General features: G+C 40.5%; 3 protein-coding genes and 1 long non-coding RNA gene across 4 annotated transcripts; all 4 read right to left on the reverse strand.

Annotated features, from left to right (window-relative positions):
• Nucleotides 1–27,735: 27,735 nt before the first annotated feature.
• LOC119731106 (lactadherin-like) lies at nt 27,736–44,939 on the reverse strand. The gene is made up of 4 exons (XM_038204119.1): nt 44,652–44,939; nt 36,870–37,004; nt 36,167–36,378; nt 27,736–29,758 (listed from the first exon to the last, which is right to left on the reverse strand). Exons 1-4 carry the CDS (start codon nt 44,836–44,838, stop codon nt 29,612–29,614), a joined length of 681 nt encoding a protein of 226 aa, XP_038060047.1. The 5' UTR covers nt 44,839–44,939; the 3' UTR covers nt 27,736–29,611.
• Nucleotides 44,940–59,272: 14,333 nt separating this feature from the next.
• LOC119731426 (lactadherin-like) lies at nt 59,273–67,925 on the reverse strand. Its single transcript, XM_038204596.1, has 3 exons — nt 67,838–67,925; nt 60,885–61,105; nt 59,273–59,419 (listed from the first exon to the last, which is right to left on the reverse strand). The coding sequence occupies exons 1-3, from the start codon at nt 67,923–67,925 to the stop codon at nt 59,273–59,275; spliced, it is 456 nt and encodes a 151-aa protein (XP_038060524.1).
• Nucleotides 67,926–75,718: 7,793 nt separating this feature from the next.
• LOC119731117 (lactadherin-like) lies at nt 75,719–80,983 on the reverse strand. The gene is made up of 4 exons (XM_038204136.1): nt 80,710–80,983; nt 79,586–79,720; nt 79,115–79,335; nt 75,719–76,282 (listed from the first exon to the last, which is right to left on the reverse strand). The coding sequence occupies exons 1-4, from the start codon at nt 80,894–80,896 to the stop codon at nt 76,133–76,135; spliced, it is 693 nt and encodes a 230-aa protein (XP_038060064.1). The 5' UTR covers nt 80,897–80,983; the 3' UTR covers nt 75,719–76,132.
• A 41,342-nt stretch (nt 80,984–122,325) lies between these two features.
• On the reverse strand, nt 122,326–123,907 carry LOC119731103. Its single transcript, XR_005271429.1, has 3 exons — nt 123,628–123,907; nt 123,382–123,506; nt 122,326–122,867 (listed from the first exon to the last, which is right to left on the reverse strand). It is a non-coding gene; the product is annotated as an uncharacterized LOC119731103 (long non-coding RNA).
• Nucleotides 123,908–144,179: the final 20,272 nt, after the last annotated feature.

The raw sequence follows: 144,179 nt of genomic DNA on the forward strand, positions 1-144,179 counted from the left end.
AATACGGTTGGAGCCTTTTTTGTCCTCCAAGAGTAGCCTTTGGAATGGAATAAATGGAAAGCAGGTACTTTTCCTACGCTCCGGATTTTGAGCACCTTGTCTTTATCAGGATTACCACAGCTAATGTTTTGAATGATATTTGGTTCTTTACTCACTCCTCACATGCACCGAAATGTGTCACCTGGTACTCACCACCCTGGCTGAAAGTGGGAGTAATGTATACTTAAAGGAAAAACTTACTAGACTAGAAAGCACTCAGAGAGCGCAAACCTCCGCCAAGCCTGAATAATTTCCCGCCATATTGTCAGTACGCCGAAAAGAAATATTCACATAAGATGTCAACGGCTAGGATGGCTCATATTCTGAATTTATCGAAAATAGCAATGTTGGCCGCTTATATCCTTTAGTTATTCAATAAAACAAATACTTAAAGGGGTATTTCGGCCTGAAATCCCCTCCCCCAACAGTCTTATTTTGGGGGGATCGTTCACTTATCCTACTTCAGAGGTCTGGTTGGAAGGAAACAAACGTAATGTTTTTTTTTCCGTTCCCGAGAAAAGAAAAAAAACCTGTTGTTTACATCGGACGCGGCGGACATTTTGTGGCATAAGCATACCTATTTTCAAGCCGTCTCTTTTCAATGAACTGTGCACGTTGTGTGTTTGTCACACAATTCACACATCACCAATACATGTATACAAATGTTGTTTCTTACACGTCCGCAGAATTCGAATCACTGTGCTGCTGGACTCACAAATGCCTCAAATGCTTAATATTTTTGGGGTCAAAATTGTGACCCCCGCAATTCGTTTTTGAATAGTTCTCGCAAGAATAATACAAATACGCCCATTATTAAAGGATGGTCGTGTTGATGTTGATATACTTGTTAATGGACCTTCCAATTAAATTAAAACGCGTTTTGTAGCCCTATTGGGCGCATTCCAGGCCGTAATGCCCCTTTAAACTCAAACATTGTGTGGTCTACATGTATATGCCTGGGTCGGTCTACTTCTCTACTCCCCCATTGCATAAAATGGTCCAGTCTATTGACCTGTGTGGTTAGATTAGGTGGGTGATAATGCATACGGGGTCACTGGGTCAGTGCACGGACACGAAGCTGCTCAGTTGTACCCAGGTGTTTCATGGTCTCTCTACACATAGCATATAGGCACATACAAAATGGTAAGGGATCCTTTCAAAAAAATCCTGGATCCATACACTCTTATTGATTTGTACTTGTACCAAGGGACACTCCTAAAAATCATGAAAATCAGGCATTACTTTTTCAGTTCTCCTATATACAGACAACCAACCAGCCAACCAACCAACCAACAAATAAACCAATGCCGAGGAAAATATAACCTCCTTGGCGGAGGTAATAAAAGGTATACCATGGACCTCGAGACATTGATCGAAGAGTCTGCATGTAGGTCTACGTGTATGTAAGGCTCGCATGTTCTGTTTTGGTCATAGAGCAAGATACAGATGGTCATGCGTGTATCTATATAAATGAATGACTCTTAACACGTTGGCAGGTGTAAGGACTTCCTGAAACCAATACAAATATTTCAAACCATAGAGCTATATTAAATTACTAGAGTGCTAACTTCGTGTACAAAGTAATGCCTGCTGGGCGCATCCATGTTTGTGCACAAACCTATGGAGACCTAGACATTTAGCACGGCGTTTGTACGGCTATTTGCATATCTGCCTTTGTATTCCATACCGATGCGTTATCGAAGCCATAGTAAAGTCATTTTCCTGGAATCCGTTACCATGTTGCGGATACCCTTTTTTCTCAATGGATTTGACAAATAGGACTAATTTGAAGAAAAAAATAACTCCTATACACCTCCCAAAAGTGACGGCAAACTTTTTTATAGCACGTTTTTTCAAAATGGCCGCCGACGCCATATTGAAAAAAAAATAAAAAGTGATATCTTTGGAACCAGAGGAGCAAAACGAAAATGCCGTAAATGTAGAATCAAAGAACTAGTCAAAAATTCAAGCTAAGCATCAAATCGTAAACAAACCAAAAGTATAAATAAACAGATGAATCAGCTGGTAAACTAAAAAAAAAAAAACACACACAAGAAAGTGAACAGTAACGAATTGTTAACCAGATGAATGATGAGCAACAGAATAATTATAATCGCACCCGAAATACACAAAAAAATAATCAAATGGCACTTATTTGTCCGGCAAAACTGCAAAAAACAAACCATGCAATGGCGATCAAATTTATTTAAGCAGTAAAACAAATTAATTTAAAACAACTTGTTATAGGTTATAACAGAAAGAAATAGGTATCAAGATAAAACTCAAAATAACCACCCAATAAGTTAGGTGAGGCGGATTTAAAGGGGATGGCTCCTCAGTTACTAGGAGCTATTGTAGATGCTTTTGCCGTCACGTTTGTTTTTTTGAACCGTCAATGACGCGTTGTTTGCATATGTTCTACTTGTGCGTTGCATGAAGAGTACACTTTCAAAATTCAATCCATCTAATTTCATTATGTTCATAGATATAGAATAAAAAGACTAGATCGGCAGCGCGTCCACACGCGCCCATTCACAGCGCGATAAATCTCCGCCATTTTTGTTGTCTCTCGTGGACGCGCAACAAATCAACGTAATGTAATGGAGCTAAATGTATCTTTCCTCCAGCACATAACCTAGCAGCCCGGACTCCAGGGGCGCGTGCTCGTTCCTTACACTAACCCCTGGCTGTGATGATGACGTAAATGACACTGAATGGCTATTCACAGCGTACTGCGCGGGCATTTCGAAGATTGCACGCCGGGCGCGCCATAATGCGCTCGCGCTCGCGTGCTTAGCTTTGCACGTAACGTCACGTACGGAAAAAAAAAATATGATTCAAAAGTCGCGATGCCTGTACGATATGGATTATGTCAGCCGCGTTTTTCGCTAAAAAAAACCTGTATCTGTGATTGTAAAGGCACGAAAGGGGTACGTACATTTAATACAAATCTTTGCTAATTAACACAACGTCCAAACGTTGTGTTTGAAAGGATTGATTCTTTAAAATCACAACTTTTAACATTTTAAAGATGGCGTCGGCACGTAAAACGGATAAATTGCAGCCCTAATTATAATGTACCGTATTTTGGTACATTTATATTACACAATTCCAAGGGTTACGATCGCGCAAGGCATGATGGGAAACAACATGGCGCTGCAGGTCGTACCCACGGGGCACGAGGTTGTGGTAAAGTACTTTGGTTGCTACAGGTATAGTACTTTTGGCCGTGCACAGAAAGACAGCAAAAATAGAAAGTATCATGTGACTCGCTCTCGGCCAATCAAGACAAAGAATCTTTGGGTGAGGTGTTATAAAAACATCCACAAAACTATCCTCTACAACTGGGCGCTTTTGTAGTATTCTTGGGGTCCACTTTTGCGACCCCAAACAGTCGTGCTAGTTGTGATTCCAGCCGTTAGAGTTCGTCTTGTGCGGACGTGTAAGAAATACCATTCTGTGCATTGGTGATTGGTCACAGCTGTTCATGAGCACGGTACGACTCATTTGTAACCTACCAACTGTACAAAAATAGTCATAAAGTTGTAAATTTTGAAGACCCCCACTGATATTTAGTAGATTCTGATAGAGGAAGACATTCTCTAGGAAGTTATTTTTATTTCGTTGTTTTTCGGAATGATACATTATTACAAAAATTGGGTCAAAGGTCACAATAACATATTAAAGGTCACGTGACCTACTATTCACAAAATTTAATTTTGACAAAAGAAGGGCTTTGAGCATGCAATCCTCATTATTTTAATACCAAATACACATATATTCGATGAAAATTGCAATAGTTTTGACATATTTATACCAAAAGGGTGGTATTTTACTCTAAAAATGCCATTTTTTTGTGGCTTCTGCCCTGACCACATGGTAGGTCGGATCGGGCTAAAAATTGGTGTGCATTCATTGCTCATTAGGACCTACAAGCACAGCAATTTTTATTAAAATCGGAAGACATGAGGTAAAAAAGTGCGTTGGTCTGACATGGAATGACCCTTAAGCACAATCTGCCCAAAAATAAACTCAAAAACAAACCATATTGTTTTTGTCCAGTAAAGTGTCAGTCTAAATCTCTGACCGTCACTGCATGGTGTGCAAACATTTAATGTAAATTCCCAAGTACCTGAACAATCTACCCAGGGCATCAACAACGCCTTTTGATAAAGACACCGTGATGGTATCGCAAGCTCCTGATACGAGCTCTGTAACTCAAGTCCCAAAATGGTGTCTTCTATAATACTCAATTTACCCATTATTCAGTTAAATATACTTTCCTCCTCGACGATAGAAACTGGAATAAATAGCACGTTAAAAGACAGTAATTTGTTTACTTGGTATTAACAGTCTGTGAAACCTTCCTTTTTCAAGAAATTAAGACCAGAAGTGTACAAAGCTTCAAAAACAACATTTCAATATATAGCACTGGACGGCAAGCTATACAAGATTGTTTGTGTCACGTCTGCCTAACAGTTACGCGAAACGAACGTTTTCCCTTTGGAATTTTGTTTGTCAGTCTCTCTTTTTCAAAAGACGAACATTTGGCAGAAGGGACATGATGTAAACCGCCATGCGAGTGATCGGTTCGGAATAGAGGTTACTGACGAAGCTACCCTGTTTACAACCCTACGCTGTTCAGCCGATACCAATTCCCAAGACTTTCTAGCGGCTTCTCCATAGATTATAATTATTGCCGTATAATACGCATGACCACACCAACAATACCTTTTTCATTGAAAACAACTATAATGATATCATTATTCGTCCTTCATGGTACCGCTGTCCGCTGCACAAGAGACACAACCAATAATTGCTTGTGCCCGCCGCATTGTGATAAATCGTCATTTTGAGTCTCGGTGTCGGGTATTAGTGTTTAGCAATGCTATTCAATAATGCAGATATATCAAGTCAGTTTGCGAAGTTTAATCTCAATGTACCCATTTCAAGGACAAATCTGCGATGGCCCTATAGCCAAATATCTTTCTGAAGACATATTCTGACTGTGTGCCAAACGCAATGCTTTTTATCATGAAAGTGAACAATCCCCCCCAAATGTTTCCCTTATCTTCCCAAACAGCGACCCTCTTTATGATTTGAACAAAAAATAAAACAAATATGTAAAGGGCTTGACAGATGTCATTTTGTTCCGAAAGTAAGTGTTGCAGGAAGAGCCTTCTAACATGATCACAGAATATTTCATGACGTATTTCTTTGTTTTATTCCAATTGACGACGAGACTATCTTCAAGAAAATAATAAGTCTTATTTAATGAACACTTGTTTTCATCCAAACAGCTCATCGGCCTCAAAATAAATTATATAATTAGTGAGTGACCGAATATCGGATAAGCGGGACCCCCAGTATGAGGGTTAAGTGACATTGAACAGCCGTCATATTGACAATTATCCAATCGAGTGGTCGGTTTATATGGCTTGGCGAGGACATCCTATATTGCTTGGTAAACATCGTTCACATCGCGAAGGAGCACGGTTCAACAATATATTAAGAAGATGCCAGGTCAAATGTTAACAATGCGAATGTACATGGTTCATATTGCAAAGAAACAAGGTGCAACATTGACATCAAGCGAGATTCATGGACCACATTGACAAAATCGAACGTTAACATTAACAAGATAGATCGTTCACAATGACAAGAAGCAGCTTCCACATTGCGAAATTACGCAACGTACAACGTGCATATTACGAAGGTTAAACGTTCATATTGCGAAGTTTCAACGTTAATATTGAAAAGGGTAACATTGAAGTGTCGTTTCAGGGACACAGTATCCACCTAACAAGTATTTAGACTTCTTCAAACAAGTTCATGACGATTGTCTATCCCACTTGTTTTATATTATTTGGTACAATTTTGTCTTCCTTTTTGCTTTCAGTTAAATCAATCAAGCTCGCCGTTTCATTTTATTCGTAGGAAAAAGGTGAGTTAAAAGCCTTTATGGACTTGCGTTACTCGAACTCAAAATGAATACACATCTAACTGAAACAACCAATCTCCATTTGGGTTCAGGAGTCCTTAATATTTTATTTAAAATTGAACACATTGTATATTATTTATATTTTATATTTAATTTAGCATTTGCAGTTTTATGTAAATTAATAAATACACTGCAAGAAAATGTTCATTAAAATCTTTAGATTGTTTCCATGGCAATATTACATTTTTTAAAGTAAAGTATAGTTGCCATAAAACATTAACAAGTAACACTACTTCCCACTCAGATTCAAAACGTTTGGGATGTAAGTAGATACTTACATATAATTTCCTTTTACTTTACCAACAATTAAAAAACTTCCTTTGAAGTACCAGGAAAATCACAATATTAATATTACATATTTAAATATAACCTTGTTAACAATTCAGAACACAATATAAAACTGTTTGATGGAATCATATGACATTTCGAGGAATAAGCTGAGATAATTGCGGTAATAGACAGATAGAACCAGTGTTTGTGTGGGGAAAACACGCCACAAGTCGTACAAGCAGATCAGGTTGCCAAGCAGCATCTGTGTAGGACGGCTCCCCACAAAACACTCGGAGAAAAAACGCCAACAGGTTAATGACGAAAACCCAAAAGCAAAGAATACCCGGAATAGGTTACCATAAATGGTTCAAATTGAAACAAATCATTTCATATGACGACATGTAAACGCGTGATAGAATGTAAATCTACCATATCAGCCGTACTTAAAGAACGTAATTCTTGTAATTATTTCATAATCGTAATGTGCAAGGAAGAACAGCAATTAACACTATCTAAACAAACACACGAATGATGTTTTGAGCATGTCGAGAAAACTGTTGGATGTAGTTCAAGAAATTCAACTTTGAATCAAATGGGAATGGTCGTGCGTCATTAGTGAATTTTTCATATTTCCTAACAGTTCCCTGTCTTAGTACATTTGGCAAATTGCCTGTTGAAAATAATAGCATAATTTAATATAAGCCAAGGAAATGTTTGTGTGAATGGCACACTTTTTCATGTATATTATTCACTGAGTTATATCTTAACCTGAAGCACAGTGTAGCCCATGCGACTTTTGGCTTGGCAGACTGACGTGAATGCGAGTTAACAGTTATTTACTCAATTAATATTTTATAAAAAGAAATTAAATCGTTTTAATACCATAAAGCAATACCCAGCCTAATCTAGACTGGCAAGAAGCAATTGATAAAATACAAAGAAAAACAAGTTTAGGTCACAATGCCGAATTGGCTAAGAACTTGGCCATACAGATGCCTTCAAATGGGAAATTAGGGCGACTCACAGCTTCACACAGTTGTGTTGTATGATAGTTAATTAATTCGTTCATAATAAACATGTAGTCCGGGATACCAATTTTCCCAGGAGCTAGAACAAATGCAAGCGGCCCACCAAGAAATAAACATCCCCCATTACATTTAGGAGAACAATTTCAATCGAGATCAAGCGTCTGAAAAAAAAAGACAATTGTTCTGTTATAAGTACACTATCATAGGCAACAAACAAGAAAGTGACGCCCTCCTTAAGTTGTAACTGCTCCCAGGAAAGGCGAAAAGCCCACGAAAAACCCTCATTAGTGGGGGGGGGGGGGAATGGGAAACTTCCCTTCCGGCCCCTAGTCAAGGCGACCAAGTTTTCCTAAAACTCTAGAAGCAATCTTTATACTTTTTATAGTGTGTCATTGTTAGAAGGAACTAAATAGATGTGTGGGCCTCATCACATTGTTCTCGCTCCCTTCTCGAATAATAAATACAAAATTGAAAGCAGCCAAAACATTGCCAGTGCAGCAATAAAATATGTTAACTTACAATCAGAAAAATAATTAACCACGGCAGTTGTGCAACTCTACAGCCCACAGATAATTCGAATTTCAAAAATTGCAAGGAGCGCGTTTGATTTTTATGAACAAATTGGCAATGGTGCAGGCCGGTCAACTTGTGATAATTACTAGATTATTATCGATATCAGCCAAGGGCGGATCCAGGGGGGGGGGGGGCCAAAGGGGGCCATGCCCCCCCCCCCCCCCCCCAAAACGAAACCAATTTTTTTTTTTTTTAATGTGACATCGCAATGAAGGCAGGCAATGAGTACACCACCATCTTTTCCTCAAAAAAAATTGGTTAAAGTGGTCAGAAATTGCCTCAGATCGCACCACAGAGCATCTAGAATCCAAAAAATTTTCGGGGCCCTTGCGGGCCCCGAACCCCACGCCGTAATTTTTTAGACCCACTTTTTTGGGGGACCAAAATTTTTTTGGGCCCCCCCCCCCCAAATTATGTTCTGGATCCGCCCTTGATATCAGCCAGCTGTATTCATGCAATGCATGCGATATGCACGCCACTTTACCACCATCATACCATGCATGGTAAAGACATTACACTCAGCAAGTTATTGTTCCCCAAATTGCGGCAGTAACTTGAATATCCTTTCTTCTAAATATCGCACAGATAGCATGTGAACAAACATTGGGCACTGCGGCTAAATGCATGCATGTCAAGAACCGGTGTCACATGAAAATCCGACTCCTATGAAAATCGGACCCCTTTTCCCTATTATTGGTTAATCCCTCTCACGTGACCGGTCACTTTCCTAAATACCATACTTACGCATGCGCGATATTACCAATGAGTCCGAGTTTCATAGAAAGGTAAATTCACGCTACACCGGTCACGCAATGCGCGCAAAAAGAAAGGTCACGCGTATGCAAATTAGGCATAGAATACTTTATAAGCCAATGAAAAGTTTCGCCCTGGCGTGAGGATACACGCCTAGGGCACACCTGGCGTGCGCGTAATTAAGTACGTGCTTCATTGAACGCTGCCTGAAAATTATACATTTTGGGGTCATGCACTCTTGATCCCCGCCAGTGTATGTATTGCGCGTTGCGCGTTTAAATTTATACATTTCTATTTTCTAGGTCACGTCCACAATGGGGACAATGGCCTTGTTTAGTAAAACAAATGACGTTATTTGCCATGATGTACAGTGTATATGAATATTTGAAATTAGCACGCGAAGGGTAATATGTTCTCAATTGTTAAACAAATATAACAGGAGGATGGCTGTAGCACCCATTCAACAACCCCTCCGTGGAAATGGGAGGGTTGTTTATTATTAAAATATCTGGCCGATAGAACAAAGGATACTGAAAACAATGTGCAACCTTGTTATAATCCATGCTTTCTTTCGAAGTTCAGTTGTCGTTGGACGCACAAATTGTCCAAAGCTCTTGATGACCGTTGTCCATCGATTATAATCAGAACTCGGCCCCTGCCCGAATCCCGAGAATAACGGTGTTAACGAAAACAGTGACATGTCCAAAATTCAGTTGTGGTTGGACGCAAAATATGTCCAACGTGATGACTGCTGTCCACCGATAAAAATCAGAATTCGGCCCCTGCCCGAATCCCGAGAATAACGGTGTTAACGAAAACAGTGACATGTCCGAAGTTCAGTTGTGGTTGGACGCAAGAAAAATGTCCAACTTGATGACCGCTGTCCACCGATAATAATCACAATTCGGCCCCTGCCCGAATCCCGAGAATAGCGGTGTTAACGAAAACAGTGACATGTCCGAAGTTCAGTTGTGGTTGGACGCAAGAAAAATGTCCAACTTGATGACCGCTGTCCACCGATAATAATCAAAATTCGGCCCCTGCCCGAATCCCGAGAATAACGGTGTTAAAGAAAACAGTGACATGTCCGAAGATCAGTTGTGGTTGGACACAAGAAAAATGTCCAACTTGATGACCGCTGTCCACCGATTATAATCACAATTCGGCCCCTGCCCGAATCCCGAGAATAACGGTGTTAACGAAAACAGTGACATGTCCGCTTTTTGCCGAAATGAGGGTCCGGTAACCTAAGTGGTGGTGGTCGTCGTGTTTCGGACCGTCCCAGCTCATCAGACGTTTCTCCACACAGTTCAATTTAGAGGGGGAACAAAACCTGTATCCATCATGACCGCGCACTGGCCTGTATCTTGATCAACTTATGAAGATTGTGAAATGAAGACCTTGAAATGAATTCCATGGCTGCCCTTCGTGCAATCACGGTTAGAAGTTCCCGTCCTCATGTAACCAGGTCGGGTTTCAGTACTTACTTTTACCCGACAGGTTCCTTACTCCATGTACTCCAGCATTCATTTCATAACTTTTGTAACTTCGTGTTTATGTCATTTTACATGTGAGCAGCCATTGCGATCATGCTTTTTGCCAAGCGCCCTCTCGCGGCCAACTAAACTTTTTTTTAACAGCGCGCGCCGCCTAGAATTTTGCTCAACTATGCGATGGGCGTAGCGAGCATGCGAGTTTTACATTCCACCGCGCTTTGTTTAAGAGGAATAGTTGACATTCCGGGCGTTTCGGTATATTTTTCTTGTAGGGTTAGGTCCAAAATATTGTTGATTCCGTTCCAACTCTGCTTTGGGTTGACATCTATCTGCCTGGTTCTGCTCCTGCTTTGCGACCAGCATTGCACACTCCACTTTTTCTGCTAGATTTGGGTGCGGCTCCCCGATAGCATCAATATAATTTTATATCCGGCGTTGCCGGCATTGCATTTTGCAATATGTTTGCTGCTTCTACATCGATTTTAACATCGGACACGGAGTAGGCATGAGCGTAGACCATCCCAAGTGATAATATCCTTGGAGCTACTTCATTAGCCTATTTTCCTATTTGACTGTCGTTTTTATGGACCCAACAAAGTTCTGTTTTTATATACCCAACAAAGTTCTGTTTTTATATACCCAACAAAGTTCTGTTTTTATATACTCACCAAAGTTCCTAATATAATTCTTTTTGTAAATACTGTACCTGATCATTTGTATATATATTGTCTCATATTTGTGCGATAAATAAAACATTTCATATTTGTGAGACAGCAGAAAACATTCGCTCTACCCAAATCATTTTTTTAGTGGAACCCCTCGGTTAAAAGGAGAGTGCCACATTTTTAACTAACTAATTCCACTCTCCCCGGTTACACTTGGCGTAGTCGGCAGGATAGCTTTGCTATCCACTTTATTTTAGATTTGGGAGCGAAATTGGATATATTAAATCAGGGCTAAATGGCAGTCAAATATATAGGGAATTCGCCTGGCACGGATGAGACCGGGAGCTCTGTGGCGTCGTTCTGCCCATGACGATTGGGTACCAGACCAGGTAGACTAAGGTGGGGTGTACTGGCCCAGGTTCCTGCCGCCTTCCTTCCTTGGTGCCATCTTGAAAGAAGAACTGCCAGCTGAGAACCACTGACTGACCTCCAGAGTGAGCTGCAGGAGTGTGTCATCTGCTGCCATTAGACGCCACTGAACTGTCTTCTTTTGGCGAAATCCAAAAACAGAACTCCTTCCATCTTGGTGGCCGTCCATCGAACTGACAGCGACGATGGGTCTCTGGAGCGGGCTGTAGTAGCTTCATTTTCATATTTTTGCTGGTGGTGGTAATATTTCTTGCTTGTTGTGATTCATTGCATTATTATTGTTCTCTGAAAATCTAGAAAAAAGACTGAGAACACAACGAAATTTTACCTGTGAAACACATATTGTGCCTGCTTATACACACTGTAGCGTAGAGTTGGACGGTTCCAAAGCTTTTTTATTTTTAGTATTTTAATTGTTATTTCAATATGCACTGCTCCTTTATAGCTCAATATTCTTCCTCTCATAGTAATGGTTGTATTTATTTCAACATTACCTTTTTGGCTTATTGAGGAAGTGCTTGGAATTCTTGATATTTTTAATGGAGCTCTGTTACAATGATTCTTGTTGAACATCTTGTCTTTTATATTTTTCTGTGCATGCAGATTTGGGACATACTTCCACTTGGGTGACTACGTTCATGCCATCCATCCCTTCTTCCACCCCGTGATTCACTTGTCATTTAGTTGCACGTGAGTCGACCGTGCTTGGGTATTATATAGTGGGTATTATAGGTGCACTGCAGCTGCTAGACGCTAAAGCGTGCATATTAGGTTGTCGTTGCTTGACTGCGTGCGCGCGTCTTCAGCTAAACCCTAACATTTGTGTACATGTTTTTACCTTTTTTTTATCGTCCCATTGCCAGTATACTGATTCTTTTTGTAGCAATATATTTAAATCAAAGCTGCAGAAAAACAAACTATTTTGCAAATGATTTAATTAGCGCTTTAGGCGAATAACCCTTTTACATCTTTAACCTATGATAAATCTTCAATGCAGACGCCATATCTTTTATTTCACATTGTACATGTAGATTCCATCATATCTGTATTGATGGTAAAGCCAGTATTTGGTGAATTTTATTCTCTCATTATCCTAATTTCGTTTTAACCACTGTTGGGATTAGCTAACCCAACTAGGATAAATAGACATGTTTAGGTTGGGGTTGAAAGACGCCCTGTAAATAGATGTTGAGGATTTTGTTTTTTAAAATACATTAAGTGTAGCCAGATACTAGGGTTTTTATGGTAAGATTAGTGTCGTATGATTATATATTGAGAATTAGGTTATTGGGTCCATTGGAGATAATCTCTATTTCTCTAGCGACATGCTAGAGGTGGACCATATTTTTGCCATTTTTCTCTATCCCGTCATTCAACACTATCTTGCAATTTTAATTAATACTGATATTATGGATGTTTTCTAGGGATTTTTTATTTGTAGAAACTCATAGCCAAATCTTCATTTTTTTTACGCGGACTTTCATTATGTCTAATTATGGCCAAATTGGGAGTTTTAGATTTAAGGTCCATAATGAGGTAATCTCTAATTCACTAGTCAAAAACTAGTGGTGGACAATCTTTTATCGCGCTCTCGACCATTTGAACATATTATTATTGTCCAAGTTTATTTCGAGGAGCTGGTGTAGTAGTTTTTTTATAAGAAGTTAGAAGTTCCCGTCCTCATGTAACCAGGTCGGGTTTCAGTACTTACTTTTACCCGACAGGTTCCTTATTCCATGTACTCCAGCATTCATTTCATAACTTTTGTAACTTCGTGTTTATGTCATTTTACATGTGAGCAGCCATTGCGATCATGCTTTTTGCCAAGCGCCCTCTCGCCGCCAACTAAACTTTTTTTAACAGCGCACGCCGCCTAGAATTTTGCTCAACTATGCGATGGGCGTAGCGAGCATGCGAGTTTTACATTCCACCGCGCTTTGTTTAAGAGGAATAGTTGACATTCCGGGCGTTTCGGTATATTTTTCTTGTAGGGTTAGGTCCAAAATATTGTTGATTCCGTTCCAACTCTGCTTTGGGTTGACATCTATCTGCCTGGTTCTGCTCCTGCTTTGCGACCAGCATTGCACACTCCACTTTTTCTGCTAGATTTGGGTGCGGCTCCCCGATAGCATCAATATAATTTTATATCCGGCGTTGCCGGCATTGCATTTTGCAATATGTTTGCTGCTTCTACATCGATTTTAACATCGGACACGGAGTAGGCATGAGCGTAGACCATCCCAAGTGATAATATCCTTGGAGCTACTTCATTAGCCTATTTTCCTATTTGACTGTCGTTTTTATGGACCCAACAAAGTTCTGTTTTTATATACCCAACAAAGTTCTGTTTTTATATACCCAACAAAGTTCTGTTTTTATATACTCACCAAAGTTCCTAATATAATTCTTTTTGTAAATACTGTACCTGATCATTTGTATATATATTGTCTCATATTTGTGCGATAAATAAAACATTTCATATTTGTGAGACAACAGAAAACATTCGCTCTACCCAAATCATTTTTTTAGTGGAACCCCTCGGTTAAAAGGAGAGTGCCACATTTTTAACTAACTAATTCCACTCTCCCCGGTTACACTTGGCGTAGTCGGCAGGATAGCTTTGCTATCCACTTTATTTTAGATTTGGGAGCGAAATTGGATATATTAAATCAGGGCTAAATGGCAGTCAAATATATAGGGAATTCGCCTGGCACGGATGAGACCGGGAGCTCTGTGGCGTCGTTCTGCCCATGACGATTGGGTACCAGACCAGGTAGACTAAGGTGGGGTGTACTGGCCCAGGTTCCTGCCGCCTTCCTTCCTTGGTGCCATCTTGAAAGAAGAACTGCCAGCTGAGAACCACTGACTGACCTCCAGAGTGAGCTGCAGGAGTGTGTCATCTGCTGCCATTAGACGCCACTGAACTGTCTTCTTTTGGCGAAATCCAAAAACAGAACTCCTTCCATCTTGGTGGCCGTCCATCGAACTGACAGCGACGATGGGTCTCTGGAGCGGGCTGTAGTAGCTTCATTTTCATATTTTTGCTGGTGGTGGTAATATTTCTTGCTTGTTGTGATTCATTGCATTATTATTGTTCTCTGAAAATCTAGAAAAAAGACTGAGAACACAACGAAATTTTACCTGTGAAACACATATTGTGCCTGCTTATACACACTGTAGCGTAGAGTTGGACGGTTCCAAAGCTTTTTTATTTTTAGTATTTTAATTGTTATTTCAATATGCACTGCTCCTTTATAGCTCAATATTCTTCCTCTCATAGTAATGGTTGTATTTATTTCAACATTACCTTTTTGGCTTATTGAGGAAGTGCTTGGAATTCTTGATATTTTTAATGGAGCTCTGTTACAATGATTCTTGTTGAACATCTTGTCTTTTATATTTTTCTGTGCATGCAGATTTGGGACATACTTCCACTTGGGTGACTACGTTCATGCCATCCATCCCTTCTTCCACCCCGTGATTCACTTGTCATTTAGTTGCACGTGAGTCGACCGTGCTTGGGTATTATATAGTGGGTATTATAGGTGCACTGCAGCTGCTAGACGCTAAAGCGTGCATATTAGGTTGTCGTTGCTTGACTGCGTGCGCGCGTCTTCAGCTAAACCCTAACATTTGTGTACATGTTTTTACCTTTTTTTTATCGTCCCATTGCCAGTATACTGATTCTTTTTGTAGCAATATATTTAAATCAAAGCTGCAGAAAAACAAACTATTTTGCAAATGATTTAATTAGCGCTTTAGGCGAATAACCCTTTTACATCTTTAACCTATGATAAATCTTCAATGCAGACGCCATATCTTTTATTTCACATTGTACATGTAGATTCCATCATATCTGTATTGATGGTAAAGCCAGTATTTGGTGAATTTTATTCTCTCATTATCCTAATTTCGTTTTAACCACTGTTGGGATTAGCTAACCCAACTAGGATAAATAGACATGTTTAGGTTGGGGTTGAAAGACGCCCTGTAAATAGATGTTGAGGATTTTGTTTTTTAAAATACATTAAGTGTAGCCAGATACTAGGGTTTTTATGGTAAGATTAGTGTCGTATGATTATATATTGAGAATTAGGTTATTGGGTCCATTGGAGATAATCTCTATTTCTCTAGCGACATGCTAGAGGTGGACCATATTTTTGCCATTTTTCTCTATCCCGTCATTCAACACTATCTTGCAATTTTAATTAATACTGATATTATGGATGTTTTCTAGGGATTTTTTATTTGTAGAAACTCATAGCCAAATCTTCATTTTTTTTACGCGGACTTTCATTATGTCTAATTATGGCCAAATTGGGAGTTTTAGATTTAAGGTCCATAATGAGGTAATCTCTAATTCACTAGTCAAAAACTAGTGGTGGACAATCTTTTATCGCGCTCTCGACCATTTGAACATATTATTATTGTCCAAGTTTATTTCGAGGAGCTGGTGTAGTAGTTTTTTTATAAGAAGTTAGAAGTTCCCGTCCTCATGTAACCAGGTCGGGTTTCAGTACTTACTTTTACCCGACAGGTTCCTTATTCCATGTACTCCAGCATTCATTTCATAACTTTTGTAACTTCGTGTTTATGTCATTTTACATGTGAGCAGCCATTGCGATCATGCTTTTTGCCAAGCGCCCTCTCGCCGCCAACTAAACTTTTTTTTAACAGCGCACGCCGCCTAGAATTTTGCTCAACTATGCGATGGGCGTAGCGAGCATGCGAGTTTTACATTCCACCGCGCTTTGTTTAAGAGGAATAGTTGACATTCCGGGCGTTTCGGTATATTTTTCTTGTAGGGTTAGGTCCAAAATATTGTTGATTCCGTTCCAACTCTGCTTTGGGTTGACATCTATCTGCCTGGTTCTGCTCCTGCTTTGCGACCAGCATTGCACACTCCACTTTTTCTGCTAGATTTGGGTGCGGCTCCCCGATAGCATCAATATAATTTTATATCCGGCGTTGCCGGCATTGCATTTTGCAATATGTTTGCTGCTTCTACATCGATTTTAACATCGGACACGGAGTAGGCATGAGCGTAGACCATCCCAAGTGATAATATCCTTGGAGCTACTTCATTAGCCTATTTCCCTATTTGACTGTCGTTTTTATGGACCCAACAAAGTTCTGTTTTTATATACCCAACAAAGTTCTGTTTTTATATACCCAACAAAGTTCTGTTTTTATATACTCACCAAAGTTCCTAATATAATTCTTTTTGTAAATACTGTACCTGATCATTTGTATATATATTGTCTCATATTTGTGCGATAAATAAAACATTTCATATTTGTGAGACAACAGAAAACATTCGCTCTACCCAAATCATTTTTTTAGTGGAACCCCTCGGTTAAAAGGAGAGTGCCACATTTTTAACTAACTAATTCCACTCTCCCCGGTTACACTTGGCGTAGTCGGCAGGATAGCTTTGCTATCCACTTTATTTTAGATTTGGGAGCGAAATTGGATATATTAAATCAGGGCTAAATGGCAGTCAAATATATAGGGAATTCGCCTGGCACGGATGAGACCGGGAGCTCTGTGGCGTCGTTCTGCCCATGACGATTGGGTACCAGACCAGGTAGACTAAGGTGGGGTGTACTGGCCCAGGTTCCTGCCGCCTTCCTTCCTTGGTGCCATCTTGAAAGAAGAACTGCCAGCTGAGAACCACTGACTGACCTCCAGAGTGAGCTGCAGGAGTGTGTCATCTGCTGCCATTAGACGCCACTGAACTGTCTTCTTTTGGCGAAATCCAAAAACAGAACTCCTTCCATCTTGGTGGCCGTCCATCGAACTGACAGCGACGATGGGTCTCTGGAGCGGGCTGTAGTAGCTTCATTTTCATATTTTTGCTGGTGGTGGTAATATTTCTTGCTTGTTGTGATTCATTGCATTATTATTGTTCTCTGAAAATCTAGAAAAAAGACTGAGAACACAACGAAATTTTACCTGTGAAACACATATTGTGCCTGCTTATACACACTGTAGCGTAGAGTTGGACGGTTCCAAAGCTTTTTTATTTTTAGTATTTTAATTGTTATTTCAATATGCACTGCTCCTTTATAGCTCAATATTCTTCCTCTCATAGTAATGGTTGTATTTATTTCAACATTACCTTTTTGGCTTATTGAGGAAGTGCTTGGAATTCTTGATATTTTTAATGGAGCTCTGTTACAATGATTCTTGTTGAACATCTTGTCTTTTATATTTTTCTGTGCATGCAGATTTGGGACATACTTCCACTTGGGTGACTACGTTCATGCCATCCATCCCTTCTTCCACCCCGTGATTCACTTGTCATTTAGTTGCACGTGAGTCGACCGTGCTTGGGTATTATATAGTGGGTATTATAGGTGCACTGCAGCTGCTAGACGCTAAAGCGTGCATATTAGGTTGTCGTTGCTTGACTGCGTGCGCGCGTCTTCAGCTAAACCCTAACATTTGTGTACATGTTTTTACCTTTTTTTTATCGTCCCATTGCCAGTATACTGATTCTTTTTGTAGCAATATATTTAAATCAAAGCTGCAGAAAAACAAACTATTTTGCAAATGATTTAATTAGCGCTTTAGGCGAATAACCCTTTTACATCTTTAACCTATGATAAATCTTCAATGCAGACGCCATATCTTTTATTTCACATTGTACATGTAGATTCCATCATATCTGTATTGATGGTAAAGCCAGTATTTGGTGAATTTTATTCTCTCATTATCCTAATTTCGTTTTAACCACTGTTGGGATTAGCTAACCCAACTAGGATAAATAGACATGTTTAGGTTGGGGTTGAAAGACGCCCTGTAAATAGATGTTGAGGATTTTGTTTTTTAAAATACATTAAGTGTAGCCAGATACTAGGGTTTTTATGGTAAGATTAGTGTCGTATGATTATATATTGAGAATTAGGTTATTGGGTCCATTGGAGATAATCTCTATTTCTCTAGCGACATGCTAGAGGTGGACCATATTTTTGCCATTTTTCTCTATCCCGTCATTCAACACTATCTTGCAATTTTAATTAATACTGATATTATGGATGTTTTCTAGGGATTTTTTATTTGTAGAAACTCATAGCCAAATCTTCATTTTTTTTACGCGGACTTTCATTATGTCTAATTATGGCCAAATTGGGAGTTTTAGATTTAAGGTCCATAATGAGGTAATCTCTAATTCACTAGTCAAAAACTAGTGGTGGACAATCTTTTATCGCGCTCTCGACCATTTGAACATATTATTATTGTCCAAGTTTATTTCGAGGAGCTGGTGTAGTAGTTTTTTTATAAGAAGTTAGAAGTTCCCGTCCTCATGTAACCAGGTCGGGTTTCAGTACTTACTTTTACCCGACAGGTTCCTTATTCCATGTACTCCAGCATTCATTTCATAACTTTTGTAACTTCGTGTTTATGTCATTTTACATGTGAGCAGCCATTGCGATCATGCTTTTTGCCAAGCGCCCTCTCGCCGCCAACTAAACTTTTTTTTAACAGCGCACGCCGCCTAGAATTTTGCTCAACTATGCGATGGGCGTAGCGAGCATGCGAGTTTTACATTCCACCGCGCTTTGTTTAAGAGTAATAGTTGACATTCCGGGCGTTTCGGTATATTTTTCTTGTAGGGCTAGGTCCAAAATATTGTTGATTCCGTTCCAACTCTGCTTTGGGTTGACATCTATCTGCCTGGTTCTGCTCCTGCTTTGCGACCAGCATTGCGCACTCCACTTTTTCTGCTAGATTTGGGTGCGGCTCCCCGATAGCAGCAATATAATTTTATATCCGGCGTTGCCGGCATTGCATTTTGCAATATGTTTGCTGCTTCTACATCGATTTTAACATCGGACACGGAGTAGGCATGAGCGTAGACCATCCCAAGTGATAATATCCTTGGAGCTACTTCATTAGCCTATTTCCCTATTTGACTGTCGTTTTTATGGACCCAACAAAGTTCTGTTTTTATATACCCAACAAAGTTCTGTTTTTATATACCCAACAAAGTTCTGTTTTTATATACTCACCAAAGTTCCTAATATAATTCTTTTTGTAAATACTGTACCTGATCATTTGTATATATATTGTCTCATATTTGTGCGATAAATAAAACATTTCATATTTGTGAGACAACAGAAAACATTCTCTCTACCCAAATCATTTTTTTAGTGGAACCCCTCGGTTAAAAGGAGAGTGCCACATTTTTAAAACTAACTAATTCCACTCTCCCCGGTTACACTTTATCGTTTTAAAAATGTTCATTTTGTAAATACTGTACCTGATCATTTGTATATATATTGTCTCATATTTGTGCGATAAATAAAACATTTCATATTTGTGAGACAACAGAAAACATTCGCTCTACCCAAATCATTTTTTTAGTGGAACCCCTCGGTTAAAAGGAGAGTGCCACATTTTTAACTAACTAATTCCACTCTCCCCGGTTACACTTTATCGTTTTAAAAATGTTCTTTTTGTAAATACTGTACCTGATCATTTGTATATATATTGTCTCATATTTGTGCGATAAATAAAACATTTCATATTTGTGAGACAACAGAAAACATTCGCTCTACCCAAATCATTTTTTTAGTGGAACCCCTCGGTTAAAAGGAGAGTGCCACATTTTTAACTAACTAATTCCACTCTCCCCGGTTACACTCAGATGAAGTTTGCAGAACCGTTTTTCCTTGGCATCCTGGGTTCCTGCAAACAGATACAACACTCAAAGCAGCAGTTGTTTGTTGCGAACTATAATGTTCTAAAATAAATTCAAATGGCGTCATCAGCCAGCCTGATTAAAAAATCACAAGGAAATTCAGCTGGATCAGTGTGATAATTTATAGCACTGAATGTTAAATTCGCGATGAAAAATAAAACGATGACGCAATTCAAGCATATTAAAACAAGTTCACTCTTCATTATGTATCATTACTTCAAAGCCTACGATGGGCTATATTGAAACTAAAATGAGAAATTTCAGAAGACAAAAGTAACGTGCTGTATTGCTGAAGTTCATAAACAATTCTTGATTTCGTTACAAACACAGAAAAGTGTACACACAAAAAAGCTCAAGCTTGCGATGTCCACAGATACGATATCCACAGTTAAGGACTCCGTGGCCAAGGTCACGAGTTGACCATGACATTTTTGGATAAAAACCACAATCTTAAGTGCAGTGGTCTGCCACAAACACGTGTCAAAAACAGATGCTAAGAATCACAGCCTTATGTAATGCTGTCGAAGAAATTCATAAAAAAAGCAACTGTATGCATGGACTGGCAGGAGGAAAAGAGAACTCCTGGGCTATATTCTGATGACAATGACTTTGATATATCCACAGCATACAAGTGTTCAACGTAAATGTCAAATATGGCCAATGACCAAAGCAAAAATGCACACTGAAAAGTCATTATATGAGCAAAATGCTCATAAAGAGCACAATACAAATGTTCATAAGAGTAAGATACAAAATGCTCATAAGAGCACAATATTAAAGGGACGCAAATTAAGTACCGACAAATGCAGTACTGTAATATGGCAAGATGTTACAAACCATGAAAGCCACGAGGAAACCTGATGGAAAAAACGCCCAAAAAGCTCACCATGGAGCAAAAGACTTACCAAAATCAGTCAAAAAGTGTGCGTAAAAGCTCCACCGGAGCACAAAGCCACAACGGGCTGTAATGGTAAGGAGTTTCGCATATCAACCTGGAACCAGTTTATAAAAAACTGTAGGGGCTCCCCGGGCTCCACAGTATGTTTTGTTTTTGTTTGAGAAACCAACGCACAACATTATGATTTAGCTGGTGAATATATTGCGGAGTGACCAGAAAAGGTTTATTGCTTTACTCCTACAAATGAAAGAACTGAAAAGGGGCCTCACTGTAGGCCTCGAATGAATAAACATAAAAGAACGCTGAACAAGTTGCTGTGAAAAACATGACCACATAAATGTGGAACCGCACCTCTCGCCATTATATTTACAGTCGAACCAAGCGACATGCCCAGGAGTCTCATTTGTGAAATATTTGTGAATGCAGTGCATAAAAAGGTAGGCCTTTAGTTGTCGCCCTTCATGTACAAAAATACACCATGCATGTCAAGTGTGATTCGGAGTAGGCTGCTACGCTACTCAGTAAGCATATTCGATTGTAATGTTGCTTGTGGTTTCGTACAGGCTAGGCCTACATGCTTATCGCCTTTGAATGAATGATAAATAAAACACTGAACATAGACCAATAATTATATTAGGCATATAACTGTATAAGAGCAATGTTTAAAAGGCCTACAGCCATGGGCAGAGTTTCATGTCAGCACGTAGTTCAAAACGAGTCTTGTGCCGTGCCGTGTTTCAACTAGCCAGCCGTTGGCGGCGCGGCCCGGCCAAAGCAAACGTAAATTCAATACGGAAACAGCACGTTGGCACTGAACAAAAAATTGCCCCAAATACCTGGAAATTCCTCACCTCGAATTTCACCAATATTGGCGCTATCCAAGCCACGATGAACCACAGGGGAGAAAAACATCACAGAATACAGCAGGACGGTTGTAGATTTGTGTAAAAACACCTTAAGTTTCATGGGCAAAACATTTGCCTTTTCTCTGCTCAGAGGTGGAATCGAGAATGACGCGACGCCAAACTACTGCGTGCTAATTACATGTACACGGAAGAACTTTCCACCAATTACCGCCAGTTATTTACGCGTTCAGCGTGTGACGTAATCGTAAACAACCACATAAGGGATCGTCTCAAAAAATCTCGAGGTGTCCGCGCGTCCATAAACCTGATTAAACTGCGCTTAATCATCATTTATTAACATAGTTTATTAACAGTTGAACATTATCTAATTAAACATGACACTGTTTAAAATCAGTCTTCATTAGCATTACATAATTTGGCATGCCACTCAACAACGGCATAGTTTTAATGTTTTAAATATTTAAAATACTGATGTATAAGTAAAGTTAAACAAGAAAAGTAACGGAATAAAAGAAGTATGGAAATAATGTAGTATCATGACGCCTGTGTGAGTCGTCAAACAAATCCCTAAGTTTTGACATTGTTTCTTGACCCGATTCAAATGATGTTAACGTATGTTTGATGAATGAACATCATTGAGGTTAAATTTGTCATCGAGAAATAGTGGTGCTGCAGTTTCTCCAAAGCAGCTTCAGAGTAGTTAGTCTTTTTACAAGCGTAATGGTTAATATAATTACCATTTAACGGCCCGTAATAAACAAAGTGAAATTCAAGGCTTGCAAAAAAATAATAATAATAAATTTATGGGGTCGTGTCGCTGCCTATGGAATTGCCCAGATATATTTATCTGTGATTTGTGATGTATTTCCAGACCCTAACAAATTCTTGACTTCCTTTCCAATACAAATATTTCGTTTGGTTCCGAAGTGAAGGGACTTCATGAAACACAACACGCCAAGCGATTTGGCTGAGGGTAGGGTGAACGTCATCATCTGGAATCACGGGATAATAAACCAATCAAATGTTTGGAGAAAAAGATTGAAGTAAGATAATGGTGACTTACCAAAGACGCAAGCAACAAGTGACGCCAGGGCAAGACGCCGCATCCTGATGACAGGCTCGGTTACTAACTTCCGATAAAATTTATTCCGGTTTGGTTTCCTACTGGGTTTGAAATCCAACGTATAAAATGTTTCAAAATGTAGATATTTCACCACCAGACAACACGTTTTGCCGGGTACATTCAACGCACTAATCATAGGACTAACGAGTGCAGTTCAGCATAACGCCCGGGCTGGAGCTCAGGCAGGCTCATTGATGCACGGTCATTGGCTAATAAGATTAATATTAACGCTAATGCATATTCATGGCACATGCACAGGAGCCTTGCGATGAGGGAGACCTTGGGGAAGACTAGGCTGGTTCCCGCTTGCGTAATATGGCGACCTGTAGCTAGTTCCCATTTAACTGTGACGTTGTTCGATGAGGAGGCGCTGGCTGGGGGTGACGACGGTGTGCTGGATGAAGGAAGCGTTGTTGCGGAGATGCGGTTTGGTCATTAGGGATTGGGTGTGTTTGATATCTCTTTTGGAAACTGGACTAGCATAATCTCTTTTATTGTTTCCATTTTCCCTTAGACTAAGACATCGCGGTGTGCTTGGTTTGCGAGACGTGGAAGTTTCTGGTGTTGAAGACTGGATTCTCGGTGGAAGGCACTGGTAAGCAGGTGTTGGGTGCTCTATTTAAGACCGCTTGGAGTCTGGGTGCTGTTAATTAAAGGCGATGGTAATTATCAGCACTCAGACTCCAAACGCTCTTAAACAGAGTGATTAATACCGACCAAGCACATATATCGATTCCCATTCATAAATACCTTTCCGCTCAAAGAAATCTAAAATGTTCGGTCAAAAAACCCGGTTATTATTTTGTTCAGCAAGTTCACTTCATGTTTTGTAAAACACCCCTTAAGCGTACTGCGCGATGTCGCGCAGAATGCACATAAGGCGTTCCCATGCATCCCCTGGATATATTTTTCTAACCTACTTTTTTGTAATCCTTATGGTGTCTAGTGAATGAATTTTGATGTTCCCAAGATCAAATATTGTCCCATGGGCTTCATTTGGCGGCCATCTTTGCAGCTACCTTGGCTCTCGACAAAAAAAATCGATTATTGACATAAGATTTGAGCCAGGCATCATAGGAAGACATTCTTTACCTCGGGTTTCAGCTGCTGCCTTTCAGAAGGCCATAGGAGTGGTATAAAGGCTAGTAGATTAAACAGAAAACTATCAGGAGTGGAGCCTCTAAGGCGGTTGGTGGTAATACAAACTATTCCCTCGTAGCTAGCAAAGCGAAGTTCATACCAAAAAAGCCTCACCACCCCAAGACTATGGGTCACCTACCGCGAATTGTCACCTTCTGCATCAACAACCCAGCGAGGACTCAGCAGTTTGACAGTCTTAGAGAGGCTCTGGCATAACCTACAGGCGGTGATAACAAAGTGGAATCCAAGTGGTCCAACCTTCGTGATGATCTACAATCTTACCACTTCTTCCTACGGAAAAAGAGAACGTAGGAATGCTGACTGGTACGAGCTGGGAAGAAAAAGAAACAGTGACAAAAGCCAAGAAAAGAGCTCTCCTTGCCCACAAGAAGGATCCCAGTCCCAGCACATAACATATGCTCCAAGGCCAGGGCCGCAAGAGACCAGTTATGCAAGAAGGCTGTATGAGGGCATCAAGAAGGCAATATGACCGAATATCTGGATAACGACACTGGTGCAGTCCAAGACAGGAGAAGTTACCACCGATCCAGCTGATGCAAGATGCAAGTGTACCAGTCCTGTGTCCTCGTACACTCTTTGAACGGTTGTGAAGCCTGGACAACCCATGCTGGTCAGGAGAAGAGACTAAAGAGGTTCCAACTCCGATGCCTCAGACGTATCCTCTGCATAAGCTGGCAGGATCGAGTGACAAACATGAAGGTTTTAGAGCGTGCTGGTATCCCGAGCATATTTGCTCTTCTCAGCATGAGACGTCTTAGATGGCATGGGCCATGTCAAGAGGATGGACTTGGGTCGGCTCCTGAAAGGATCTCCTTCATGGAGAACTTGCTGAATATACCATATTATTATATCATTACGTAGTGACGCCATCATAGTAGTAATATTCCAGTGGAAAATTATAATAGACTAAAATGTCTGTAATTGTAACGGGTACACATTACGAGGTATGAGTACACAAAGCAAAAGTGAAGAGAAAATTGTTCTCATTTTCGAGCGACACGACAAGCTAGAGAAATGATAATCAATGACATTTCACCGTCATACTTGAACGTCTAGTCGTCATCTTCACGAAACTCATCATAATCAATTTGTTGACGCTCTTCAACTATTGTTCCTCCGCCTTCTCAACAGTTTTCTGCAGCAAGTCAATGAGTGATGGAGAATGATAGGTCCTCATCACCACACTGGCATTATCCAACACCACACTGAAACTATGCTATGATTGTTGGTTCATTATATCACCATTCCAGCTAATACTACAAGATTAAGGCTACATCTTAATTTGACTTCCTATGGTGCCTAGCTCAAAGGCCATGTAAAATAACAAATTTTCGAAATGTAAGATCACGATGGCCGCCAAATCATGAAATCATGCTTTCGATCGATTCCGCTCGCCCAAATTACCCCTAAAAACATGTAAATTGTTCTCCCCATGATGCCTTGTGCAAAGTTACTTCATGTATTAATCTAGGTCCTTCATATGCCAGTTTTTCCCCTTAGCATGTATCTTTTGCGTGATTAGTTTGTTCTTAAGTTTTAATGCTAATGTGCCTGTATATTCATTATTTTATTATTAATAATTTTAGTGTAACAATATGTAATTTTTAAAGGTTTTTCATATTCGTAATTAAGTTTTTGATTTTTTTATTTGGTTTTTGTTAATGATTGTAAAGCGCCTTGAACGTCAATTTGAAGGATTTGGCGCTATATTAGAATATAATTATTAATATTATTATGTACACAAGATGGCCGCAAACATGGCCGCCATATTATAAACGTAACACTTTCAATTGATTCCTCACACCCAAACTAACCTAAAAAACGTGTTCATTTGTCTTCCTGTGATGCCTTGGTCAAAAGTTAGGTCAATAATAGACTTTCATCGAAATCCAACAAGGCCGCCAAGATGGCCGCCAAATGAACCCGATGGGACAATATTTGATCTTGGGAACATCAAAATTCAATCGCTAGTCAACTTAAGGATTACAAAAAAGTAGGTTAGAAAAATATATATCCAGGGGGTCCATGGGAACCCTATCTTCCGACTAGACCAATTGGGCGTATCAAAATATGGTGCGGAAGCAAAGGAACTTTCTGGCGAATCTTATCAGTGAAGGAAAACATCTTGACAGTATGAGCGCTTTGAGCGCCCTCTAGTGAACGAAAGAGATCTACGCCTATGACGGTGTCACATGAAAATCCAACTCGTATGAAAATCGCACTTGACAGGTCACTTTCCCCAAACAATCCTAAAAAAAATAGCATATTATGGTACTCACGCGTGCGCAATACTACCAATGAATCCACAAGGCATGGAGTCGGATATTCACACTATAACGGCACTCCTCTAACTTGAAAACGTTACTACCCGCAACACCTATGTGCATGTCACCGGTTCCATAGCCACTTCCTCACAAGGAAATGACCACTGTTGACCACCGTATGTACGAGTGATCGGACGTTTGATCTTATATCCACAACAACCTCAATGACTGCTGGTTTTCAACAAGGAAGTGAATGACTTATCAATTGCATTGCGTGAGTGTGTCTGAAGTACGTGGCGCAAGCGCAACAGTTCAGGTATTTTGATTTTTTTCATAAATTATCACTGGGTGACCACATGACTGACCACTTAATCACTTCCTATGAGGTTAAGGTCCATATATGTATTTGACCAAACTTGACATTAAGTTATCTTTAATTGTGGAGGCTTGTAAATTTAAAGAAAATGACCACTAGTAACCACTATGTAACCGTTGACCCAAATCGTCACCGACACCACGATCGTAACACTCCACGTGTTAAACCATATTTTTTTCAATTATCTGGGGTTTTTTTTCTTACACTTTTAAACATTATTCATCAAGGCCCACCATTGCACGAAGTTTCAAAGCTCCAAGGGCTTTACTTTAATAATTACGCTAATTATCCATGCACGTTTACACGAAGTAACACTCTCCTTGTATGAGAGGGCGCGCGCTGACCCGAAGTAACTTTCACCTAGTGTTATAAGCCTAATACATTGAAGCGTACTACTTTGTGAAAACAAACATTTAGAGATTCGCAGCTTTTTTCGGTTCAATGAACTAACACTCTCCTTTTTTCTCTTCTTTCTTGTTGATTTAATAAACAAACGGGTGAAAACTGCAGATTAAATAAATTCAATACATCAAGTGTCCTCAACGAGAAACCAAACTGAAAATACTCTGCAGTTTCGACGCAAAGTGTTGTCCTAGAAGGCATTCAACTTTAGATGCCGTTTTACCGATTGCTAGTTTTCACTGGTATGTACTTCGGTGTTACTTCGTGGTGTCGCTGACGCAATGCTTTTCAGCATCTCGGGTAGGAGTTCGGTCGAGAAAGATCCTTTCCAAATTTGGCTGCAATCGGCAAATGCATTTGGCAGATAGCATTTTAAAGGCTCATTAGGAGAAAGAAAGGTCAGGTTTGGTCGGGTCGGGTCAGGTCTGGCTTATTAAAGGCTAAATCACAAGAGACAGTTAGTCCGGTCCAGTCGGTCGGTCGGTCAGTGCGTGCCTTTGTGCTAGATAAGTGCTAAGAAGAGCACTGTCACTAGTCTGGCCCTCTGAAACCAGCACAAATGTAGTCTTGAAATATACACGAAAGGCCGTGAGATACTTTAAGAGATCACTAACAGTAATAAATGATATCTAGAGACAACACAACACTGCAGGTGCACGCTTACACTTTATCTTAAGTGCTTTTATTAAATGAGAAAAGATATGCCGAACTTTCTCTATCATGTCTCCTACTCCATATATATTTAATTTAATGGGCTTGAAGGTAATGGCCAAAATTTGCAGAAGAAAATGGGGTTTTTGTTACCGATTCAAGAAACAGTAATACAATAAATCTGAGGCAGGTTGTTTATAAAAAAATATATAAAAAAACTTTGAAATTATGCGCAGTGGATATAATGCTTTTGAGAAAACTGTGACAATGCATATTCAATTTCTCATGCACAAAGCATGTTTTTGTTGACAGTTTGATGGTTTGATCCTAACCATCCCGAAGAAATTATGGTAAATTCCTCTTGCATGGAAAAATACAACATACTGGGCGCAAACGATTGCACAGGATGCTTAAACATTGTATTCATTTTACAATAAAGTGGGATATTTCAAAATATTTTGACAGTTTAATGTTTCAATGTTTGCAAATTGTGTCGATTACATTTAACCTCTTCATATTTTAAAGGAAAACAAGAAAAAGAAAAAAAAGACAGAAAAGAAAACAGTTTGCTGAAAAAAATATAGCCAGTTCATACTGTTTTTTTTGTTATCTATTTCCACCAGGTACTGAACTACATGTATATGCTTAACCATTGTTGAAAAGGACAATTAAGAAAGACTAATAATCTATATAATTATGCCCATTTCTATATTAAGAAAATTAATATATTATACCAGGTTTGCTAATATAATAAAGTAAGCTATATTGGATATTTCAAAAGTATCATGCAAGATTTATTGGAATTGTACAGTGTTGTAGAACAAAATAGTTTGCAGTTCATGAATAATATTCCTTCCATTGGTTTACGAAGCGATTTTGAGTGGGTAAACTCTTTTGTATTGACTCAAATTTACCCACTTCAAATAGCGCCCTCTTATTGTGTCCGCAATACTTCAACAATAGTTTGTTACGATTGAAGTAATTATTATCGAAATGTTACGTGCACTTGCATCTGGGGATTGTCTTCTGGGTCCAAGAAAATCCCAACAAATGTCTGACATTTCCAGAGAAAATGTTGAAAACGCCCGTTTGTCTACATTTGGCGCGTCAGCGATTTTTGCCTCGCCTTTAAGTATTTCTAGCAGTGATAAAAACCATTTGAACATGCAAAAATGATATTACATATGTAAATACATGCTATTGTACCTACTGATTGTGCCACTAAGAATCTAAAAAAAAATATGGAAAAAAAAAATTAAGTTTCTGTTAACCATCAGTCTTCATCCAACCGTTTTCTTTTGCCGTCGTCAATGTAGAATGGGAAACCCCTGCCTCTAATGCTCGTTGGAAATTTGACAATTCAAACTGTGAACAAGTCTTGTGTCATTAATCTTGGTTTTTTGTTGGATTTGGTTTGGTTCCGTGTCCTTGAATCGTTGCCCTCACTCAGAATGAAGGAGGCAGGAACGTGGGGGGGATCTAGAAAGCACATGAAGTGCACATTACTTTTTTTGGGTGCATGTTGACTTTTCAACTTGTTGAATTTTCAACATAACAACTTGTTGAGTTTTCAGCTTAGTGGATTACATTTTGAGAGGGGGAAGAAGAAAAAATACAAAATTGTTGTGCTCACTTTCAATTATTGTTTTCTTCCGAATGATACCATTATTTTCAGTCAGGGAATTTGTTACCAGTTCTATTTTCATTTTTGAGTGAGGATTTCTTGTTAAATCGGTAGGTTTGTTTCTGGGTAACTATAAATGTTCCTATGTGCCTTTATGTTTTGACTGAAACATTCTTAAAAAGTATACACCAGTGACATATCTATGACATACTAATCCCCCGCTCCAGTTTGTCAAATTTCCACCAAGTACTACAGCTAGGTTTTCCCAAGCCAACAACGACGGAATTACTCATGACTTTTGCAGCCGAGGATCTCAAAGCGCATACTGCAGTGCATGCTCCACTGAGTAGGCAGGATACGCAGGAACCTGGCATGGAAGGCCTTCGGGAAAGTGGTGGTCACGTGGGTGTTTCTGTCCGAGTTTCCAGGGAACTGTGGAGTAAACAAAATGGATAGGATTTACAAAATCAAAGTTGGGAGGTGTTCAATTAAAACCCTAACCGATTTTTTTCTGGACATTTTTGTTTGACTTAAGGCCAAATTTAAATAGGTTGGTAAAAAATGTGCAGCTTCTGCAGGACCACAAATTTACTTATATTAAATAGCAAAAATTGCCTTGACGCCTTTTTTTTTTTCATGGGGGGGGGTTTCAGTTGCATAGATATTGGGAAACATACGGTATTGGGGAACATCGGGTAGACCCCCTACGCAAAAAGCAAAAGCTGTGATATATGTAAAACCTAAATCAACCAAAACAAGCATGAAAATAAAATGCACCGTGAAAAAAATAACAAAAGTTGGAATATATCTTTCCAAAAAGCAAGAAATATCAAAAGTGTGTATTAACCGATGAAAGTTTTGATATCCTACATTGTTGTTTGGCTTCATAAATGCATACTCAAGATAATTATGCAATACGTACAACACACATGATCCACCCCACCCGAAAACCCCACGAGGGGCAAGAGCACACACTCAACAAAAATGGTGATTTAAAGGTCCATTTTTATTTTGAAAACGCAGTCGTATTGAATACTTAGCTTCAGTATATTTTGGTGTCGGTGCCGGTCGGCCGTCAGAGGGCGCCAGCACGGCACCGCGGTGGAGCTATGGGTGGAGCCGTGCAGTGGAGCCCCTGCTGGTGAGCCGGGAGACCCGTTGCCGGGCGGCGCCGACTCAGTAGGGATTTTCCAGATAATGGCGTTGTGTGAGAGTTGTAAAAAGAAGAGAGTCTCGTGTCAAACTTGTGTTAAAATAAACGACCTAGAGCCAGAAGAACCCTGAGAAATAATGCCAGTGTATTCCTTCGCCTCGGCCAACGTTACATTGGTGGCAGCGGCGGCACGCCTGACGGAGGAAAAAAACAGGTAAAACTTCGAGTGTTTTTTTTTCGTCATGAATACACCAGGTCGAGTTAGTCTGGCGTCCGACTCGCCACACGGCGGGGACGCAGGCTGGATCAGGATCTCGCAGAGTGTAGGCCAGCCTAGTGAAATGTCAAGCAAACGTTCATTACGGGTGGGCGAATTAGTGTCCTTTTTCATTGATAGTCAGGGGAGTTTTGCCCGGAAAAGGGGGGTGGTTGCTGGGTCTCTGGGGACCGAATCTTTCGTTGGGGAAAATGTGGAGGGTAATGGAGCGGGTATAATAGGCCAGAGCGGGCGCTTCAGTCACATACCATGCATTGCCCTCACCGACACTGCGCATGCGCAGTCTCCCGGGGATCCCCCCCCCCTCCGTGCCGTAGACGGCGGCGCGACAGACGTTTCGTTCCATTCGGAATGCTGCCGAGTCGAAACTGCCGATGCGGCTGGGACAGGGCTTCGCCTAGGGACATCCCACAATCTTCTCGCCAGTACGCCTAATGCCAGGCCCCTTGAGGAACCACCCCGTGCAGTAGTCGGCAGCGCGACTGACGGTCTGTTCCATTCGGAACTTTGCTCAGTTGCGCCGATCGTTGAGGCAGGAATGGAGCTCCGACCAGAGACACCCCACATATTTTACACCAACACAACAAATGCCAGGGCCCACGAGAGGCTGCCCCCCGCTGTGAGCGGAAACGTAACGGGCGCGACCTCTTTTGTGGGGCGCCCCAAGCTGAATTTGATCATGCACCGGGGGCAGGAAACCGTCCGATTACACCCCAAGCTACGCACTCTGGAATACCAGAAATCGCTTTTCGGGTTGTTAAAACAGGGCCGACGCAACTGCTCTGCACGGGAACCTATGGAGCGTAGCCGGCACAGTTGCTCCGTACACGGGTCAAGGGAGCGGAGCCGAGGGATTTGCTCCGCACGGGAGTCAATGGAGCGGAGCCTATGGAGTTGCTCCGCACGGAAGTCAATGGAGCGGAGCCTATGGAGTTGCTCCGCAAGGAAATAAATGGAGCGGAGCCGATAGAGTTGCTCCGCACGGGAGTCTATGAAATGGAGCCGAGAGAGTTGCTCCGCACACGATTCAATGGAGCGGAGCCGATGGAGTTGCTCCACATGGGAGTCAATGGAGCGGAGCCGATAGGGTTGCTCCGCACAGGAGTCTATGGAGCGGAGCTGATGGAGTTGCTCCACACGGGAGTCAATGGAGCGGAGCCGATAGAGTTGCGCCGCACGGGAGTCTATGGAGCGGAGTTAGGCCGAAAATGCAAAATTACAACCCAAGCTACGCACTCTGGAATACCAGAAATCGCTTTTCGGGTTGTTAAAACAGGGCCGACGCAACTGCTCTGCACGGGAGCCTATGGAGCGTAGCCGGCACAGTTGCTCCGTACACGGGTCAAGGGAGCGGAGCAGAGGGATTTGCTCCGCACGGGAGTCAATGGAGCGGAGCCTATGGAGTTGCTCCGCACGGAAGTCAATGGAGCGGAGCCTATGGAGTTGCTCCGCAAGGAAATAAATGGAGCGGAGCCGATAGAGTTGCTCCGCACGGGAGTCTATGAAATGGAGCCGAGAGAGTTGCTCCGCACACGATTCAATGGAGCGGAGCCGATGGAGTTGCTCCACACGGGAGTCAATGGAGCGGAGCCGATAGGGTTGCTCCGCACAGGAGTCTATGGAGCGGAGCTGATGGAGTTGCTCCACACGGGAGTCAATGGAGCGGAGCCTATGGAGTTGCTCCGCACGGGAGTCAATGGATCGGGGCCGATAGAGTTGCCCCGCACGGGAGTCTATGGAATGGAGCCGAGGAAGTTGCTCCGCACTCGATTCAATGGAGCGGAGCCGATGGAGTTGCTCCACACGGGAGTCAATGGAGCGGAGCCGATAGAGTTGCGCCGCACGGGAGTCTATGGAGCGGAGTAAGGCCGAAAATGCAATGTCCCTTGCATCCCATCTAAGGGGGACGGCCTCAATTGCAGCGCCACATTTTCGCGAGGAGAGCAACGACGTTGACTGAGGCGGCCAACTTTGCGACCGAGTTGGAGGCATTTCTTGAGTCGCAGGCACAACTTCGAAAAGGGAAACCGGGATCTAAAGACGTTTAGACAGTAGAACAGCCTCCCCACAACTCAGCTGTAGGAAGCGCACCAGCTCCCGGGGCTTGGAACACACTGAGTACTCTCCCCCAAGTGCAGTGTGATGGATGTCACGAACTCGGACACATTCGACTCAACTCTCTTCACCAGAAGCGAAGGTCAGCCCCCGACCGACAACGAGAACTGACAGAAGAGAAGTTGGAGGGACTGCTGGTGGGAGCTGTCGATAGTACTAGACAAGACGAGACCATAGATGCGGGCGGGCTCTTGGGAGACTGGGACCACGAACAACTGAACCAAGAACAACACAATGACCCCAAGCTGGGCAGGGTCATGCAGTGGCTGGAAGAGGGAGTCCCAAGGCCTAGCTGGACGGACGTCTCGGCGCTGGATGAGAGCACGAAGTTTTGGTGAGCCAAGTGGGAGACATTGCGACTGTCAACGTGCTCATAACCGGCGCAAGGAGCCGGTTATGAGCCGGAGCAGCCGGTGTGGTTGTACACCCCCATGTTGAGGAGGATCAATGACGTCACGACCAGATAAAGAGGTCTCCACGGGCAAAAGCGAAAGTGGTGCACTACAACCGACTAAAGCCATACCTGGGCGATGCCAAGGTGGATTGGTGGAAACGTGCAGCTCAGAGACCTCTGGGGAGAAGGATCAAACCCCGGAGGCAGGACTACCAACAACCACTACTGCGGACGGGGGTGACCAGCGTTCTAAAGAGGACCCACCTCCGGCTCCGAGGGGGCAGGAGACACCACTGCTAGAGACGACGACGACGGTTGCCCCTTGTGAGCGGAGTGATACAGTAGCAAGATCCCTGGCAGTGGCCAGTAAGACCGGGGAGGGAAAGAATGAGTGGGCACCTTTCCCACTGTTAGAGCCAGTCCCTAGTACAGTCACCCGGGGTGGGCGAAATAAAAATTGTTCGGCCAAGCCGTTATTGCCTACAACTGACTGAATCTCCTCTCTCTCCTTCTCCTTGCAGGAAGGCCCCGGGTTGCCATAACTGCAGAAGGACCTTCAGCAGGAGGAACAATTTGCGGAGACATGTACGGACGACCTGCGAGGTGTTGTACCCAGACCCTCCCTAGACATGCGCCAATGGATGCGGCGTCCGTTTTTTACCGACGTGATATACAAGAGAGGCACCACCGCTTCTGCCAGGGGGTCCTCTTGGGCATGGTCGGTGTGGGAGCGGATGTATTGGACGTCCACGCAAGCGACGGGGAGCTAGAGGGTGATCCAAACCCTGCGGAGCGGTCACCCTCTCCACCTCACGTCTCTCGACAGAGGACCCCCGACTCGCCGTCTTCATAACGGGACCGCGGTACTGCAGGACGACCACCGTCGTCACCAATTGTATAAACGTGTGGGCGCTTCCCGGACCGTAGTCTGCCTGATTGTCCGGTTGCGATGCTCGCCGCCTTGTTCGGGGACTAACAAGGATCCTCGGAGGGGGCGGTGTGGCGTTGGTGCCGGTCGGCCGGCAGAGGTCGCCAGCACGGCACCGACTCGGTAGGATTTTTTCAGATAATCACGTTGTTGTGTGAGAGTTGTAAAAAGAAGAGAGTCTCGTGTCAAACCTGTTTTGAAATAAACGACCTAGAGTCGGAAGAACCCTGAGAAATAATGCCTGTGTATTCCTTCGCCTGTCGTGCGACAACCCAGGCTTCAGTCAACGTTACAATATTGATAAACAGGCCATATTATGGCCATAAAATACTCCAGGGATGAGTTATGCCACACAATACAAAATGTCAATCATCATGAAAATGCCCACTACCGACTCCTGTCGTACAAAAGTACAAGTAGGAGTGATGTTTGGCGGACTTTAAAGTTGCACACACATTAGCATTTATTTGATTGCAATACCTTACATCAACAATAAGGATCACAAAACATCAACCATGCTCTGTTTGCTTTTATAATTGAAGAGTCGTCATGGGAGAATGGTATAGCTCAACCAAGCCTGACAAACACAAGTCATGATGTGGCATGTTTATCAATATAATGAAACTAAGTATTCCATACTTGTAACTGTTCATTTTTAATGCTGACATGACCTTCACCCAAGCGTTTTGAAATAAAAATTGACATTAAAAGCACGATTTTCGTTTCAAAACTTGCCCCCTCCTAGGGCTTTAGGGTGGGTTAGATCCTGTGTGTTGTATGCACAATTGCCTAAATTATGCATCTATCAAGCCTTAAGCCCAGACATCAAAACTTTCACCGACAAATATACATTTAATTATTTGGAGCCTTTTCAGTGGCATATTCAAAACGTTTGTCCATGACTGTCGAATTAATGCAAAATCAGTAGTTGAAAATTATTTTTATAGATTTATACAACATCAAAATGGATACTTAAAGCCAACGTGATCTTATTCCGTGTCTCAGTAATATGCTTACATGAAGTGGAATACGTTTGCATTCAGGTTGCGAGAAATTTAATCCAAATGTGGATGAGATTAAATTAACAACATCATGTTTCACTTCTTGACTCTGTGGCAGCACTGGACACTATCTGCCCATTGTATTGAAACGACACTGGCATCGCTTCACAAAATACCTCTCGTTGATATTCCCTTCTGTCTAGAATCTATATAGCCACAATAAACGACCGTGGATCGTATTTACAATCGGCTTGCGAATGTTTTATAACAGGTCCTCTTTTTCTGTCGTTCTTGGCCTTTTCTAGCAAAGGGCATTTCGTCTTTCAAGTGCATTTTCATCGCATTTCTAATATCTACGAACGCCTACGTGATCCAATTATTATTCATTAGGGTTCCGGTTTTGTTTGGCATCGAGCACTTTTTGGGGAGGGGTGGGTGGGGAGGGGGTGGGGGTTAGGGGCTGGAAAGGGTGCGGCAGACTGCTTGAACAAAACCTAGGGGACATTTCTGGGACTAGGCCTTCACTGCATCTCTTTGGATTTGCAGTTACTCACCACCCATTTCCCCGGAGATGACACTTCTAAACAAACTTTCATTTTGACTGTTACAGGATAATTTATCGGTTTCGGTTAGGCGATTGTGGCTGATAGTTTCTTTCATAGTTTCTTTCATGTCCATGGCACTTTAATATTTCTACAGGGGTTGTTGTATTTTCCACCAATTCACCCGTTTGACATTACTCCTCCCGACATCACAAACCCCAACAAATATACGCCCCAGCCGATCATGATCGGGAACATTAGCTTGTGTTTAAAGAATAGCAACATAAATATGGATATATCATCGACATTAACCTTTGACTCACATCTGCTGAGGCCCATACCTCATAAATGCTGTCGTTGCACCGCCCCAATTCACTCATTATGATTTTTTTATGTCCTTCATTTAACAGCAACGTAATTAAATACTGACCTTTGTCGGTGCACATTCTCCTTCCGCGGTGACGTCAGTCCATTCCTGGCCGTTGTCGCTATAGGCAACCTGGAACTCAGTCACCCATTGATCATGGTCGCCACGCCCCTGAGTGATAAGGCTAGTGATTATCACATTGCATCCTAAGTCGACTTGGATCCACGGATTCGGGTCACTATCTCCAGCACTAGACCAGGAAGAGGCTAGGCCGCCTACATAATGAGCAGATAATTCAGCTGTAAGCATAAAGTGAGTCTGAGCGAATGTGCTACAAGCATTGTACCTGGCAGCGGCCGTGCTTGCAGAAGTGAGATAATATTTCTAGGGGTAGCCTGGTAGGGACAGCCCTCACCGCCAAAAAAAAAATGAATAGCGCTTCCTAAAACCCCTTGAGGACGGGGAGTAATGGGGACATTCCTCCATACATGGAGCAAGTGACCCGCATGACTGCACAGCCTTTGTGTGGTAGCGGGACTGCACAAAAGCAGCAGCTGTAGAACTACCCATTGGCCGTAGGCTGCGGCATACCACAGCTGGCAACTGCATTCCAGTGAGGATTAGCAGCTGCGGCCATAACCGCTCTTTGAGGGGTTAAACTTGACTTTTTGTCGCCTCTGGTCACGTAAATCCTACCGTATCTTTTGAGTTGTCGTATACGGTTCATCCTATGTGATGGTTCGGCGTGAATGAACATAACATTTACCTTCAAAGTTAAGACGAGCCCTGTGGGGTGCGTGGTCGGCCCGGTTTCCCCAGAATGAGGAAGCTGTGATGCTTGCGTCTGGGATACGATGATCTTCCATTCCAAGGGGTCCAACCTCAGAGCAGTTCAAAACATCTGTGGCAGGTTTTGATAAATAATTTTTTTTCAGGGTCGGGCGTAGACTTGATGACAATTCGTTAGATAGTCGTATTTTTTTCCCATGAATTTTAGTCGAACTCTATCGTCGCGGCTGGTATAAGGCTATCGGCCGTGTTGCGACATATCTAACGACTTGACGATTTGTGTTCTCGCACCGTTATTCATATATGCAAGCAGCGCAATACATATGCAGTGCATTTTTGCGGTGAGATCCATAGAAATGAGGATTCATTCATTCCGTTACATGGGGAGTTTTTCTCAATATGTCAGGAACATGTTTGCAGATCTGGCGATGTTTTAAAGACCAATTCACTCAGCTTGGTCAATACGGGCGATTCACAATAGTGCGCCTCCAAGAGTTTGCAGCGCGTTGGCCAATCACAATGTGCGAAATCAGTCGACCTTTTCCAAACGCGAATTGGGTCGACCGATTTTGCGCATTGTCACTGGGCAACGCGTTGCAAACTCTTGGAGGCGCACTAATGTGAAACGATCGTATTGTATATAGAAATAAAATGATTGTGATATACTTGATTTATTTGAGTCGTGTATGCCCTGTAATGAATTCTGTAAAGTACAAACCCTCGATGTAATGAGAACAATCCTCCGTGGCGGTCTACAAAACGCTCTGGAATCTGAACCAATCAGAGTGCTCGCATAGAATTCGCTAGCGATTCAAAATGCTCCCATATGTTGTGTACAAAATTGAAAACGTATTCGCCAAGTCAGTAATTGAACGTCAATAGTCAGCATCATTTGGTCTGGGAACCAGGCTCCGCGCATTGCAGCAATAAAGGGCGTGCGTGGAGCCCGTAACCGGTACCGTACGCAAAACAATTACCGACTTAATTTGGCACCAATTCTAGGTCGGGCGGGGTATCATTAAGAATGTGACGGAGCACGAAGTGTATGTGTCAAATTCGATGCAACCACGGTATCTATAATGACTGAATAACACCGAGTCACCCACACTTTGCATACTGGCGAATCCTGATTGCTGATTGGTCAGTTGGACTTAGGCGCTGTTTTATGGCAGAGTGAATTTGTATAGGGGCTAGGCTACCGGGTGAGCTCAGATGGTATAAAAGCAGCTGCACGATGGGATTTTAGGCAGATGAGTCAAGTGATAATTTGGTGATTTGAACAAGTAATTGGGGTTTAAATAAAAAAATACTAGATTACAGGCCTGGCCATTGTTTATGATTTCCTACTCCGATCCCACTCATTCCACTGGCTCAATTTATTGCTAATAATAGACTTATGATCACCAAATGTCAGGGCCAAGGTCCAAGGGTAGATAAAAGGGCCTGAGAGAATTACAAATCTCAGGGATTACCCCTCCCTATACTCCCTTACCGCATCTCATTCAACAAATACTCCCTGGGATAAGGCCAGTTAATTGCCCAATTTTCTGATCAATCTTAATATTTTTTTTCTGTTGTAGTTTACCTTGGGACATCCGAAAATGGTGCTCTTAAGTTGCACTGCCGGTATTTTTGTCTTCCAGCTAAAAAAAACCTGTTATTTGTAAGCATATTTGTCGAAAAACAGATAAAATTATATTTTCGAACATTGCTCTGTTCACAATGGTCCCATCGTGACCTGTTTGCACTCGTTACCATCTTGAAAAGTTGGGTAAACAAGAAAAAATATGGTAAGTCCCAAAGTTATGGTTAGTCCCGAGCTCGTTAACAGTTTGACGGGTGGGGGCAGGGGGAGGGTTAGACTATCAATGGTATCTATATTCATCGCAAATTCCTAATATACATGCGCATTGATGTATATTATGTGCACATGGGAAGAAATATTTTAAAGGAACACCATTTAGGCAAAATACAAAGCACATGTAGGTACATTTGCAAAATTTTTTTTAGCCCTACGCACTGGGATAATATTTTTTCCCCCTGGGGCGTAACATGACCCCCCCCCTTTTCCCCCATGATTCTCCCTCCCCCATGCCCCACAATACCCCTCCCCCCCCCTTTCCGATTGTGTTCATAGAAAAGTGGATTTGTTTTTACACGTATTTCACTAATTACTTTTTTAGTGCAACCCGGGCATGTTGATTATACAGGTCCAACTTTACGACGTCTGGAAGCTACAGAAACCTTTTGAAATTGCTTTCAGTTCACACAACAAAATAAGCAAAATTAATAAAACCAGTGAATTGCAAATATATCATTTCTGTTAGTTTAGAATAACGGATGACAAACAAGTGGCATATAGGTGATAGCCCCTACGAACTGAGTTCCCCCAACGGTGGATGGGGGGGGGGGGGGGTTAACGAGGGACATGACCCCTCGCCAATTATTTATTTTCAGTAACTTCGCAAAAAGGCAGCTATTGGGTACACCACCCACAAAACTCAACAAAAGCAATTCATTTGCACACCCTTCCCATGGCTTTTTATATGAAACTTGGGGCGGAAAAATGTTGGACCCACTTGGGCCACGCCCCACCCCCGCAAAAAAAATATATGTTCTAGATCTGGCCTTGACCTCCCCCTTCCAAGAAATTGAGATAAGGAAATGCGAAAAGTCAACAACTTAATAAAAAAAAAGGGGGATCAGAAGTATAATACCCCCAGGTAGAGGGCATAACAATATAAGATCAGATCAGCAATGTCATTAATCCATGTACTGCAAAATTTCTAATTATGCCAACAAAAAATCTTAACAAAAAAAATAATAAATAATAATAATTCATTCAGTCCTATTAATTCATTTCCTAAAAGAATCCCAACCTATTTTTGACTGTTTGATAATACAATTTCAAAAGAATCCTTTTTAAATAAAGCTCATCCCCACAGTGGGCAAATTCCAAAGTGGATCGCTCTCGTAGACATATGTTAAGCCATGTTTAAGTTCAAACAAGCCTGCCAATTTTGTATAGGTTTGCCACGAAAATACACGATATTTGTCACAATCGGATCAAACCACTCGTATACACCACCCCTTTACACATTTAGGCCACGTCCACAAATACGGCGAAAAATATGACTTTTTAATGCTTGAATGTTTTATGTCATGTCCAATTTTATTTTCAAGGCATGGAAAAAGAAGGAAAATGAAAGTATAATACACTTCCTCTGAGTTTGTATTCCTTTCACCCCTTTTTAAAAAAATAAAGCTCCGCCCCCCAAAACGGCAGGTTTCAAGGTGGGTCCACCTCTTAAAATGATTCTCAGACCGTTTTGGATCTGCACGCAGTATTTCATGCTCTCATCACAAATTTGGGTACGGTTTGGGCAAAAATAATGGGCCTAAGGAGCTCCACTATTGACCAGGGTATATTCGTGTACATTTGTATACAGTATACTTATATATATGAAACATATATAAATCCGACTTTTTCCGTTCTAAGGCAAGGGCGGATCCGGGGGGGGGGGGGGAAGGGGGCCATACCCCCCCCCAAAAAAAAACACTAGAGGTTCGCATTTGTTGTTACAAACACAGAGTGGTCGGGCAAGCAATTTTTTTTTATAAAACACTGCCGAGTTAAGTTATGAATATGTTGATGTAAGAACAAAGGATCAAGAAATTAAATCCTTTCCATCACAATAAATTATTTTGTTTAAAATGCCTCTTTAACCGTTTGATACCGATTTTTATTGCACTTCCGGTAACACCGGAAGTAAAAGTTAAGTGGTTTTGTGTCCGAGAACAAGAAATGTTTCTCACGGCATAGTCTACAACCTCACAAAAAACACGAACACGATACTCTATTTAGTTCAAAAGATATAACGAAAACTATTTTGTCAAAATTTGTCCTTAAATCGCTAATAATTTGGTACCTGATGATGTCATGATGCCGTAACAAAATTCAAAACATCTTCGTAACATGGTACAAGTTCACACAAGGTTTTGTGATCATACCGTAAACCGTTCGGAAGAAATTTTGCTTTGTTTTTATTTCAGGCTAACGTCCTCATTTTGAATTCACCTAACTTTGACCTTCCGATAGACCCGGAGGTGAAGGTCAAGCGAGTTTATGTACACGACAAAAAATGTTGAGCAATTAATTAGAAGAATACAAACATCATTGATTATTTAGTTCAAGAGTTATAACTGAAAGTAATTGGTCACTTTTCCACCGAAAATCACCTTGTAATTTGACACCTGATGACGTAATCATGACGTCAGAGTAATATGTACCAATATAAGGGTCGATATATAATATGAGGGTCGATATATATTGAAAGTTACAAGTTCATACCATATACCGTTTAGAAGAAAACCTGCGGAGAAGTATTTGTCCAAAAAAAAGAGAAAAGAACTAGAGGTTCGCGTTTGTTGTTACAAACGCAGAGTGGTCCGGCAGGCATTTTTTTGTCTATAAACACTGCCGTGTTAAGTTATGAATATTTGAACAAAGGATCACGAAATTAAATCCTTTCCAGTACAATCAATTATTTGGTGGTAAAATTCAGTAAATATTTTATGTACACAACTTATTTCTGGCTTGATGACGTCATTATTCAAAAACGGGAAGTGCATACTGATTTAGTTCGGAGTGGATAAATGTTAATTGTGAAGTTAAATGACGTATGAAAGTATGAAAAATATACGTGTATTTATTCATAACAACTAACTTCCGGTTTGATGATGTCACAGTATTTGGAAACAAAAAGTGAACATCGTAATGGATATTGTTACTTGGGCTACGAAAATATACGACATGGATCGGATGATATAATTTAAAAGTAAATTTAAAATATGGTCGTTTTCAAATTCTCATAGAAGTAACTTCCGGTCTGATGACGTCATACTCTGAAACCTTGCCAAGTTATTTGTGGTTAATCAAAGAATATCAAGGAGCGATTTGGTAAAATTTGAACGGATGGTTTTCAAATAACTAGCGCAAACACTGTTTTATGTGCCGCTAGGGGGCGCCCTTTCGAAAGATGACGTCATCACACTTTTTTTTCTTGTCTGGCATTCCTCACTAAACACTATCATAATTTATAAGTGTGTAGTAAAATGCTTCCGCTTTTGAATTACATTCGGTTTTCGTTGCACTTCCGGTAATACCGGACGTGAAGGTCAAGCGGTTTTGTGTCCGGGGACAAGAAATGTTTCTCACGGCATAGTCTACAACCTCACGGAAAAACGAACACGATACTCTATTTAGTTCAAAATATATAGCGCAAACTATTTTGTAAGAATTTGCCGTAAAATCGCTTGTAATTGGATACCTGATGACGTCATGATGACGTAACAAAATTTATAACATCTTCGCATTATGTAACAAGTTCACATTAGGTTTCTGGATCAATCCGTCAACCGTTTGGAAGAAATTCTGCTTTGTTTTGATTTCAGGCTAAAGTGTTAATTTTGAATTCACCTAACTTTGACCTTCCGGTAGACCCGGAAGTAAAGGTCAAACGAGTTCACGTACACGACAAAAAATGTTTATCAATTTATGGTCTATCCGATTACAGAATACAACACTATTGATTATTTTGTGCAAGAATTATAGGTGAAAGTAATTGGTCACTTTTTCAGCTAAAATCGCTTGTAATTTGACACCCGATGACGTCATCATGACGTCAGGGTAATATGCACCACTAGGCATGAGGGTCGATATATATTGAAAGTTACAATTTATATCATGAACCGTTTACGAGAAAAGCCGCGGAGAAGTATTGTCCGCAAAAAAGAAAGAAAGATTTATCAGAACAATAACAGATAGTGGTCGGGTTGTGCCCGACCAACTCAAAGAAAGATTAATCGTAACAGATACAAAGAGTGGTCGGGTTGTGCCCGACCACTCAAACAAAAAAACACACGCCGTAATTTTTTGGACCCACTTTTTGGGGGACCCCTTTTTTTTTTGCCCCCCCCCCCAAAAAAAATGTGTTCTGGATCCGCCCTTGTTCTAAAGTAGCATTTTGGGTATCAGGGGGACAATCTTAACAGTTAAGTCCAAAAAACGGCGCTTGTGCGCGACATGTTAATTAAGCTCGAAATGTTGGACACTTGACCATGGTCCCCTGACCCCCAACTGACCCAGGGCAACTTAAGCATGGCCATTTCGGAATCACCCTCCGACGGGCAATCGATTGGTAACATCAAACCTTTTTGTGCTCAAATTGTTAATTAAACTCAACCTAGCTCCCGGTTTATTGTCATGACGTCATTTTCTTGGCGAGTCAGAAATAAATTTATTTGCATTCCCAAATAAATTTACTTTGTGTACATATATTTATGTAGTGTACTTTACAATACAATTCTTGCAGGTATAGCCAGGCCTGACATCAGTTGGCAGGCATTATTATTTTTTTCAATGAGGTATTGAACGAAAATCCATTGTTTATGTCTGTTTTGCATCCAAGTATGTAGATAAAATGCAGAAATGTATTTTGGCCTCCATACTGCATAAGAAAACGCATCACAAAATAGTGTTGACTCAGCATGACTCAGTACTTTTTAAATGGTGGCTCCCACGGCCGTCAAGGGCCAGATCTGCGATGCTCCATTATCCACATTTGTTGATAGATAGTAGTCTACCTCTGTGCCACATTTGGCTCTGTTATCATAAAATGCACACTAGGTTTGCTATGCCACCCACTATACAGCCGATTTGAGTGATCTAGGGATAGGGTAAGCAAATATGGCTATAGCGAGCACAATGCTCAAGACAGAAAGCTTATCTACCACTCAAATTAAAGCTTGAGTCTCGGGCAGTTTTTTAGGTACACAAACAATATGTGCATCTTAAGAATAAGTATGAGCTTCAAACTCAATTCTGTCCCCAAATAGGGCAAAGTCACATGAATTGGTGGCAATCCTCGAAGCAATATACCCCCAAGGAACACGAATACGGATAAACTTGGGACCAACCGTGTTTTTTCTTGTTTACCCATCCTATCAAGATGGTAAAAAGTGCAAACAGGTCACAATGGGACCATTTTGAGGAGAGCACTGTCCGAAAATATGATTTTATCTGTTTTTCAATAATTAAGCTTAAAAAGTAACAGTTTTTTTGAGCTGGAAGGCAAAAATACCGGCTGTGCAACATAAGAGCACCATTTTCGGATGTCCTAAGGTATCCTACAGAAAATAATATTAAGATTAATCAGAAATTTTGCGATTAAATGGCCTTATCCCTGGGACGAAAACCCCTTCCACATTCCAGCGGCGGTATTCCACCGAGGACAGTTCACCGACGGTATTTCACTGAGGATAACTGGTGATGTGGCCAACCTCTGCAGGGACTGGACACCATCGAGGCGGCACGCTACATTAATCAAACCAGCCTGACGTAGGAGAGCTGGCACGACACGTCACAATAACTTCACACTCTCCTAATCGTAAAAATGCGTTACGGAACTTAGTGCGTCTATTAAACTAAATCGATTTGTGCATTGACGTTAATTATAAGTGTTTTGTACATTATGGTCATCATAGTGTCTCACATCTCCGTCATAGGTACAGTTCCTACGGTTTTTGGGTTTTGTTTTCGAGATCCAGGGTCGAACATTTCGACAGTTATTTTGGGCGAACGCTACGCTCGATCTTTACGGTTATGGTGTTCAGAAGCCGTAACACGACAAATAAGACTAAGTTAAAAGCGGTTTCGGCATGACAAAAAAAAATGTCTCTACAAAAATATCGCACCTACCTTTCTTACAGGAGACATGGACCGCATCCAGTTGGTCTCGAAAGACGTCCAGTTGGCTATATAACGGACGCAGAGCTGCTTCGAGACACGAATCGCAGTTACTGTCGGCGTGTGTGGTTGCAGCAAACAGGCAGCACTGGACCACCACGGCAAAAACAGCTATCAGAAGGCACTTCATCTTGATCATCAGAGACACACACTGTACTCGAATCAGTTGCAGAATCGCACTTATGTAGGTATACAATTATGTGGTCAGCTAGTTTGGAGAAAACGTTGGTTCTTAGCATGTCATTTTTACAATAAATGACAATGCAAATAATGATGAATGGGTAAGCTACTAATGCAACAGCTGGAATTTCAAGTCCCACTGAGTAGTTGTGTCCAATTTAGAAGCTTATGATGTCTAACACCTGCTCATGTAATATGACCCACTGGGCTTGTCTTTGGTGCGTGTCTGTATGTATTTGTGAGGAATTTTCTCAATTTTCTTTAATAGTGCCAAAAAAATATGTAATTCAACCAACTGACTTCTTACTATTGATATTACATTTGTATTTACATATAGATTTCCTGGAACAGATCATTTGCACTTCATCCATCGTTGGCGCCACCGATACGACTACCCCATCTGTGCTGTTGATCTACCGACCTCCCTTATTAGTGTGGCAATTACAACACATAACATGCTATAGTCCGGCAGCCAGAGGGATGAACTGTGTTTTGTTGGATATTAACATATATTTCTTCTTGCATATTCTATGCAAGGAGATCAAACTTTTGTAGAATTTGAATGATGACACCTTCTCAGGGTTGGGCAATGTTGGATATCGATTATTTATTTACTGATATGTTATCAATACATATGGTGTGCACGCAGTTAAAACAAACACAAAAACTCACAAATGTTAATATAGATGTCCCACATTTACCTGTTAAGAGGCATGAAGCATAATAGCCGTAAAAAGTGGAGGAATTGGGTGAGGAGTGGTTAGGGTGCGGCCTAGAGCGTGGCTATGGCATACACAAGTTTAAATGAACTTTAACACTATAAATCCACAAACTTCAGGTAAGGATTCATTATGTTGTCATTTTAAATCCAATTCCATGTAACATTACATGACTTTCTGAGACAGATTATTGAGGCTGCATTGGGGGCGTGGCCTGAGGAGATAATAAGTGTTGAATCAAATGTTACATTAACATTATTCGATTCCAAGTTCCATGTCGATTTGTTAAGACCAATAAGCATGATTGTACTAAAACTGCCTGTGTAAGCGTGGGTGTGTAAACACCGGCAATCGTGGACGTAGGACAAAAGAATTGGGGCGCAAACAATACGTCCACGATTGACCGAACGTCCACGATCTCAAATCGTGTACAAAACCAATGAGAGCTGTCGCTAAAGAGTTTGAGTACAAACAAAGGAAAGAGGATTAGGGACAATGGGGCGTCCACGATTGCCGGCATTTACACACGTGTGTGTGTGAGTGGGGTAGCCATACAAACAAAGTACAAACAAAGGAAAGAGGATTAGGGACAATGGGGCGTCCACGATTGCCGGCATTTACACACAAAGCCAATCCTCGGAAGCATAGCAAAAAACGACGGTGTGTGTGTGTGTGTGTGAGTGTAGGAAGCCATTACATTCACTGCGTGGACTTCCGAACAAAAGAAGTCCACATAAACCAAGTAGAGACGACGTTGTGTGGACTTGGGCAAGTCCAAATAGTGTTTTCCTAGTTCTGGAAAACAGGTTTAGAGGCATTTTTTGGTTAGGTTTATCCGTGGTAAAATGAAGGGAAACACTAAAGGGGATCATAGAAAAAATTAAGTTGAAAGAGTTTTCACAGTTTGAGAAAAAGAGGTTTTTTTTTCACTGGTTTTTCTTCACTACATGAAACCAAGGGAATGTCCCAACTTGGTATGTAACGTAAACATGCGAGTGTGCAGAATAGTCCCATGTGTTTCATTGCACGCTACGGTATTTCCGTAGGCCCCCCATTTTTCGTTTGTTTTAGTATCATCGGTTTTCCACAGAGCTAAGTGTTGTGTATAACGTCTGATATTTCGAAACATGCAGATATATGCAAGCAGCGCGCCAACCAATCGGAGTCGACTTTACTAAATAGTAAGGTAATTTCACTCCCAACTCAGGACTAATGGTTTGATTGGTCAATTTGAATGCAGTGTTTTGTAATACAACAGCCGGGTGCTTATTGCGTAAATGATACAGAGCGTGTGACATTTTTTTTATCCATGTCTATGACGCGCAAAGGGTGAATGACCGAAGACCCGATGTAAAAAACGCCCGCTGGTTGGTCAAAATCTTAAAGGTCAAGAAGCAATACCTTGCAATATTATCGGCGAATCTGTTCATATGTAATTTATTACATAGACTAATTTCTAGTAGGCCCCGAATTTTTCGAAGGCCCTAGGCACAGTGTGCCCATTAGGTAATCCGAGCCTGGGTGGGACCAGTCAGTGGCCGTGTCACGCATACAACCTTTTTTGACCTCAGTTTCTTGTCCCAAGGTCATGCACACAAGGTCCAAAAGCCTACGCGAGATTTTACGAGACTGTATTCGAGACTACAGAAAAACAAAAACAGTTCTAGATACACGCACTGTTTGGCCAAGTTGGCGACGTTACGACGTTACGACGTGTCAAACAAAAGTCATACTTTATAGCAACACAAGTGAGGGCGTTTGTTTTTAGGTGTACATTCTACTCTTAGGAAAGCAGGAAGAAATGGCAAGGTTTCAGTAGAAAGATAGTGTACGCTTCATTAATATGTGAAAAACGTGCAGGAGACTTTTACATTTTTGGTCCAAATTGTTGGTTTAGAAATGAAGACTTTTGCGAGGTTTCATGATATGCAATCACATGTACGCGTGTAAACATTCGTAAGTACCGACGTAGGTACGTAAAGCCTTATGGTTGCTACGGCAAAGTGTCGGTCGTTGTAGAGGAAAGCTAATCCGATTACGTACTAAGACACTGTAACAGAGCATCGAAATTCGTGAACCCCCCAAAAAGATGGCCTTTTGAACGTTGGGTTTCTCAGAAAATATGCTCGTTATAATTGCGATGTCACATTCTGACTGAAGAAGAAATTTTAAACTTCATGTCAGTGAAAAAAATCGCCGTAATCGATGCCGAAACGTCAATACTGGTTACTGTCAAAGCTGACCATCAAGTCCGGAAGAAACCGTTCGAAAACTTCCCCAACTGTATGCATTTATCCCAATTTCTAGAAATTGACCTAAGTTGTTATTTCACGAGTAATTGAACACTTAAATAATCTAAGTATATTGAGAATATCAGCTAAATCTGTTGTTGCAGACGCTAGTGTTACACTTTGAACCATCTCTAAGGAAAATTTTGAAGACGATGTACACAATTATTTGCCGACCCAACCTATGTGCATTGTTCAGCAAAGCGCCGCAGGCGCTACGACTGACCGATTTTGGCTCGGCACACAATGATGACGGGCATATTAACATATTCATTAGCGTCGCTCGGCGTGACATGGCTTGGGGTTCGGTTTCGACTAATGGAAGCTGGCAAAAAGGGTGACATTTGTTAATTAACAATTCGTGAAGGAGGCTTTTATGCAATTGTTTACTGGACACCATAATAGATAGGAACCTCATTAATATTCGTGAGGCTTGAAAAGATTGATAGATATTGCGCACGTCAGTGTTAAAATTTTCAAAATTGCATGAGGCCTATTTTTCCAATTTTAACAAAAGGTAATGAACATATCACGACGACTTTTAGCACATACTTGGATCATTTTAGGGGAAATAAATCCTGAAAATTGTATGAAGATACAGTCTTCCAAATGGGAGAATTTAATTTTCAAAGATTTCACCCACCAACGTGAACATGTCTGTGTACATGTAGTTTCATTCAAAATAAAGTGTGACGTAACCTTTAGAAATCGCAATATGGCTGCGCAGGCCTTGAAAGAAATTGTGAAAGCACGCGCGAACGTGCAATGAATGACTTAGGAATATTAAGCAGGCCATCTCGAGCTTGCTCAACCAATCAGTGCGCGTATGTGGTCACAAGGTCATACCGTGTCTGGGTCCCCCCCCCCTTACACGCCAAACAGCGAATGGGTTTTTACATGGTATTTGGGCAATTTTGGAGTAAAAACGACACCCAAATAGCAGGACCATTTTTCGAATAAAGTTTTGCCTGTTAGCCTACATGTGTGGATGTTTATATCCTACGTTTTAAAATTTCTTTCAAATGAACATCGTTTTATTCAAAGCGCGTTTTGTAGCCCATTTCGATTACTCAGGACGCGGTGTCCCTTTCAGCTTGAGTAACAATTTTATTAGGCCTTAGGCCTACGCTGTTATGCTGCATCCCGATTCATTTAATAAGAGGGAAACAAGCGTAGTATTATTTTCATTGTAAAGGTTTGTGAAGTAAACAGCTTTTTAACATTACGGGTTGTTCCAACCCTGAAATTGTGGGTGGATTAGCTTTTACTGAAACACATTCGGAAGCAGATTCTGGTCACCCCCCCCCCCTCCCCCAATCATGTGAGCTGTTCCACAAGTTATCGGAATCTTAATCTGCCTCGATATTTATTTATTATTTTATTTTATTATTATTATTATTATTTTTTTTTTTTTTGCAGTCAGACTCTACTCACATGTTGGTAAGGGCATGAATGGCTGACAGGATTTCTTGATTTCCTTCGCTGGGCTGCGACTGCATGCAAGGAGCTGTCTTCCTGAGACGTGTTACAAGAGTCAAATCATGCACGAGTGACAGGTGAAAAATTCAGTTAACAACACAAAGGTTCACTGCTTGACCGAGCCCGACCTAAAAGCGAAAGCTTTATGCAAGGGTCATTATATTGTGGACTGTAGACCATTAATTTTCATGTTGCGGCCATCTTTATTTTTCCCGGTCAAAACAGGGTAACCAAAGCGAGGCTGGAAGGAAAAACAGTCTGGTTACTTTTTGCACAAAATCAATATCATTCAGGACTGAAATGGCGGTAGCATGATAAAGGTACATATACATGTATATTGTGTTTGTACCATACTATCTATGACTATTGTTAGTATGTGGCCCAAGGAACGAGAATACGCACAGCTGCTTCGTAATGTTGGGCAAGTGTATAGCGCCCTCATGTGACGGATGAAGATGTGACATCCCCCTTTTTTTGAAAGTAAAAATGTAATTTTAAGAATAATCTTTTCCAAACTTGACATAAACAGTTCTTTAGAAAATAGAGAGGATGATTAAATAAATGATTATAATTGATCAGTCTGCATCCACCCTTGCAAAAGAAAAAGAATTTGTCTGATTGTAATAGAAAAATATAGTAGTTTTTCCAAAATTCTTGGATTAAAAATAACGTCTACTGACTGTTTTGCTTAGAGTTCTTCTTCTTTTTTTGGTTCTTGTGAGTTACAGGATTATCAAATAAACTTTTTAAATCTTTCTGGAAGAAAAAACAAATTAAGAGAATTAAATAAAAATCCAAAAGAAAATTGTGCCTTCTCAAATCAAAATGAATTGAATTTTGGATCCGGCAAAACCGGATTTTTCTGATTGTTCTTTCTAATGCAAATGTTAGTTTTCTGCTGGTAATAATAGTGTGAATTAAAATCAAGTGATTTTACACCGAAAATGTTTTGCCAGAACACTGATGTAGAGTCTGATGGAGAATCGGATGGAGATCAATGTTCACAATGACAGTCTTTCTGGCCTTCGCACAAGCCTTCCAAAGCGAGTCTTGTAGAAGTGCTTTTGGATCGCCTGGGTGGTAGGTGTCTGTGATGTCATTGAGTAACTTGCAGTTGGTGAGTCGGATGATGGTGGTACTTGACGACTTGGGAGTCAAGGTTAAAGGTCATGGTCTTCCTGGCTGGCTCTATGTCACGGATGTGTGTACGGTGTCGACGTAAAATACTGCCGTTAGGGGTGTTGACCATGTATGATCGGGGTTCATGACATTTCTCCTTGACGGTGGCTGGTGTCCATCGGCCGGGCATCGGATCTCGGATGACTGCTTGGCCTGTCTTGAGAGGTGGGAGGCCGGTGGCATGTTTGTCGTGGTACTGTTTGTGGCTCAGTTGTCGCTGATAGAAACGGTCTTGAATTTCATCTCACGACCTCATGTGACGGGTGGAGATGCGACAACTATATACTAAATATGTACAACACACTCGCGCTCTTGTGCAAAAACAACAATAAAATCCACTTGTCATTGAGATGATTGAGATTGCTTATGTGTATTTTGTTTATTCGGTGGTTAGTAATCATTGATGATTATCAGAGCAGTGTTTGATTTACTTAGCTTTATATTTCCTTTCATCATAATTATATAAATGAACATTTCAAATGTACGTACTTTACAACCAACGTGGTGAATGGCGTAGGCGGTCAGAGGCCAAAGCTTGTACATGGGCAAGGCCCAAAAGTAAACAATTCGAAGTTGAAATTTAACAGAAAGAACATTATTACACTTAAAAAAACAGATAAAAGACTAACATTACTTTGAAGTAGCTACAGAAATATTTACCTAATAAAACATTGATTGGTTAAGGCCAAGAATTACACGTGATATTATTCATAAGTAAATCAATTGAGAGAAGTGTTTGGAACGATATATGCAAAATGTTTCATCATTCCTATTTATTACAATTATTCAGCAGGTATTTTAAAACCACTAATTGACCCATGAGGGGTGGTGCAGAGAGACTATTCTTGCTGTACACTGGATATAGTATTGTTGCGTTCCCGCAAATTGCGCAGTTTACTTCTTTCCCAACCAATCCATTCCACTCCGTGCACAGCGTAATGCTTGCAGCGATTCTGTGTGCCCTCACACAGCGCGAAGCTTTACCACGAAGTCTTAGACACGTAGAAGTGTGCAGCACATTGCATGTACAGTACGCTATTGTATAGCGCGCAATGCATGTAGCACTCACTGCTATTGAACATGTACCGCCATGGGACATGTACTTAGGACTTAGCCATTTTCCCTCCACCTTTCCCCGGAGTCGATGCGAATTCCCCTCACACACCTTACCTCGCATCCGACCCACATTGACCCCAAGCATTTAGCGAATGTGGCTCGCTAAAACCTACCCGTGTATTCACCCCTTAGTGACCCCGTACACCCCAGCGAGTGTGTCCCGCTAACCCACTGGCCGAGACCTACGGTAGCTAGAGGTCAGGTTACGTCCTTCGTCTCATAGTTTTACTCCATAGCATTAGTGTGTAGATTCTTACCTAGTCTAGAGACTAAGTCTTGTACACAAGCCTATGTACCGAGAAGTTATTCCCTTTCCCTTTTCCTTGAGGATCAGTTCCCGTAACGCACCCACGAGTGATCCTACTTCGCCCGCTTACCACTGCTCTCGGACTTTCTCCCACTAGAATGTTTAAGTCAGTCGTGTACAAATCTCCCATAGAGAACTTTCCCCATGCCTTGTGTACACGGATGCATTATTCATAACTACCAGAATCCAATGCTCCCATTGGCTAAGACGCGCACCCAAAAGTGTATATAAAGCGCGCAGAAATGGCAGTTCTGGTCATTGTTGATCTGGGCTCTGACCCCGACAGAGTTCCTGACATGTACGCGTAGATTATCGAGCTGTCCGCTCACTGACCATAGACCCTTGTCTGTACCAGATAATCATGTACGCCTTAACTTTACATTGTATAGAGTGCGCCCTCTATTGAGCTGAGATGTAAATAATCCCGAATAAAGTACTAGTGTGTGTGTGTGTAAGATATTTGTATCTGACTCTTTATTTGATAATGTCTCTCACCCCAGAGAGACGTTACAGTATGTAGCTGCCTTTACCACATAACAACTGATCCGCAGATCGCATATATGTCTTACCTTTTCCCGCAGTCAATCGCTATGTATTTGTTCCTTAAAAAGTCTCCTTTTTTTGCAGTTTTAAACAACGACCTCGAATGACCGCTAGATGACCTTTGACCTCCAACTTTGAAAGAGTTGTGATGAACCCCCACCCTAGGATCACTCAATCTAAGTGACATAAAATCCATCAAATTCTGTAGACAAAGAAAGATTTGAAGCACATTTGAACAAAACAATGACCTCTACATTACATTAAATTTGACCTCAGTATCTGATGAAGAATTGTGTCTTCTCATGGAAGGGTCACTGCATCTTAAGTTCATCAAAATTCATGAAAGCATATACAATATCGTAAACTTCCCAACGACTGTATTACAGCATATTATGAACCTCAGTTGACCTTATCCACTACTCGATGCTCTACGCTTGGGTCCAAGTGTCATGGAATTCGGGTGGATATTTATTACATGAGAGCAATTCCAAAAACGTTAAAATACGGTGATCCCAGCAGATGGGGGTTCAGGGGTACTTACTTGCATTGTACTTTTATCCCGTTTCTTGAACATGCACATACATGTACTTCTGGGGGGGGGGGGGGGACCGTTTTCAAAAGAAAAATGGTTGGGTACCAGTCGGCACCTTTGTTCCATTTGTGTGCAGTATTCTACAATGTAGCCCTTGAAAGTACGGGTTTACAGGTCTATACGGTCAACCAGTTACAGAATTTAGGACTGGAAATGTCCCCCAAAACTTTGTTTAGGCGACAGAAGAATGCAAGTTACTTGAACTCCTTGTGTACTTGCATAATATTACTCGCAGAAACGTGTTTGATTAATCTGGCTTATTATGACATTATTGAAAAGAATATTATGAATTCGATCTGGATCATTATTATGAAATATCATACAGCATTTCTTCTTTAAATTAACTGATAGTCTTTTGCAATTTATTCATATAAACAGAATCCAGCTCCAAATTTAAAACACTTACTGCTTCTTTAAGATCATCACTACTACAATGTATAAAATAAATGTGTAACATCTGCAAAGAGAATACATTCTAAAATATCTGAAGAATTTGGCAAATGAGGGTGGGCTGGGGTGGGCCAAACCTTTGGCAGAAAAATAAGAAAAGTATGCAGAAAAAAAGTCGCTAATGGGTCATTTCCATGTCAGACCAACGCACCTTTTTACCTCATGTATTCTGATTTTGATAAAAATTGCTGTGCTTGTAGGTCCTGATGAGCAATGAATGCATACCAATTTTTAGCACGATCTGACCTACCATGTGGTCAGGGCAGAAGCCACAAAATAATAAGAATCGCATGCTCAAATCAACTCTTTTGTCAAAATTTGTGAAAAGTAGGTCACGTGACCTTTAATATTTGTCGTGACCTTTGACCCAATTTATGTACTAATGTATCCTTCCGAAAGTCAACGAAATTAAAATGACTTGATAGAGCATGTCTTCCTCTATCAGAATCCACTAGAAATCAATTGGGGTCTTGAGAATTTACAACTTTATGACTATTTTTGTACAGTTGGTAGGTTACAAAGAAGTCAATTTATAGACTTTACATTAGAAATCCACCATCACAACTTACTATTCTGTTCCTAAAGCTACTTAAATTAATCTTGGTTTGGGAATTTCTCATGTTTAGGGCTGATGAGGTCTAACCAGACTCATAAATAATATAAATTATCAGCAGAGGCGCACCCAGGATTTAGATTTTTTTTGTGCGGGGGGGGGGGGGCTCATAATTTGTTTGTTTTCAAATTTCTGTAGAAGATTGACAAAAAAAATTCCAAAAATCAAACAAACAAATTGACAACCTTGGAGGGGGGGGGGTCCAGCCCCTCGAGGCCCCCCCCCGGTGCCACTGATAATTAGTTTTCCCACGAGTGCGCTTAGAATTGAGCCCCCCCCCCCCACCCACCCAGGGGTGCCACTGATAATTAGTTATCCCATGAGCGCGCTTGGAATATAAAACAATGCGCTGCTGCTGTGACCCATATGCGACTTGACGCACTACATTATTCCGTGTTCCACGAGCGCAAGCTAACGAATTTATCTTCAAGCAAACTTGACGTCGAATGCTTGAGAGTCGATTGTCATCAGCAGTTACTGTTTAGGGTACGCAACAGCTCTTTGCTTTCTACCCGGATCCAGTACAGTGGACACACGTCCAGGTGAAATTTATCTCGAAGTAAAAAATTGCCAAGTCTCTGAGACTCTTTAAATTTCAAGAAGCGCAGTGATGAATGAGTAAGGTAACTTTGATTGCGAAATTTAGTATTATATCTTCAAGCAATCTTGAATCCTAGACCCTGATTAGTCCATCTAAAGCAACAACAGTATGATTTGATATAATACTGCAGAGCTATATTGCACCCCAGATATCGAATGTACATGTATGTATTGTGTTTTTTTATTTGCTGCTGAACGGCCCGATACACTATGCACCTACATCCCTCACCACGTACAATGTACGCATTCGACGTCAAGTTTGCGTGAAGAAAATTGCACATTAGAACCTACAAGCACAGCAATTTTTTTCAAAATCAGAAGACATGAGGTAAAAAAAAGTGCGTTGGTCTGACATGGAAGGACCCATAACCGTTTGCACCGGTTAATATAACCGTGTCTAACCTGGTGATTATCCCTAATAAGATGGCTGGTTTTATCCATAAGTATGAGTTAAACCAAGGTATGTGCAAGAACAAAAAACTCTAACTACTATGAAAATGGCTAGTATTAACAGCGTCACCAACGGTGTCTAAAATCTCTCGGAGGCGGCAGGACCTAAACAATACAGGTTCTACTCTTTTCATAACAAAAATCTTCATTTTCACACTCTTTATATATCGTGAATCACCTCAATATCATTTGACAAAAGTAAAACAAAATTAATCACTCCCTTAGCTCGGCTGTCCTAGTGTCAAAGAAAAATAATGACAAAATGTGATGGAAATGTTAACGTTGAAAAAACGATGACAAGCATATGGTGGAAAGGAGTAGCGCCCTCTAGCTTGAATAAAATATCGACCATAAGAGTGAATAATACACTGAACGATATTCTGGCGACTAATTCATTGCATCGGTAAAAAGGGATGTAAATTAAGTCGCGATTTGGCATCATCGACTCTTTAGGTATACAATGTTTGTGTTCCTTCAGTAGCCCTAGCAGTCTTGTAATGAGTCCGTGAATATTGTGGCTCAAGTCGAGTCGAGTGATACTATTTGCAGTTACTCAAAATGAGTAAGAATACAGTGACTTAAGTTGGGTAGAGTCGTTCTAAGACAGAGACTTGAGTAATGACTCAAATTCAGGTTGAGTCGTTTGGAAATAATGGAAGTTTAATTCTGAGGAGTGACTCGAGTCAAGTTGCGTATTCGTAGGTAGTGACTCAAGTTGAGTCGTTCTAAGTAATTGATAAAAGTTAAATAGTTCTAAGGCAGTGACTCGAGTTGGTCATTCGAAGGCAGTAGCCCAGAGGCATTGACTCATTCTAAAAAAAAGTGGCTGTTTGAGTTTAGTTATTTTAAGGCAGTAACTCGAATCACATTTAGTGCTTTGAAGGCAGTGCTCGAGGCAAGTCTTTAAGATAGCCACGTTGATTCGAGTTATGTCACATTCTTGCTTGAGTGACAAGAATTCGGGCGTGGAAGGATTTGGATGAATACTACCTAGAATTTCCTCCGTGTTGTGCAAAGTCGGATTTGATGAAACTGTCTAGTCCTTCGCCCTGAAGAGGATGAAGCTTTCCAATGGCGTAGCCAAGGGGGGCATGGGGGTGAGCACTTGCTCCCCCCCCCCACAAATTGTCCGTGCCCCTCCCCAGATGCCCCCCACCAAAATACTGAAAAGGGTTTTTGTAATTTGTATTTTTTTTCAGTTAGCCAAAGGCCTACCTTTTACAATCTCTTATGTCAATGAATATAGCGAGGCATTATAGGGCCCAACTGGGAAATACTGCAATAGGAAGTTTGCGATATGTGCCCACATGATATTCTGATCCCCCCCCCCCCCGTGCCCCTCCACTCAAAAAATTCTAGCTACGCCACTGAAGCTTCCATGAATGGAAAAATGATTTTTAAAAAACCCAGTCAGTCCTGTCTGTTGGTCAGTGCGTGCGTGCGTGATTTAGAACACACTAGGCTGGCCCTCTGGGTCCAGCGCAAAGTTAGCCTTGAAAGATACACAGGTCAGGAAATGACATTCATGTCAGGTTAGGTCAAGTCAGGTCAGGTCAGTCAGGTCAGGTCGGATTGGGTCGGTTGGGTCGGGTCCAGCTTATGCAAGTCTAAATCACAAGAGACAGTCAGTCCGGTCCGTTCGGTCTGTCTGTCAGTGCGTGCGTGCATTAAAGTGCACTAGGCTGGCCCTCTGGGACCAGCGCAAAAATAGTCAAGAAAGATGCATAGAAGGCCATGAGACACTTCAAAAGATCACTGACAGTAATAAATGATATCTAGAGACAACACAACACTGCAGGTGCACGCTTACACTCTATCTAAAGTGCTTTTATTGAATGAATATAAATTTAACACAGAAAAGAGACGTGGAAAAAAAGGTTTGTGCCATGATATGCCGAACTTTCTCTATCTTGTCCCTGACTGCATATTTATTAAATTGATTGGGCTTTAAGTTAATGCCATCATTTGCAAACACTTTTTTATTGGCGTATCAAGAAACATAACATAAATGCAATCTATCGGATGCAGGTTATTAATAACAAACAAACAAACAAATTGTCGAAATTATTAACAGTAGATGACTTGTCATACTTTTGAGAAAACTGTGACAATGCATTTTCATTTTGCTCACGCAAAGCATGTTTCCGTTGACAGTTTGAGGGTTTGGTCCTACCCATCGCGAGGAAATGATGGTTATTCCTCTTGTATGGCAAAAGACAGCATACTAAACGCATTTCACAGGATGTTTAATCCTATTATTTACTTACAATAAAATGGGATATTTCATGATATTTTGACAGTTTCAAAAAAAAAAGAGAAAGAAAAGAAAACTATTTACTGAAAAAATATTTCCAGTTATTATTTTTTTTTAAATCTATTTCCACCAGTTACTGAACTACGTGCTTAACTATGTTCAAAAGGACAATTAAGAAAGAGTAAGAATTTATGTAATTAAGCCCACTTATAACATAAGAAAATGTTGTATACCAGATTTGCTAATATAATAAAATAAGCTATATTGGACATTTGAACAGTTTCATGCAATATTCATTGGAATTTTAAAGTCCTATGCAGAACAAAATTGTTTGCAGTGCCTATTGAATAATATTTGTCCATGGGTTTACGAAGCGATTTTGAGTGGGTAAACTCTTTTGTATTGACTCAAATTCACCGACTTCAAATAGCGTCCTTTTATTGTGTGCACCATACTTCAACAAGGATAATAGTTTGTGACGATTGAATTCATTATCCAAGTTTAAGGTGCACTTTCATCCGGAGATTGTCAAACCTTGGTACTTTATGGGTCCCAGAAAGTCCTGTGCAAAATGTCTGACATTTCCAGAGAAAATGTTGAAAACGTCCGTTCGTTTACATCTGGCGCGGCAGCATTTTTTGCCCCTCCTTTGAATTTCAACGCAAAAGTTAAACCGTCACTTTTAAGGTATAGTTGTGTGCATGTTTATTATTCTACTTGTCATCAATCTTTCCAATGATTATTATTTCGAGAGAAATACGTTTTGAGAGCCCAAAAGATTGCAACCGGCCAAAAGTGCACATTTAAGAGTATTGTATTTTGAGTGAAAACAATTCCATGTTCTAGCGGGTCTTCCAAAATACCCTTTTCACAATTTAAATTGTAAATACATGTCATTGTATATTATTACTGATTAAGCCACTAAGAATCTAAAAAAATCTGAAAAAAACCTGTTAAACATCAGTTTTTACCCAAATGATTTCTTTTGTCGGCATCAATATAGCATGGAAAATTCTTGCCTTTAAAGCACATTGGGAAATTTGACAATTCAAAACTGTGGAAGAGTCTGTGTCTTAAATCTGGGTTAACCGTTAGACTGGTTCCGGGTCCCTCCATCATAGCCCTCACTCAGAATGTAGGAGGTGGGAACAAGTCCGGACGTCCATATTGGGGACTCAGGAGGAGCACTTAAAGTGCACGTCTCTTTTGCTTTTGAGCATTTGTTTTTAGATTAACAACAAAATCTATCAAAATCATGAGAAGGGTGCATAACAACTATTAAACTCGTTGAATTTGCAGCTCAGTGGATACTACACATTTTGAGAACAAATGCAACATTAATGGAGTCTTGTAAATGGACTGCATTGCTAGCGCACGTACAGAACAGTGCACATATTGATAAAATCACCTTCAAAGAATATTTCTTCCGAATGATACCATTTCAGGCAGGGAACTTGTTACGAGTTCTATCTTGGATTTGAGCGAGGATTTCTTGTTAAAATCGATAGGTACATTTCAGGGTAATTGCAACTGTTGCTATGTGCCTTACATTTTTGAATGGAACACTCTGTGCCTGATGTGGGCAGATCTTTATGAAATCACCTTCAAAGATTGTTTCTTTCGAATTATGCCTTTTCAGGCAGGAAACTTGCTAGCAGTCCTTTCTTCCTTTTGAGCGAGGATTTTCTTGTTAAATCGCTAGGTACGATTCGGGGTAACTGCAATTTACTGCATTTAATGCAATTTGTCGAATTTCCAGCGAGCACTAGAGCTAGGTTTTTACCAAGCTAGCATTGATGGAATTTACTCATTAATTGTGCAGCCGAGGACCTCAAAGCGCATACAGCAGTGTGAGCTCCACTGAGTAGGCAGGATACGCAGGAACCTGGCCTGGAAAGCCTTCGGGAAGGTGGTGGTCACGTGGGTGTTTTGGTCTGAGTTTCCAGGGAACTGTGGAATAAACAATATGAACACGATTTTTTAAACCAGCGTTGAAAGGTTAATGGGGATGAGTTTTCCCTTGCAGTCACACGGTTTCAGGAGCGATAGAGGGAGCCCACGTCCTACGGCATGCATAATCTTAGTTTTCAGGGCTTTGTAGAATCAGTAAAATGATTAAGGATTTAACGTATTTAGAACACTAAGGCAAGACAACAGATTTGTTGAGTGGGAAATGGTTGGAAGGAAACATAAGTCGATATGACAGCAAATCCCAAGTTGGCCCTTTTCCCTTCTCAGTATGCTGTCTTTATTTTTGTGTACTCTTAAATCAAAAACGACGAGGGACAGATGTTTACTTGGGTGGGACTGGAACCCACGACATTGTGCTTACTAGTGCAAATGTCTTACCACTCGACCAGCAAGCTTGCCTGGGTCTGTGGCGGGTTCGAATCTGATCTAGCTTAATTTCAATCCATCCATAAAAACCCGTAAACAGGAGTTCGTGGGTTCTAGTCCCAACCGACTAAGTGAGCTTGTGAATTTTATCTCATAACCCTCGGACAACACTGAGTATACAGTGTTTGTGAAATGTCATTATTGAAAGGGCAAACAGAACAATGTTATTATTTAATTGTTACATTTCTTTACCCAGGGTGTGCCCAAGCAGTTTAAAACTGGTTTCAAATGGGGCCCTGCATACACTACTGATGTTTAAACACACATGTACAAGTACAATACATTACAAATACAATACACACAATAAAATAAAATAAAAGCATACGAGATTACTGCATGATTGTAAAGCAACTATTTCAAAATATGTACAACATTACAAAGCAACATAATACAGTTTGAAACGACAGTGCTATTAAAGGTGATTTAAGTTAACACGAGGAAGTTTGGAAATTTCTTATGACATGAGTAAAATAAACATGTGTATTTCTATACATTCGCTGAATATGGGAGGGCGACAAGCCCGTGAAAACCCCTTTTGGGAGAAAAAACGGGAAAATTCCCATCCGGTTCCTTATTATTATGCAACCAAGTGCATTAACTCCGTAAGTCAGCACATATTTATAATTGTATTTTCAGTAAAGGTAGCGCTAGCGACAACAAGAAATTTAATGCTCACATAAATGCAGAAATATTTACTGGCCGAATGTTTTACGTGGTTCAGATTTGAATGAGGTTAGAGAAGTCATGTCCCTTAACTGTACATGCAAGTTATTCCATATGATTGTACCAGTTACAGCAAAGCTTGTGGCATAACATTCTTGATTTTTTTCGCAATAGGACTCCTCAGTGTCTTTTCAGTGAATTGTCTTGTTTCACGAGTCTGAATAAGTGGTGTAAACAGATTCGTCATATACAGAGGAGTAATTGTGTTTATACATTTGTAAACAACGATAGCCTATTTATACTCAATTCTTAGTCAGAGAAAGACATCCAATTAAGTATAGCAAACATAGACTACCTTCATCGGTGTACTTGATCCATTATTAGTGACGTCGGTCCATTCTTGGCCATCGTCGCTGAATGCCACTTTGAACTCTGTCACCCATTGGTTACGGTTCCTATTCCCACGCCCCTGGGTGATAACGCCAGTGATGACCACACTGCAACTGAAGTCGACCTGGATCCATGGATTGGTATCACGAGCTCCAGCATTACACCAGGCTGTGGCTCCGCCTGTGACTGCAGAATAAGCAGATAATCAAACATGCTGAGCATAAAAAAACTGCTCAACAAATTGATGTACTAAGAAGAAACTGAGAACCTGCCACAAGTACTACACTGTTAAAACTCTTGACCCAGGATCTGCGTCTATATCTGCACAACCCTTTTCCAAGTCAAAATATACCCTTTTCTGCTCAAAATGACCCTTTTTGGTCTCAAAAATGACATTTTTCTGGATCATTTGGACCGACACAAGAGAGAGGCCGCCATACTTGCAAAGTAAGCGATTAATAAGGAGAAAGCGTTGCCTGGCCAATTTTATGTGCTAATCAAAAATCGGCATGGAAACAGTCACAAGCAATACACAGACTTTTTGCAGGTAACCATTCCCCCTTTATGTGCTTTATAATGTTGTGCTTAGCAACAATGAGCAACTTTGCTTCGTTTGCATGAGCGATTTGTGAAACCTGTGAAAATATCTGACCAGAAAATGCGTAATTATAAAATTGAGCAAAACAGACTTTACTTTGAGCACCATCCCTCCGAGGAGAGTTTTAAGCTTTTGGCATTTTTTTGGTCAACTTTGAAGAATTGTTTTTGTTTTCAGTTGTCTTATTCTTTATCCTATGTAACTGTTGAACGAATATAACATAACCTTGAAGGTTAAGCCAAGCTCTGGCCATTGCGGGTCCGAAATCGGCCGGGTTCAACGTTGACGATGCTGTGATGCTTGCATCTGGGATGCGTCCATCTTCCATCCCAAGGGGTCCCACCTCAGAGCACTCCAAAACATCTGTCGTAGGAAGTTAAAAAAAAAATCGATCAGAGTGGGGCGGGGTTCATTTAAACAATCACAATCATTTGTTTCCCCTGCATGTATGGACATCATGGCCGGGCGCGGATTTTACCTTCTCCTCATCTTGGAAATGTGTCATGAAACTTGGTATGTTTGTGGATTTCGATTTGTATATTGACGCTGTAGCTCAATCTGACGAAGAGTTTCAAGGAGTGATCATCATGTTTCACTCGCGGTCCGTGAATGAATGCAATTCTCTGTATGTAACAGGTTTGATATTTGTTGCAAATTTACATATTACAACACGCGACACAAAGATCAGGTCATCCACATCAGAAGCTTGACGCAAGATGGCAGATTTGGAACACCTTAGTAGCGCTAATGTCATTTTAACAGTATACGGCTCGTTTGAACGAGAGCTATGGGTCGTTCAAATGAGATAAATAAATCGTTTAAACGAGATAAATAATTCGTTTATACACGAGCTCAATGAGTCGGTTAAATGAGACAATAAGTCGTATAAACGAGATTATTAGGGAGGTTTCGCAAGCGAATGGATACGCTTACACCTACGTTTAGCTATCTGTATCCGTTTTTTACTTACGTGTAGCGAGCGAGATATGCGTGTCGTCTGCACGTTTAGCGGATAGTGAGTGGCGTATGACGTCATAACTGGTGACGTTTCCGTCGCACTAAACGTACCGTTTGTATGTGAAACCTCTCTAATAAGTCATTTAAACGAGATAATAAGTCGCTTTTCGTTTTTATTTATTTATTATTATTTTTTTTGGGTAAGCTCTTCAACATGTCACTTCGTGGTTTGTCGGTCGGTTGGTCGGACGGTCGGTCGGACGGACGGACGGTCGGTCGGACGGTCGATTTTACCAAAATTGAGCAAATGCCATGCCGTCGTCAGTAAATGCACTCTTAAATTATTTGTGACAATTTGTGAAGTTGTTCAAGAACAAATGGTAAACGGAGGTACATTATGTGCAGTAATGCTATAGTCACGTGGTATTTTGTGTAGTGGTTGGAGGGTATCCAGAAGGAGGAAATGAAACTTGTCCACAACTATGATGTTGCGCGGCTGCGGCCCGAGCTTGAACGTACGTACGCACAATCATTTCATGCAAGACTTTCATGTAAGACGGACACAGCTTATGCTTATTTTCTTACGCAACAATCTGAGGTAATCAATGTTTACACGACTTCAAACGATCCTCTTACTCACTATTTTTCAGTTAGATACTAATTTAATAGCAGACAAGTTCTTTTTCTTCATGCAAGACTTTCATGCAAGACGACCAGAGCTTAGGCCCCCCCCCCAAAAAAAAAAACCTTTCTGCTTCCGGTTTCCCTACCTACCCTATTCTGACAGCCCCTACCCTAAATTTTCTTATGGGAAAAATGAGCAAAAAGACCCAAAACTATTAATTACTACCTTTTACCCTTGACTACACGCAAACGCCTCGATATGGTCGTACACAAAAAAAATGCAAAACAAAACAAATCCCTTCCTACCTACCCTATTTTCGAATGCCATGTAATCGGAAACAAACGATTTTTTCTTTTGGGTGTTATTGTGCACTTTTGTTTTGTTGGAAGCAAAATGCTTCCGTACGAAACGCAGATCCATGCCATGTTTTCTTTTAATTAACGCCAGCAATTTCGGCGCAAGACTCGAAGGCGTAACGACATGAAACAAGCCGAATGCGCGTCAGTATCAGATGTGTTGTTTCTAAGGATGTGTTGTCTCTAAAGGGAATTACGTCCTGGAATGCGCCCAATTGGGCTGCAAAATGCGTGTTTTTACTCGCATTTTGCTAGCGGGCTACCGCTAAGGTCGAACCATTAATATATGCCTACATGGCAATCTCCCCCCCCCCCCCGGAGATTCGTCTGTCGGCGCCGCTGTACCCTCCAAATCCTGCCTATAAATCGCCGCCATTGGTGCGTATCCAACGGGTTATCCCAAGGGTTGCGCGTACTCTGTGATGAAAAAAACAAAAGTACAGGGAGTAATCTGCTTTGGGTTTTTGATGTTGGCTCTGCGCTTCAGTGAACTATACAATGGAAATTTCATGGAGAATTTGACTTAACATATGTATTTTCATCGATGCCTAATAGACATTTGGGCAAGAAGACGAGGCAAAAAGCTAGCATGCAGTTAATTGTTGTGCCTCTTTTGTGTATTTTCCCGGAGTTACTGTATTATAAATGAACGAGGCTCACTTTCAGATCCAATTAGATGAAAGCAATATTACCAAAAAGGTCATGGCAATGTTGCCTTCTAAGATACTAATAAAAAATGGTTTTAGATTTTTATTTAAAAAACACACTTACATTTGTCTTACTGTTGAAAAGGAATACCTTTTCTGTGCTGAATTCTTCATACTTTAAGATGCATTCAGCCAATGTTTGCCTTCAAGCCAGAGTCCATCATTTGCAGCTTTTCAAAAAGTAACTGACGTAATTATTGTTGAAAAACATACTTGGTTGAAAGAAAGTAAGGGGACTAAACTCCCTGTGAAATTATTCTCTTTGGCAAGCTGTCATTTTGAAGAAATCAACAAAAGAAGGCCTTTCCAACGGTGCTTCTTAAGACACACGCGCGGTTGCTATAATTCGTCGGATCAGTGCCAGACATTGCGGGAGGTTTCGCAAGCGAACGGATACGCTTACACTTACGTTTAGCTATCCGTATCCGTTTTTTTACTTACGTGTAGCGAGCGAGATATACGTGTCGTCTGCACATTTAGCGGACAGTGAGTGGCGCATGACGTCATAACTGATGACGTATCCGTCGCACTAAACGTATCCGTTTGCATGCGAAACCTCTGAGAGCATGTTTCGAACGCTGAATTCAGTCCCAATTCAAAACATGATTCAGCAACTTTTGATTTGAAATCGAGACCCTAAAATGTTGTTTTTCTCGGAATTTACATTTGAAGCTGAGCTTAAACTTCATCAGGTTGAATGTTTAGTACCCTTCTTTAGATTTTAAGCACTTTTGTTGCTTCAAACGAACAAAAATGCACAAATTACAAATGTTTGACTATACCTTTAACCAACGACTGAATCATTCCCTTTATCAGTACCTCACTGTCTCGAATCGTTTGAATACTTTTTTTTTTATAATTATCATTGCTCCATGTGACTTTCGGATCTGATGATATAAAATAATTGTACACACTGTGAGGTCTCAGTAACTCACTTCTTGGACCGATTCTGTTGGCCTTGCATTTAATTAGTTCAAAATCATCATTAAAAATCCACGATGGAGGAAAATCGTTAAATTCATATTAAATAGCGTCAACAATATTGGCAAGCAATGAGGCAGAAAGCAAGCACTTGATGACTGCGTTCCTTTGTTTATATTCCGGCGGTTATTATAAATGACACCATAAAACACCGAAAGGCTTCAGTGATCACGCTTTTGAGTGAAATTAATTGTCCTTGACCGTGCGGATCGGGCACCACACGGTCGCTGTTTTATATATATTGGGTATATTCTTTTAAAATTTCAGGGATTATTAGTAAAACACTATAAAACCCAAATCCACCTGATGCCATTTTAATAACCCCAGATGATTGGGTTTTTTTTGCCAAACTCAAGAATGTACATATCCATCTTTTGCTGACTTTTTTTGGGAGCGTCTATTTGGGAAAAAGGCAAAATAAGCCCAAAATGAGAATCATTTATGTTTTTGCAGTAAAAAAAAAAGACAAAAATAAGTCAACAATATTACCTTGACTCACAATTTTGCACAAACGGTCTCTTGTAGGGGCGGGGACACTTTCCATAATTGTTTTGGGGAAGAACAGAAGTTACAAAATCTTTCATTCAACTTATGCGTCGAATGTTGCCTAATAGCAGTCTAAAACTCTGACCCGAGCCAGTATGGCATATAAGGTCGGCGTTTATCTCCTGATTCAGTACCATAAAACGACAGAGAATATTTACTTTTTCCTGGATGGGGTGCAGGTCTATCGCAGGTTGCTCCCAAGATAATGCCGGTGTAGCGGGAAAAGTGGGAATCCGCGCAAAGTTGGAATTCCTACTTTGTCCGGCTGGGCAAAGTGGGAATTCCAATACTGTCCGGCAAAGTAGGAATACATCCAAATATTGACAATTTGTTTTTGTACGAAGTTTTCAACGTAATATGACGATCGTCATGCGAACATTTACAAAAAAGCATATTGTGCCCATGCCCAACAGCCAAACTGCCCATTGTAAGTATTCCTTCGTTGCACTGCTACTGACCCTGGTCAAAGTGGAAATTGGTTAATTGGCTGTTTCGGCAACCAGCCGAAACAGCCTTTTTTTTTGGTGCATGAATTTCACCTTTCTGCCTGTAGCGTCCTAGTACGTAATAGAACTATCTTTGTCTAACAACAGCAACGCTAAGGCCTTCGCAACAACATGGCTGATAATGCGTAAAAAAAGGTCTAGTGGATATTATGCTGGATCCGGCTTTTTTTAGTAGACCTATGGGTGCAAACCGGTACATATACAGGCCAAATATCAGTCCGCCGAGCTCATAAATAAAAGTCATACACTCAATTTGCTCTATATTGGAGGGTTCTGAGAGCCATCGAATCGGGGAAAATGAAGAGATATGGCAATACACATCTATCCCGGACGTGGGGCTTCCAATTTAGACATTTTTGATGCAATCGGACCCGAAAGTGGCGCTACGGGGTGAATTATAAAAAGCAAAACCCAAACTCCAAAATCATATTTCATATTTAATAAAAACAAAAAAGCAGGTAACATAACAATGACTGGAAAGCCAATTTTATAAACTACTTTAAGGTGAAAAAAAAATGACAAAAATCCGTTCAAAGAATATGACCATTTGAAAGCAATGGCCCTAAAACCTGTTTCGTAAAAAAAAGGAAAACCAGATTAGTGTGCATTCTGACTGTTTGGAACAAATAAAAATGACACAGAATACTTGTTTCAACAACTGGCAACAACTGTAGTGCACAATATCTTTATTAGCAACCCTGGTTTGGCAAACAATATGATTTGTATATTCCACTTTTTTTAAGACGGGCCTTCATACGGACTTTGTTGAATTTGTTAACTTTGATACTGAGGTTTTATCGCTGGTGACGTTGGAAGACAATTTTGACGACGATTCTTGAGATCGCACTTTTGGAAGAAAGGTGTTTGAATATGTATTGAGCCATGCTTTGCAGCGATCATTTTGAAGATGGCTACTTTTCTACTTTGGGAAACATCACTCATTTTAGGGGTCGTCTTCTTGGGTACTGAATGTCTCGAGAAGTCATCTGTCAACCCAACAAAAATTGAAATAAAATGAAAGATGACATGTTGATCACCATTTTTCTGTGCAGCCTGAACACATGGGGGTTTTGAGTATGTTTAAACTAGTTTTGAAGTATGGGCATTTACACTGTTGTCTATGGGAAATTATTAGATTGGGTGCACCCCTTTGCGATGTTAAGCCGGGAGATCTTACAGCGCCCTCCTTGACTCATGAAGAAAGAAACAAGAAGAAGACGTTCCGCAACTATACGGGAAAGCCACACGAAAAATCAGAAGATAAACAATGGCTTTTCCGATGATGGTGGAAAAGCCAATATGCAAAGTTGGCGGAAAAGCCAAGCAAACCTGAAGTTCGAAACATTAATTGCATTTCAAGAAATTCGAGTCATGGGAAAAACTCCATTGCACGGTCCTTTGAATGTCTATTCGATAAGCTCCATGTTAACACTTGATGCGTTGCCTCCTTATTTGCTTAAGTATCGCAAAACGATAGCAAACAGATCATTTCAGAAAATCTGGCTAGCTTGCAATCAGAGTACTCTTTATTGCAATAAAAAAACCGCATGCTTCTAATTTGGCAAAACCACAATATTTCTGAGATTTCTCCACAAGGCAAAAAGGCGCTTTCAACACATTTTTATGGAGTATAATTACTTACCTTGTTTACCACAGCACTGGGTTCTGAAAGACGCGAAAGCCTTGTTACGAAGTGCGGTCAGATCATCACCAGGTGCAGCCTGGACCATGGCACTACACGTGTTCCCTCGTACAGGTAGAATACAGAGGGAACTAAAATACCACAGAGTCCAACTGAAGACCCACATTTTACGCGGGGTTGTCATAACCAGCCAGCAGGTCTTTACTATGATATCTGCAATCAAAACGGGCAGAGCACCACTCCCTGGCACGATGAGCCTTATGTTTGGAATATCGCTTGCTGTAATCACACAGTTTCCACGGTAACCTTAGCAATGTTCATTGATTGGAGTTAGTTCATCGACGATCTCGAGTTTCGAGAGTCAAAATGTTGACTCCCGAAATTCATTCTCGCATGATTCTCTTAGAGAACGCGTTTGTAGCCCAATTGGGCGCATTTCAGGACGTAGTATCCCTTAAAAAACACAATATCCCGTTAAGAACGCGTAGGGCATTCACGTGAGCTTGGCACCACCACAGTGACAAATAATTCTGGTCGATGGATTCACGTTTATCTATGGTCGGGTCGTCCGTGGCGTCGTGCTTGACGTCGTGCGTCGCGTCGTGCTCCGCGCATTAATAACAGAAAGAATAAATAGCTAGATCGGAATTGCTTCGGCCGTGTCCGAAAAACCTCGTTTCCCTTTTGTACGATCTTGCTGCCTTATGGTGGTTCCCATCATGCCTTGCGCGATCGTTACCCCTGGAATTGGGTTATTTAAATATCCTACTCTTTAGGTAAATTTAAATTAGGACTGCAATCGATGCGTTTAACGTCCGACGCAGTGCTTTCAATTTTGAAGTTTGTTGTCTGTAGAATCAATCCTTTCTAAGATGAAATTTCGACGTCGCGTTACAGAGCAAGGATTTATATTATTGTGCGTACCTTTGTCGTCCGTTTTACAACACAAGATACAGTTTTGTTTTGGTGAAAAAATAGACTTTTAGAATCCATATGGTACACGCATAGCGCAGTCTCGAAACAAGTGCGAGTGCACAATAAGCTCTGGCTACCTTGCATGAACAAGCCCCGGGCCGCCGTCCCACGCGAAAATCACGGGCTGAAAATTGACCAAACATAACCCCTCTAAGTTTCCCATAACAATTGCACACTGTGACTATAATATTACCGCACATTTATCTTGCCTCCATTATCAACATTTTCATAAACAACTTTACGAATTGTCACAAATCTTTATATAAAGTATTTAATTTGTTTTGTTTGGTGTTTTTTTTTAGAAAATGAAAGTGTGGTACTTATATTTTATAGGAAACTTAGGGGGCTAGTTTTTGGTCAATTTTCCGGGGAAGGACATATGCATACCAGGCGCGCATGCGCATCGATGGAGACAAAACCCGTTTTCCCGATAACTTTCGCCAAGAGTGCATTTACCGACGACGGTATGGCACTTGGTCAATTTTCAGTCAAATCTTTTTGGTCAATTCTCGGGGACAGACCGACCGAACGACCGACCACCCGTAGAAGCTCCTACCAGAGCTTAAAAAAATGTTCGTACGTGACGTGACGTGCATGAGATGAGATATGCGGAAGCGCATTCAGGGAATGCAGCCCATAGGTATGGAATAAAAAAAACCCTGCAGGATAAATATCCCAAAAAATGTCCTTCTCAAAAAAATTTTTTTAAATAACTACATAAGCACGAAAGTAAATTTTGAAATTGTTTAATGCAGATGTTTCATTAAATATTTCCTCACACGCCCTCACTGCACAATGGTCAATTACTCAAAACAACATTTTTGGACACTGTGACCAAAAAAAGGCTGATGTTGTTGTGGAGAGATGCATTTGCCCTTGAGTATAAAGAGGACACGCGCTTTGAACGAAATAATGTTAATCGGAAAGACCATTTAAAACTAGCATCCAAACATCCACACAACTAAAACTGGACGTTTTGTGTTATTTTTGTGTTATGCGTGCGAGAACGACTTTCGGGATCAACTTTTGCGACCCCAAAAAGTTGGGCTGTTCATGCTAGGTGTGATTCGAGCCGTAAAGTGCGCGCCTTCGGCGGACGTGTAAGAAACCACATTTATTGGTGCTGTGTGTAATTTGTGTGACATACACAACGTGTATCGTACATTGACTGAAAACGACGGGGGGAAACGTGTGCGTACTCCGTCGTGTCCGATGTAAACAACCGGGTTTTTTTTTTTGTCTTTTCTCGGGAAGGGTAAGACGTTAGTTTCCCTTCAACCACGTTTGAAATAGAATAAGTAAACAATTCAAAACATGAAACTTTCGAGGATTTCGGGACGAGGTGCCCCTTTGAACGGAAGTCTTGCCGCGAAATTTAGATTGTCGTGTAGCTATCAATTACAATGCAATAATTACTGAGAACATAGCAATTCTTAAATTTAAAAACCTTTTGATATTCACTCGCATCTTCGAAACGTAAATCGGTAAGCTAGCTTTCAATTTGTAGTATACCATAACTTTCATTACAGTTTCAACAGTGCAAAAGGCATCGATTCCTGGTTTTGAAACTAATCACTTTAACTTAAGGAAGCGTGGCTTGGTCAGTGGAAGGCGAGGGGGCCGGGGGGGGGGGGCGATTGTCATGTAGGTACTTAAACTGCTTCGTTTTTGTGTCGCCCATTTTTACTTGTTAACATGATTTCTCCTCTCGAAAAAGGCAAGGGGTCTGGTCGACGGGGATCGTCGAATTTTAACAAGTAGTGTCAAGCCCAATCACCCTGCGTTTCTTGGGATTGCTCCAAGACATTTTATACAAAGTAGCAATATGGCAGAGGCGCCGTCACGAGCGCCCTCATTTCGATGGGAACCACCTTGATGAAGGCACAGTGCGATGGTACGACGCGATAAAAGTCGCGAGGGACGACGTGATGAACAACAAAAGGGGCAACGTCCAGGCATAAAATCTGCGAGACGGCACGGCGCAATGTACGACACGATGCCAGATGCAGAGTGCGAATGAAAGTAGGCAAGGGAGCGGCGGTGCGACGCGACGGCACGACGCAACGGAGACGTCGTGCCAACGCATCGTGTACTCGCGTCGCGTGTATGTTGAAGAGGCGACGCGGTTTGTCGTCAATAATTCCCCTTTCGTTGCCCGTTGCAGCGCACCGTCGTGCTTCGCGCCGTGCGTCGCCTCGTGCATCGGATAGAGATTTCAATTGTGACGTCGCTGACTTAAGCAACTTTTTCCTCTGGGGTTAACATCACCTTGCTGGTTGTTGACGACTATAGCCGCGGCCTAAAGAAAGGCTATGTGCCGGGAGACGGCTAGAGCCGCATTCCCGCACGTACACATTTCATTCATCATGCACATGCAGTTGCTACAAGATTGTATTTTCTAGAAGCAGAAAGTTCGGTGAGCATTTAGTTGTCTTGAAATGCGAAGTTATTCAGCACAACCATTAAAGTGTTAAAGTGGTCAGAAATTGCCTCAGATCACACCACAGAGCATCTAGAATCCCCCCCCCCAATTTTTTTTAAAAATCGGGGCCCTTATAAGCGGGCCACGAACCCCACGCCGTATTTGTTTTGACCCCCCCCCCTTTTTTTTTTAGGGCTGAACCACTTTTTATTGCCCCCCCCCCCCAAATTGAGTTTTCTGTCTCGCGAGGTCATGAGGAAAATATCTATCCTGTTTGATTTCTTTTTAGAATTTGGGTTTGCGATGCGAACAACTTTTCTGTGAGCTGTCAACCTGAGCTACAGGCTGAGCTAAACGATTCAGTAACCAATAAAAGCACATTATTCTTGTTTGTCGGTCGCTTGATTTAAAAAACTATGGACAAACGCCAGCAAGCTTTAGAAGATTTGCACAAAAATACCCGAAAACCACGTGTACAGAGTACGTGATTTCATATTATAATAATTTTAGCTCAGATTGGACCTCAGGTTGACCGTATACAGTGAATTTTTCACCTTGCGAGGTAAGAGAAATCAAACAGGATAGATATTTGCCTCACACCCTCACGAGGCAGACAGCTCAGCAACAAAATCACCGCACACGGGGATATTTTGTGAGCTACGTGCCGAGCAAACGGCGTCGAAAAATTGTTTTGCTCAACACGTACGTAGCTCTCTTGTGCCGAGGGTTTTACGGCCTATATGAAATATACGGAGGCTGGATAAGCACAGCTCTATAAAGTTGGGCCCTGATGTTTACATATGGAAATGAGGGGAAAGTAACAAACTTTTAATAAGAAATCACTTCGAACTTCACCCATTCATTCACCAATTACTTCCTGAAGATAATCAGATGTAATTTTGCATGATACAAAACGCGTATGAAAAAAATGCCAATGACGTCATAATAACAGCAATTTCCGACTGGTCAATTCAAACGACAGAGTGCGCATTTAATTCGCGCCTGCCCAGCCATGGAACACAGGGTCATTAGCTTCTTCTGCAAAAATTGTCACAACTTTGGCAACATCGTCTACGGTTGGATCTCTTCCATCAACAATTGTAATGTGACAGGCCCTCGGGCGAAGATCTCAGTGCGATTTCTCCACAATCAGTTCACCTAGCTTGCCCATAGTGTCCAGTGTCGCTCAACAATTCGTCAGGTCATCGGAGTAATCTAGCCATGACTTGTTATCTCGGATGTCAGGCCGGTTGATGAGTTTATGAGTCGAGTAGCTCTGTTGCTAGAGCATAACCGGTTGCACAGGCTGATATAAATGTGTCTTACCTGGTAATTATCCCTTATAAGATTACTTTTTCCAACTTCATGCAGTCAAATCAAGGTTTGTGCAAGAAAAAAATCCTAACTGTTATAAAAAAAAATGGCTGCTATGAACAGCGGCATTAGCGGTGTCTAAATATCTCTCGAGGGAGGCAGGACTAAAAAAAAATCCTCATTTTCAAGGTTTTTGTACATCTCTTACCTCAATATCCTTTTACAAAAGTAAAACAAAATTAATAACTGTCTTAGCTCAGCTGTCCTATTTGTCAAAGAAAAATAGTGACAAAATTTGATGGAAATGTTCACGTTGCAAAACGATGACAAGTGTATGGTAGAAAGGAGTTGCGTCTCTAAATTGAACAAAATATCTACCATAAGAAATAATGGTACACTGAACGATTATTCTGGCGACTACAGACGGCATTGGATGCCATTCAATGACTGGGTAAGAAGAGATGTAAATGAAGTAACGAGAATGGAGCCATACAAAGCGAGCTTATCATTGGCCAAGGTCGCAAAACAATTAAAAATAGGCTATGCATATTTATAGGTTAAAGATATTTGATTCATTATTGCCAGAATGTGTCAAGCAATGTGCGAATTGGAGATTTGATTGGAAAACGATGCCTCATGTTTATTCATGACTTGTGCTTTCCTCTCTCTCTCCTATATCATGGACTATGCTGATGTGATGTAACTGTTTGTTGATAGCGCCCCCTAGCGTTGTCGCGGCTTAAAATTGTCATGCGTATGCTTATTATAAATATTTTGTGGACAACGGAATTAGGTTCTCTCCGTAGTTTTTAGTTGGTCTTTTTTGGGCGAGCTGTTTTGACTACTAAATAAGACTTTTGATGTCAGTGCAGACATTTTTACATCTATATATTTGTTTTAGAACGGAATTATGTGCTTACGGTAGTTTTAGTTTTTAACTTCTAAGACTTCGGACGTCAGTTCAGACATGTTTGCACTTGACATCTAGACTATTTTTTTTCTTAATATTCTTTCGGTTTCATTTTTAACCAGTTAGATTTTAAAGGGGGAATTGTTATGTGGGATCTGGCAGATAAAAGAAAAGCTTTTAATTGTTGTGCCTCGATCGTCGTTGGAGTCTTATTGACCTGTTCACTTTTTGCCTAAATTTGGTTGGCAACAACCACGAACGAAAACAAGACTATGGACATGTCAAGTAAAGATGGTCCCAGACAAATTTCCCATTCTAAATCTGATTAAAGAAATAGTCATTCATGTCAGCTGTGTCAGGTCAGGTCAGGTCAGGTCTGATTGGGCCTATTCAAGTCTAAATCACAATAGACAGTCCATCAGGCCAGCTATGTCAAGTCAGGTCAGGTCATTCGGCTAGGTAAGGTCAGGTCAGGTCAGGTCAGGTCAGTTCGGGTTGGGTCAGGTTGATTCAACTCTAAATCTTAGACAGCCGGTCAAGTCAGTTAGGTCAAGGCGTGACAGTTCAGGTCAGTTGAGTTCAGGTCAGGTCAGGTCATTCGGGTCACGTCGAGTCAGGTCATTCAGGTCAGGTCGGGTCGGGTTGGATCGCGTTGGGTTTTTTCAAGTTTAAATCTTAAGAGACAGTCAGGTCAGGTCAGGTAAGGTCAGTCAGGTTGGGTCGGGTGGGGTGGGGTCGGGTCAGGTCGGGTCGGGCTTATTCCAGTGTAAATCACAAGAGGCAGTCAGTCTGGTCCTGTTGGTTGGTCACTGCCGTTCGGTCGGTCGATTTAGAGCACACTAGGCCGGCCCTCTGTGACCAGCGCAAAGTAAGTCTTGAAAGATGCACGAAAGGCCATGAGAAACTTTAACAGATTACTAACAGTAAGAAATTATATCTAGAGACAACACAACACTGCAGGTGCACGCTTACACTCTATCTAAAGTGCTTTTATTGAAAGAATATAAATTTAACACAGAAAAGAAATGTGGAAGAAAAGGCTTGTGTCGTGATATGCCAAACTTTCTCCATCATGTCTCTGACTAAATATTCAATAAATTTAATTGGCCTTAAGGTAATGGTCACTATTTGCAGAAAAAGTGTATATTTGCCTTTTCAAGAAACAAGCAACAATAAATCTGAAGCAGGTTATTTATAAAAAAAATAAGAAAATGTCGAAATTATGCACAGTAGATGTCATACTTTTGAGAAAACTGTAACAATGCATCTTTTTTTTCTCACGCAAAGCACGTTTTTGTTGACTGTTGGAAGGTTTGATACCAACCAACGTGAGGAAATGATGGCCATTCTCTTTGCCTGGAAAAAAGACAGAATACTGGGTGGAAAATATTTCACAGGATGCTTTATATCCTTTTATTTTATAAAAAAATAAGTAGGATAATTCATGATATTTTGATAGTTTTATGTTTGAGTTTTTGCAAATGGTGTCGATTACCTTTAACCACTTCAAAAGTTAAAGGAAAGGGGAAAAAGAAAATAGAAGGGAAAAAAAACCCCAAAACAATTTGCTAAGGAATATTTCCACTTACAATTGGTTTTTATCTATTTCCACCAGTTACTGAGATTCATGCTTAACCTTTAAGAGTATTGTATTTTGAGTGAAACAAATCAAATTCTAGCTGTTCTTGCGAAAATATCCCTTTCACCATTATTCTACTACAAGGAAAAAATGATATTACATATGTAAATACATGCCACTGTACTTTATTACTGTTGTGCCACTAAGAATCTAAAAATCTGAACAAAAACTCGAAAAAGGGTAAATTTAAGTTCCTGTTAACCATCAGTTTTCATTCAATCGATTTCTTTTGCCGTCATCAATGTAGCATGGGAAACCCCTGCTGCTAATGCTGATTGGAAATTTGACAATTCAAAATGTGGAAAGGTCTGTGCCATAAATCTTGGTCTACTGTTAGATTGGTTTCGGGTCATTCAATCGTAGCCCTCACTCAGAATGCAGGAGGCGGGAACAAGTTCGAACGGGAGGGCTCTGGAAAAGTACAAGAAGTGCAAATGCCTTTTGGGGGCATGTTAAAGGTACAACGGATCATTGGCTGTTAGTGCATCCCCCCCCCCTCCTTTTGAGCAACAAAATCGGGAACAAGTTCGAACGGGGGGCTCTGGAAAAGTACAAGAAGTGCAAATGCCTTTTGGGGGCATGTTAAAGGTACAACGGATCATTGGCTTTTAGTGCATCTTCCCCCCCCCCCCCCCCCCCCCCCGTTTGAGCAACAAAATCGCTCTAATCTTAAGAAGGGTGCATAACAAGTGACTTGTTGAAGTTTCGGCTCAGTGGACACTATACATTTTGAGATACAAAAGGAAGGAATACACAATTTTTGTGCCCACTATCGATTATTGTTTTTACCGAATGATACCATTTCAGGCAGGAAATTTGTTACCAGACCTATCTTCCTTTTTGAGCGAGGATTTTCTTGTTAAATCGCTGGGTATGTTTCTCGATAACTGCAAATATTCCTGTGCTTTTATGTTTTGACTGAAACATTCTTACAATTTAACACCACGTATCTATGACATACATATCCCCCGCTCCAGTTTGTCAAATTTCAACCAAGTACTACAACTAGGTTTTCCCAAGCTAGCAACGACGGAATTACTCATGACTTTCGCAGCCGAGGACCTCAAAGCGCATACTGCAGTGTGCGCCCCACTTCGTAGGCAGGATACGCAGGAACTTAGCCTGAAAGGCTTTCGGGAAAGTGGTGGTCACTTGAGAGTTGTGTCCTTCCAAGTTTCCAGGGAACTGTGGAATAAAAAATATGGATAGGATTTACAAACTAGCGTTGAAAGTTTGGCAGGTGTTTAATTGTTTAATCGACTTTTTGTCGGGACATTTTCGTGTCGGCCCAAGGAAAAATTTAAATAAGTTGGCAAAAATTTCCATCTTCTGTAGGACCACATGTTAAATTTGCTAAAATATTAAATAGCTTAAATTGCCTGATGGGCGTCTTTTTTTTTGGGGGGGGGGGTGTTTGTTTCCTTGCTTTTTTTCTTACTGTGTGGGATCCCTCTGTTAACGCGTCACTCTACAAACTGTTACATACTGCATCGATTAAATATATGACACACCCAACCTCGTCCTCAGGGCTCACTTGAATGTTCAAACTCTTGTTATATGAGATATTTTAATAACGTGGTAAACATGTAATGTCTAATGTTGTCATGACATTTTGCAATAATGTTATGGCGACATGGTCTTAATAACGTTTTAACGACACCTTCCTGACATTAATGTAAAACGTTTGTGTGATGTTTTTATTACGTTATATTGACATTATGCTTTAACATCAAAATAATATTTTAATGACAACTATTGTTGTCGTGACATTTTGCAAAAATGTTATGGCGACATGGTGTTAGAAACATTATTACTTCTTTCTTACGACTTTCCTACAAAAATGAGTTAAACAAAATAATAACATTACTTGCACATTTTGCAGGAATGTTGTGAAAACGCAATAATAACATCACCAAGACTACGTCGCTATAACATTAATGGATAACATTAAGGCCTTAACGTTAAAATAATGTTCCATGCATTTTTTTAAGGAATGTTGTGAAAACATAATACAATTATTAAAAAACATTAAGATGATGTAACGTGTACATTTCAACGGAATATTGTTTACAAAAATTGTGGTAATAACATTTTGATAATATCGCTTAAACATACCTGGTAAAACATCAATGTCGGGGAAATTAAATCACGTTATTAAAATGTTTGGTTTGTGTACATATCATAATTCATTCCGAAATTTAGTTTTAAACATTTGGCTATAACGTTTTGATAATATCGCTGTAACATACCTGATGAAACGTCAAATTTTAAGGCATTCCAATCACGTTATTAAAATGTTTTTGTATATATCATGATATTGCATCCCTAAATCCTGTTTAAACTTTTAGTAATAACGTTTTGATAATATCGCTTAAACATACCTGATAAAACGTCAAATATGAGGCATTTAAATCACGTTATTAAGATGTTTTTGTATAATATAATGATACTTCTCGATCAATCTTTTTAAAACAATTAGTAAAAACGTTTTGATAATCGCTTTAACATACCTGATGAAACATCAAATTTGAGGCATTTTAATTACGTTTTCAAAACGTTTTTGTTATGTCATGAAATGTCATCAATATTTTTATTCACAACATTCGGTAATAACATTTTGATAATATTTCTTTAATATGCCTGATAAAAGGTCAAAATTGAGGCATTTAAATCACGTTTTTAAAACGTTTTTGTAATGTCATGAAATTACCTCCATATATCGTTTTCAAAAACATTTGGTAATAACGTTTTGATAATATCGCTTTAACATACCTGATAAAACGTCAAATTTGAGGCATTTCCTTTACGTTTTCAAAACGTTTTTGTTATGTCATGAAATTTTCTCAATAGATCTTTTTTTCAAATCATTCGGTAATAAAGTTTTGATAATATTGCTTTAACATACCAGATAAAAGGTCAAAATTTAGGCATTTCAATCACGTTTTTAAAATGTTTTTGTACACATCATGATAATTCCTCCATAAATCTTTATAAAAATATTTAGTAACAGCGTTTTTATAATATCGCTTTAACATACCCGATAGAACGTTAAACATGAGGCATTTAAATCACATTGTTAAAATGTTTTTTGTATAATATCATGGTATTTGATCAATCAACCTTTTTAAAACATTTGGTAAAAACGTTTTGACAATATCGCTTTAACATACCTGATAAAACGTCAAATTTGAGTCATTTTGATTACGTTTTTAAAACATTTCTCTATATGTCATGAAATGTCCTCCATAAATCTTTTTAAAAACATTTGGTAATAACGTTTTGATAATATCGCTTTAACATACATGATAAAACGTCAAATGTGAGGCATTTAAATCACGTTATTAAAATGTTTGTGTATATGTCATGATGTTGCTATATAGTCATTAAAATGTTATTTTCGAATGTTATAGATATAACATCGGTACGACTTTACAGAAAATGTTAACACAGCAGTGTTTGCTGGGTAGCGTACTGCTTGACGTCATGGGACCGAGGTTGGGACTCGCCTTCGATGACCGAATCTAGACCGCAATGTTTGAGAAAATGGCCATATAAGTTATGTTTTCGTGCAAGTCGGGTCTGTTTGCAGTCTTGGATGTGTGTGAATTGTTTTTGTTTTGCTGAAAGAACGCACACCATTTTTTGTAATTCGTGGACAGAACTTTAAAACTATGGTTGTGTTTAAAACTCCGTAACTTGAAAAGTACATGAGTTTGAATGATTCTTGTACTAAAAAAAGCGTATGAATTGGGCTTTCATATCCTAAATTTTGCAAGTTCTACATGAAGAACTTCACTAAAGCAATAGTCCCGACATTTTTGTTTAGTTTTTTTACTTACCCTGTTTATATATTTAAATTGTAGCAACATAAATATTGATATTATCCTCGTCATTAAACATTGGACTCACATCTGCTTAGAATCATACGCCATAAATACTGTCGTTGCACCGCCCCAATTCACTCATAAATATGACTTATAAGGTCCTTCATTAACATCAATGTAATTAATTACTGACCTTTCTCGGTGAGGTTGCTCCTTCCGCAGTGACGTAAGTCCATTCCTGGCCGTCGTTACTATAGGCAACCTTGAACTCGCTCACCAGTTGATTATCATACGGCGAATCACCACGCCCCTGGGTGATGACACCAGTGACAATCACACTCGTACCGAAATCGACTTGGATCCACGGATTGGGGTCACTAGATCCAGCACTTGCCCAGGCAGAGGATATGCCGCCTACATATTAAGCAGATAATTCAGCTATAAGCACAAAGGAAGTCTTAGCACTATACCTGCAGCGGCCGTTCTGCACTTGCAGAGTGAGATAATATTTCTAAAGTTAGCGACCCCCCAACCCCTGAAAAACGTTTGTAGTGCTTCTTCAACTTCTGACTTTTAGTAAATCCTTACCATTTCGTTTGAGTTGTCTTACGGTTCGCAACATGTGATGGTCCGCGATCTTAATACAAATTAATTAATTATTTACCTTGAAAGTTAAGACGAGCCCTGTGGGGCGCATAGTTAGCTAGGTTATAAAAAAAAGTCGAGGCTGTGATGCTTGCATCCGGGATGCGGCCATCTTCCATCCCAAGGGGTCCAACCTCAGAGCAGTCCAAAACATCTGCAGGAGGTAATGGGAAAACAATCGATCAGGGTGGGGCGGGGTTCATTGAAGCAATCACACCAGTCTTTCCCTAAAAGAGCCATCGTTTGTGGAGCTAACAGGCGGGTGCAGATTCCGTCCTCTCCTTATCTCAGTTCTACCAATTTCGAAAATTGAATTTCCCTGTGATTTCCTGACATTTTAATAAGAATTTTCTTAAGTTTTCTGATTTCTCTTTAAATTTTGTTCATAAGTACCTGAGGCAGTTTAGGCATTCCCAGTGGCCGAGAGCCCGTCACGTGGATGGTTTTAAACCAAAGGTAAAACACTGCTCTGTCCTGCGCCACATCGAGCAGTACGCGCAGTGCGCGCAGTGCGCGCGACAGGGCGCGTGACTCACTTACCATAAACAGAGCTAGAGGGGTGTTTAACAAACAGCAAGTAAAATTGTTGAACAAAATCGTTTGGACTTTGTAAATATAACTTATTTTGACTTTTTTGCCCAATAAGAAGAAGCCTTCGGCTCTGGGCATTATCCGCGACCAGGTCGGTTTTAAATGTACTTGTTTGAAATCGTCTATTCAAAGTCATATGTTTTGGTGGGTGTCCTCGAAGCAATATACCCCCAGGGAACACGAATACGTTTAAACTTGGGACCAACCGTATTTTTTCTTGTTTACCCATCTTATCAAGATGGTAAAAAGTGCAAACAGCTCACGATGGGACCATTTTAGGAGAGCACTGTCCGAAAATATGATTTTATCTGGTTTTTTTTTTTTATAAATAAGCTTCGAAAGTAACAGTTTTTAGGAGCTGGAAGGCAAGAGATCCCGGGCGAACATTTCGACAGTTATTTTGGGCGAACGCTACGCTCGATTTTTACGGCTATGGTGTTTAGAAGCCGTAATATATCAGCCTAAAAGCCCACCCTCAACACGACAAATGGGACTAAGTTAAAAGCGGTTTCGGCATGACAAAAATTGTCCCTACAAAAATATCGCACCTACCTTTCGTACAGGAGACATGGACCGCATCCAGTTGGTCTCGAAAGACGTCCAGTTGGCTATATAACGGACGCAGAGCTGCTTCGAGACACGAATCGCAGTCACTGTCGGCGTGTGCGGTTGCAGCAAACAGGCAGCACTGGACCACCACGGCAAAAAGAGCTATCAGAAGGCACTTCATCTTGATCATCAGAGACACACACTGTACTCGAATCAGTTGCAGAATCGCACTTATGAAGGTATACAATTATGTATGCTAGTTTGGAGAAAACGTTGGTTCTTAGCATGACATTTTTACAATGAATGACAATGCAAATAATGATGAATGGGTAATTCAAGTCCCGCTGAGTAGTCAATTTAGAAGCTTATGATGTCTAACATCTGCTCATGTAATATGACCCACTGGGCTTGTCATTGGTGCGTGTCTGTATGTATTTGTGAGGAATTTCTCAATTTTCTTCAATAGTGCAAAACAAAATGTAATTCAACCAACTGACTTCTAACTATTGATATTACATTTGTATTTACATATAGATTTCCTGGAACATCGTTGGTGCCACCGATACGACTACCCCATCTGTGCTGTTGATCTACCGACCTCACTTATTAGTGTGGCAATTACAACACATAACGTACTGTAGTCCAGCAGCCAGAGAGAGAACTGTGTTTTGTTGGATACTAACATATATTTCTTCTTGCATATTCTATGCAAGGAGATCAAACTTTTGTAGAATTTGAATGATGACACCTTCGCAGGGTTGGGCAATGTTGGATATCGATTATTTATTTACTGATATGTTATCAATACATATGGTGTGCGCGCAGTTAAAACAAACACACAAACTCACAAATGTTAATATAGATGTCCCACATTTACCTGTTAAGAGGCATGAAGCATTATAATAGCCTTAAAAAATGTAGGAATTGGGTGAGGAGTGGTTAGGATGCGGCCTAGGGCGTGGCTAGGGCATACACAAGTTTAAATGAACTTTAACACTATAAATCCACAAACTTCAGGTTAGGATTCATTATGTTGTCATTTTAAATCCAATTCCATGTAACATTACATGACTTTCTAAGACAGATTATTGAGGCTGCATTGGGGGCGTGGCCTGAGGAGATAATAAGTGTTGAATCAAATGTAACATGACAAAACCATCATATTTCAAGTGCCATGTCGATTTGTTAAGACCAATAAGCATGATTGTACTAAAAATGCCTGTGTTAGCGTGGGTTTGTAAACACCGGCAATCGTGGACGTAGGACAAAAGAATTGGGGCGCAAACAATACGTCCACGATTGACCGAACGTCCACAATCTCAAATCGTGTACAAAACCAATGAGAGCTGTCGCTAAAAAATTGCCGGCATTTACACAGGTGTGTATGAGTTGTGGGTAGCCATTACATTCACTGCGTGGACTTCCGAGCAAAAGAGGTCCACATAAACCAAGTAGAGACGACGTTGTGTGGACTTGGGCAAGTCCACATAGTGTTTTCCTATTTCTGGAAAACAGGTTTAAAGGCATTTTTTTGTTAGGTTTATCCGTGGTAAAATGAAGAGAAACACTAAAGAGGATCATAGAAAAAAATTGGGTTGAAAGCGTTTTCACAGTTTGAGAAAAAGAGGTTTTTTTCACTGGTTTTTCTTCACTACAAGAAACCAAGGGAATGTCCCCACTTGGTATGTAACGTAAACATGCGAGTGTGCAGAATAGTCCCATGTGTTTCATTGCACGCTACGGTATTTCCGTAGGCCCCCCATTTCTCGTTTGTTTGAGTATCATCGGTTTTCCACAGAGCTAAGTGTTGTGTATAACGTCTGATATTTCGAAACATGCAGATATATTCAAGCCGCGCGCCAGCCAATTGGAGTCGACTTTACTAAATAGTAAGGTAATTTCATTCCCAACTCAGGACTAATGGTTTGATTGGTCAATTCGAATGCAGTGTTTTGTAATACAACAGCCGGGCGCATATTGCGTAAATGATACAGAGCGCGTGACACGTGTTTTTTTTATCCATGTCTATGACGCGCAAAGGTTGAATGACCGAAGACCCGATGTAAAAAAAACGCCCGCTGATTGGTCAATATCTAAAAGGTCAAGAAGCAGTACCTTGCAATACAGATCAGCGAATCTGTTCATATGTAATTTATTACATAGACTAATTTCTAGTAGGCCCCGAATTTGTCGAGGCCCTAGGCACAGTGTGCCCATTAGGTAATCCAGGCCTAGGTGGGACCAGTCAGTGGCCGTGTCACGCACACAGCCTTATTTGACCTCAGTTTCTTGTCCCCATGTCATGCATATATGGCCCAAAAGCCTACGAGAGTTTTTACGAGTCTGTATTCAAGACTACAAAAAACAAGAACAGTTCTAGATACATGCACTGTTTGGCCCAGATGGCGACGTTAAGACGTTACGACCTGTCAAACAAAAATCATATTTTATAGCAACAAAAGTGAGGGCCGTTTGTTTTTAGGTGTACATGAAGAAATGGCAAGGTTTCAGTAAATAGATAGTGTACGCTTCATTCTTATGTGAAAAACGTGCAGGAGACTTCTATATTTTTGGTCCAAATCGTCCGTTTAAAAATGAAGACTTTTGCGAGATTTCATGATTTGCAATTACATGTAAGCGTGCAAACATACGTAAGTACTGACGTAGGTACGTACAGCCATATGGTTGCTACGGCAAAGTGTCGGTCGTTGTAGAGGAAGGCTAATCCGATTACGTACTAAGACACTGTAACAGAGCATTGAGATTCGTGAACCCACCAAAACATGGCCTTTTGAACATTTCGTTTCTCAGAAAATATGCTCGGTATGATTGCGATGTCACATTCTAACTGAAGAAAGAATTTTAAACTTCATGTCAGTGAAAAAAATCGCCGCCATCGATGCCGAAACGTCGATACTGGTTACTGTCAAAGCTGACCATCAAGTCTGGAAGAAATCGTTCGAAAACTTCTCCAAATGCATTTATCCCAATTTCTAGGAATTTACCCAAGTTGTTATTTCACCAGATAATTGAACACTTATATAATCGAAGTATATTCAGAATATCAGCTTAATCTGTTGTTGCGGACGCTAGTGTTACACTTTGAACCACCTCTAAGGAAATTTTGAAGACGATCTGAAAAATTATTTGCCGACCCAACCCATGTGCATTGTTCCGCAAAGCGCCGTAGATGCTACGGCTGATCGATTTTTGCCCGGCACACAATGATGACCGGCATATTAACATATTCATAAGCTGCGTCACTCGGCGTGACATGGCTTGGGTCTCGGTATCGACCAATGGAAGCCGGCAAAAAGGGTGATATTTGTTAATTAACAACTCGTGAAGGAGGCTTTTATGCATATGTTTACTGGACACCTTAATGGATAGGAACCTCAATAATATTCGTGAGGCTTGAAAAGATTGATAGATATTGCGCACGTCAGTGTTACAATTTTCAAAATTGCACGTAGCAAGGCCTCTTTTTCAAATTTCAACGAAAGGTAATAAACACATCACAACGACTATTAGCACATACTTGGATCATTATAGGGGAAATGAATCCTGAAAATTGCAAAACGATACGGTCTTCCCAACGGGAGAAATTATTTTTCAAAGGTTTCACCCGTCAACGTGAACATGTCTGTGTACATGTAGTTTCATTCAAAAGTAACCTTTAGAAATCGCCCTTCGCAACCATATGGCTGCGTAGGCCTGAAAAAAATTGTGAATAGCGCGCGCGAACGCGTAATGAATGATTTATGAATATTAAGCAGGCCATCTCGAGCTAGCTCGACCAATGTCTGATTTTTGCTACAACTAATAAGGAATGTCAATATTTTAAAATTATAATTGAATGCCCTGTCACGAGTTGGTAGCTGTATGGAATAACCCATATCTAGAGATTTACAGGAACGACACCCAAATGGCAGGACCAATTCTTGAATAAAGTTTTGCCTGTAAGCCTATATGTGTGGATGTTTATATCCTACTTTTTAAATTTCTTTCCAATTAACATCATTTCATTTAAAGCGCGTTTTGTAGCCCAGTTGGATTGATCCATGACGCAGTGTCCCTTTAAGCTTGAGTAACAATTTAATTAGGCCCTAGGCCGCGGTTATGCGGCATCCCGAGTCATTTAATAAGAGGGAAACAAGCGTAGTATTATTTTCATTGTAAGGTTTGTGAAGTAAACAGCTTTTTAACATTACGGGTTGTTCCAACCCTGAAATTGTGGGTGGATTAGCTTTTACTGAAACAAATTCTGGTCAGTTTCTGGTCACCCCAACGATCAAGTGAGCTGTTCCATAGTAATCGGAATCTTCATTAAGCAGGGGAATCTGCCTCGATATTTATTTATTTATTTTGTTATTCTTTTTTTTTTTGCGGTCAGACTCTACTCGCAAGTTGGTAAGGGCCTGAATGGCTGACAGGATTTCTTGATTTACTTCGCTGGGCTGCGACTGCAAGGAGCTGTCTTCCTGAGACGTGTTACAAGAGTCAAATCATGCACGAGTGACAGGTGAAAATCCAGTTAACAACACTAAGGTTCACTGCTTGACCGAGCTTGAGCTAAAAGCTAAAGCTTTATGCAAGGGTCATTATATTGTGGACTATAGACCACTAATTATCATGTTGCGGCCATTTTTATTTTTTTCCCGTTCAAAACAAGGTAACCAAAGCGAGGCTGGAAGGAAAAACAGTCTGGTTACTTTTTGCCCAAAATCACTATCGTTCAGGACTGAAATGGCGGTAGCATGATAAAGGTACATATACATGTGTATTGTGTTTGTACCATACTATCTATGACTATTGTAAGTATGTGGCCCAAGGAACGGGAAAACGCACAGCTGCTTCGTTTTGTTAGGCAAGTGTATAGCGCCCTCATGTGACGGGTGAAGATGTGACATCCCCCTTTTTTGAAAATAAAAATGTAATTTTAAGAATAATCTTTTCCAAACTTGACATACACAGTTCTTTTAAAAAGAGAGAGGATGATTAAATAAATGATTATAATTGATCAGTCTGTATCCACTCTTGCAAAAGAAAGAGAATCGTTTGATTGTAATTAAAATATATAGTAGTTTTCCCAAAATTCTTGGATTAAAAATAATGTCTACTGACTGTTTTGCTTAGACTTCTTTTCTTTTTTTTGGTTCTTGTGAGTTACAGGATTATCAAATAAACTTTTTAATTTTTTTGGAAGAAAAAACAAATTAAGATAATTAAATAAAAATCCAAAAGAAAATTGTGCTTTCTCAAATCAAAATGAATTGAATTTTGGATCCGGCAAAACCGGATTTTTCTTGTTGTTCTTTCTGATGAAAATTTGGTTTCCTGCTGGTAATAAGAGTGAATAATTAAAAATCAAGTGATTTACACCGAAAATGCTTAGCCAGAGCACTGATGTAGAGTCTGATGGAGAATCGGATGGAGATCAATGTTCACAATGACAGTCTTTCTGGCCTTCGCACAAGCCTTCCAAAGCGAGTCTTGTAGAGTTGCTTTTGGATCGCCTGGGTGGTAGGTGCCTGTGATGTAATTGAGTAACTTGCAGTTGGTGAGTCGGATGATGGTGGTACTTGACGACTTGGGAGTCAAGGTTAAAGGTCATGGTCTTCCTGGCTGGCTCTATGTCACGGATGTGTGTACGGTGTCGACGTAAAATACTGCCGTTAGGGGTGTTGACCATGTATGATCGGGGTTCATGACATTTCTCCTTGACGGTGGCTGGTGTCCATCGGCCGGGTATCGGATCTCGGATGGAGACTGCTTGGCCTGTCTTGAGAGGTGGGAGGCCGGTGGCATGTTTGTCGTGGTACTGTTTCTGGCTCAGTTGTCGCTGATAGAGCGGTCTTGAATTTCATCTCAGACCTCATGTGACGGGTGGAGATGCGACAACTATATACTAAATATCGTCACCGACACCACGAACTGACACCCGGTGGTCAGCGTTGCAGAAATACAAATCGGAGAAAAACGCTTTTAAAGGTTTGACACGAATTTACTCAGTAAAATACTCCATTTATCTTAAGAGGTTTTAGTATCACTCAACGTAAAAATGCTTTCACTACTCAATTATACACGTTATATTGTAAAAATCTGCTTAGTTAATTAGCAATTAAATGATTAAGATGGGTGTCAGTTCGTGAAAACCAAAATTTACGTGTTTTCGGAGAGTGCGCGCATGCAATAGCGTTAGTGAGTGTCAGTTCGTGAAAACCAAAATTGACCAGTTTTGGGAGAGTGCGCGCACAAACTGCGCATGCGTGCGCGCACTCTCCCAAAACACGTCAATTTTGGTTTTCACGAACTGACACTCACTAACGCTATTGCATGCGCGCACTCTCCGAAAACACGTAAATTTTGGTTTTCACGAACTGACACCCTGTGCAGTGTCACTTCGTGGTGACCAAAAATACCAGAATTGACCAATTTCTTGAAAATTCGTTAGTGAAATTCGCTTATTTTAGATGATTTCAGCAATTTTAACCTCGTCATGTTAAACTTCATGATACAAACTGCTAATATGTGCAAAAAAAAGAAAATTTGAATTTTTAATTTTTTTTTTGTACACATGTGATGCAGAGGGTGTCAGTTCGTGGTGTCGGTGACGATATGTACAACACACTCGCGCTCTTGTGCAAAAACAACAATAAAATCCACTTGTCATTGAGATGATTGAGATTGCTTATGTGTATTTTGTTTATTCGGTGGTTAGTAATCAGTGATGATTATCAGAGCAGTGTTTGATTTACTTAGCTTTATATTTTCTTTCATCATAATTATATAAATGAACATTTCAAATTTACGGACTTTACAACCAACGTGGTGAATGGCGTAGGCAGTCAAAGGCCAAAGCTTGTACATGGGCAATGCCCAAAAAGTAAACAATTCGAAGTTGAAATTTAACAGAAAGAAAATTATTACACTTAAAAAAAACAGATAAAAGACTAACATTACTTTGAAGTAGCTACAGAAATATTTACCAAATAAAACATTGATTGGTTAAGGCCAAGAATTACGCGTGATATTATTCATAAGTAAATCAATTGAGAGAAGTGTTTGGAACGATATATGCAAAATAATTCATCATTCCTATTTATTACAATTATTCAGCAGGTATTTTGAAACCACCAATTGACCCATGAGGGGTGGTGCAGAGAGACTATTCTTGCTGTACACTGGATATAGTATTGTTGCGTTCCCGCAAATTGCGCAGTTTACTTCTTTCCCAACCAATCCATTCCACTCCGTGCACAGCGTAATGCTTGCAGCGATTCTGTGTGCCCTCACACAGCGCGAAGCTTTACCACGAAGTCTTAGACACACGTAGAAGTGTGCAGCACATTGCATGTACAGTACGCTATTGTATAGCGCGCAATGCATGTAGCACTCACTGCTATTGAACATGTACCGCCATGGGACATGTACTTAGGACTTAGCCATTTTCCCTCCACCTTTCCCCGGAGTCGATGCGAATTCCCCTCACACACCTTACCTCGCATCCGACTCACATTGACCCCAAGCATTTAGCGAATGTGGCTCGCTAAAACCTACCCGTGTATTCACCTCTTAGTGACCCCGTACACCCCAGCGAGTGTGTCCCGCTAACCCACTGGCCGAGACCTACGGTAGCTAGAGGTCAGGTTACGTCCTTCGTCTCATAGTTTTACTCCATAGCATTAGTGTGTAGATTCTTACCTAGTCTAGAGACTAAGTCTTGTACACAAGCCTATGTACCGAGAAGTTATTCCCTTTCCCTTTTCCTTGAGGATCAGTTCCCCGTAACGCACCCACGAGTGATCCTACTTCGCCCGCTAACCACTGCTCTCGGACTTTCTCCCACTAGAATGTCTGTCAGTCGTGTACAAATCTCCCATAGAGAACTTTCCCCATGCCTTGTGTACACGGATGCATTATTCATAACTACCAGAATCCAATGCTCCCATTGGCTAAGACGCGCACCCAAAAGTGTATATAAAGCGCGCAGAAATTGCAGTTCTGGTCATTGTTGATCTGGGCTCTGACCCCGACAGAGTTCCTGACATGTACACGTAGATTATCGAGCTGTCCGCTCACTGACCAAAGACCCTTGTCTGTACCAGATAATCATGTACGCCTTAACTTTACATTGTATAGAGTGCGCCCTCTATTGAGCTGAGATGTAAATAATCCCGAATAAAGTACTAGTGTGAGTTTGTCTTACATACGCAGTGTGGACTTCCGAACAAAAGACGTCCACATAATGTAGGTAGCACCGACGTTGTGTGGACTTACCCCACGTCCACACAGTGTTTCCCCATTTCTGAAAACAGGTTTAGAGGCATTTTTGGGTTAGGTTTATCTGTAGCAGAATGAAGAGAAACACTAAAGGGAATCATAGAAAAAAATTGGGTTGAAAGAGTTTTCACAGTTTGAGAAAATGAGTTTTTCACTGGTTTTTCTTAACTACACGAAAGCAATGGAAAGTCCACACTAGTCATGTGAAACAAGTATGGGTGTGTGTGTGTGTGTAAGATATTTGTATCTGACTCTTTATTTGATAATGTCTCTCACCCCAGAGAGACGTTACAGTATGTAGCTGCCTTTACCACATAACAACTGATCCGCAGATCGCATATATGTCTTACCTTTTCCCGCAGTCAATCGCTATGTATTTGTTCCTAAAAAAGTCTCCTTTTTTTGCAGTTTTTAAACAACGACCTCGAATGACCCCTAGATGACCTTTGACCTCCAACTTTGAAAGAGTTGTGATGAACCCCCACCCAACGATCACTCAATCTAAGTGACATAAAATCCATCAAATTCTGTAGACAAAGAAAGATTTGGAGCACATTTGAACAAAACAATGACCTCTACATTACATTAAATTTGACCTCAGTATCTGATGAAGAATTGTGTCTTCTCATGGAAGGGTCACTGCATCTTAAATTCATCAAAATTCATGAAAGCATATACAATATCGTAAACTTCCCAACGACTGTATTACAGCATATTATGAACCTCAGTTGACCTTATCCACTACTCGATGCTCTACGCTTGGGTCCAAGTGTCATGGAATTCGGGTGGATATTTATTACATGAGAGCAATTCCAAAAACGTTAAAATACGGTGATCCCAGCAGATGGGGGTTCAGGGGTACTTACTTGCATTGTACTTTTATCCCGTTTCTTGAACATGCACATACATGTACTTCTGGGGTGGGGACCTTTTTCAAAAGAAAAATTGTTGGGTACCAGTCGGCACCTTTGTTCCATTTGTGTGCAGTATTCTACAATGTAGCCCTTGTAAGTACGGGTTTACAGGTCTATACGGTCAACCAGTTACAGAATTTAGGACTGGAAATGTCCCCCAAAACTTTGTTTAGGCGACAGAAGAATGCAAGTTACTTGAACTCCTTGTGTACTTGCATAATATTACTCGCAGAAACGTGTTTGATTAATCTGGCTTATTATGACAGTATTGAAAAGAATATTATGAATTCGATCTGGATCATTATTATGAAATATCATACAGCATTTCTTCTTTAAATTAACTGATAGTCTTTTGCAATTTATTCATATAAACAGAATCCAGCTCCAAATTTAAAACACTTACTGCTTCTTTAAGATCATCACTACTACAATGTATAAAATAAATGTGTAACATCTGCAAAGAGAATACATTCTAAAATATCTGAAGAATTTGGCAAATGAGGGTGGGCTGGGGTGGGCCAAACCCTTGGCAGAAAAATAAGAAAAGAATGCAGAAAAAAAGTCGCATATGGGTCATTTTCATGTCAGACCAACGCACTTTTTTACCTCATGTCTTCCGATTTTGATAAAAAATGCTGTGCTTGTAGGTCCTGATGAGCAATATAATGCATACCAATTTTTAGCACGATCTGACCTACCATGTGGTCAGGGAAGAAGCCACAAAAAACTGACATTTTGGGAGTAAAATACCACCCTTTTGGTAGAAATATGTCAAAACAATGTCAATTTTCATCGAATATATGCGAATTTGGTATCAAAATAATAAGAATCGCATGCTCAAATCAACTCTTTGTCAAAATTAAATTTTGTGAAAAGTAGGTCACGTGACCTTTTATACGTTGTCGTGACCTTTGACCCAATTTATGTACTAATGTATCCTCCCGAAAATCAACGAAATTAAAATGACTTGAGCATGTCTTCCGCTATCAGAATCCACTAGAAATCAATTGGGGTCTTGAAAATTTACAACTTTATGACTATTTTTGTACAGTTGGTAGGCTACAAAGAAGTCAATTTATAGACTTTACATTAGAAATCCACCATCACAACTTACTATTCTGTTTCTAAAGCTACTTAAATTAATCTTGGTTTGGGAATTTCTCATGTTTAGGGCTGATGAGGTCTAACCAGACTCATAATATAAATTATCAGCAGAGGCGCACCCAGGATTTTGATTTTTTTTTTGTAGGGGGGGGGGCTCATAATTTGTTTGTTTTCAAATTTCTGTAGAAGATTGACCAAAAAAAAATTCCAAAAATCAAACAAGCAAATTGGCAACCTTGGAGGGGGGGGGGGTTCCAGCCCCTCGAGGCCCCCCCGGTGCCACTGATAATTAGTTTTCCCACGAGTGCGCTTAGAATTGAGCCCCCCCCCCACCCACCCAGGGGTGCCACTGATAATTAATTATCCCATGAGCGCGCTTGGAATATAAAACAATGCACTGCTGCTGTGACCCATATGCGACTTGACGCACTACATTATTCCGTGTTCCACGAGCGCAAGTAGGCTAACGAATTTATCTTCAAGCAAACTTGACGTCGAATGCTTGAGAGTCGATTGTCATCAGCAGTTACTGTTTAGGGTACGCAACAGCTCTATGCTTACTACCCGGACCCAGTACAGCGGACACACATCCAGGTGAAATTTATCTCGAAGTAAAAAATTGCCAAGTCTGTGAGACTCTTTAAATTTCAAGAAGCGCAGTGATGAATGAGTAAGGTAACTTTGATTGCGAAATTGAGTATTATCTTCAAGCAATCTTGAATCCTAGACCCTGATTAGTCCATCTATAGCAACAACAGTGTGATTTGATATAATACTGCACAGCTATATTGCACCCCAGATATCGAATGTACATGTATGTATTGTGTTTTTTTATTTGCTGCTGAACGGTCCGATACACTATGCACCTACATCCCTCACCACGTACAATGTACGCATTCGACGTCAAGTTTGCGTGAAGAAAATTGCACATCAGAACCTACAAGCACAGCAATTTTTTTCAAAATCAGGAGACACGAGGTAAAAAAAAGTGCGTTGGTCCGACATGGAAGGACCCATAACCGTTTGCATCGGTTAATATAACCGTGTCTAACCTGGTGATTATCCCTAATAAGATGGCTGGTTTTATCCAAAAGTATGAGTTAAACCAAGGTATGTGCAAGAAAAAAAAACTCTAACTACTATGAAAATGGCTAGTATTAACAGCGTCACCAACGGTGTCTAAAATCTCTCGGAGGCGGCAGGACCTAAACAATACAGGTTCTACTCTTTTCATAACAAAAATCTTCATTTTCACACTCTTTATATATCGTGAATCACCTCAATATCATTTGACAAAAGTAAAACAAAATTAATCACTCCCTGAGCTCGGCTGTCCTAGTGTCAAATAAAAATAATGGCAAAATGTGATGGAAATGTTAACGTTGAAAAAACGATGACAAGCATATGGTGGAAAGGAGTAGCGCCCTCTAGCTTGAACAAAATATCGACCATAAGAGTGAATAATACACTGAACGATATTCTGGCGACTAATTCATTGCATGGGTAAGAAGGGATGTAAATTAAGTCGCGATATGGCATCATCGACTCTTCAGGTATACAATGTGTGTGTTCCTTCAGTAGCCCTAGCAGTCTTGTAATGAGTCCGTGAATATTGTGGCTCAAGTCGAGTCGAGTGATACTATTTGCAGTGACTCAAAATGAGTCTTTGTAAGAATACAGTGACTTTAGTTGGGTAGAGTCGTTCTAAGACAAAGACTTGAGTAATGACTCAAATTCAGGTTGAGTCGTTTGGAAATAATGGAAGTTTAATTCTGAGGAGTGACTCGGGCCAAGTTGCGTATTCGTAGGTAGTGACTCAAGTTGAGTCGTTCTAAGTAATTGATAAAAGTTAAATAGTTCTAAGGCAGTGACTCGAGTTGGTCATTCGAAGGCAGTAGCCCAGAGGCATTGACTCATTCTAAAAAAAGGGACTGTTTGAGTTTAGTTATTCTAAGGCAGTAACTCGAGTCACATTTAGTGCTTTGAAGGCAGTGCTCGAGTCAAGTCTTTAAGATAGCCACGTTGATTCGAGTTATGTCACATTCTTGCTTGAGTGACAAGAATTCGGGCGTGGAAGGATTTGGATGAATACTACCTAGAATTTCCTCCGTGTTGTGCAAAGTCGGATTTGATGAAACTGTCTAGTCCTTCGCCCTGAAGAGGATGAAGCTTTCCAATGGCGTAGCCAAGGGGGGCATGGGGGTGAGCACTTGCCCCCCCCCCCCCCCACAAATTTTCCGTGCCCCTCCCCAGATGCCCCCCACCAAAACACTGATAAGGTCCCTTTTCCTTTTTTTTCAGTTAGCCAAAGGCCTACCTTTTACAATCTCTTATGTCAATGAATATAGCGAGGCATTATAGGGCCCAACTGGGAAATACTGCAATAGGAAGTTTGCGATATGTGCCCCCATGATATTCTGATCCCCCCCCCCCCCCGTGCCCCTCCACTCAAAAAATCCTAGCTACGCCACTGAAGCTTCCATGAATGGAATAATGATTTTAAAAAGACCCAGTCAGTCCTGTCTGTCGGTCAGTGCGTGCGTGCGTGATTTAGAACACACTAGGCTGGCCCTCTGGGTCCAGCGCAAAGTTAGCCTTGAAAGATACACAGGTCAGGAAAGGACATTCATGTCAGGTTAGGTCAAGTCAGGTCAGGTCAGTCAGGTCAGGTCGGATTGGGTCGGTTGGGTCGGTTGGGTCGGGTCCGGCTTATGCAAGTCTAAATCACAAGAGACAGTCAGTCCGGTCCGGTCGGTCGGTCTGTCAGTGCGTGCGTGCTTTAAAGTGCACTAGGCTGGCCCTCTGGGCCAGCGCAAAAATAGTTTAGAAAGATGCATAGAAGGCCATGAGACACTTTAAAAGATCACTGACAGTAATAAATGATATCTAGAGACAACACAACACTGCAGGTGCACGCTTACACTCTATCTAAAGTGCTTTTATTGAATGAATATAAATTTAACACAGGAAAGAGACGTGGAAAAAAAGGTTTGTGCCATGATATGCCGAACTTTCTCTATCTTGTCTCTGACTACATATTTATTAAATTGATTGGGCTTTAAGTTAATGGCCATCATTTGCAAACACTTTTTTATTGGCGTTTCAAGAAACATAACAATAATGCAATCAATCGGATGCAGGTTATTAATAACAAACAAACAAACAAATTGTCGAAATTATTAACAGTAGATGACTTGTCATACTTTTGAGAAAACTGTGACAATGCATTTTCATTTTTCTCACGCAAAGCATGTTTCCGTTGACAGTTTGAGGGTTTGGTCCTACCCATCGCGAGGAAATGATGGTTATTTCTCTTGTGTGGCAAAAGACAGCATACTAGTCGCATTTCACAGGATGTTCATTGCTATCACTTACTTACAAAAACATGGGACATTTCATGATATTTGACAGTTTAAATTTGCAAATGGTGTCGATTACCTTAAACCTCTTTAAAATGTAAAGGAAAAAGAAAGAAAAAAGAAAAGAAAACAAAACTAGACAAGATAAGTTTGCGGTAGAACCATGTCAATACATTTTTTTTGTGAGTATATGTGGTTCTGAAACGTCCCTCCTGTTCTTTTCGGGGCACACATACTCACAAAAGAGATATGTTCACATTGTGCTACCGCAAACCTATCTTATGTTAATATCTTTCCACCATGCAAATATTAAAACGTCAAAAGAAAACTATTTGCTGAAAAAAATAGGTCCAGTTCTTTTTTTTTAAATTTATTTCCACCAGTTACTGAACTGCATGTATGTGCTTAACCATGTTCAAAAGGACAATTAAGAAATAGTAATAATCTATATAATTATGCCCACTTTTAGGCCGAAAAAAAGTTCTGCTTCCGGTTACCCGACCGACCCTATTTTTAGGCTGCGACCCAAAAAATTGTATCGGCAATTCCCCCCCCCCCCAAAAAGAGAAAATAATGAATGAATAAATAAAAATAAAAACCTGTTGTCTTTTCTGTCTCCACAAAATACCTCTCAACAACCCTTCTGCGTCAAAAAAAAATGCTTGTATTTTTTTCGTTTTCTTACTTACATTCGCTATTTTTTTTTCAAAAGAAACCTCCGTTATTTTTACAAATTCGCTTTGCACTATAACTAGTTCGCAATTCGATGTCACGGTGACTATAATCACGAGCGTAAGCTCAATGCGGCGGCGATCTGGTTAATTCACAGAATGATCTAGCTTGTCTGTGTATGTATTTTCCGTGTTGCACTACATGTACTCGTATTTGGAGTGATACAATGCAGCCTGTTTTTCTCGAAAATTTCGACCGTGAAAACGAGGTCTGCTGGCCGTTGGCCACACATGCACAGTGCATCACTCACTTCGGAGTTTTGGCCAGCTTCCCGTCTTGACTAGCGTTGTGCATATGTTGCGAACGACCTGAATTTTCCATTATTTTATTAAGAATTATCGAACGTTAATATATTGACAATAATTAAGGTAGGTATATTTTACTTTTTGTGGCCATTTTGTGTATAGCTTTCGTAGTGCAATGGAAATAGTGCAGGCTAAGACTTCGCATATAATTGAATACCCCATTCAATCTGCATAAAAAAATGGCAAAAAAAAAAAATCCGACCGACCAACCCTATTTTTGAAAGGCATGTAATCGGAAGCAGAACTCTTTTTTTGGCCTTTTATAAGAAAATGTTGTATACCAGATTTGCTAATATAATAAAATAAGCTATATTGGATATTTGAACAGTTTCATGCAAAATGTATTGGAATTTTAAAGTCCTATGCGGAAAAAAAATGTTTGCAGTGCATACTGAATAATATTCGTCCATGGGTTTACGAAGCGATTTTGAGTGGGGAAACTCTTTTGTATTGACTCAAATTCACCCACTTCAAATTGCGTCCTCTTATTGTGTCCATCATACTTCAACAAGGATAATAGTTTGTGAGGCTTGAATTTATTATCCAAGTTTCAGGTGCACTTTCATCCGGAGATTGGCAAACCTTGGTGCTTTCCGGGTCCAAAAAAAAATGTCCTGTGCAAAATGTCTGACATTTTCCAGAGAAAATGTTGAAAACACCCGTTTGTTTACATATTGCTCGTCAGAAATTTTTGCCTCTCCTTTCAATTATTTCAATTAGTGAACAAAGCCATTGAATTTCAAAGCAAAAGTGAAAACGTCACTTTCACGGTAGTGTTGTGTGCATGGTACTTTTTCTACTTGTCATCAATCTTTCCAATGATTATTATTTCGTGAGCTATGCGTTTTTAGAGCCCAAAAGATCGCAACCGGCCAAAAGTGCACATTTAAGAGTATTGTATTTTGAGTGAAAACAATTTCATGTTCTAGCAGGTCTTCCAAAATACAATTTTCACAATTAACTTCTTGAAAAAAGGGATACTACAAAATGAAAATACATGCCATTGTGTATTATCACTGATTAAGCCAATAAGAATCTAAAAAAATCTGGAAAAAAAAAACCTGTTAACCATCAGTTTTTATACAAATAATTTCTTTTGTCGGCATCAATATAGCACGGGAAACTCCTGCCTCTAAAGCTCATTGGGACATTTGACAACTCAAAACTGAGGAAGAGTCTATATCTTAAATATGGGTTAACCGTTAGACTGGTTCCGGGTCCCTCCATCATAGCCCTTACTCCGAATGTAGGAGGTGGGAACAAGTCCGGACGTCCATATTAGGGACTCAGGAGGAGCACTTAAAGTGCAAGTCTCTTTTGCTTTTGAGCATTTGTTTTTAGATTAACAACAAAATCTATCAAGAAGGGTGCATAACAACTATTAAACGTGTTGAATTTGCAGCTAAGTGGATACTAGACATTTTGGGAACAAATGCAACATTAATGGAGTCTTTTGTAAATGGACTGCGTTGCTAGCGCACGTACAGAACAGTGCACATATTAATAAAATAATCACCTTCAAAGAATGTTTCTTCCGAATGATACCATTTCAGGCAGGGAACTTGTTACGAGTTCTGTCTTCGTTTTGAGCGAGGATTTCTTGTTAAAATCGGTTGGTACATTTCTAGGTAATTGCAACAGTGTTGCTATGTGCCTTAATTTTTTGAATGGAGCATTCTGTGCCTGATGTGGGCAGACCTTTATAAAATCACCTTCAAAGATTGTTTCTTCCGAATGATACCTTTTCAGGCATGAAACTTGCTACCAGTCCTATCTTCCTTTTGAGCGAGGATTTTCTTGTTAAATCGCTAGGTACGATTCGAGGAAACTGCAAATGTTCCTATGTGCCTTTTTTGTCGAATTTCCAGCGAGCACTTGAGCAAGGTTTTCCCAAGCTAGCATCGATGGAATTTACTCCTTAATTGTGCAGCCGAGGACTTCAAAGCGCATGCAGCAGTGTCCATGACACTGAGTAGGCAGGATACGCAGGAACCTGGCCTGGAAAGCCTTCGGGAAAGTGGTGGTCACGTGGGTGTTTCTGTCCGAGTTTCCAGGGAACTGTGGAGTAAACGATATGAACACGATTTTGAAACCAGCGTTGAAAGGTTAACGGGGATGAGTTTTCCATTGCAGTCACACGGTTTTAACAGGATGGACAGAGGGAGGGACAGAGGACAGAGGGTCATATGGCATGTATACTCATAGATTTCAGGGTTTTGTAGAATCAGTAAAATAAATACAGATTTAAAGTATTTAAAACACTAAAGCAAGACAACAGATTTGTTGATTCAGTAAATGGTTGGAAGGAAACATAAGTCGATCTGACAACAAATCCCAAGGTTACCTTTTGTTCCCTTCTCATTACAGCCCTACTTCTTTTTTTTCCATTTACTTTTAAATTCAAGAGATACGAGGGATTATGTTCACTTGGGACTTGAACCCACGACATTGTGCTGGTTGGAATCTGATCTGGCTTTCCTTTTCATCCAAATCTGCGCACATCAACAGGAGGTCGTGGGTTAGAGCCCTGGCCAACCGACTGAGTAAGCTGTGAAGTTTATCTCACAAACCCTCTGACAATACTTTACAAGTATTATATTCACTGTGTGGACTTCCAAACAAAAGAGGTCCACATAAACCATGTAGCAGCGACGTTGTGTGGATTTATCCACGTCCACACAATGTTTTCCCCTCTCTGGAAAACAGGTTTAGAGGCATTTTTGGGTAAGGTTTATCCGTGGCAAAATGAAGAGAAACACCAAAGGGAATCATAGAAAACAAATTGGGTTGAAAAAAATTTCACAGTGTGAGTTAAATTAGTTTTTTTTTTCCACAGGTTTTTCTTAACTACGCGAAAACAAATGAATGTCTGCGCACTACGTATGTAACGCAAACAAGTCAGAGTAAACAGTGTTTATGAAATTACATTGGTGAAAGGGCAAACTGAGCGATGTGACTATACCTTCATTGGTGAACATGATCCATCATTAGTGACGTCAGTCCAATCTACGCCATCATCGCTGAAGGCTACTTTGAAATCTGTCACCCATTGGTCAAAGTTACCATAGTTATAATCCCCGCGCCCCTGAGTGATAACGTCAGTGATGATGACACTACCGAGGTCGACTTGGACCCATGGATTTGGGTCACGGTAATTACACCAGGCTGCGGACCCTCTTGTGGCTGCAGAGTAAGCAGATAATCAAACCTGCTAAGCATAAAATTCCGCTTAGCAAATGTATGCACTAAAAACTGAGAACCTGCCACAAGCCTTACACCAGGCTACACTTGCAAAGCGGATAATAAGGAGAAAGCATCGCATGGCTAATTTCATGCTCATCAACAAACGGGAGGAAAACAGTCACAAGCAATGCACATACTTTTTGGTGGTAACACTTCTTCCCTTTATGCATGGGCGTGGCCAGGATTTTTTCTAGAGGGGGCAAAAATTCTTTTTTTGCAAAAAAAATCTTGTATTTATCAACACATTCTCGATTTATCAGTTTTAGAGGGAGGCAGGGACATTTTGCCTCCCCCCCCCTCAACTCATTAAATTTACACCACTTTGTCTTCGCGCCTCTTTTTCTTTTCTTTTTTTTTCATTTTTTTTTCTTCATTTTATTTTCTTTTTTTTTTGCTTTTCCGGGAGGGGGGGGCCAAGTGCCCCCTTGCCCCCCCCCTCGCGACGCCCATGCCTTTATGTGATTTATATGTTGTGCTGAGCGCCTGTATAGGTGTCAACCAATGAGGAACTTACGCGACTTGTGAAAGCTGTGAAACTTTCTGACCACAAAATGTGTTATGATAACATTGATTAAAATTGATAAAAAGTCTTATTTTTTTTGTGTGCATTTTTGTCACCTTTAACGAATTATTTGGTTTGAGTTGCCTTATTCTTTATCCCATGTTGAACAAAAATAAAATTACCTTCAAGGTTGAGCCGAGCCCTGGTGGGTCCGAAATGGGCCGAGTTCCTCCACATTGACGACACAGTGATGCTTGCATCTGGGATGCGTCCATCTTCCATCCCTAAGGGTCCTACGTCAGAGCACTCCAAAATATCTGTCGGAGAAGAGGGAAAAAATCAATGAGGGTGGGAGGCGGTTTATTAAAACAATCACAACCATTTTTATTGATATGACGGCGGATTCCACCTTCTCCTGATCTTTGAAACGTGATATGAGACTTGATCACTTTATAATCCAATGTATTACATGAAAAGGAAACTACCAGAAAGGCCTTGGCAATATTGCATTCTAAGATACTTATAAAAAACAATAGTGGCTTCTGTGGCCCAAAATGTTTGAAACAACACTAATATTTGTCTTATTATTGAACACCACGACTGAATCACCCCCTTTATCGGTACCTCCATGTCTCATATCGTTTGAATATTTTTACTGCTTCCAAATATCATCGCTCCCTGTCACTTTCCAATCAGGAAGATATACATAAATGTACACACTATGAGGTCTCAGCAACTCTCTTGTTGGCCCCATTCTACTGGCCTTGCATAAAGTGTGAAATCATCGTTCAAATAATCCACGAAAGAGAAAAATTATTAAATTCATATTTATTAACCTATCAACAATACTGGCAAGCAATGACACAGAAAGCACTGGATGACTGTGTTCCTTTGGGTATATTCCGGCGGTTAATGTATTATTAATGACATAACATAACATACAGAAAGGCTTCAGTGACCACGCTTTTAGTGAACATATTTGTCCTTGAGTACGGCAGCCTTTATTTGGGGGATCCGGCACCACCCGGTCACCGTTTTAGAATCGTACGAGCTTTTCTTTCTTCTTCCGGACGATAATTCTCGGCCACTTTTCTTCAAACCGTTCACAGCAGGAACTTGAAACTTGGAATGAAAATCAAAACTGATACAAAGGTCACGTCATCATGACATTATCTGGTATCAATTACAAAAGCGTCATTTTTAACTCATTGACAAAATAAACAATCACGTTAATATAGGTTTTCCCGGGCAATATTCCCAAGTATTCATTCATTCATTGTAACGTCTGTGTCATTCAATTTTGATTAAAGTTAAAAGATCACGCATGTCGTCATTCGACCATCAAAAAGAATCATTCATTTTCACTATCCCAGCAATATGTCGTCTTTTCGCTTCACTAAATTAAAAGTATCGTCTTGTTCATTCAATTTCATCTGAACTAGCAGTAAGGGGTTGATCGGAAATTCCTTTTTTTTTTTATTAATGGGCAAACATATGTTACATTTTGTCAAGCATCTGTTTACTTCCTGCATGTCCGTATTCCTTTAAAATTCTAAATTATCTCAGCATAAATTACAGGTTTTCCCGGCCAATTTCCTGAAATGCTCATTCACTTCTGAAAATCGGTCGTTCATTTTCGTCTAAATTTGAGAATCGCTCGGAACACTCGTTTCATTTTCGCTACCAGAACAGTCGATTCCATTTCAGTTCAATCAATTAAGTGATTGAGCAGCACCTTTCGTTTATGTCCATTCAGATTCGTTTACAAGACTTCTATTTCGCTTTAAGAAGGCGATTTCAAACATTGACCATTCTATTTCACTTTTAGTTTAATGACATCGGCACCAGATACAATTGGTGGTTTCTTTTTCATTAACCGTCAATCAATTAGCTGTACCTGAAATCAATTTAGAAAAGGTATGCTTGCGTGAATGAATGCACATGTAACGTTATTGGCAGTCTGTTTCTCAAAACCGAATGTATGGACAGTAAAAACGATTGAACTTTCGTTGAACTGAAAAGGGATGAATAAAGACATGCATTCAAATTCAGACGAAAAGGAAAGACCGATTTTCAGAAGTGAATGAACATTTCAGAAAATTGGCCGGAAAAACCTATACTTTTGATTCCGGATCATAAAGACGCTTGATCTTTACTTTCTGTGCTACCGAAAAGTGCAATGAGAAATGAATATAATAACTTGAATACGAAAACATCTTCCTACAATCAAACACAATTGATTATACATAAATGTTTAACGTGGGATGTAAAACACAATCAATACCATGATGACATCACTACTTGAAAGACCACCCTCTAACAGCAAGTGAAATAAAAGATTTCTTTTTAACTATAGGTTTTCCCGGCAAACGTTCAGAAGTTAATGAACATTTTAGGAAATTGGCCGGGAAAACCTATATTTGCTAACTTGTACCATATGGAGTCTTAAGACGACCACAACTATTTGGCGAAGTTTCCGAATTTTCACACGTTATTTACGTTAGGCATCCTAAAGCTATATAAACTAAACCAGATAAATCCTAAACCAGATAAGGCGTAAAATATACGTACACCTTCACGTCCGGGTAATTGTTGTATTAGGGGGAAGTTCTTTTCATATGATCTTGCATATGTATTTCTTCTTAAGTAAATCAACATTCATTGTGCACATGTTTTGACTTTCGACAGAACATGTATACACATGCTGTGAACATGTACATGTACATTTGTACTTGTATGAGTACTGTGCAGAATGTTCGCGCCATAGAGTTATATTAAAAACAAACTAGAGAGCGCACTCATCACTTGACCCCGTGCTGGCAAGGACATTTTGTAAGTGGGCAAAGCACATGCGCACAACACATAACGTTCGGCAAAACAGCACGGTAAAACAAGGCATCGTCGGGGGGGGATTGATAAGTGGAACCAACAGTGAAAAAAAATTACCCTCCTCTTGAAATATTTGCGTATCTGAACAGAAATTAATCCACATTTGCAGACTTGCTGGATCTTCCTGTGGATTGCGATGGCTTTTTTTTTTTCATTTTCAATTTTTGACTTTACAGGAATTCCATGACGTCTGTTTGCAGCGCTGGCTGTAATAAAACCTGTTGATCTAGGAGCCTTAGCATTCATAATGTTTTATTTTTTTCTCAGTGTGCACTACACTCTGATGCTTTCTATTTTGCCTTTGAATATTCCTGTTTGACATGGTATTTGGAAATGTTACTGATTAACTTGAAAACAGAAAAACATCAGCCAGATGACTAGTTGCGCCCCCCCCCCCCCGATTAGTTTCATGTTTCCTGGGTCACTTCGTCCATCAGAGATCCTGTTCATATTTGCTATAAGGCCAAAAAAGAAAATATTCGGTCTCTGGTCAGACCAAAGTTCCGGAATTGACGCGAGGACGCGGCATTTTTTTTTTTTTTGCTTTTTTTTTTTCTTCAAGCTTGGATTGTACAGACAAGGTGGGGTACTATTTCGCTTTTTTTGGTGTCCTCATGTACACTGGTGTCCTCCATAATTTGCCTTGGTGCTCTCGATCATTTGCCTTGGTGCAATTTCCCATTCCTTGGTGCTCTTTGTTAAAAAAAAAAATGAGGAGGTGCGGCAATAGAGGGCGCCGTTGGAGCTACCGCGGAACATTTTGGAAAAAAAAATTGACACGCATGATTAAAATCGACGCGCGCGCTGACCAGAGACCGACTTATTTTTTTTTGGCCTAAACCTAGGGAAACCGCAAAGATTTTCTAATACTGCAGACTGTCGGATAGCTCTACAAACATGAAACAGACTGAGGGCTGTAAACAGCCAACACCGCGAAAGATACGCATTGCAGTCAATCCTAAAGTGTGCACATCCGGGTATTTTTTGCCCACTTACAAAATGGCGGCGAGGACTACTGCCTGCGTTTTGGCGGTCATAACCAAGAATTGGTTCGGTGGTTTCTGTTTGGTTAATTGTTTTGGGGATTTGAGTACTACATGATCATGCGTAATTCTAGCCCAATTAAAATTGCTGAAGATACTCACCGACAAGAAACTACCGAACCAATTCTTGGTTATGGCTGCCAAAACGCACCCCAGGGTGGCACGTCTGCATTGTGCGTGCGGTATAGTGAATGCGCGCTCTACTTTTTATAATATAACTCTATGGTTCGCGCATTGTTTCGGGGCTGAAGTGGCACGCGTGTTAATGTGGCGCTTCTACTTCTGAAAAAAATGTTAGTGATGGAATGGAGAGGGTTTGCACCGATTCTTCTGGATATAGATTGATGTAAAGTCCAACTTGAGTCAAAGTCTACATCATGAATGTAGTTTGCCCCAGGAGGAACTGAGACGAAACACTCAGTAGGGAGTCCATTGGTTTGGGCCGAGTAACTATAACCACGCAACAATTAGTCAATTTCAAACCGTGCTAATAAGTATCCTGATATCCGGAGGAATACTGACTCTTTTTATCAAAAACATTAATACAGAACTTTCCATTCATTTAGATGAACTAAGAATGAATTTTCAACTTTAGCTTTCCATATATCGACCGATTGCGCCTAACATTACCGTGCGCCGCCACTTTTCTAATTGATAAATCCTAGCTGTTTTTGTCAGAACTTTATTAATAGAAATGGTACAGACTAGTAGTACACACACGTACCCAGAAATTCACACTTTTATTGCAACAGTGGTACCAAACGAAATGATAAAAAGCTATCCGCACCTTTCCGCAAGCATTTTTAAAGGTCGGGTACAGAGGCAAAACGAGAAATTTTAGTAAAAACGATCGCGATGTTTTTTGTGTAGCGGCAACTAGACTGACAGTCTACTACTGCATGTTATTGTACGCATTGGTCCATTGCCAGATGTACATGTAGTCTGGCACGCGATAACAGTAATAACCCGTGCACACTTATTCCGTGTTGCTGCGTTGTGTGGAGCGGGATCAGAACTATACTTTGCCCGTGCCCAACGGAGGGCCGTCTGGCATTGTCTGGTCGCATCGCGGTGTTTGCTCGGCGCACACCTGGACAGTTCGAAGGTCCGGGGGTGAATCGTAACTTTTTTGTTATCAGTGGTAAGAACCTGATTCAAAAATCAAGTTATTGTTTATTTAATGGGAATTCCTATGATATCAAACATTTCGAAAGGTTTGAAACATTTATATTCATGAAACATGTTGAAAGTAAATACAGTAATTCTTACAGAATTGAAATTCCAAATTTAGCAATTTAAAAGGTTGTATCTCTAAAGTAGAAACACCTATCAAGCTGATTCAAACACCATTGATTTTATTGTGTAATGTTGTTTTCAGTGATACACAAATGAATGATATTTCTTTGAAAAACCAAATGAAATTCAATGGAACCCCTGCACTCAGTAAGGACAAAATTAAAATGTTGAGAGGGCGAAAGCACGAGGCAATGACGGGCGACGGAAGGAGCGACGTTCAGGCACAAAAATCTGCAAGATAAAAAGGACGACGCGACGGGCACGACGTAATGATGCAACGGTGCAGTCGTGCCATCGCCTCAATCAGTGGCCGGAGTCGCGTGTTGAAGAGGCGATGCACTTTGTCATCAATGGTACACCATAGGTTAGAATCTCCGTGATTCTTCAAACGTTCGATTTGTTTCCCGAACGCAGCTTAAAAGAATATGATGTCCTTAAAGGAATATAGAACGCTTGAATAGCATTTAGGGGCACTGAATATTCCTTAACAAAAGCCTATTGTTTTGCGCTTGTTTCTTGTAAACAAAGCGTGATGTCATTAGGTCTTAGGCATAATTATTACAATCCGCTCCGTTCACAAGTACCCCCTCACCGGCAAAGAGAGTACAGTTGGGGGTGACCGACTGATATGCCATCTTGCCTGAATGCAATTAATTTGATGCGAAGCGCGACCTCTGCGTGTAAATAGAACAATTCCCTTGGTGTACGTGCGTCACACACAAGGAACAGTGCGCGTCAACAAGTGAAATGTCCCGCCCATGGGACGTCGTTGCTAGGTAAAAGGGCGCCCTCTTTTGGTAGCGCACGGAGCTCATAGGTCTATTCTCAACATGACAGTTGAAGTAATCATGTCACTTGGTGGTCGGTCGGTCTGTCTGTCTGTCTGTCGGGCTGTCGGGCTGTCCGTTCTGACCAGACCACCCTTGTGGGGTGATGTTCCTTTCAGAACACATCACCCCACTTTTTACACAATGGAAAAACATCACCCCAGAAGGGAATCTTTAGAAAAAGGGATAATGGGAACACAATGCTATCACCCCACAAGTCCGTCTGGCTAGAACGTCCGTCCCCAAAAATTGACCAAAAATAAATGACTAATTTACCAAATGCTGTGGTCATACATGCACTTTTGCTGACAGTTTTCGGAACAGCGATTATGTTCGATCGATGCGCATGCGCGTTTATTTCCACAAACGAGGGATGATTTACGTCACACCTACTGCAGGTTTTCCAGGCCAATTTCCAAATTTTTCGTATCAGTTTCATTATCAGCCATTCAATTTCGTGTGAGTTTTGCACATGTGGTCAAATTGGGGTCGATTTTTCATTTGGGGGCATTCAATTTCGTTTTCAGGCAGCCAAAATTTGGCACTGAATGTTCATTTTCGTTTTGGGGCATTCTCTTTCGTTTTGGTACATTCAAGACTTACTTTGTAGCATTCTTAAATTAAGTCTTTGCAACCTTTTGTCGTTTGACACATTCAAATTAGCGAACGTCGGTGGGCATATAAATCCCGGTACATACCGTTTTGGATTTCCTTTAAAACAAAAACCGTAAACCAACCATTGACCATTTTATCGTTTTACAAATTTGTAAAACGGTCAAACGGTATTAAGATAAATAAGGTTATTCCGTTTGATCAGTTAAGTAAAATTCATTACAGCATAACAATCAATGATTTTATATTACAGTTTTACACAAATAACTTTAAAAAAAAACCAGCAAAGCGGTCAGTATTGAATACAGACTGTTTTTTTTTTTAATATTTCAGTGTCACAGTTAACTTCACAGTCCGTGGTGCTTTTGTTTGTGGCGGTGGGCAAGGGGGTGGAGCTAGGGAGACCATGCCGTGCACGAAGAAGTGTTACTGTATGGTTATTGGCATAATTAATGCGTGGTGTGATTCTTGGCATGACCCTGAAGGCCCCACCTACGGTGCTTAAAGAGCTGCAAGCAAAAATGGCGCTGAAAATTTCAAGGAGGACATTTCACAATGGATACAGGATGGTAAGACGTGTGAAGAAGTTGCAGATATGTTGAAGGAATATCGGCGCGGCTCTTCAATAGCCAATATTCGCAAATTCTGTCGTGAGAACGACATAAACTTAATATAAGGAGGACAATTTCCCCGGCAGTGACTCGATCCCAAGGACACATTAACATTCCAAGGTGCCTTGCTTAATCAAAAAATGGTCGACAAGATTATTGACCGTTTTGTCATTGTCACGTTTGTGTAAAACAGCACTCTAAAAATAAAGCAACTAACCGTTTATCGTTTTGTACAATTAAAAACAACAACAAAAAGGTAGTTTTTTTTCGGTGATTTAACACCGTTTGACCGTTTGACTAAACTGTAAAACGACAAAACGGTCATTGGTTCGTTTACTTTTTTGTTTTGGAGGAAATCCAAAACGGTAAAACGAAATAACGGTATGTACCGGGATTCTTATAGCGTATTACCATGGTTTTTGTTTCTTATTCGTTTATGGGCAATCACTTTCATCCTTTGGTCATTCAAATTAATCAGATGTTTTAATTGATATATTTTCCCATTTTCCTCCGAGGTTAAATATTCCCCCCCCCATAAAAAAAAAAAAAATCGGACTGTCAAATTTAAAAATGTAACAAATTAACTGATATGAGGAAAACAAGTTGTACCAAAATAATGAAAAGAAAAGGGCTAAGATGATTTCTTTTTCACTGTTGATCTGTTCTACTTTTTTGAACGTTTGATCAAGGGCCTTTTGTTAAAAAAGACGATTTCTTGATGTAGGTCTGTTTGATATTGGTTGTAACATCGGGAACACTTCTCTTGCTTGGGTAATTTCTTAAATGTTTTCTTGCGAATGTCTGACCGAACAACCTTATTTGCAAGTTTTATTTTCCATTTTGATGGGTGTTTTTGGTGCCTTCTCCGTTTTTATGCTAATGCAAAGTTTCATATTCATTAGAAAACACGGCTATTTCAGCAAAAAAAGTTGCTAGAATTTTGGATATTTTGCTGTCATAAATTTCTTTAATTTGGTGATTATATGATGTGTCAGTACATGGCAGTAAGCCAATTACCAACCCTTTCCCACAAATGATTTCAATTAGCAAATTTTGGATGAATAATTTGAAAGAAAATCCCTAAACTGAACAGTGTCTTCCTGAAATGACATCACAGTAACAGCATTAGTCCGGAAAAACATGGAAAATTTTAAATGTTTGAAGAAGTGGACATTTGCAATAAGATTAACCCAAAAAGTGTTGTCAAATGTGTAGTTTTCTTACATTTCACAGAGTTGCGCAAAAAGAGTTCATGAGAAAAATTCCTTGCACATACCCTTTAATTAAGAAAGAAAGTCAATCTACGGTTTGAAGTCATCAAATATGATTTACGCTAAGGAATACGGACACGTATGAAGTCTTAAAAGATGTTCGACAAAATGTAAAACATGTTTGCCCATTAATGAAAACGAATGCCCGATCAACCCCTTACTAATGGTTAAGACGAAATTGAATGAACAACGCGATATTTTTAATATGAATGCATCTTTGATAGGGACGAGTGAAGCTACAAGGCGATAGAATGCTCGGATAGTGAAATTGAAGGATTCTTTTTGATTGTCGAATGCCGATCTGCACGATCTTTCAATTTCAATCTAAATCGAATGAGCCAGGCGTTAAATTGAATGAAAACTTGGTGAAATTGGCCGGGAAAACCTATACATCTTTTAATTTAACACTTTCACATTAACCTTATTTTCAAGTTTTTATTTTTTTTTTCATTATGAGGGGTGTTTTTGGTGCCTTCTTTGTTTATATGCTGATGCAAAGTTCCATATTCATGAGCAAAACGTTGATATATTCCGGGCAGATTAATGTTACATGGCTATTTCAGCACAAACAAGTTCCTGGAATTTTGGGTATTTTGCCGTCATAATATTCTTTCCTTTGGTGATTCTTTGTTTAAGTATACATGCATGGCAGTAAGCCAATGAGCAATCTTTTCACACAAATGTTTTCAGTTAGCAAATTTCAGGTGAATAATTTGAAAGAAACCCCTAAACTGAACAGTGTCTTCCTGAAATCACATCACAGCACCAGCGCCATGAGTAATCCGGAAAAGCATGGACATTTTTAAATGTTTAAAGCCCCTGTCACACCTTTGAGTATCCTAATTCCTTATAAGTTCCTTATCGAAAATTTTCAATACGCAGCCGTACGCTCAATTAATGTCGAAATGTTTTGATTACTTTGACTTATGTGCGACGCACATCTAGCGTACAAGTAACGAATTCAGCGCATCCACTGCGTATGAGATGCGTATGAGTTGCGTATGCAGTGCACAACATTATATTTTAGGCTGCGAATAGGTCAGTATGCAGTGCGCATGCCGAGCGTATTTCGGACGCACCCGACTTATGCCGACCGCATGCTTGACGCACGTCTGAGCGTATTCCCTTCGCATTTCCGCCGCTCGCCGTTCAGCGTGCGTTGCATCTGCGCTGCAAGTACGCTATGTATACGTCCGATACAGGCGGCTCATATGCTGACGGGGTGCGTCACGAACACATAGCGTACTCGTAACGCACTCGACCGATGTGGGACCAATGCGCTGCGTATTTATAACTTATGACCTGTGTAACAGCGTACGCAGCGTAGTTTTGTGCATGCCCAAAACTATCCTGCGTACTGGGCCGTACCATGCGTATATCTGCGTACATAAAACCTACACAAAACGATAGAGATGCATATGAGGTGCGTATTGTGCGTACGACTGCGTGTGAAAAAAATGTCAATGCGCAACTCATAAGGAATAAGGATACGCAGAAGTGTGACAGGGCCCTAAAGACGTGCGCTTTGCAATAAGACTAACCAAAAGAGGATGTCAACATACATTTCAGAGTAGTAGAAAGTTGCACAAAATGCATTCCTGAGAAAAATTCATTGCACGGACCCTTTAATTAAGGAAGTGAGGTATGCAATTATGGATTGAAGACACCAGGTATGATGCAGGAAGTCTTAAAACAAGCTTGACAAAAGGTAAAATATTGCCCATTAATGAAAAGGAATGCCCGATCAACCCCTTACTACTGGTTCAGACGAAATTGAATCAACAACGCGATACTTTTAATTTGAATGCATCTTTTACAGGGACGCGTGAAGCTGAAAGACGATAGAATGCTTGGATAGTGAAATTGAATGACTTTTTTGATTGTCGAATGACTATCTGCGTGATCTTTCAATTTCAATCCAAAATGAATGAGCCAGGCGTTAAATTGAATGAAAATTTAGTGAAGTTGGGCGAGAAAACCTATACTTACGTGGTTATTATGTTATAAAGAATGGACGAGGAACTGAAGATTCGTGCTACGAATGGACGAGGCGAAATTCTTTAACGAATCTACAGCTCCGAGTCTATTTTCTGACTTAACCTATTTCTTAAAACGACAACATGCAAATAAAATCCCTGGTTCACCACATTTGTGAATAAGTGTAGATTCGTACAATCTAGTCAATTTTGCCTGGCCCTGTGTTTGCATCGTAACAAGATCCCATTGTTAACCCTTCGGATGGGGCACTACATCTTTTGTTCCATTCATCAACTGCACAGTGCATCTGTCCTCATGGTAGGTCACACACACAATCACGATCAGAAGTGTTTAGTGCGAACGCACTGTCTTTCCTTACTCCCAAGGCCAAATGGAGTTCGCGCTTATATGTTACAGCTAGGGGATTATACCGGAAAATACTTTGATGCTGTTTTTTTTTTTTTTTTTTTACAGGATTGATGTAAAGAGTTTAATCACCAAGCACAAGAAAAAAGTTGGCAAGCAACTCATTTGTGCATAGAGCTTCTTGATTTATGGAACCACATGTCATTGGCCATTCAATCAAGAACCGCATTTCTTTACCTTGATACAATAACATTTATGGAGTAGGTTACACTTCGGAATATGCCCATCTCACTCACCACAGGAAATTATTTTGCTTAGAAAATACATTACATTGGAATATATTCTGAGACGTTTATGATTGGGTAAGTTTCACTTGATTTCGTGCGTTATTTGTACATTTTATTTATGATTGTCATTTTTATAATGAAAATGTGTACATATTCTTTAACTGAGGGGTATCCACTGATTTTTTTTATAATGCAAATTTGAAGACAATCAAATATAAAAATTGAATTCTTAGCATTACAATAACATTTAAGCATTTACATTTAGATAATAATATAATAATACAAAATAAGACTTAAAATAGAAATAAAGAGAACTGAAAATAACATAAAGAGGAATATTTTACACTGCGCTTTAGGTTAAAATTGATAATCGCCACCGCATATTATATTCAAAATATCAGCACGGCAAATTAAAAATCAAACGAGAACATTGTGTGCAAAAATAAAAAAACTAGAGTAGTAAGGTATTTATAAAAATCAGGTACACGGCAAATTCTTTCGGGAAAGAAACCCAACAAAATTCGTACATTTTGTAGTACCATTTACATTCTTTTTCTTTTCATTATAATGGACTGAAACTTAAAAAAGGACATTTTTAGTGCCGGAATTATACATGGAATTATACAGGGCCGGAATATACATGGAATTGTTCACAACAAAAACTGTGGATCCTTAAAATAATCTACAGTTAGGTGTAGTTTCTGAAAATTATCTACACTAAAGTGTAGATTCGTGAAAATAATCAACACTGTGACGTCACAGAAATAGGTTAATTATACGGACCACGTCAGGTTGGGTCGTTTTGACCACGGATGTCGTCGGTGTATAGATGACGACGGGTACGTGGTTAAGAATGACCACAACGTATTTTTAAGAGTGTAACAGTCCTGAATCCTCCAATTTCAATATGATTTTGCACACCCCCTAGGGAGTTAGGGTTAACCAACAACTGCATCACCCCCTTTATCAGTACCTCCCTGTCTCATATCGTTTGAATATTGTTACTTCCAAATACCAATGCTCCCTGTGACTTTCAGATCAGGAAGATGTACATGGATTTACACACTATGAGGTCTCAGTATTAAGCTTGCTTGTAATTAGCCGCGCTTGTCTACTGGCCTTGCATCTAAGTGCAATATCATCATTAAAAATCTAGGATGGAGGACAATCATTAAATTCATATTAGATAACCTATCAACAATACTGACACCAAATGAGGCGGAAAGCAAGCATTTGATGAATGCGTTTGTTTATATTAGTTTCGGAGGTTAATTATGTATTAAGGCTTCAGTGATCACGCTTTTATTGGCGTTAATTGTCCTTCAGTAGGCGTACGTAAGCCGTTTTTTATGGGGATCGGGCACATTCTTTTAAAATTTCAGGGATCATTAATAAAGCACTAAAAAACAAAACAAATCTAACTGATGCCATTTTTTTAAACCCAGAAAAGTGTTTTTCGATCCAAAATAATGAAGTTACATACCCATCTTTTTATGATTTTATTTTGTGGGCGGAGCGTCTGTATTGGGAAAAATCGCGAAATAAGCCGAGAATGGGAATCATTTATCAAGATTTCTTTTAGTAAAATTTAAAAAAAAATTGAATAAAATCATACGTTGACACACAAATTTCGGACACATTAATGTAAACTTATACGTCGAATGTTTTCGGAATTTTGCCTTAATAGCAGTCTAAAAGTAAATAGAGTCTGACCCAAACCAATTTGGCATATCAGGTCGGCGTTTATCTCCCGTTTCAGTTCCATGAAACGACAGAGATTACCATACCTCATACATATTCATGATCGAGAGCCGAACTCTCACTGGTCAATTCACCATCACGTGCCAGATGTTATTTTTGCTGTTTACCAAGCGCGCGCGAGAGGATTTACGCACAGGGTAGTAGACTGTCACGACAGTCTTCTACGCATGCGCTTTACAAAGCAATCGTGGAACTGTCGCACGGGTGTAGTATTTTCCCGAGCTCAATGATGCCGAACTAGATAATATTTATGGCAATAAAGATGCCTCCTGTACAAAAGAATATTGTACACAAACTACTGTATTTACAGCTGCACTTGTAAGGTAAACGAACTGAACTAGTGAAGTTCAGCAATACGAATTTTTGGTGAACTGGACAAGTTTTTCCAAAAAAAAAAAATTGAGGTTCCTTCATGAAACGGAAATAAAACCCAAATCGGCGCTGAATATGTATGAGGTATAGTAAAACAAATATAACATGCTTTATTTCGGGTGGACAGCCGATATTAGCTCCCCTCGGTAATTGGAAGTTGCCAAACTAGGTACTAGTTTGTCAACTTCCAATACCTCGGGGAGCGAATATCGACTGTCCACCCTCAAACCATGTTATATTTGTATATAATTTAATATTCCCCTAGATGGGATGCAGGTCCATCGCAGGTTGCTCCCAAGATAATACCGGTGTCGCGGGCAAAGTGGGAATCCGCGCAATGTAAGAATTCGCACTTTGTCCAGCTGGACAGAGTGGGAATTCCGATACTGTCTGGTAAAGTAGGAATACATCCAAATATTGACAATTCGTTTGTATGAAGTTTCCAACGTAATTTGATGATAATCGTGCGAACATTTAAACAAAAGCATATTGTGCCCATGCCCAACAGCCAAATTGCCAATTATAAATATTCCTTTATGGCACTGCTACTGAACCTAGTCAAAGTGGAAATTTGGTAATTGGCTGTTTCAGCAACAAGCAGAAAAAGCCTTCGTTTTTGTGGGTTTTTTTTTTGGGGGGGGGGTGCATGAATTTCACTTTTCCGTCTGTAGCGTCCAAATAAGTAAAATAATTAACTTTGTCTAACAACAGCGACGCTAGGGCCTTCGCAACAGCATGGCTGAAAATGCATAGAAAAAATGTCCAATGGATATTATGCCGGATCCAGCTTTCTTTTAGAAGACCTATGGGCGCAAACCAGTAAAAATATAGGCCAAATATCAGTCCGCCGAGCTCATGAATAAAAGTTATACACTCAGTTTGTTCTATATTGGAGGGTCTGGGAGCCATGGAATTGGGGAAATTGAAGTGATATGGCAATTCACCTGTGGCCCGGAGTTGGTTAAAAATGAACGTATTTTTAAGAGTGTAACAGTCCCGAATCCTCCAATTTCAATATGATTTGCACACCCCCTAGGGAGTTAGGGTTAACCAACAACTGCATCACCCCCTTTCTCAGTACCTCCCTGTCTCATATCGTTTGAATATTGTTACTTCCAAATACCAATGCTCCCTGGGACTTTCAGATCAGGAAGATGTACATGGATTTACACACTATGAGGTCTCAGTATTAAGCTTGCTTGTAATTAGCCGCGCTTGTCTACTGGCCTTGCATTTAAGTTCAATATCATCATCAACAATCTACGATGCAAGAAAATCAGTAAATTCATATTAGATAACCTATCAACAAAACTGACACGCAATGAGGCGGAAAGCAAGCATTTGATGACTGCGTTTTTTATATTAGTTACGGCGGTTAATTATGCGTTAAGGCTTCAGTGATCTCGCTTTCATTGGCGTTAATTGTCATTCAGTAGGCGTACGTAAGTCCTTTTTATGGGGATCGGGCACATTTTTTTTAAATTTCAGGGATTATTAATAAAGCACTAAAAACCCAAATCCAACTGATGCCATTTTTTTTAACCCCAGAAGAGTGTTTTTGGAGCCAAAATGAAGAATGTACATACCCATCTTTTTCTGACCTTTTTTTTGTGAGCGGATCGTCTATATTGGGAAAAATCGCGAAATAAGCCCAAAATAAGAATCATTTATCAAGGTTTCTTGAAGTAAAATAAATAAATATAAAACAAAAAATTGAATACAATTTTACGTTGACACACACATTTTGACAAATTAATGTAAACTTATGCGTCGAATGTTGTCGGAATTTTGCCTTAATAGCAGTCTAAAAGTAAATAGAGTCTGACCCAAGCCAATTTGGCACATCAGGTCGGCGTTTATCTCCCGTTTCAGTACAATGAAACGACAGAGAATATTTACTATTCCCCTGGATGGGAGGTAGGTCCATCGCAGGTTGCTCCCCAGATAATGCCGGTGTAGCGGGCAAAGTGGGAATCCACGCAAAGTTGGATTTCCCACTTTCTCCGGCTGGACAAAGTGGGAATTCCAATACTGTCCGCCAAAGTAGGAATACATCCAAATATTGACAATTTGTTTGTATGAAGTTTTCGACGTAATTTGATGACCATCGTGCGAGCATTTACTCAAAAGCATATTGTGCCCATGCCCAACAGCCAAATTGCTTGTAAGTATTCCTTCATGGCACTGCTACTGAACCTGGTCAAAGTGGACATTTGTTAATTGGCTGTTTCGGCAACAAGCCGAAACAGCCTTTATTTGTGTGTGTGTGTGCATGAATTTCACTTTTCTGTCTGAAGCGTCCACATAAGTAAAAGAATTAACTTTGTCTAACAGCATGGGCCAACAACATGTCGAAAAATGCCTAGAAAAATGTCCAATGGATATTATGCCGGATCTGGCTTTCTTTTAGTAGACCTATGGGCGCACACCGGTAAATATTTAGGCCAAATATCAATCCAGAGCTCATGAATAAAAGTTATACACTCAATATAATCTATTTTTTGAGGGTTCTGAGGCCATGGAATTGGGGAAATTGAAGAGATATGGCAATACACCTCTGGCCCGGACTTGGGGTTTCCATTTTTTTTATGCAATCGGACCCCAAAATGGCGCTACGGGATGAGTTATTAAAAGCAGAACCCAAACTCCGAAAAACATATTTCATATTTAATATGTATTTATAGCACCAAACGTAGTAATGACTGGAAAGCCAATTTCATAAACTACTTTTAGATAAACAAAATTACAAAAATCCGTTCAAAGAAAATGACCATTTGAAAGCAATGGCCCTGAAACCTGTTTCGTTAAAAAAAAATAATAAATAAAGAGCAGATGAGTGTGCATTCTGACTGTTTGGAACAACAAAGAAAATGACACAGAAAATTTGTTTCAACAACTGTAAACAACTGTACACAATATCTTTATTAACAACCCTGGTTAGGCAAACAATATGATTTATATATGCACCTTTTTTTAAGACGGGCCATCAAAAGGACTTTGTTGATTTTTTTAAAATTTTTGTACCGAGCTTTTATCGCTGGTGATGTTTGAAGACAACTATTCTTTTCCGCAACTATGCGGAAAGCCACTAAAAAATCAGAAGATAAACAATTGCTTTTCCATTGATGGCGGAAAAGCCAACCTGCAAAGTTGGCGGAAAAGCCAAACAAGCCTGAATTTAGCAAACTAATATGCATTTCAAGAAATTCGAGTCATGCCGGGAAACTCCATTGCACGGTCCTTTAAATGTCTATTCGATAAGCTCCATGTTAACACTTGATGCGTCGCCTCCTTATTTGCTTAAGTATCGCAAAACGATAGCAAACAGATCATTTGAGTAATCAATTTTTGCAATCAAAGTATTATTGCAATAAAAAAACGCATTTTTCTAATTTGGCAAAACCACAATATTTCTGAGATTTCCCCAAAAGGCAAAAAGGCGCTTTCCACACATTTTTATGGAGTATAATTACTGACCTTGTTTACCACGGCACTGGGTTCTGAAAGACGCGAAAGCCTTGTTACGAAGTGCGATCAGATCATCACCGGGTGCAGCCTTGACCATGGCACTACACGTGTTCCCTCGTACAGGTAGAATACAGAGGGAACTAAAAAGCCCCAGAGTCCAACTGAAGACCCACATTTTACGCGGGTATTTCATAACCAGCCAGCAGGTCTTCACTTTGATATCTGCGATCAAAACGGGCAGAGCACCACTCCCTGGCACGATGAGCCTTATGTTTGGAATATCACTTGCTGTAATCACACAGTTTCCACGGTAACCTTAGCAATGTTTATTGATTGGAGTTAGTTCATCGACGATCTCGAGTTTCGAGAGTCAAAATGCCGACCCCCGAAATTCATTCTCGCATGATTCTCTTAGAGAACGCGTTTGTAGCCCAATTGGGCGCATTTCAGGACGTAGTATCCCTTAAAAAACACAATATCCCGTTAAGAACGCGTAGGGCATTCGCGTGAGCTTGGCACCACCACAGTGACAACTAATTCTGGTCGATGGTTTCACGTTTATCTATGGTCGGGTCACTCTGTCGTGCGTCGCATCGTGCTTGACGTCGTGCGTTGCGTCTTGCTCTGCGCATTAATATCAGAAAGAATAAATAGCTAGATCGGAATTGCTTAGGCCGTGTCCGAAAAACCTCGTTTCCCTTTGGTACGATCTTGCTGCCTTATGCTGGTTCCCATCATGCCTTGCGCGATCGTAACCCCTGGGATTTGGTTATTTAAATATCCTACTCTTAAGGAAATTTAAATTAGGACTGCAATCGATGCGTTTAACGTCCGACGCAGTGCTTTCAATTTTGAAGTTTGTTGCCTGTAGAATCAATCCTTTCTAAGATGAAATTTCGGCGTCGCGTTACAGAGCCAGGATTTATATTATTGTGCGTACCTTTGTCGTCCGTTTTACAACACAAGATACAGTTTTGTTTTGGTGAAAAAATAGACTTTTAGACTCCATATGGTACACGCATAGCGCAGTCTCGAAACAAGTGCGAGTGCACAATAAGCTCTGGCCGCCTTGCATGAACAATCCCCGGGCTGCCGTTCCACGCGAAAATCACGGGCTGAAAATTGACCAAACATAACCCCTCTTAGTTTCCCATAACAATTGCGCACTGTATACCACGTGACTATAACATTACCGCACATTTATCTTGCCTCCATTATCAAAATTTTCATAAACAACTTTACGAATTGTCACAAATCTTTTTGTAAAGTATTTAATTTGTTTTGTTTGGTGCTTTTTTTTGGAAAATGAAAGTGTAGTATTTTATATTTTATAGGAAACTTAGGGGGCTAGTTTTTGGTCAATTTCCAGGGGAAGGACATATGCAAAACAGGCGTGCATGCGCATCGATGGAGACAAAACCCGTTTTCCCGATAACATTCGCCAAGAGTGCATTTACCGACGACGGTATGGCACTTGGTCAATTTTCAGTCCAATCTTTTTGGTCAATTCTCGGGGACAGACCGACCGAACGACCGACCACCCGTAGAAGCTCCTACCAGAGCTTAAAAAGATGTTCGTACGTGACGTGACGTGCATGAGATGAGATATGCGGAAGCGCATTCAGGAAATGCAGCCCATAGGTATGGAATAAAAAAAACACCTGCAGCATAAATATCCCCGAATGTCCTTCTCAATATTTTAAAAATAACTACAAAACCACAAAAGTAAATTTTGAAATTGTTTAATGCAGATTTTTTTAAATATTTCCTCACGCGCCCTCACTGCACAATGGTCAATTGATCAAAACAACATTTTTGGACACAGTGACCAAGCTCCTGGCCTTATAATTTTAGTGCTGTGTTAATGTAAGTTGTGTTAAAAGCCTTCATGTGAAAACAGGTTGATGTTGTTGTGGAGTGGATGCATTTGCCCTTGAGCATTACAGAGACACTGCGTCCTGGAAAGCGCCCAATTGGGCTACAAAGCGCACTTTGAACGAAATAATGTTAATCGGAAAGACCATATAAAACTAGGATCTAAACATCCACACAACTAAAACTGGGCGTTTTATGTAATTCTTGCGTTATGCGTGCGAGAACGACTTTCAGGTTCCACTTTTGCGACCCCAAAAAGTCGGGCTGTTCATGCTAGTTGTGATTCCAGCCGTAAAGTGCTCACCTTCGGCGGACGTGTAAGAAACTACATTTGTGTATTGGTGCTGTGTGTAATTTGTGTGACATACACAACGTGTATCGTACATTGACTGAAAACGACGTGGAAAAAAAAACCGCATCGTGTCCGATGTAAACAACCGGGGTTTTTGTCGTCTTTTCTCGGGAACGGTAAGACGTTAGGTTAGTTTCCCTTCAACCACGATTGAAATAGAATAAGTAAACAATCCGAAACATGAAACTTTCGAGGATTTCGGGACGAAGTGCCCCTTTAAACGGAGGTCTTGCTGCAAAATTTAGAGTGACGTGTAGCTATCAATTACAATGCAATAATTACTGAGAACATAACAATTATCCAATTTAAAAACCTTTTGATCTTCACTCGCATCTTCGAAATGTAAATTGATAAGCTAGCATCCACGTCGTAGTATATCATAAACTTTCATTACAGTTTAAACAGTGCAAAATGCATTGTATTCTTGGTGTTGAAACTAATCACTTCAACTTAAGGAAGCGTGGCTTGGTCAGGGGAAGGCGAGGGGGCCAAGGGGGGGGGGGGGCAATTGCCATGTAGGTACATAAATTGCTTCGTTTTTGTCGCCCATTTTACTTGTTAACATGATTTCTCCTCCGGAAAAATAGGTAAGGGGTCTGGTTGACGGGGATAGTCGAATTTTAACCAGGTAGTGTCAAGCCCCATCACCCTGCGTTCTTGGGATTGCTTCAAGATATTATTTCATACAATAGCAACATGGAAGAGGCGCCGTCACGATCGAGCGCCCTCATTTTGATGGGAACTACCTTGATCAGGGCACAGTGCGATGGTACGACGCGATAAAAGTCGCGAGGGACAACGTGATGCACGACACAAAGTACGACGCGACGCACGACACGACGCACGACGCCAAGCATGACGATAAGCATGATGCGCAACAAAAGGGGCAACGTCCTGGCATAAAATCAGCGAGACGGCACGGCGCAATGGACGACGCGATGCCAGATGCAGAGTGCGTATAAAAGTAGGCAAGGGAGCGGCGGTGCGACGCGATGGCACGACGCAATGGAGACGTCGTGCCAACGCGTCATGTACTCGCGTCGCGTGTATATTGAAGAGGCGACGCGGTTTGTCGTCAATAACCCCCCTTTCGTTGCCCGTTGCAGCGCACCGTCGTGCTTCGCGCCGTGCGTCGCCTCGTGCATCGGATAGAGATTTCAATTGTGACGTCGCTGACTTAAGCAACTTTTTTCCTCTGGGGTTAACCCCCACCTCGCTGGCTGTTGGCGACTATAGCCGAGGCCTGAAGAAAGGATATGTGCCGGGAGACGGCTAGAGCCGCATTCCCGCAAGTACACATTTCATTCATCATGCACATGCGGTTGCTACAAGATTGTATTTTCTAGAAGCAGAAAGCTCGGTGAACAATTGTTTGTCATGAAAAACGAAGTTATTCAGCAAAACCACTTATAAACCACTTTTCTCGAGCACGGCGCACGGGGTCACAAGGGCGGATCCCCTCCCCTCCCCTCCCCTCTCCTCCCCAAACGAACCCAATCTTTGTTTTTGAAGTGACGTCGCAATAAAGGCAGGCACTGCGTACACAACCCCTAAAGTGTTAAAGTGGTCAGAAATTGCCTCATATTGCACCACAGATCATCTAGAATCCCCCCAAAAAATTCGGGGCCCTTATAAGCGGGCCGCGAACTCCACGCCGTATTTGTTTTGAACCAATTTTAGGGGGCCGAACCACTTTTTTTTTTTTTTTTGGCCCCTCAAATTGTGTTCTGGATCCGTCCTTGCAGTGTACGTGCTCGTTGTTCACGGATACGCACGGTTGATCACACTCGGCTTTCCGTATACATTATTGTGCACAGCGTATTACCGGTGTCACGGTCTTACTTCTCCGGCGTGCTAGCTTCTCCTACAGGGAAATTTCGCTCAACACGCATGCGCAAGTTGCACAGTACTGTACATTTTCGACAACTTTATTTGTGTGCTGAGTTTGGTGTTGTACTGGTGCACGTAAGATCTTGGGATATTTGTATGTTTACGTTATTTACAGGGTACCAGTCTAATCCAGATTTTTTGTAGCGCGCAACTCCCAATAACCAAAAAGACCACGAACGGGCAAGGAGTTCGTTCTTAGCCCTTTTATTCCCTCATGAACACACACACACGTGACACGTCTGCTTGCAAGACCAATGAATGACTTGACCCACAGGAAGTGTTACATAACACATTCTAATGGAGATCAATGGGTGTCTTTCACTGTGTTATTTATGGACTTTGTACACTTCAGCACACAGCCCCAGGAAGAATAAGCACAGTGGACACATGAGCATGTAGCGTGCTCTTGTAACGTGCACTGTAACGTGCTCATTTATCCGCCGAATCCACCCGGAGAAGCTAGTACGCCGGCTGTGACACCGGTCAGGTATCGAAAAACTATACCATCCAGGACGAGTTTTAAGCATGCTTTTATTGTGCTTACTGCTAAAGCCCGCCGCACACGCGTACGATAGGTACCCTACGTGTTGAGCAAAAAGCCATTTTGAGGCCGTTTGCATAGCATTTAACTCAACGTGTGCGGTGAAGTTTTGCTGAGTTTTCTGTCTCGCGAGGTCATGAGGCAAATATCTATCCTGATTGATTTCTTAAATTTGGGTTCGCACGGCGAACAACTTTACCGTGACGGTCAACCTGAGCTACGGGCTGAGCTAAAAAGATTAAGTAACCAATGAATTACACTATTCTTGTTTATCGGTCACGTGATTTAATAAATGGGGACAAACGCCAGCAGGCTTAAAAAGATTGGCACAAAAATCGCCTCGCGAGACAGACAACTCACACACAAAAATCACCGCACACGGGGATATTTTGTGAGCTACGTGCCGAGCAAACGGCCTCGAATAATTTTTGCTCAGCAAGTAGCTCTCTTGTGCGGAGGGCTTTACTGCCTCTATGAAATAAACTGAGGCTGGGTATTAAAGCTTAAAATCGGCTGTTAAGCAGCGCTATAATTGGGCCCCGATGTTTACATATGGAAATGAGGGGAAAATAACATAATTTTAATAAGAAATCACTTTGAACTAATACTCATTTATCCACCAGTCACATCCCAAAGATAATTCGATGTAAATATTCATGATAAACAAGCCTTCGGCGCGGCCAAACGTCTGTATATATGGAGATATATGGGCCCGACCCACAAAAGGTGCCGATGACGTCATAATAGCAGCAATTTCCGACTGGCACGGTTCAGACGATAGAGTGCGCAATTAATTTGCGCTTGCACAGCCGGCAGGGTCATTATCTTTTTCTAGAAAAGTACTCACAAATTTCACAACATCATCCACGATTGGAGCTCTTTCATCAACAATTGTAATGTGATAGACCCTCTTGCGAAGATCCCACAGCGATTTCTCCAAAATCTGAGACGGGCATTTGCTGTTGTTCTGTCCACCGAGCTTGCCCATATAGACCGTGGGCCAGAAATTCTATCTCTCCTAGAAAATGAAGTCCGTTAAATTTTTTGGTGACAAGAAAAAAATGCTTGTTCTTTGTCAATTCGAGGGTGCTGAATTCAATTCTTCCTGTTGCCGAGCTGCCAAGTGGCACGTTTAGTCACAATCGCCGTCCAAAGTTTAATCCCCCCCAAAAATATATTAAGGGGCCCCTAGCGACCGATGGCGGTATCCATCCCCTTAAAGTTCTCAGAAACGGCTACTCCGATTCAAATGCAGATCGTCACCCACTTAGAATAATTAATGATTATTAACTCTATAGACTTGTAGGTTCATATACAAGGTGGTTTCTTAATTACATGTACTTTAATTATGCAAAAACAATGCTCATATATGTTTTATTGCAAATTGGCACAGAAGGCGTACATAACTGACTTTTCCATATAAGGCATGACTGACTTTTTCTATAATTGTATACGACTGCATTATATAACTAACCTAAAACAATTGTTATATTGATGCCAAGGAAAAATGTCATATTAATGGTTTTATTGTTGTGATCATTAAATATGAAATTATGCACAAAATAACGCTTTGGCCATATTCAGTGTTTTTATGCCAATAAATAGTTTGTTCAAGGTTCTGAATTTTTGCATGTGAGGCTGAAAATATTGAATTACATGTACATTTATGTCATTAATCCAAAATGAACCTTCTCCAAATTAACATAATCACATAATTACATAATTATGATAAATAATTGTGCAATTTTGCAACAAATTGGATTATAACAGCACTAAGTTTTGTTCTTATATGTTTATGAAAGGAAAAACTATTTAAAGAAGACTTACTTATTTCATTTACCTAAAATAAAGTCCTTGATGCAAACAATAAATGGTAACTAATTCTCAAACTATCAACAAGTAACGCTAAGTTGTCCACAGTCAACACTTTGTACCACCCAATTTTTTTTTTCAAGATATCACCGAGTTTTCCATAACATATGAAGTTCAAAGACTTATTTGCAGATTACCGAATTATGTCATTTACCTGAAATAGAGTATTTGATTTCAACAATGTCCTATTTGGAAAGGTTTTATTTTGTGGTAATTAATTAATAATGGTGGTACTCCAGCTTCTTCAGACATTTGACTTAACAGGTGCAGAAGCTTCGTCATTCTCATGACGCTCCCCTCAGAGATGATTTTTTTCTTCGATGTATTTGCTACAGAATGTCTTGTATTCTTGGGATTCACTCTCCTTTTCAGATTCTCTGCTTGACCGCCAATCACTTGCTTGCAAAACCTGTACAAAAGTAGATGGCTATGATCAGGCTTGGAAAAGATATGATGAAATTATTATACTTTCTCCCTGTATTTATTGGGGAAAAAAGTCTAATTAGGGAGAAAACATAAATGGGTATATAGGCCGAACATGAAATGTTCAGAAAATTTGTCTGTGCATGCATATTAAGTTATCCAATTTACAAGAATATAATGTGATGGCATGCCCATATAAAATTTATTTATTTATTTATTATTTTTTTAAGTATCCTAATATTTCCTACAATTAAAGGCACTATATCCTACAGTTAAGGGCACTATTACTGTGATCTGACTTTAATCACACACTTTATAATTTTTCATAAAATAGGAAAATAGTATCACCTTGCACATTGACTAGCTACCATTCTCTAAATCAACAGAAAATATTCCATACGTCTGGACACTTTTTATGATGAAGAAGGTTCTGCATTGTTTGTTTGTTTTTTAAGGGGGGGGGGGGTAACACAACATTGGTGATAGCTTCAATGTCTTACCTTGATGTAATTATTGTGGCATGATCTGTGATACCGGACTTCGATTTCCACCATGTCTTGACCTTAAATATCAAGAAGGATGGATTCATCATTGAGTAGTTCAGCAGCCTTGAGAAGTTGTCCACCTGAAAAAAAAAAAATCTGGTTCAAAGTGGTTTCAACAATTATGTGGAAATGTCTTTCCATATATATGACATTATGGTGGTGTCACACTTTATATACATGTACATGTAATTATGACTGTACCTTTTTCATATTCACAGTTTGTGAGTGGCTCTTTTTTCCGCGGTCCATATGGCTGCTGGATCCATTTGCTCTTCTTGCATATGATGCACTCCACTGGTAGAACATGCCTGGTCCTTTGCTCTTTCTCTCCTGTGCGTCTTCTCTTGAGGGCGATTACTACATCTCCTGCGACATCACCCCCTTCACTAATTGAGCTCTTCTCCATCCTCAGTTTTGCTCGCTTTATTTTTGATACATTGCAGAATCTGTTGAAATGAGAACGAGACAGATAAAATATTTGGCAATGAAATGGCTGATTGGATTTAAACAATTATAGAGATCAGAAAGTTTCAGTTAAAAGTATGTTTGTAATCAAATCATACTTCTTGTAGAAGTAGATTTAATTTTTTCCCTTCGTAATTGATATCCCTCATGTCTGTGGCTCTTAAAAAGAAAAATACAGAATGTCCGAAAACCAACCTGTCTATAGTCTGGCTCTTACAGCCATGGATCCCAACATTGAGTATTACAAGAACCAGAAAATGCTATAAAGACTAACGACAGAGGTTGACAATTACGTTACAGCTGCTGTAACGATAGCCGGTGTGAAACAAATAAGGGAAAGATTCCAAGATCTGGCCATCACTAATTGTTCCCTTCAGTGACCTATCAGCCATCATCAGAAAGTAAAAATCAGTCCTAAAAACTTAGCAGGGAAAATATTGAAGTATTTACTGAGAACACAATTCCAAATTTTAAGACCAGTTTCATATGTTCTGACTGTAAAGGGTGACAAGTGATGGCCAAATATGGTTACCTTTCCCCCAAAATACTCAATCAATCATTGTCATGGTAAATCCTTACTTTTAGGACCCCGTTCCTATATAGGAAGGGAAAGACTCACCGAAACAGTTGACTAAATGACACTAACAATTGACATTCTGATACTTCTTGGCACATCTGAACGATTGGCAATGACACCTTCTTGAATATCAGCAGGTTTAATTTTGTGGAACGAGGGCAGGGCTTTGATTTATGAGGGAAATGCAGGGGTCAAAGACGACGATGACAACCAGAAAACAGACTCAAAAACCAAGATGGCCAACGTGAAAGCTCGATGAGATGAAAGCTCGATGCTGATTGGCTGATAAAAAATAAACATCTTATTTATTTTTAGTCTGGTTCCCAGACCAAAAGATTCAGGAATAGTCAGTATCTTCTGGCCTGAGAACCAGACTAACTTATTTATTTTTAGTCTGGTTCCCAGACCAAAAGATTCAGGAGTAGTCAGAATCTTTTGGTCTGGGAACCAGACTTTTTTTTTTTTTTTTGGAACCAATCAGCATCGGGCTTTCATTATGTAGGGCGTTCACGCGTGTGAGAACTACAACATGCACGTCTGACTGAGAAAAAAGGTAGGAAAGTCACATTTTCTTCGAAAGTGCTTTCAAAACTACAACTAACATGAGTTTATATGAAGAAAAAAGACTGCTTTAGCCTGCAAAAGTCACTTTGGTACTGGACAGTCATCTGCAAAAGTCAGTTTTGAACAGAACTTGTAAAAAATAGAGGTGTCCTAAAAGTAAGGATTACAATTGTCATGTTTGTCCAATCCTATTTTATTTTCAATGTACTAATAGCAAACACAACCTATTTATTTGCTTTAAAAAATGACTTCAGTTACTTATTAACCTTATGAAAAATAGTAATAGCCCCCCCCCCCCCCCACTACGATGATAACAATTAAAATTCGACATGTTTGGAATTGGAAACTTACACATCCATGACATCTGGTGTAGCAATGCCGGTGGTAGCCATGCATACTCGGCCTTTGGTCGTTCGTTTTTCGCTATATCCTTGCTTTTTTGGGCAACTTCCCTCTCTTTTCCATCCAATTCTTGCCATTGCTGACAACAAGTTACAAACTTCTTCCAGCTCGTCTCTGAAAATGGTGAAATTTCACCGCTTTCTTCGCCAACGTGGCAAACGCACGTCCTGCCGACGGGCGCCGCCATGTTCCTCCTGACGTCCTCGTCCCCGGGAAAACTAACGCAATTTATTAAATCGCCTACGAAGCGCCGATTCGAGGTTGCAACATACCGCCCTCAATCGGCGTTCAAAAAAACATCGCCGACGCGACGGGAAAGTGGCAATTTTCTACCTTGATTTTCACATTAGTTTGCCGGGTTTTCTGCCGGCAACATCAAATATATTAATCAGTGTCACAAAAAGAGTCCATTAGGAAAGAAAAAAAGTTGCCACCAAAAACTCCGAACGATTCTGCACGCTACGATTTCTGGCCCACGGTCTAATAGTGTCCAGTGTCGCTTGACAATTCCTCAGTCCATCGGAGTAATTCAGCAATGACTTGTTGTCTCGTGTGTCAGGACGGTTGATGAGTTTGTTGACCCATGCCACAAGTGATGTCGTACTCAATCCCGAATCGATCTGTTAGCTACTTTGTTGCTAGAGCGTAAGCGGCTGTACCGGCTCTTAACTGTGTCTTACCTGGTGATTATCCCTAATCAGATGGCTTAATCCAAACTCATGCAGTTAAACCAAGGTTTGTGCAAGAAAAAAAATCCTAACTGCTATGATAATGGCTACCATGAGCAGTGTCACCAACGATGTCTAAATATCTCAAGGAGGCGACAGGACCTGAACAATACAGATTCTACTCTTTTCATAAGAAATATCCTCATTTTCATACTATTTCTACATCATAAATCACCTCAATATCAATATCAATATATTTATGAAAATGTTCACGTTGCAAAAGGAGTAGCGCCCTCTAGCTTAAGCGAAATATACACCGTAAGAAAGAATGGTACACTGAACGAAATCTTTGCGACTTCAGACAGCATTTGATGCCATTCAATGCCTGGGAAAGAAGAGATGTAAATTAAGTCGCGATTTGGCATCATCGACTCTTTGGGTATAAAAGGTGTGTGTTCCTATAGTAGACCCCAGCAGTCTTGTAATAAGCCTATGAATATTGTGACGCGAGTCCAGTCAAGTCATACTATTTGCAGTGACTCAAGTTGAGGCTTTGTAAGTAGGCCTACACAGTGACTTAGGTCGGGTGGAGTCGTTCTAAGACAGGCACTGCACTGAATTTGAGTAGTTCTGAGGTGTAATTCGAGTAAAGTTTAGTGTTCTTAGGTAGTGACTCAAGTTGAGTCATTTCAAGTAGTGATTAAATTTAAATAGTTCTTAGGCCTAGGCATTGACTCAAGTCATTCTAAGGCAGTGGCATGAGTCATATTGACTCATGTAAAGAAGTGACTGGTTGCATTTAGATATTCTAAGGCAGTGACTCGAATTATATTAAGTACATGGAAGGCAGTGACTCGAGTCAAGTCTTTAAGTTAACCAAGTTGAGTGGAGTCATGTCACATTCTTGCTTGAGTGACACCAAACTGGGAAGAGTTCGGGCGTGGGAAGAATTTGGATGAATACTACCTAGAATTTGCTTGGTGTTGGGCAAAACTCGTCGGATTTGATGGAATTGTCTAGTCCTTAACCCTAAAGGAGCCGGGTTATTTTGACCATCTCTCAGCCGGGGAGCGGATTCCGCCCCCCCCCCCCCTAAGATCTCGGCCATCGAGTGACGAAACATTTTGAAACTCAGCACATGCATAGAGCAACTCTTCCTAAACATACCCAAGAAATGTCATGACTAAAGGTCAAAGGGTTTTGGAATTATGGCTAATTAATTGTTCATATGTACGAATGGCAATTCTGCTCTGTGTACACGACGTATATGCGAAAATTCGGTTTTCACGTCGCGTAGCGCCGAAATTTTTTTCGCTACGCGGCAACCCGTGGTCCGATTTTTATGTTTTTGGTATCAAAAGATGCGCAAAGCTCGAGGCTAAAAAGTTATAACAGCTCGGGTTGCGAAACAATTTTTTTTTAGAGGCTATCGCGGAAAATGTTGAGGAGGGGGGCGGATTCTGCCCCCTCCCCGGCCCCTTTAGGGTTAACTGACCCCGAAAAGGACGAAGCTGCCATTGACAGGAAAAAATAAATAAAAAATCTTGATAATGCTTTTAAAAAATCATTCCTGTCCTTTTTTGTTGTGTTTTAGGTAGAAACGATTACATCAATGACTACCCTACATGCAGAATAAGAGATGTAAAGCTGTATCAGCTAGGGGCGGGAACAAGCGAGAAAAGGAGCTTATCATTGGCAGAGCCCTCAGTGCAGAATACAAATATTCCTACGAATATTCATAACTTGAAGGTGTATTAAATCGTGAGTGGCATAATAAGGAGTATAATTGGCAAGCTCTCAACGCAAGTAATAAGCCTATGATTATTCAAAGATTAAGATTAAAGGTATTGTCAATCATGATTGGAGTCATAAAGTGAGCTTATCATTGGCCAAGGTCACAATACAATTATGAATAGTCTTGTGAGTATTTATAGGTTGAAGGTATTTGATTCATTATTGCCAGAATGTGTCGAGAAATGTGCGAATTGGAGATCTGATTGGAAAATTGTGTCTCATGTATATTCATGACTTTCCTCTCTCCCCTATATCATGAGATATGCTGATGTGATGTAACTGTTTTGTTGATAGCGCCCCTAGGGTTCCAGACCAATACATAAACTTCCATTGACCCCAATGTTAAATGCTCCCACTACAGAAATTCTGGAAAAATACTCACAACTCTCCAAGGTGTTCGAGACACACATCAAATTAGAGCTTATTTCATCATCTTTAATTTTCTTTCCAATTTACGGGGGGTCAACTGATGACTTTTAGGAGAAATTTCCATCCGAAGATGATCATCTTTTAAAATAGTACTGAAGCCCATCGCCATTTTGAAAAAAAAAAACATGCCTACACTCCATTGCCAAATAGAGCGCTTTTAGGGCCCCAATTTCATCCAAATTGAACGGAACTACAAGCTCACAGTCCTGTGCACGGCTTCCAAAATCACCCCCCCCCCATTTTCGCTCGAAATTTCTGTAATCGGATGACGATCAGGGCCCCTGAAGATTTAGGCGCATTTGTTGCGGAACCGCCATTGGAAACCCCTTGGAAACGCTGCCCACCCCCCCCCCCCACCCCGGTCACGCCGCCCTGAAAAACTACTGTCGCAGAATATTTTGACAACGAACGATAGACGACGCCATTTTGAAATTATAGGTTCCAGACCAGTAAATAAACTTCCATTGACCCCAGTGATAAATGCTCCCACTTCCGAAATTCGGGGAAAATACTCACAACTCTCCAAGGTGTTCGAGACGCACATCAAATCAAAGCTTATTTCATCATCTTTCATTTTCTTTCCAATTTACGGGGGATCAACTGATGACTTTTAGGAGAAATTTCCTTCCAAAGATGATCACCCCTATAAATAGTCCTGAAGCCCATCGCCATTTTGAAAAAAAAAAACCATGCCTACACTCCATTGCCAAATAGAGCGCTTTTAGGGCCACAATTTTATCCAAACTGAACGGGACTACAAGCTCACAGTCCTGTGCCCGGTTTCCACCCATATTTTTTACAAACCCTCCAGTTCATGGCCCACAGTATGCTCAAATAGTGAAGATTTTGAGGGCATGCAAATCGTGATTTGGCCGGCGTTGGCAATTTCGGACCGATTTACTGGTCTGCAACCCTAGCTCTGTGGCGGCTTGCTATGCGTATGCATATTCATGAAATAAGGAAATTATTGTATGCTTATTTTAAGTACGTTCGACGGGGGACAAAGGAATTATGTGCTCGTGGTAGGGTTTCAGTGGGTTTTGAGGCAAGGAGTTTTAACTTCTAAGACTTCTGACGCAAGTTCAGACATGTTTGCTCGTGACATTGAAGGAGAAACTAATTATTTTGTAGAAAATGTTCTTTCAATTACATCTTAAACCAGTAAGAGTTTATTTGGAAAATGTGTTGTTTTTCTTTGGGATCTTACCAAAATTTGCTTTTAATTGTTCTGCCAGCTTTTTGGGTTCGGATTGTCCTGCTCACTATTAGCTCAAAGTTGGTAAGCAACAACCATGAAAGAAAACAAGACTAGGAACGTCTAGTAAAGATGGTCCTAGACAAATTTGGGCTGCGGGGTCTCAAGAGTTACATTTGTTTGGGGGCCACGGTATAGGGCTTGTGCAAGTCTAAATCTTAAGAGACAGTCAGTCAGGCGAGCTGTGTCAAGTCAGGTCAGGTTGGGTTGGGTCCGGTCGGGTCGGGCCTACTCAAGTCAAAATCACAAGACACAGTCCGTCAGGTCAGGTCATTTAGGTTAGGTCAGGTCGGATAAGGTCGGGTCAGGTCAATCAGGTCAGGTCAGGTTTGGTCTGGTTTATTTAAGTCTAAATCAGACAATCGGTCAGGTCAGTGAGGTCAAGTCGGGTCAGTTCAGGTCAGTTCAGGTCAGTTCAGGTCAGGTCAGGTTAGGTCAGGTCAGGTCATGCAGGTCGGGTCGGGTCGGGCCGGGCTTATTTTGGTCTAAATCACAAGAGGCAGTCCGGTCGGTCGGTCAGTGCGTGCCTGTGTGCTAGTTTAGTGCTAAGAGCACTGTCACTAGGCTGGCCCTCTGGGACCAGCACAACTTTGGTCTTGACAGATACATGTAAGGCCGTGAGACACCTTACAGATTACTGACAGTAATAAATGATATTTAGAGAAAACACAACACTGCAGGTGCACGCTTACACTCTATCTAAAGTGCTTTTATTAAATGAATATAAATTTAACACAGAAAAGAGACGTGTAAAAAAAAAGGCTAGATATGACCACAAGTTTTGATTGACTTTAACAGAAATTCTAACCCAAACAATTGGGTAAAGGTCAACCACATTTTGGGTGGTTGCAGTTTTCACCCTTGATTGGGTGAAATTAACCCAGAAAATTTTTCAGTGTTCATGTGTTAGCAATAACTTAAAAGTAAAAAAAAAACAAGCTCAGGAATGAATTTCAATTTTAGGGGTCATGTCTCTGTTTGCTTGGAATCGCCCTAATGTGTATGCTAATGCTTCACATAACAACCAATTTTAAGTTGTACGTTAAATGCTCCGAATCGTGATTAAAACGTACCTTGCTTAAGCGCTGCGACTGAGCAGAAATGGAGAACGTATTTCGCAGTTTTTGATGAAAAGCAAACGGAAGAAAAGTGAGAATTATTCCGCGTAAACCCGGGCAGACATGTAACCTCTGTGCTTTTAGAAAGAACGCTACTAGCTCAAAGGCCACATGGCTGTGTTTCACCGATGGAGGACAGCAGAGCATTACAAAAAACTACAAAAAAAACTTAAAGGGATACTGCATCGTGGAATGGGCCCAACTGGGCCACACTTATCTTTTAAAAACTGGGCGTTTTTGTTTTATTCTTGTGTTATGCGTGCGAGAACGAATTTCGGGGTCGACTTTTGCGACCCTAAAAAGTCGGGTTGTTCATGCTAGTTGTGATTCCAGCCATCAAATATTCGCCTTTTGGGGATGTGTAAGAGACCACATTTGTACATTGGTGCTGTGTGTCAATTTATGTTACATACAGAGCGTGTGTCGTACATTGACTGAAACGAAAGGAAAAACGTATGCGTGCACCGTCATGTCCGATGTAAACAACCAGGTTTTTCTTTCGTCTTTTCTCGGGAACGGTAAAACATTAGATTGGTTTCCTCTCAACCAGATGTTTGAAATAGGATAAGTAAACAATCCAAAACGTGACAATTTCGTGGATTTCAGGACGGACGAGGTATCCCTTTAAGAGCGGTCCACTAGCCCCGGTGGTCCAGTAGCCCCACATTCCCGTACATCCCCTGCTGCCATTTGAATTCCCAGCGAGCACTGGAATAAGGTTTCCCAAGCTAGCAGCGATGGAGTTTACTCGTGACTTTTGCAGCCGAGGACCTCAAAGCGCATACAGCAATATGTGCTCCACTGAGTAGGCAGGATACGCAGGAACCTGGCCTGGAAGGCCTTCGGGAAAGTGGTGGTCACTTGGGTGTTTTGGTCCGAGTTTCCAGAGAACTGTGAAGATAAACAATTTGGAAAGCATTCAAACAAGCGTTGAAAGGTTTATGGGGACGAGTTTTTCACATGCAGTTGCAGGAGGATCGACAGAGGGAGCCCTCGCCCTACGGCATGCATATTCGTAGATGTCCACGGTGTGTTGAATCAGTAAAAATTGATTAAGGAATGCCTTACCACTCGACCACCAATCTCGCCTCGGTCTGTGGCTGGTTTGACTCTGATCTAGCTTAATTTCCATTAACATCTGCACGCAAAAATTATAACATGAGGTCGTTGGTTGAGTCCCAACCGACTGAGTAAGCGTGTGCCTTTTTTTCTCACAAAGCCTTGGACAGCAACCGGTATACATTGTTTATGAAATTACATCGGTGAAAGGGCATATTGAACAATACCATTGGACCACTGTTCTCCAGACTGGATAGCGGATACGTATATACGAGTCACAGGCTTGAATTTACATTTTGAACAGTTCGACCCCGGGCCGCTGTTAGGCTCACAGCGCGACTTTAGGTTTATGCACATCAGCAGTTTTTTTTCCGGGCTGTGCCGTTAAGTGAATATTCATGAGCTCGTTCACGAAAACAAATCGCTGGAAACGGCCTTCCAAAAAAAATGTTCATGATGCACGAAATATTTACTGAAGCCATCAGAATTGTCCCAAAGTAGTTGAAGAATAAATAACTTTAGCATCTTCAACGAAAATGTTAAATACGATGTCGTTATTTTCGCGAAATAGGAAAAACCAAAGGCCTCTTTTACTGAACGAACGCCAACAACCAGCGAAAAAAAGTCCACATCAAGCTTTTATTTTGCAATCACTCATATTAAGACTGCCATGAAAAAATCAAGTAGACTCACATTTTGTATTAACGGTGATGTCAAAAGACCAAACCGCTAAACTCGCCTGCGAAATAATGGGGGGGGGGGGGGATTCCCTGGTGGGTTCACTGAACACGAAGTGTGATTTTCGCAATTCAACTGCATAATACGCGGGGTTCGCATTCGCAATTCAAACAAGTAGGTGTATCACGCCCACGTGTGATTGGCCTGTGCCACACATATATACATTTCCCAGTGAAGGGGAAATACGCGTAGTGCCTGCTAATTGGATTTGTGCACATTATGGCGTTCTTTGTTTACTTTCAGTGTATGTATTTGTCTGCTCTCTAAAGTCTTCCACAGTGATATTCTCCTTTAATTAGCGGAACTTTTCGGAGGTGTTTTCTCATCAAGTGTCTTGCCGAAAAGCTCACAGTCTTATCTGAAATAAATTGTAGTCCTTTTTTTTGACGATTTACTGTTGTATCTCAAATATCAAACTTTTTTGTGATATAAAAAAAGTTGTTGAAAAGACGTCCCCCGGTGAGCTGGTTTTCTTATGCAAAACGAGCCTGGATACAATTCGGCCACAATATGGCGTTTTATACGAGCTAAAGCACGGACATGCGCACAAACCTAATGTCGCCCTGAAAACAGCGATGGGTCTTTAAAAAATGGCCGCGTATATACAAACGTTCTGCGCCGGCATAAAGCGCGCGCTGTATTATGAGTGACGTCACACGGGCTCAAAAGAAATCGGAGCAAAGGAAGATGGCCGGCGACTTCCACGACAAAAGTATCGTTGAAGATTTAGTCCCGAAAAGCTCAGATTCTGAACATACTGGGAACATTTCAACCCAAACAACACCATACAATCAAAAGTATATTAAAGGGTAAATTATATCTTGTAAACCTGCCCCATGGGTTTCAGCAAGAGCGTCCAGTTCTAGGCTCATGACATAGAGACTCGCCAGTACAGCTGGAAGGAAGTCCCTGACTTACAACGCGGAATTCAGTTCTAGGGGCGATATTTTCCATTTTCATTCAACTAATACAAGTAAACACTCACCTAAGGCTGAAGATATAGTTTATATACAGCTGTCACAAACCCGGGTCCCGCCTACCCTCTCAAACGCAATGTGTCCCCGGTCTCATCATTTAGTATGCTCAGACACAATAATAGTTGAAAGCAAAATGTACACTAGCAAATTATTTATTTTACACCATCTACAAAAATACACAAAAATAAATAAAGGGGAAATATTGCTAAGCCAATCCAATCTCTAGGCTCTAGTTATTGGTCAATACAATTCAACAATTGCAATATTTTGATCAGACAAGAAAACCTTATTCCAATATTTAACACCCCTTTTCAATATGAAACTACAGCCTAAAGGTTCAATTCTAGAACAGTTCACTTGTGTGGGAGCCTCAGTCCAGCGGCCCACGAACCTGTCCTTGGACTAACGATACGGTGGTGGCTGACACAACTTTGTCGGCAACTATAGGAGGGCCAAACGTCCACGTCCTCCGTCTACGGCTGGCGGGATAGGCCTCACGGTTAGATGTGAATCAAAGTGGTCCCCAGCCAACGGGCGGATCCGGGTATAATTGACGGGCGTGGATTTAACTCCACAATAGGAGCCCTAAAAATATTAAATACAATAATAAACACCTATCCTAGCATTTTCAGGCTAAACTTTAAGTAAATCAACTGGGTCATACATCATTACATTAAATTTATAAAACAAATATTTAAACAAAACTTACAGTATATATTGGCTCCTAAGGCCGGGAACACCGTGAAGGGGTGTAAATTCGCTGGCTCTAACGCAGCTCTTGAGAAGCAGGCGAAAATCGAGCTAACATGCCAGACTACTCTGTCAGCAACTATCGCTGAAATTTAGGCTGTCGCCAGAAACAGGATTCTCAAAATCCAAAATAAGATTTAGCACTATGTCATGCTACCGCACCTCCAGCCTATATGCTTCTCTCTAAAAACACCGCCCCTAAAAAATCCACAGCGTCAAAGTATGTGAATACTCCAGTGAACCTGTATTGAAAAGCAGATTACCACCTTAGAAATTCCCTTGCCCATACTACACACAGACGTTAACAAAAGAAGACCACGCCTCGATTTGCATAAAATGTACATAATAAGGTAATTGGGGCAAAGTCATCAACATGCAGTTGAAAATACTAAATGAACGTGCACTTGGAGTAAAATATCAGTCTGACTTGTAACAACGGCAAAGGATATACGCAGAGTGAAAATACATCAAGCCGAACTTAATAAAAAGAGGATTTTTGGGTCAAACTCCGGGTGTGTACAATACATTTACTGAATTGTGTAAAAATAATGCCAGCGGTTGGTTGTGGTTGCCAGACCAACACATTAAGGGCTCTGACCATTCCGTATTTGGCCGGGTTTCAGGCTCGCAGCACGGCGGCTGTTTGGTGATGCACTATGAGTCATATGGAACTGTTTGTCTCATTCCTTCTTTGGGATAGCCGATCGAGGGGGCTATTTATTTGTACAGCGCTCACCCTGGATACGCACTTTTAACCAATCAGGAGTGACATTCAGTGCGCGCATCACGCGCGCGTTCATGGCAACGTAAGAACGTGTCGATGGATTTGGCATGTAAACAGACGGAAACGTGCGTCGAAACCACCCAATTTTTACACAAATTTGAGACATCCATATATTCCAAGACAATTTACTTGTAAAATAAGACCCACACAGCCTTCTTGGAAAGCCGGCAAGCTAACTGACATCGAGGAAAGTGCATCAATTTCCGATAAATGTGAGTGTTTCCCGACCTTTCATTAGTTTCAGCGACGTTACTCCATGCATCCGCTGTGCGTGTCGTCAGATGGTCACTTCCATTCTACTCTAGGTGAATAGCATTAGCTCTGCTCCAGCACGCATACTTAGGCCTAGCCTAGGCCTAACAAAACAGGCCCTGAGACTATGAAAAACTTGTCAAAGCTTTTACATTTTGGAGCATGCAAGATGATTTCAATGAAACCTCATTTGAAAATGAGTTTGCCGTTTAATTTTAAAAGAAATAAAACACGCAATATGACTAAATATGGTATGGGATGTCCCCGAAACGCGACCAACGACTCGGTACTGTGAACCTCTTTTGAAAGGACAATGTACTTGCTTGAAATTTTCATATTGACCTTTTATTCAAATATTAATTGAATATTCATGAGCCATTCTTCCATATGCCGCGTGAACAAATTGTTTAATGAGGTTCAATGGGTCACGACACGGCACGGAAGATAGTGTTGTGATTTGCTTGAAGAAAGACCCATAAACATTACGCGTGTTTTGGTTAAAACATGCAAGTCGAACTTCAAGCATACATGTACCTACACTAAAGTTGCACAGTTTGTTACAATTTTCTCACAAAATGATCTTGATAAGATCATATGTTTCAGATACCGAGTGAACAAATTGTGCGGAGAACTTGAAATGAGCAGCATACAGTGATTTAAAAATGACAAATCATTTTTCGGCATCAAATTCTACACGCCTATCTCTGTTCCACCGTTTGCGGCGCCCTAAATGAGACAATCAGCTCCATATGATGAACGGTCCGCGGGAAGTCGAAGCCGAGTGGACAATGCATGGACTGTTCACAGTGCATCGAAAATCAGCCGTCGTCTGGCGCGCCTGCCGTCAGTGGTAACCGCAAACCACCGTTAGATGATTGGTTTACAGGGTGTCCCAATAAACATTATGCATACAGAAATCGCTGATTTTCTCAAAAGTTGGTCAGACTAGCTAATCAAATTTTTTGGCAGTTTTAAGCCTATGGTCTTAATTATAATCGGTAAACAAAGTCAAGGTAATCCACCGATGCAAACTAGAGATATCTTTGATTTGGTAAGGCTATTACTTCATTCATAATACTTGACAAAATGATTAAGTAATGTGTTCCACGAGATGCTAAAGGCCCTCGCAGCTTCGCTGCCCGTGCTAGTCTTTGTTACGTTCCAGCACCCGGGGTGCATCACGTTTCCGGGTGGTCGTGTGGGCCTTGACTAAAGGCTAAAGTAAACCACGACGTTTGACAAATTTTGAACCGTGGTCAATGGCGGTAGACAAACGTAAATCAGGCAAACCACGATGTTACAAATACTGCAACTTTTCCTTTTTAGAACACCAGCCGGTCTCTCCAATATGGCTTCAAATGGCGTTCTTGTGCAGCTTTCTGTACGCTATCCAGAGTTGTAATGACTCGAGTCAATGACTCGACTCGAGTCCGACTCGAGTCACAATTTTTGGTGACTCGACTCGACTCGAGTCCCTAAGGGTAAAGGACTCGACTCGACTCGAGTCACTGCGAGCAAATGACTCGACTCGACTCGAGTCCTTCATCAAAAGACTCGTCTCGACTCGAACCGAGGCTAATAAGACTCGAGTACCAAAAATAAAAGCACAACTATGCGAAAAAAAGTATTTGCAATGACTTACGGTGCAAAATTTATGCTCACTTCGCTTTGCGAATTAGTCATGTATGAATTAACAACGTGTCACAGACTCCCACCTCATGGTTCTAGAACGCACAAAATACTATCCAGGAACCAGATTTTTCGCTTCATCAAATTAGGTTTGCCCTTCAACCGTATAAACACTGTTTACTCAGTGTGTTACCTCCCCAGTGAAAGTTGAAAAAAAAATCACTCGGGTGGGACTCGAACCCACGACCTCCTGCTTTCTAGTGCAGATGTTTTACCGCTCGACCGAGCAAACGGGATCGGTTGGCTGGTTTGAATCTGATGTACATAGCAGCGGGTACCGCATAAACTATTATAAGATGGAATTTTGCATCCGGGTGATATTAATCAAATTAGTTTGCCCTTCACCGACGTAAAAAGGCAAGAAGGGCAAACCTAATTTGATTTATATCACCCGACGCAAAATTCCATCTTGTAAGAGATTTTTTCGCTGTTTCATCATTGGTTTTAGGCGATTTCTTATAAAGCTCTTGGATTCGAACGCTGGCTAAACTTACGGCCTCCTTTTATAAATTGTGGTATATAGTGTTCAAATATTCGTGACTCGAATTGATTCGAGCTAAATATTTGACTCGACTTGACTCGACTCGATCTTTCGACCTAATGACTCGACTCGACTCGAGTCACTTCTTTAAAATGACTCGACTCGACTCGAGTCACAAAAATCAGTTACTCGTTACCGCTATCCAGTCTTCTATATAGAGATCAGTGGATTGGACTACCTTCATTGGTGTACTTGATCCATCATCGGTGACGTCAGTCCACTCTTGGCCATCGTCGCTGTAGGCCACTTTGAACTGTGTCACCCATTCATGGTAGTCCCCACGCCCCTGTGTGATAACGCCAGTGATGGTTGCATTACAGCCGAGGTCGGCTTGGATCCATGGATTGGTATTATCACTAGCTCCATCATTACACCAGCCTGCTCCGGCCCCGCTGCTTGTGTCTGCGGAGCAAGCAGATAATCAAACCTGCTGAGCAAAAAATGCTGCTTACAGGTTCGACCTGACCTTATCCTGTTTTTTTTATCACTAGCCAGCCGGGCTACTGAAACAGAATCTTAACTAGCCCGCGGGCATTTTCACTGTTCTTTTATTCAATGTGCATACATACAAAACGGGTATCCTGAAGCAATCTTGTCTAAACAATTTAACTCTAAACAGCCGAAACAGCCTTTGTTTTCGCTAAAGGTTTTTTTTTTTTACTTTCCCGCATAGTTGCGGAAAAGCCTTTCTTTTTGTTAAAAATGTTCTTGGCTTTTCCGCATAGTAGCGGAAAAGCCTTTCTTTTTGTTAAGATTTTTGCTTTCTTCTTTCTTCTTTTTGTCGCCTAAACCCCATAGACTTTGTACACGTTTTTTCAACGCCACTTTTGGCATTAATCTTTGTCGTACATCATTTAAAGTCAGCATAGGTATAGTCCAGCATAGTTGTGTTCAGAAGAGTGACGTCATCGTGACGTCATTGTGGGTCACGTGACGTCACGTTAAAGATTAATAGATTAAATCTTTGGAAAAAAAGTATACAATCAGCCGTGAGAGACCCGAACTTGACGTTTGCGGAATTGATAGATTTATCCAGGATCTTCATTTTATCTCGTGTGAGCAAATTCACGTGACCCTTCCTCCCGGTCTAAACCGGAAGTAACTCAAATTGCCTTATAATTAAAAATTGAAAAAAGATGTGAACTTGCTTGCAACGATGGTAGTCTGTGGCTAGGTTGTACTTTACGAAAAAAACACCGGTGACGTCATAACATGTTAGAGCGCCCTCTGGGCAGGTTGAAAAAAGGTTTAAAATGAATTTTCAGTCGATGTCTGGCAAAGTATGCGGTAATCACTTCAAAATTGGTCCATGTGATGACCTCAATGCAGACAACACCTGTTCGCGAAAAAAAGAGATGACGTCATCAGACCGGAAGTTATAATGAAAAGAACTTTTTTCCTTTGAAAATTCCTGAAAAATCAACCCTGAAAGCTTCTGTTATTTAATTGTGCTTAAATGTGGCTCTAAGGGTAGGTCTAAAACATTTCGATGTGGCAATAAGCGAACTTGGACATGTCCTACGCACGCTTTAAATTTCAGTTTGATAATGCCTCGGCTATCATGCACAGCACGTATGTGTGTACATCTAGTTGTACATTATTTATATGTACATGTACATTGTATGTCAGTCATATATACTACATAAATATTGTGTACCCTTACATTTTAATACGATATCTCAGTTTTTAGGCCCAAGCCCTTGGACTGGGTCTCAGCTAGCCGTTGAGTGGATTCCCAGCCTATTGACTGGTTACCAACCTGTCGATTGGATTCAAGCTCGTCAACTGGACCAGTTGTGGACCCCAGCGTGTCGTTTGGACATTTACTTCAACGCCTGGATCCCAACTCCAGTTTTCACTTGGATCACAGCTCTTGAAATGGAACTGGTGACCCAGGAAACAGATTATCTTTTGAGGAACTCTTATTTCTGGCCATACGTAGGGAACGTAACCCAGGATCATGGTAAATGTGTAATTGTGTTATTGAGCGCTTACTCATTGTTCACTGTTATTGAAGTTTTTAGGATTTAGGAGTTTGTTTGCTAAACAAAAAAGGTTAATTCCAGTTTTTGAGGATTTAAAGGAAAGCAATAGTTGTGTTTGTATGCAGTACGTTACATGAATTTTTGCACCAAAATATTAAAAGTGTGTGACGTCATGATTACTTCATCAAAAATGCATTAAAACATATGAGGGAAGGTCCTATCGTCATGATATTGGTAAGAAGCTAGATAACATCAATATGCAAAATCCGAAGTGACATCAACATGACGTCATTAACTATTTTTTATTATTTTATATCTGTTGGCTACTAGCTCATTACTTTTCATAAACATTGAAGAAAAAACAATTATCATTTACATGATTGCACATCGGAATCATAAACGGATTTTCAATGTCCTAATAACCGTAAATGTTATTGAAACTTTACACAATCATGTTATTCAATTAAGTACGTGCCCAGATCATTAGTCTCATTTCAAAGCTGAACATTTTGCTGCATTTATGTGGTTCATTGATATATTGAAACTTGAATACCTCATTCAAAATTTCGCAAACTTAGACATAAATGCACTTTGCGCTTTAAGTATATTAATTTTAGAAATAATTTACATAATTTACGTGTACATTTATATAACCTTTAAAGTATAAAGTAATACAACAATCATAATGCGGAAAAGCCCTATGATATGTTGCAAACAGACATAGATCTCTAGTTTCTTCTTCTCTTTGTCGCCTAAATCCCATAGACTTTGTACACGTTTTTTTTTTTTCAACGCCACTTTTGGCATTTATCTTTGTCGTACATCATTAAAAGTCAGCATAGGCATAGTCCCTATAGCAAAGTTGTGTCCCGAAGTGTGACGTCATCATGACGTTACCATGGGTCACGTAACGTCATCTAGAGAACTGTAAGTCCGATTGTGTTGAAACTCAATATGTAGGTAGACCGGGATGTGTTATAGGTAAAATTGAGGTGACGTCATGATGACGCCATTGTTTGATTTTATATATTTTTTTTTGAATTTTTGGACCTTTAAGCCATATCTCACGAACGCAGTAGGCAAAATTCAAAATTCATTTTGTATTTGGTTTGTTAGGTAATAGGTTTATGCACAGCATTTAGAAAAAATGTGTGACGTCATCATGACGACATCAAAAATGCGAATTTACAAAACACATATCAGGGAAAGTTTGATCGTCTTGAAATTTGGTGGATACCTAGATAATGGTACTAGTATGCAGAATCCGAAATGATGTCACCATGACGTCATCGATTTTTTCAATGATTTTGTAACATTTACAATTTTATTCTGCTTACAAAATTTAAGACTTGTACATGTATTATTCCAACTTGCTTCAAACTTGGTACAGACTAAAAACTCAATTAAATAATGAGCACTGCCAAGTATTGTTACAGTGACGATGACGTCATCGTAAACGTGCTTACTTTAAGCCCATATATCTCATGTACAATAAGTCTGATTGGGTTTAATCTTGGTATTTGGGTAGGCCGGGATGTGTTATAGATAAAAATTGAAACGACGTCATCATGAAGTCATCATGTAATTATATATATTTTTCTTTTCAAATGTTAAAGCCTTTGGCTATATCTTTTGAATGCAATATGCTAAAATCAAAATTCATTTTGCATTATGTTATTTTTTTTTCAATTCAACATTGTTTATTAACAAATCACGAATAGCAGCCACAGCTGAATTGCACGTGATTTACATTTAAAAAAAAATACATTTAAAAAAAGTTAAAGGCCTACCGAGTTAAAAAAGAAAATATGACATTAAATATTATTATTAGAAAAGGTTAAAACATTGTGGATACAGATCTGACTAAAGAAAATTATCCATATAGAGAAATACATATTATTGTTACAGATTGTGTTGCAATCAATTTATCTTACTTTAAAAAGGGGGCATTCAAATTGCGTTAAAACTTATAAAAGACATTCAAAAAGGTTGCAGGTAAAAAACTTTATTGTTTCATTTAGGATTAGAATTATAAAAATGAGCCAGATGAGGAATGAATTTAAAAATTGTGCAAGATGTGTGGCAAATTATCTTTTTTAAATGAAAGGTAGAATTAAAATAACGTTAAATCTTGTAAAATACAATAAAAGCTTGCAGGTAAAAATCAATTCATTTCATTTGGGATTAGAGTTATACAGATGTACCAGATGAGGAATGGCACTATTCTGCACTCTATTTGTTTTACACTTAAGTTGTGGGACTTTAGTAGAATTTCTTAGTGTACGTTTCATTTTTGGAGGAGAAGGGATAACATCCTTAAATTGGTCAGTTTGTTTCAATGTTCTTTCGATAAATGATGTACATAGAGATTCTCTTCTTTGTTCCAAGGAGGGAATCCCGAGCTCACATAGCATATCGAATAACTGTTGTAACAACCGCGTCCGGTGATAATTCGTAGAGCTCTTTTTGGATGCTTTCGATCTGGCCAGACTGGGCGGTGGTTAATCCCCCATCCCATATATGGTGCTCCATATTCAAGAAGCGGTCTAATGTAGCTGTTGTAAATAATAAGTAGATCCTGGACAAGCAAACAGTGGCCTTTAAGAAGACGGAGCATGTAAAGTTTTCTACCTGCACGTTTAATGAGGTCGGTAATATGTGCGTCCCATGTCAAATTGCTCTGAATAAGTATGCCAAGAAGTTTAATTGATTGCTTCTAATTGATGATCATGCAGCATGAGAGGAGGTGGTGCTGGGGGGTTTCGCTGGAATGTTATTTCCATTGCTGTACATTTCTTTGGGTTTAGTTTCATGTTGTTATCCTTCGACCACTCTACCAAAGAGAAGACAGCTGACTGCATGCGCGACAACTGGTTTTGAGTTCAGCATTCGACAAGAGTCATGTCGTCGACATATTTGTAGGCGTTTATACCATTCGGTGGGGACATATCGTTGATCATTGCCAGAAAGATGATTGGCCCTAGACGTGTGCCCTGCGGTACACCAGAGTGAAGAGTGGACCAATCAGACTCGGAGGTTTTGTACCGTACTCTTTGTTGACGTGATGTGAGGAAGTCTGCGACCCATGGGATGAGCGACAGACGAACACCGAGGTCCAACAACTTAGCAATTGATATAGTGTGGTCGATACGGTCGAATGCTTTTGTAAAGTCTGTCACAACAATTGTAGACGAAGCTTTTGGAATTTCAGCGTTAGCGTAGACTTGGTGTAAAATGTTAATTAAGCAGTGGGTAGTTGACAGGAATTTTCGATTCCCAAATTGGTTTGGGTCCAGTTTGGGCTGGATATCACTGAAGATCCATTTGGCTATGAAGCCTTCAGTCACGTCGCGAAATGGTCTGTGAGAGAGATTGGGCGGAGTTTATCCAGTGTAGGGGGATTTGTTTGGGGTACAGGGATAACGATAGCTCGTTTCCATTGATTGGGGACAATGCATTGTTCGAGAGATGAATTAATAATATGCGTTACGGGTGTCGCAAGTTCATAAAAGAATGTTCTCACAATCCTCGCAGAAATGTCATCTGGACCTTCAGCTGTCGTGCGTTTGATTTTCTCCAGTGCCTTCTGTACATCCCAAGGATAAACCTCAGGACATGGTGTTGAAGAGGAGAGGTAGGCCGGGAGTTTTGCAAGTTTTAGTGGTTCTAAATCACCCGCAATTGATACGAAGTGTTCATTGATTACATTAGCGATCGATTTAGTGTCATCATGATTTACTCCTGGGTTAGTGATATGCGAGTGGTCTTTATTGGTGCCAGAGAGCACGCGGATTTCACGATACCAGGATGACGGATTGATTTTCTTGAGCCTCTGAATCCGCTTTGAGTAATATTCCGTTCTTGCCTTTTTGATAGATAAGATGACTGTATTTCGGAGCCGTGTCCATTCATCAGTCTGTTCATTATAGTACCCTTTTTGACGTCGCGGATAAGAAGTTAATTTTGGGAGTTATCCAGGGCTTATCAGAAGAATGTACCTTAGCTACTCGGAGAGGGAAATGCGTATTTATAGCTGTTTGCAAGGTATTGTAGAATTCGGTACATTGTAGGTTGACGTCACTTTTATTGGTGACTTCTAGCCAATCAAGTTCGCTGATCCATCTACCAAATGATCGAATGGCACTGTCTGGCATTGGACGATTAAACCGCTTCTTTGTAATGTTGCTTTTGGGCGGCAAACTTTTTGGTATCCAAAGAAGGGTTGCGTGGTCCGAGCGTACTATTGGAGATGAGATCTGTACCTCTCCATAGAACCCACTTAAGTTACTAATGATTTTGTCCAGGGTATTGTCACCTCGTGTGGGTTGCTTTACTACCTGTCGATAGTTTTGATCAATAAGGGGATTTAGATTGAGTTGATTAAAATCACCCAAAATGATAAAACCGGCGTCTGGCGAGTTGACAGTCAGGAAATCAATGGTTGCCTGTATATGGTCGATGATCCTTGTTGCTATATCGTTGTCAGATTGTGCATAATAGACAACAGAACAGAACATACAAGAAACAGAGCGTGGTAGGCGTGTAGGTCTGAGTTGAATCCAGGCAATTTCAAGGTCATCAGGAACAGTAACATTTTGGAGAGGGGAGAGGTTCATGTCGAATTTTGCGTAGAGAGCTACGCCACCACCGACACGATTGATTCTCGATTTGCAGATCACAGTGTATCCTGGGATTGCGATCAAGTT

This window comes from Patiria miniata, unplaced genomic scaffold (assembly GCF_015706575.1).
Source record: "Patiria miniata isolate m_02_andy unplaced genomic scaffold, ASM1570657v1 HiC_scaffold_23, whole genome shotgun sequence".
Taxonomy (NCBI): domain Eukaryota; kingdom Metazoa; phylum Echinodermata; class Asteroidea; order Valvatida; family Asterinidae; genus Patiria; species Patiria miniata.

Coding starts and splice junctions, on each gene's coding strand:
- LOC119731106 (XM_038204119.1), bottom strand. CDS start 44,838: ATGATCAAGATGAAGTGCCTTCTGATAGCTGTTTTTGCCGTGGTGGTC. Junction 37,005..44,651: donor CCATGTCTCCTGTAAGAAAG/GTAGGTGCGATA, acceptor AACCTGCCACAG/ATGTTTTGAACTGCTCTGAG. Junction 29,759..36,166: donor GAGAATGTGCACCGACAAAG/GTCAGTATTTAA, acceptor TTTACTCCACAG/TTCCCTGGAAACTCGGACAG.
- LOC119731426 (XM_038204596.1), bottom strand. CDS start 67,925: ATGGTCCAGGCTGCACCTGGTGATGATCTGACCGCACTTCGTAACAAG. Junction 61,106..67,837: donor CCAGTGCTGTGGTAAACAAG/GTAAGTAATTAT, acceptor CTTATTCTGCAG/TCACAGGCGGAGCCACAGCC. Junction 59,420..60,884: donor GATCAAGTACACCGATGAAG/GTAGTCTATGTT, acceptor TTTATTCCACAG/TTCCCTGGAAACTCAGACCA.
- LOC119731117 (XM_038204136.1), bottom strand. CDS start 80,896: ATGATCAAGATGAAGTGCCTTCTGATAGCTCTTTTTGCCGTGGTGGTC. Junction 79,336..79,585: donor GGCTCGTCTTAACTTTCAAG/GTAAATAATTAA, acceptor CTTAATATGTAG/GCGGCATATCCTCTGCCTGG. Junction 76,283..79,114: donor GAGCAACCTCACCGAGAAAG/GTCAGTAATTAA, acceptor TTTATTCCACAG/TTCCCTGGAAACTTGGAAGG.